The following is a 122,039-nucleotide window of genomic DNA, read 5'->3' on the forward strand; positions in this document are numbered from 1 at the left end:
GCCCCCAGTTTCACTTCCCCCATCTCTGCCCCCAGTTTCATGTCCCCCATCTCTGCCCCCAGTTTCATGTCTCCCCATCTCTGCCCCCAGTTTCATGTCCTCCCATCTCTTCTCACAGTTTAATGTACCCCCCATCTCTGCCCACAGTTTCATGTCCCCCCATCTCTGCCCAGTTTCATGCCGTTCTCCCCCCCTTCATCTGCCCCCAGTTTCATGGGCCCCCTTCGTTATGTTCTACCTCAATGTTTAACACAAAAAAACACTGATACTCACCCTTCCAATGACCCCCCGCAGCTCTCTCCGCAGTTTCACTAACAGAGTTTTAGGCGTCATCACATCGCGCCTACACATCCACTAGCCGGAGTGCAGCGGCTAGTGGATGTATTCAACTCTGGCCGCAGATCTGAGTTGAAACCGGGAGATACCTTCTGCCGACCGGGACCGCGTGACAGGACACCGAATCCGTGAATGTCCCACGGAATGCGAGACGGTTGGGAGGTATGTGTGTGTGTGTGTGTGTGGTGTGCATGTGGTATTTATGGGGTGGTGTTGTGGTATTTGTGGGGTGTTGTTTGTGTTGTGTGTGTTTAGAGTGATCTGGTGTTTGTGTGGCATTTGTGTAGTGTTGTGCTTGTGGGTTGCTGTATGTGTACTGTCTGATGTTTATATATTGTTTGTGAAATGGTTGTGTGTGGTGGTGCGGCCCCTTTAGCAGCGACTCTTTGGTGCCGTCGCTATAATCCATCCCTGTCAGTCACAACTATTGTTTTCCCCTCAGCACTTTCACTTTCATTTTTCCCCATTATATGTATAGGGCCTAACTTCGGGGGCCCCAATCTCAAGACAGGGGGAGCTAGTGAGATGTAACGTGCACAGTATTCTGCTCCTGTGCGTGGAGAGAGGGCATGCCAAATTTCATCCAAATTGGACGAGAACTGTGGATTTGTATAGAGCAGACTACTACAGATTTTGAGTTTTATATATATTGATGGTATTATGTGGGTCAGCAGGATTACAGGACAGAATTATATTTTTTTATCATTTTTTAATGTTTTTCTAGAGTTGTGTGAGGGTTTTTTTACGTGAAAACTTGTAATTTCTATTGGCGCCGTTCTGGGCTACATATAACATTTTTATTATTTTTTGTTTTATTTATTGGGAAGTGGAATTAAAAAACCTCAACAACTTTGTTGTTCTTGATTTTCTTTCTTTGGATAACATTAAGCTGATGTCCGTCGTATTGCTGGGTTTGTCCACAGTGAACCCCCAAGATTATTGGTTTGGAAGAACATGAAATTTTTATACGTTTCGTAACCAACTTGGCTCATAGTGAAACCATTTCACCTGACCCTTGTGCTGGTAATGGAGGGGACTGTGCAAACTGATCTCTACAAAACAGGAAGTTTCAAACTATTATTAGGCCTAGTGGCCAAAGTAGAAACTGCAAGGGGTACATAGTGGGGCGTATGTCTAAAGATCGGCAGGGCAATAAGGTAGGGCAGCTAACAAAAGAAAATCTGTACTGAGAATAAACCAAACTGATTCCCAATTAAATTTTGAGTTTGATAGAACCCTACATTTTTGGGAAAATTCATAATGAAACCAGTTCACTCAACAGTAGTGAACTGATAAAGGGGGATGTGCAAGGTGATCTCTATGAAACAGGAAGTTTCAGGAATTTATTAGAAATAATCGGCTCTGCAAAAACTACAGGATTTAGGGTCTTTTTTAAACATCACCAAAATAATTAAATATATAAATATTTAAAATAATATCTTAAATTAAAAAATAGATCCATGCCTGATGATGTTCCCTTTATGACAGGGACTTGGTGCTGTGTATACTGCACCAGTTTCTGAGTGAGCATCATGTAACACTACCTGTCCCTTTTGGTGATTTGTGGCTTTCTACTTGAGACATCCTCACTTCTCCAGGCACCTGACCCATATTGTCTTTACCTACACAAAGCCCCTTAAAGAGGACCTTTCATGAGTTGGGGCACATGCAGTTTTATATACTGCTGGATTCAGCACTTGGCTCGGCTTTCCCGTTCTGTGCCCCCAGTGAAGAGCTTCTGGTGCCAGTACCGTGGCTCTTCACAGTCAGAAGGGCGTTTCTCACAGTCAGTCAGGAACGTCCTTCCTCACAGTAGCGCCTATAGCGCTGTACTGTGGGAACATGGAGGAACACCCCCCCCCCAGTACTTGCCTATGGACGAGCACTATCATGAGGGGAGGAGGCGTTCCTCCCCACCTGCTGGGCTGCCGTATCACTAAGCCAGTCCAGGACAGTTCGCACGCAGCTTGTACAGGACTGGCTTAGGTCAGTAAAAAGGCCGCCCCCTGGCATAGCGCCGCCTGAGGCAGTCGCCTCATTAGAGGTGCGGCGCTGCCCTCACCACCTCCATAGTGTTAGAGACGCCTTTTGATGCCTCCCGTGCTCAGAACTATATTTATATCAAACTTACAGTTCACTTATGTGACACCTGTTCTGGCACAAGATATGTGCATCTTATAGTTTCTCCCCCCCCCCCCCCCCCCCCGGGTCCCAAAATGGTTTGGGGGGCAGAATAGAAAATGCACGCATCCTGTGCCAGAACAGGCCCCGGGGTAAGTGATGTGTAATTAGGATATAAATATAGTTCAGAGCACACAGAACATTATGTGGGGGGACTGTTACCTGTGGGGGGGCGCTATTAGGCCACTATTACAATAATAATGTCCTGCGCCCAGGTAATAGCATTACTTATGTGTGTGTGGGGCAATTAACTGTGGGGGAAACTATTGCCTATAGGGAGTTCTATTAGGGCACTAATACAGAAACAGCGCTGTCCATAGTTGGGAATCTGTTCCTTTTGGGACAGAAATACTGATTTAGCAATTAAATCCACATTATGATTAAAAGACTTTATAACTGAGTCGTTCATGATGTTAAGGATGCTGCCCTCTATAGGGTGGTGTACAGAGTGCACTCTGTTCTCTTAATTCCATCCAGGAGACTAGATTTGCATATTTTTTACCCATAATCCCTAGCGGAGCAGGAATGACTTGTAAGTCTCCGTACTGCCTATGTAGGCGAACACTCTCCCTAATGTGGACGAGTGCCCCCATACCCTGGTCTATAGTCTCTCACCCTGCTAAATCAGTATCCCTACACTATGCTGAGGATGGCCCAATAGGCCGAAACAGCGCTGTCCATAGTTGGGAATCTGTTCCTTTTGGGACAGAAATACTGATTTAGCAATTAAATCCACATTATAATTAAAAGACTTTATAACTGAGTCGTTCATGATGTTAAGGATGCCGCCCTCTATAGGGTGGTGTACAGAGTGCACTCTGTTCTCCTAATTCCATCCAGGAGACTAGATTTGCATATTTTTTAGGCACTAATACAGTAATAGTAGCCCCCCCCCCCCCCTCCCGACAAGAAATAGTCCCCTCACCTAGGTTATAGCGCTTCCATCACCTGCGGGGGGCACTATTATAACAATGTGGGGATCTATTACTTGGGAGATACTATTGGGGCCTGTTCCTATGCTGATAAATGAAGATAAACTAAGGCAGGCTTCACCCTCAGATTATTCTCCATTTTCCGCCCCTCCGGCTCCCCCATTCTACTCACTGAGTTCTGAGACTGATCAGCGGCAGAATCTGCAGGAAGATCGAGCAGGAGGCTTATTTTTTCCTAGTGGAAGGAACTTTCTAATGGGGGGCGCCATTGTAATTTCTTCCTCAGGCGGCAGATAATCTGCAATGGGCCCTGTGTGTGGGGTCCTGACTGTCAGATCTATCTACAAACCCTGACAAAAGTTCTGTCGCTTATCCATGTTGTGGGATCAAAAGCTTAACTTCATCCATTGGTTTTAGAAATGACTCTTATGAAAGCTGAAACCCTCCCAAATGTTTTTTTTTTTTTTTAAAGAAAATAAATTGTCTTCACCGCTGAAATATTGATCATTTAATGAACACAGAAAGGTCAGATTTTGGCAAGACAAAAGTTTTGTCACCCACATAAAGTAATGTGAAAATCAAAGCAATAATTCAGTTCAAATACAAAGATATGTTTCCTAACATTGGTGAATGAAGTTGTGGAGCTATTAGAGCCGTATTTAATATTTTGTGTGACTTCCATGAGCTTGAAGGACGGCATCCATGCGTTTCGACAATGAGTCATACAATTCATTGATGAAGTCATCAGGAATAGCAGAGAATGCCGTCTTACAGCCGCCCAGAGTTCATCAAGATTCTGCCAAGATTCCTCTTTCATCCTACCCCAAACATGATCAATGATGGTCATGTCTGGTGACTGGGCTGGCCAGTCCTGGAGCACCTTCATCTTTGCCTTGAAGAACTTTAATGTAGAGATGGATGTATGAGATGGAGCACCATCCTGCTGCAAAATGTGACCCCTTTTATGATTGGGAATGTAAGAGGAAGCTAATACTTCTTGATATTTTAGGCTATTGATATTGCCTTCCACCTTGCAAATGTTTCGCACACCCCCATACTGAATGTAACCCCAGACCATGATCTTTCCACCACCAAACTTATCTTGGATTCCATACGGGCTCCAGTAGGTCTCCTGCAGTATTTGCAGCAGCTGTGGTGTAATTCAACTGAAGATTCATCTGAGAAATCCACCTTCTTCCACTTTTCCAACGTCCATCCGTTTAGCAGACTGTGGGCCTTGGCAAATGCCACACGATTCTTTAATTGCCTTTTGTTTATTCCTGGCTTCTGGGCACTGATTCGACCATGGAGACCATTTCGAGACAGAATCCTACAAACTGTTCTAGTTGACATAGGGACTTGAGGTGACCAGGCCTGTTGGAGCTCTGCTGCAGTGGAAGAGGGGCTGGCTTTTGATTTTTAAATATTCCTCCTGAGCAGTTGTCTTGCGGGGTCTGCCGTATCTGGGCTTGTCAAAAAGATCTCCAGTCTGTTCAAATCTTTTTTTTAATTCTTTGTACTTGACGCTGAGACACATTAAAGGTTCCAGGATCCTATACAACTCACCCTGGATATGACACAATTCATCTCCCCCTCCCCCACCTGCAGCACATTCACGTATCCATTAGTGTGTTTGTTCTGAGGCCGCCATGTAGGACTGTACAGTGTAAGGAGAACCGTAATAGGGAACATTGATCAATTTCCCCCAAAGCAGAGACATATAGGAGGGAAGTACTATCAATTGTGGATGGATTTCTTGAGTTACAATGGTTTCTCCCAGTTCCTGCCTCCCACTAATATCTTTATGGAACCTGCCCATATACATAATACAGCATGAAGGGGCTCGGTGAAGGTGGCAGTGAAGGTGTGTAAGTGTCTGATGGGGTCACACAGCTCATAGAAGGACAACTGCCCGGCCTCATAATCCAGACAGATCCTCAATCTATTACTGGAGATCTTGTGAGGTAACCGGATCTCTTTACTGTCATGTATCACCGAATACTGATTATTATTATATCTACACAAACCCCAGGACTTGTTATTAAAACCAATATATGACTGCTGCCCCCTCCTGTCTATACTGGGATAACACATCCCCACCCTCCACCTCCCTGACCTATTGCCCTCCACATCCCAGTAATGTCGCCCTGAGGTAAATCCCCTCCTGCTTATCACCTGATAATAATCCTGGAATCTCTCGGCTGTTTCTGGACGATTCTGCTCCTCTCGTGTCCATGTTGCAGTTTTCAGGTCGTCTGATATATGGAGATTATTAGCGGCCATGTTTACATCCAGTAATATTTCTGCAGGACCCTCCACATAGATCCCGCTCCTTATATCTGATATTATGTCACATAATGTGTGTAATGTGTCTGAGATCACAGCCACATCCCGACCATCTACATCATGGCGCTGTCTATCATGTCCCCCTGTGTCCTCATCATCTCCCCCCTCCTCAGGATCACACAAGTCACCTGTGTCTGGTTCCTGTAAGACAGTCAGTGGATCAGTCATGTTACACAGCTCCTCAATGTGCCGCATCTTCATGGACAGCTCGGCCTTCTTTATCTCCAGCTTCTGGATCACAGCAGACAGTGACAGTGACCGCTGCTCCTCCTGCCTGGAGATCTCACTCAGGACCTTCTTCTCCAGGTCGTCCAGTCGTCTCCTGATGTCTGTAAACAGGGCAGTGACTCTCTCGGCTTCTCCAGATGCTTTCTCTTGAGCTTTTCTCCTGTTCACCTCCAGACTCTGGACTCTTTGCTCAGTCTCCTTTCTCTTTGTGATCAGTTTCTGGAGAACATTTCTCAGTGTCTTCTTCTTCTTCTTCTCAGAGGCCTCATTCAGCATTTCCACCCGATGTCCTCGATGTTCTCCTGCCAAGCTACAGGACACACAGATACAAGCAGTGTCCTCAGTACAGTAATATTCCAGGATCTTCTTATGGACAGAACATTTCCTCTTCTCCAGGTCAGTGCCAGGATCACATAAGACGTGTTCTGGTGACTTGCTGTGGACTCTCAGATGTTTATCACACAGAGAAGCTTCACAGAGTAGACAGGACTTCACAGCAGGTACAGGAGAGTCCACACAGTAAGTGCAGAAGATCCCGGTTTCTGTCTGTGTTGGTTGAGTAGACAATAAATTCTCCATTATATTACGTAGAGCCAAGTTGGGACATACTAAAAAGAATGAAGAAAAAGAATAAAGAAAAAGAATGAACATTATTACCAATGGGAAAGATGTAAAATAAAGATTTAGTGAGCTTTCTAGGTTTAAAAGAACTGGAATGAACAGGATATATCTGTAGTGCATAGTGAAATGAACATATATTCCATAGAAACAGATGTATAATACTTTTCCTGTGCTAGATACACCAGGAATGAACAGGACATATCTGTAGTGTGTAGTGGAATGAGCATATATTCCATAGAAACAGATGTATAACACTTTTCCTGTGCTAGATACACCAGGAATGAACAGGAAAAATCTGTAGTGTATAGAGGAATGAACATATATTCATTCCTGGTGTATCTAGCACAGGAAAAGTATTATACATCTGTTTCTATGGAATATATGTTCATTCCACTATACACTACAGATATACCCTGTTCATTCCTGCTCTATATAGCACAGGAAAAGTATTATTCATCAGTTTCTATGGAATATATGCTCATTCCATTATAGACTACAGATATACCCTGTTCATTCCTGGTCTATCTAGCACAGGAAAAGTGTTATACATCTCGTTGTGTGGAATATTTGCTCATTCCACTATAGATTACAGATATATCCTGTTCATTCCTGGTGTATCTAGCATAGGAAAAGTGTTATACATCTATTTCTATGGAATATATGTTCATTCAACTATAGACTACAGACTTATCCTGTTCATTCCAGGTCTATCTTGCACACGAAAAGTATTATACATCTGTTTCTATGGAATATATGTTCATTCCACTATACACTACAGATATATCCTGTTCATTCCTGGTGTATCTAGCACAGGAAAAGTGTTATACATCTGTTTCTATGGAATATATGTTTCCTGTCGTCCTCAACAGCGGCACAATGTGGGGTATTTCTGCCCCTGTGTGCTGGTAGGACAGGCGGATATTTAATTAGCCAATCAAATGCGTGGCAGGCCCTATAAGAGGGCACAAGAACCTCCCCTCTGCGTGTGTTTTTTTCTGTCCTGTGTGGACAGAGGACAGGTGGGAGGACTTGTGTCCTCTTTGAGAAGCTCAGCAGGATCACTCACCTCCTGAGCGGTTGTTTTCTTCTTGTCACCTTCTGTGCCCTGCGGGGAGAAGGTGCTTGTTAGCCATGTGTGGCTACCCCCCTCTATCCCCCCTGCCCCCCCTCTCCTCCGCTTCCCCTGCTCCTTGTGACTTACCTGACATTTTGGTGAGAGTCCGGGGACTCCGCATGCCGCCTCTGGTGGCCGCGCGGACTGCCGGCGGGTGGAACCACACTGTTGTGTATCCTGTTCCCCGCCGGCCGCTGTAAGCGCGCACTTCCGGTTTTGCCGGAAGTATCATAGCGCCATGGCAACGGCCTGGTGCCAGCGGCCGCTCACTCAGGGAAGATTCAGGCCTTATTAAAGGCCGGAAAAGACGGGGAGATGTGGGGGTAAGTGCCCGTGTTAAGGGCCTCTTGGTGGGGGGGAATGTATATCTTTGCAGACCCCTGATTACAGGGTTAGTTGTCTGGGCAGGTTGCCTCACCTGCTTTGATTGTGGCTCCGCCCACTTCCAGCCGGCCAGAATTAAGAGGCTGTCTGGCCTGGTGTCAGAGACCTTCCTGCAGTATCTGCTGAAGGCGTGCAATTGTGGTGTTCATTGATCTTGAACTCTTTTCCAGTTTGCAAACTTTATTGGGAACCGGCTGTAAGGACCAAGTGGCAGATTCCACTGCCTTTGCCCAGACCAGTTTAAGTTCGGTCATGGGTTTGTCCCACCCATCTTGGGGACCTGCTTGCTATATCCCCACATTGTGCCGCTGTTGAGGACGACAGGGAACAAGTGATTATGAAGATAATCTTGTTTCCCTTAGTCCTAACAGCGGCACAAGATTTCCCACCCTGGGAATCATATCTTATGTATAAAACTGTATATAAATGTAATGGAGGTACTTTTGTATTTACACGCAGAGGGGTTCTTGTGCCCTCTTATAGGGCCTGCCACGCATTTGATTGGCTAATTAAATATCCGCCTGTCCTACCAGCACACAGGGGCAGAAATACCCCACATTGTGCCGCTGTTAGGACTAAGGGAAACAAGATTATCTTCATAATCACTTGTTCATTCCACTATAGACTACAGATATATCCTGTTCATTCCTGGTGTATCTAGCACAATAAAAGTATTATACATCTGTTTCTATGGAATACATGTTCATTCCACTATAGACTACAGATATATCCTGTTCATTCCTGGTGTATCTAGCACAGGAAAAGTATTATACATCTGTTTCTATGGAATATATTTTCATTCCACTATACACTACAGATATATCCTGTTCATTCCTGGTGTATCTAGCACAGGAAAAGTGTTATACATCTGTTTCTTTGGAATACATGTTCATTCCACTATGCACTACATATATATCCTGTTCATTCCTGGTGTATCTAGCACTGGAAAAGTGTTATACATCTGTTTCTATGGAATATATGTTCATTCCACTATAGACTACAGATATATCCTGTTCATTCCTGGTGTATCTAGCGCAGGAAACGTGTTATATATCTGTTTCTATGGAATATATGCTCATTCCACTATAGACTACAGATATATCCTGTTCATTCCTGGTGTATCTAGCACAGGAAAAGTCTTACAAATCTGTTTCTGTGGAATATATGTTCATTTCACTATAGACTACGGATATATCCTGTTCATTCCTGGTGTATCTAGCACTGGAAAAGTGTTACACATCTGTTTCTATGGAATACATGTTCATTCCACTATGCACTACATATATGTCCTGTTCATTCCTGATGTATCTAGCACAGGAAAAGTGTTACACATCTGTTTGTATGAAATATATGTTCATTCCACTATAGACTACAGATATATCCTGTTCATTCCTGATGTATCTAGCACAGGAAAAGTGTTATACATATGTTTCTAAGGAATATATGTTCATTCCACTATAGACTACAGATATATCCTGTTCATTCCTGGTGTATCTAGCGCAGGAAAAGTATTATACATCTGTTTCTATGGAATATATGTTCATTCCACTATACACTACAGATATATCCTGTTCATTCCAGTTCTTTTTAACCTAGAAAGCTCAGAAAATCTTTATTTTACATCTTTTCCCATTGGTAATAATGTTCATTCTTTTTCTTTATTCTTTTTCTTCATTCTTTTTAGTATGTCCCAGCCAAGTTCCTCATCAGTACAGGCCGCTCCGGAAACTCTTCTCTACATTCAGGACAGGAATAATCTCCAGACTGGTCCTGTGTATCCAGCACACGATCAATACAGTCCCGGCAGAAGTTGTGTCCACATCTCAGCATTACAGGATCGGTATAAGTGCTCAGACAGATGGAGCAGTCCAGCTCGGCTCTCAGGGCAGAGGACGCCATGGCTGACGGAAGGAAGAGAGAAACGAAACTACAATTCATGCAATCCGGCTGGCTGCATAAGCTAGCTGGATATTGAGCGACCATGTGTGCAAGGATTCTGTCTCCCCCCCTTCCCCTGAGGGGGCTTACCATTCATTGGTGACTCGGGGAGGGGGGGTGGGGCCGCTCACAGGCTTATCCAGGGCAGGGCGGGGCAGGGAAGTCCTCTTGGATCCCTGCCAGCACTTACAAAGCAACTTAACTTCAGGAACAAGGAGCAGCCAGCCTGCATCAAAAAAGGTAAGGGGAAGGATAAGCAAGCTGGCTGCCCCCCCCCCCCCTGCTCAAGTTGAGCGGGGAACCAGTACAGGGGGCTCCTTTTCCACTTATAACAGCTTCTAGATGTCCAAGAGCCGGCTGGCTGGCTTCTCTTCCTCAAATTAATTTTCCGCTTCTAAAAGGGGCAAGTTCACAAAGTTGTAGCACAGTTTGCTAGTTCCCTGCTGTGTCACATGTTTTCAGCTATTGTGTAGCCCACCCCCTCCCCCTCAGTTAATGTCTTTGTTCAGATAGGGGTTAGATGTGTATCAGGAGGTTACTGTAATGGACAGGCAGGGAGGCCAGGGTTAACAACTGCCGAATACTATAGGGCTTCAGAATGAAAGAAGTCAGAAATGTTTATTTGTGTATTATAAAAACTTAACAACAGATCCTCCATGATAACATGACACTGATAGTACCAGGCAGGTGACGAGAGTATTAATAAAATAAAATGTAGCATGGCAGTGTAAGGCTGTGTGTGTGACATTATGGCTGTGCATAAAATAAGTCTTTGGCCCTATAATAGCCTCTTACAAGGGCCCGCTCTACTGGAAATATACTGTATACAGTACTGTCCTAATGATTATACATTTTCAATAGTGGTTAGTCTGCTGTACTTTATAATATTCTGCTATTACTGTTATTCCATGGACTGACTTTCTGGTGAGCCCCTCTTAGCACATTTGTAATTGGGGCAGTTTTCCATTATTATTATTATTATTATTATTATTATTATTATTATTATTATTATTATTATATTCCAGGATACCCCTTTTCTTGTTACAGACATGCTCCCAGTATCATCCCATTTCCTATTAGAAGCCATTGTGAGGTGGAAGCATGGCCCAGTATAAGTATTGTAAACACAGTTTTCCTCATAGTATAAACAATACTGGCTCAGATATATAACTCAGCATACAACACGGAAGAAGCACGAGCCAATAACAATCACAACATATCTATAAAAAGTATCAAAATATTTTATTGTATCAGGTAAACAAGAATACCATAAAAACAAATAATGCAGCAGGGCAGATGAAAATAGCCAAAAAAGACGACACAAATAGTGACACAAAAGACTAGAAAATATAAGACATATAGCTAGATGGTCAAAAAAGTCATTCAATAGTATTAACCATTACAGGTAACATATCACATACTATATATCAGGCTCAGCACTCCTAATGATGAATGGAAGAAAGTGCTGTGCTACAATATATAGCATGCACTTCTAAATAACCTTAGATGAAAAAAATCCCACAGGTGTGAACTAGTGCATATAAACTAGTGATTATGCTGCAATGGCAATAATAAAAACACACAGGGACTCCTCAAAGAGTGACATAGAAGATAAAGATAAAGAGTAACCATGGAGGTTAATCCCCATTTAAATAGTATAATACATAGGTCATAGGGTAACCATGGTACTACACAGAGCCAACTAATTACATTAGTGTCATAAATTACCTGTAGTCATAGTGGCAAATAAAGAGACCATCAGCCAGATGCCCAATAAGATCACTGACAAAGTCGGACCACCCCTACGCGTTTCGCCAAACCACTGGCTTCCTCAGGAGGTGACATTGACAGGAGGCAGATGACAGCCTTATATAGGGGGAGAGACGAGTGTTTGTGGCGCGCAATCAATGTGTCGACGTCCCGAGGAGCCGGGAACGTCCGTGCGCATGCGCCGGCAGCGTCAGAAGACGTGCCGGTCACATGCACAGCAGTACGAACCCAGAGTCACATGATCGGGAGATCACAGCGCATCAGAAGCGCGCACCACGTCTCATAGTAAGTATAATAGTGTGAAGAGGAACAAGAAGAAGCCTAGAACAACAGAAATAATAATAGAAAAGTATCGAGGGCACCTGGCTGATCTGATTATTTATTCACACACCCACCAATGTGAGAAACTGGTGACGTCACAATAAAGTATATGATGACAAATAAGAAAAAAGAAAATAATACCCAAAAAGTGCATTAATCATAATGTAAGACAGTGAAAAAAATCACTGATATAAAGTGAAAAAATGCAGAATATGCATACATAATCAATCAATACAAAATACTGTGAACAAACACGTATAAGTGAATAAACAAAAGTTCATGTACGTGATTGAACTAAGTACCAAGGGAATGTTATATAATTATATAGAAGTGCATATATTCACATAAGAATACAAAAGGAAGAAAACACAAAAGTTTTTATAATCAGACACAGGACACATCTCAATAGCCCTTCCATCATGTCTTCACGCCATACAAAGAGATAATACCGCCATTTTGTTTTCTTTAAAGAATGTAAAAGTCCAGAAGTCACGAAAGTAATGGCGAATCATCAGAGTTAGAGCAAGACCGTAGTTCAAGACTAAAATTCTTCCCTATACCTCTCCACATCTAAATAGATCTATAAAAAATACAAAATAACAACAAAAAATTACTAACATACAAAGACAACACACAAAGGACAACACTGCCGTAATAAAAGAAAAAATTTTGTCAGTGATAAATTCATAAAAATGAACCAAAATTAAGTTCCTCATTTAATCCATGTGGGGTCATGGTATTTAAATTCACAATCCACCGTGTTTCACGTTGCAAAAGAACTTTTTTAAGATTGCCGCCCCTGGACCCAAGTGAAACATGGTCAATGCCACTAACGCTGAATCCACGTGGGTTGCAATCATGATATTCCTTAAAGTGTCTAGGGACGCTTTGTAATCGCTCAAGATCGGGGGCTGATGCTGCAGCACGAATTTTACTTACATGCTCTGATATACGTATTTTCAGGGCACGTGAGGTCATTCCAACATACACCAGGCCACATGGGCATGTGGCCCTATAGATCACTGATGTCGTTCCACATGTAATGTGGTGTCGGATTTTATAGTTTTTTTCATGTTTAGAGTCAGAGAACTCAAAGGCTCTCACCATATAAGTACACATCGTACAGTTACCACACGGGAAGAAACCAAAACGAGGTCCCCGGGATCCAAATAAATTTACAGGAGGTGCAACATAGTGACTACTTGTAAGAATATCGCGCAGATTACGCGACCGCTTCCAAGTAATACTCGGATAATTAGTCAAATGTGCTGCAATATCCTCATCGGCCAGTAAAATCGGCCAATGTTTTTGCATAACCCCTTGAACCTCCCGCCATCTTGAACTGTAAGGTGTCACAAAATGTAAATGTTGATTACTCTGATTACCTCGAAATTTTTGTATTTTCTTACTCACCAAAAGTGAACTGAGCGGTGTATGTTTAGCTCGCAAATATCCTTTCTTTATATCTTTGTTACTATAACCTCGGGCCCTAAAACGATTCATCAGATCAGCAGCTTGTTCTTCAAACTGAAAATCGCTGGAGCAGATACGTTTAAGTCGCAAAAACTGACCAGTTGGAATAGCTTGTTTGATTTTGTAATAATGAGAAGAGCTGGCATGGAGGAGGGCATTCGTGGAGGTCTTTTTTCGAAAAACATCAGTGGATATAAAACCTTCCGGACTACAAAAAATGGATAAATCCAAAAAGTCAACTTTAGTCTGACTGTACGACCAGGTTAATTTAATGTTCAAATCATTCAAATTCAAAGCACATAAGAAATCATCCAACTGCGACGCCGAGCCCTGCCAAATAAAGAAAATATCGTCGATATACCTCGACCACTGGAGCACGGCGTCAAAACCAGGAATAAAAGGAAGGACCTCCCGTTCCCACAGCCCCAGAAACAAATTAGCATACGAGGGCGCACAAGTCGCCCCCATAGCTGTACCCTGGAGCTGCAGGAAGGGGCGGTCCTTAAACAAAAAATAATTGTGGGTAAGGGCAAATGATAATAATTCTAAAATAAAATTAACCAATGATTGGTCCAAATTGGACATAGAAAGAAAAAATCTAGACGCCCGTACTCCGTGGTCGTGGCATATCGACGTATACAGGGACTCGACGTCGCAGGTGACTAAGATGGTACCAGGATCAAGTTGTAACCCATCCAAATGACGCAACGTATCAGATGTGTCACGGATGAACGATGGCAGAGTTTCAACACATTTTTGTAGGTAAAAATCCACAAACCTGCAGATGTTCTCACACAGACTGCCAATACCGGACACAATAGGACGTCCTGGTGGAATGTTACAATTTTTGTGTATCTTCGGTAAAAGATATAATGTGGCTATCTTCGGAAAGTCAACAACCAATCCCTGCATGATATCAGCACTAATAATGCCCTGGGCACATGCATCCTGGAGGATCTGATCAAGTTCGGCCTTGAATTTAGATGTAGGATCTGAGGAAAGACGTTTATAACATATTTTATTGTTAAGTTGTTTAAATGCTTCTTGCTCATACATCTGCGTCGGCCAGATCACAACGTTCCCCCCCTTGTCTGCAGGTTTGATCACAAACGTCTTTCCTCAGATCCTACATCTAAATTCAAGGCCGAACTTGATCAGATCCTCCAGGATGCATGTGCCCAGGGCATTATTAGTGCTGATATCATGCAGGGATTGGTTGTTGACCTCCTGTAAATTTATTTGGATCCCGGGGACCTCGTTTTGGTTTCTTCCCGTGTGGTAACTGTACGATGTGTACTTATATGGTGAGAGCCTTTGAGTTCTCTGACTCTAAACATGAAAAAAAACTATAAAATCCGACACCACATTACATGTGGAACGACATCAGTGATCTATAGGGCCACATGCCCATGTGGCCTGGTGTATGTTGGAATGACCTCACGTGCCCTGAAAATACGTATATCAGAGCATGTAAGTAAAATTCGTGCTGCAGCATCAGCCCCCGATCTTGAGCGATTACAAAGCGTCCCTAGACACTTTAAGGAATATCATGATTGCAACCCACGTGGATTCAGCGTTAGTGGCATTGACCATGTTTCACTTGGGTCCAGGGGCGGCAATCTTAAAAAAGTTCTTTTGCAACGTGAAACACGGTGGATTGTGAATTTAAATACCATGACCCCACATGGATTAAATGAGGAACTTAATTTTGGTTCATTTTTATGAATTTATCACTGACAAAATTTTTTCTTTTATTACGGCAGTGTTGTCCTTTGTGTGTTGTCTTTGTATGTTAGTAATTTTTTGTTGTTATTTTGTATTTTTTATAGATCTATTTAGATGTGGAGAGGTATAGGGAAGAATTTTAGTCTTGAACTACGGTCTTGCTCTAACTCTGATGATTCGCCATTACTTTCGTGACTTCTGGACTTTTACATTCTTTAAAGAAAACAAAATGGCGGTATTATCTCTTTGTATGGCGTGAAGACATGATGGAAGGGCTATTGAGATGTGTCCTGTGTCTGATTATAAAAACTTTTGTGTTTTCTTCCTTTTGTATTCTTATGTGAATATATGCACTTCTATATAATTATATAACATTCCCTTGGTACTTAGTTCAATCACGTACATGAACTTTTGTTTATTCACTTATACGTGTTTGTTCACAGTATTTTGTATTGATTGATTATGTATGCATATTCTGCATTTTTTCACTTTATATCAGTGATTTTTTTCACTGTCTTACATTATGATTAATGCACTTTTTGGGTATTATTTTCTTTTTTCTTATTTGTCATCATATACTTTATTGTGACGTCACCAGTTTCTCACATTGGTGGGTGTGTGAATAAATAATCAGATCAGCCAGGTGCCCTCGATACTTTTCTATTATTATTTCTGTTGTTCTAGGCTTCTTCTTGTTCCTCTTCACACTATTATACTTACTATGAGACGTGGTGCGCGCTTCTGATGCGCTGTGATCTCCCGATCATGTGACTCTGGGTTCGTACTGCTGTGCATGTGACCGGCACGTCTTCTGACGCTGCCGGCGCATGCGCACGGACGTTCCCGGCTCCTCGGGACGTCGACACATTGATTGCGCGCCACAAACACTCGTCTCTCCCCCTATATAAGGCTGTCATCTGCCTCCTGTCAATGTCACCTCCTGAGGAAGCCAGTGGTTTGGCGAAACGCGTAGGGGTGGTCCGACTTTGTCAGTGATCTTATTGGGCATCTGGCTGATGGTCTCTTTATTTGCCACTATGACTACAGGTAATTTATGACACTAATGTAATTAGTTGGCTCTGTGTAGTACCATGGTTACCCTATGACCTATGTATTATACTATTTAAATGGGGATTAACCTCCATGGTTACTCTTTATCTTTATCTTCTATGTCACTCTTTGAGGAGTCCCTGTGTGTTTTTATTATTGCCATTGCAGCATAATCACTAGTTTATATGCACTAGTTCACACCTGTGGGATTTTTTTCATCTAAGGTTATTTAGAAGTGCATGCTATATATTGTAGCACAGCACTTTCTTCCATTCATCATTAGGAGTGCTGAGCCTGATATATAGTAGGAGATATGTTACCTGTAATGGTTAATACTATTGAATGACTTTTTTGACCATCTAGCTATATGTCTTATATTTTCTAGTCTTTTGTGTCACTATTTGTGTCGTCTTTTTTGGCTATTTTCATCTGCCCTGCTGCATTATTTGTTTTTATGGTATTCTTGTTTACCTGATACAATAAAATATTTTGATACTTTTTATAGATATGTTGTGATTGTTATTGGCTCGTGCTTCTTCCGTGTTGTATGCCAGTATAAGTATTGCTCTGGAAGGCCCTGCTATGTTTCGTAATACAGTAAGTGCGGGGATCTTTGCCAGTCGCCAGGGAATAAGGCAAGCAGCGCCATAGCAGTGTTTTGTAAGGAGATAGCCACACCGCTCAGGGCACGGCATTAGTATAAGGGGGAGTTCACACGGTGTAACGTGCCGCGTGATGTGGCACATAGACGCCGCGGGACCCTTTGCGTGCCGTACACGCGCCCATTGATTTCAATGGGAGCAGGGATCGTATGCGCCGCGCTAGTTTGCGGCCGTGCATTTATTCACGGCCGCAAACTAGCGCGGCGCATACGATCCCCGCTCCCATTGAAATCAATGGGTGCGTGTACGGCACGCAAAGGGTCCCGCGGCATCTACGTGCCACATCACGCGGCACGTTACACCGTGTGAACTCCCCCTAACACCACGAGGTAGGATAGTACAGCTTCCTTAACCACTTCAGACCGGTCTTGACTCCCTCAATAATAATAGCAATAGCAATTCACTTTATTCAACAGCTGCTGTGCAATTTGTTAGGCCCCCAAGTCGGACAGGGATGGCGCTATGGACTAGTCACTGCACACAGGGCTTACAAGCTAGGGGGCAGCGTGCATAGGTCACACAGAGTTTGGCATAACCAGTTCCAGTCATTAAATGTGGCTGTTTATGTGAAAAGGGCCCACATTGTCGATATGGAGTTCTTGGTATCATTGTAACGGTTATGGTGTAACATTGTCCGAAACAGCAAAAAAAAATTTATTTTTATTTAAAAATATTGACATATTTTTAAATAAAATTTTTGCATAAAACAAAATTGTGATTTTTTTACCCAAATATGTTTTGGACTATTTTCTCTATAATTAGTATCGACGATCTGGGCCCTTTTCACGTAAACAGCCACAAATGTAAACGGTATGAGCACTGCCATATTCAATTCACCTTAATTATTAGAAGGTTGTTGGCACGGAAGGCACGTTTTGTGAAATCTCTAAATAACACTAACAAAGCCCTATGTAAGGCAAAGATATGTATTCCAATGCGGAATCGCCTCCATGATTACAAGGGCGGCCAGTTAACTTAGATTGACAGTTGCAAGGAGGAAGGCATTAACAACAAAGGAGTTGACTGACCTCCTCCCTCATAGGTCTCACATGAGATCATTGGACTTTAGGATAATTGAAGGTTAGCCAAGGCCAACAGTCACAGAATAGAGACCCATCGTGGAGCTCGCAGAGGCAAAAAGATAACAATGGGCCCGGGATTGGGTCCAGCCATACACAGGCTGGTGGAGTAACATAATTTCTCAAATTTACACCTTTGCTGCAGGCGATGAGGCACGATTACGCCATTCACGGCAGGAGACGAGGCGGGACATCACACCATTTGCTCAGGACAATGGCAAAATGGAGAAGGGGGCGCCCTCACGAAGCACCAGGCGAGGCTTGACCACACGCTGGGGATGGAGGACAGAGAGGGCGTCCCCCGGGGAATGGCGGAGTCAAAGAATGCTCCCCTGCAGTGGGTGACATTAGTGTATTCCTGCCATAGCCAGATGGACGGCTGCAAAGGAAACCAGAGATGGTGCAAAAAAAATAAATAAAATTCAGAGACAATATGAAAACTGTAATGCCGAGATGGCGGTGGAGGAAATTCAGAGACAATATATGTTGGGAAGGAAGGCTCTCCATCAATGGTAATACCTATGTGTTCCTGAGAGTGGGGTGTGACATCGTGTGTTCAAGCACAGCTGGGAGTGCAAGTCCCGAGATACTGAGGTATGGCTGTCATGTACCAAAGATGTGAAAAATGTGCCTACAGATATGGATATGGTGAGAGTCGTGTGTCCGGACACGCGATCATTAATAATACAAGACAATTCACGGTGAAGGAGCAAGTCACACGAACGGCTGGTATATCTAGAGGCCGAGTAAGTATGAGCCTGTCTAGTTACACGAGGGAAGTACGGTGAGAAATTCCGGCAGCAATTAGTTCAGCGCGGTTTCGTACTTTTTTTTTTCACTGACTCAGGGATCTAGCTAAAACCTAAAAGTTGGCAGCACACCGTGTGTAGGTACGGCTGCGCCTATAACAGAATGGGATAACATGACTAGGGAGGAGGCGCCACGTGTCCTAGGAATAGTTAATAGGAGGATACTACAGCAATCTTAAAACCCCAAAAACACGGGTCACACATGCGTATCGAGATGGCAACAGGTAAACTCAGTCTACCTTTAAATATCAAGGGTTACCCCCAAGTTGTAAAAAACAACAAAGTATCACATTGCGGATCCGAGTTTGTTATTATATAGCTGGAGAATATCAGGACATGACTAGCAGAATTGACTGATTTATTTGGGTGCTGGCTAATTTGCATTGTGTACAATAATGGTGATTTACGTGCCCCTAGGGTCCGAGATATTCCAACCTCAATAAGTGGCGGTAGCCAAGCACAAGAGGAGCGACCAGCGGAAGCAAAGACACCAAAGGGACCAGCACTGGCACTAATGTGGGAGGGGAGGAGGAAGAGTACTTATTATATATTATAGAGTATACATATTTGCTGGGGACGGAGCATATTATATAGTATACGTAGCTAGAATAAGGATAGCCTCTTTCCCCAAAAGTAGATACCAATAATAATAATAGCCTCCTTCCCAAAAAAGTAGCTATTTTAGATGGGAACATATACAGCAGGCAGGAGGTCATGCCAGCCAAAAGCAATAACAGTTTTGTCGGCCCGGATGTCCGAGTGATCCCAACAGTTCAGTCAATTTTCTTTCGGTAATCCATGCAGGCGGTAACGAACTGGTCTCCGTCCGGCGGCCAGAGCTGATCACCAGCATACGATCGGACCTTGACAAGTTTCCAACCCCCTTTTTCCAGCCTTAGTTGCTGTATGAGATTATTCCAAGGTTACAGTGTGGCACGCGTGATCCGCTCGCGCTTGAGAGATCAAGGAAAGCACTCAACAGATTGATGGCAGTAGTGGTCAGGCACTACCAGCTACAGGGGGACAATCGGATGCTACTACGAAAGGACGGTGTACACCTGAATGATATTGGGCTGGACGTTTTTCTTTCGGGGATCCAAGATGGCATAGAAAGGGCGCTGTTCCTGCTTAGGGGGGTCGGAACTCGTTGTAGGCCTACACCGAGATCCAGTGGCATATTAGCAGGACCTTGGCCCCCTTTCTCAGCGATGAAGAGGACCAGCAACGTGCCCCACCGGAGACAAATCCAACCCGTGCCCACCAGGAGGTGGGGCACTCGGGGGGCACACACCACAACGTTCACTGAGGAGGAGGGTAACAGGGTCACTGCATAGTTTAGATATATATATATATATATATATGTGATATATATGTAATAAAGCTGTGGCCGACCCCACCCACTCAAAGGTAACTTTGTCCGTATTTATGTGAAAGATCACACACAAAGGGGTCTTTTGGTGGAGGGGAAGGGGTTTGGTCCAGGAAAGTACTCAATACGGCCGGTCCTCACCAGAGGGCGGGTTTAACTCTTTGTAAGCAGAGTCTGGCTGAACATTATATATTTCAGACAAATCCACTGCTGAATTTTCCTGAAGGCTTCCTTGTGGACATTCCCTTTTCAACATCTGCAGTGCAAAGGTTGAATGTGCCGAACTTGTAACTAGAAATTGACTTGCTCTGGATCCAAAACCTGAAGCTCAGGACACTTTGATTTTGATGTAGATTTTGCACTTCAGAATGTGAGCATTGATTTCTCTATTTCAGATTAGAAAATAGCATTTAATATAGGGCTTGTTTCTTATGGGATTAGTTGTACATTGATGCCCCTTTTCAGCCACATATAATATATTGGATATCTTTAATGATTATAAGGGATCGGCTTCAGTTCACTATTCAGCATATATGGCAGGATAACTTTATTCCTTCGGTCAGTATGATATTCTGGTATTCTGTGGGTCAGGAGGATTACAGGACAGAATTATATTTTTATATTATTATTTAATGTTTTTCTAGAGTTGTGTGAGAGGTCAAAGTGAACCCCCAAGATTATTGGTTTGCAGGAACGTGAAAATTTTTATACATTCCGTAACCAACTTGGCTCATTATGAAACCATTTCACCTGATCCTTGTGCTGATAACGGAGGGGACTCTGCAAACTGATCTCTACAAAACAGGAAGTTTTATACTATTATTAGGCCTAGTGGCCACAGTAAGAACTGCAAGGGATACTTAGTGGGGCGTATGTCTAAAGATCGGCAGGGCAATAAGGTAGGGCAGCTAACAAAAGAAAATCCGTGCTGACAATAAACCAAACTGATTCCCAATTACAGTATAATTACAGGGGCAGATTTGGGGGCAGAGTTTTCAGAGCTGATTTTGAGAAGGAAAATGCTTTACAATCAGCTCAAAAAAATCCATGTGAATACAACCTATAGATGAGGGAAGGTGCATTGTGTGACTTACAGAGCACAGGAATACATGCTCTGGTGGCGATAACCATGTGTCGTAAGGAGGATTTCTGATAAATGTGCAGGGAGTAGTCCAAGGGTTGGAGGAGGAAGAAAGCCGGCGTGCAAGGAGGGGTAACTTGGAAAACTTTACAAATCACCTGATGGATTCCCTCTAAAAAGTCTCTCAGCCCTGCTCACTCCCAAAAGACATGCAGTAGCGTCCCCTCCCTTCGTGCCACTGCGCCAACACCTCGGAGAGGCGGATGGGAAGAATTTGTGTCATTTAGACGGGTTGTGGTATCATCTGGTCAAAAGTTTGTACCCCGCTTCTTGGTATTTACTCGCTATGGAGCTCTTGTGGGCAAACTCAAGGATCCTGGAGCGCTGTGATTTGGAAACGGTCATGTTCAGATCGGCCTCCCACTTAGACAAGTAGGAGGGATTGTAGTCCAGAGGAATGGAGACCAATAGCAAATAAAAGCGACCACTTATTATTCCGTACAATGTATTGGGAAGCTGGAAAATATTCATAATGGGGAGGGTTTGAAGAAAAAAGTACATTTGTGCGACTCTCTTAGGGATTTTTACAACGTTCAATCTGCAGCCAAACTGACCGGTCACGTGAGATGACAAATCTATATGGTTTTATTTATAGTTTAACCCCTTCAAACAAAAGACTAGATAAAAGATTGTTGGGATTTTATTTTAAGTCCATATTAGAAACAAAGATCTCCTATAGGCCGAGGCCCCACGGTGCAGAAATGCAACTTTATTTGTTGCAGCTTTTGCCACAGTTTTTTGAGCCAAAGCCAGGAGTGGATTGAGCAGAAGGGAGGAGAATAAGGCTGATTCCACACAAAGTTTTTTGGTCAGGAAACCGCCTCAAATTCCTCCTCTAAAAAACGCCTCACCATACAGTCCTATGTATTCTGATTTTTCTCAATTTTCTACTAGCGGAAGAGAGAAGCGTCCGTTCTTCAGGTGTTTTCCACCTGAAAAAATCAATGCAAGTCAATGGGAGGCAGAAAAACTGCTAGCGTTTTTTGGAAAAAATCGCCAGGCGGATTTTCCGCCTCCCATTGACTCGCATTAATTTTTTCAGGTGGAAAATGCCTCAAAAAATGCCTCATGAATTTTCCTGAGCGGAAAAAACTCAGTGTGAACGCAGCCTAAGAACTTCTTATGTATTTCCCATTCCTTTTGTAGCCATTCTTGGCTTTTTCTCCCCCCCAAAAAAAACCCAGCGCAAAATCTGCAACAAATAAAGCTGCGTTTCTGCAACACAGGGCCTCAGTCTAAGACCCTATTCACATCTGTGCTCAGATTTCCGTTCAGGGAGTCCACTTGGGGAACCTCCGAATGGAAACCTATACGCATAAAAAAAAGTGGTTACGTACCGAAAAATGTGGACCCCATAGACTATAATGGGGTCCGTGCGGTTTCCACTTGAAACATGTGGAGAGAAAGGAGTTACTTGCAGGACTTTTCTCTCCGTATGTTTCGTGCGGAAACTGAATAGGGCCTAAGGGAACATCCAGACAGGACATATCGGCAGCAGGTTATAACCCAATGTGATATTTGACGCTAGCAAGTGACCAAGATGTCCTGATGTAATGTGGAGGATCCTGCAATGTGTAGATGAGATGTCATTGCCAGCTATACTGTCCTCATATACATTAGCGCCTCCTTTGTTACCTACACACAGAGGTTTATCTTCCATTGTAATCTGATTTATGACCATTCCCCACCTCTCGCCTCCCTATACACTTATATACTACAATGTAATCTCCACGTCCCCGCACGCTATACATCTACAGCTTCACTCTCTCCCTTCAGCCCCTTCATAAATAGAGATGAGCGAACAGTGTTCTATCGAACTCATGTTCGATTGGATATTAGGCTGTTCGGCATGTTCGAATCGAATCGAACACCGCGTGGTAAAGTGCGCCATTACTCGATTCCCCTCCCACCTTCCCTGGCGCCTTTTTTGCTCCAATAACAGCGCAGGGTAGGTGGGACAGGAACTACGACACCGGTGACGTTGAAAAAAGTAGGCAAAACCCATTGGTTGCCGAATACATGTGACCTCTAATTTAAAAGAACAGCGCCGCCCAGGTTCGCGTCATTCTGAGCTTGCAATTCACCGAGGACGGAGGTTTCCGTCCAGCTAGCTAGGGGTTAGATTCTGGGTAGGCAGGGACAGGCTAGGATAGGAAGGAGAAGACAACCACAACAGCTCTTGTAAGAGCTAAATTCCAGGGAGAAGCTTGTCAGTGTAACGTGGCACTGACGGGCTCAATCGCCGCAACCCAGCTTTCCCAGGATCCTGAATGGAATACACTGTCAGTGTATTCCCGTATACCCGATATATACCCCCGATACCCGTTCCAACGGTGTGCCCCCCCACCTTCACCCCAGAAATACCCTGCAAGTCCCCTAGCAATAGAATTGGGGCTATATACACCCACTATTTTTGCTACTGCCATATAGTGCCATTGTCTCACTGGTAATTCAAAGAATATATTGGGGTTACGTGCACCCACAATTTTTACTACTGATATACAGTGCCATTGTCTGACTGGGAATTCAAAGAATATATTGGGAATACAAATACCCTCATTTCTTGCTACTGCCATATAGTGCCAGTTTCTGACTGGTAATTCAAAGAATATATTGGGGTTACGTGCACCCACAATTTTTACTACTGGTATACAGTGCCAATTTCTAACTAGGAATTCAAAATGCGCAAGGCTCCCGGAAAGGGACGTGGACGAGGCCGTGGGCGAGGTCGGGGGAATGGTTCTGGGGAGCAAGGTAGCAGTGAAGCCACAGGGCGGCCCGTGCCTACTCCTGTGGGGCAGCAAGCATTGCGCCACTCCACAGTGCCAGGGTTGCTTGCCACATTAACTAAACTGCAGGGTACAAACCTTAGTAGGCCCGAGAACCAGGAACAGGTCTTGCAATGGCTGTCAGAGAACGCTTACAGCACATTGTCCAGCAGCCAGTCAGACTCTGCCTCCTCTCCTCCTATTAACCAACAGTCTTGTCTTCCTTCCTCCCAAAATTCCGAAGCTTTACAGAACAATAACCCAAACTGTCCCTGCTCCCCAGAGCTGTTCTCCGCTCCTTTCATTGTCCCTCAACCTGCCCCTCCACGTCACGATTCCACGAACCTAACAGAGGAGCATCTGTGTCCAGATGCTCAAACACTAGAGTCTCCTCCATCTCCGTTCGATTTGGTGGTGGATGACCAGCAACCCACCCTCATCGACGATGATGTGACGCAGTTGCCGTCAGGGCATCCAGTTGACCGGCGCATTGTGCGGGAGGAGGAGATGAGACAGGAGTTGGAAGAGGAAGTGGTGGATGATGAGGACACTGACCCGACCTGGACAGGGGGGATGTCAAGCGGGGAAAGTAGTGTGGATGTTGAGGCAGGTGCAGCACCAAAAAGGGTAGCTAGAGGCAGAGGCAGAGGTCAGCAGCTTAGGCGAAGCCAGGCCACACCCGGAATCTCCCAAGATGTTCCAGTTCGTACCCAGCCCCGAAAAACTCCCACCTCGAGGGCACGTTTCTCGAAGGTGTGGAGTTTTTTCAAGGAATGCGCCGAGGACAGATATAGTGTTGTCTGCACAATTTGCCTCTCGAAATTGATTAGGGGCTCTGAGAAGAGCAACCTGTCCACCACTTCAATGCGCCGTCATTTGGAATCCAAGCACTGGAATCAGTGGCAGGCAGCAACGGCAGGACAAAGGCCGCCTGCCGTTCACGCCACTGCCACTGCCTCTGCCACTGCCTCTGCCTCTGCCACTGCCACTGCTGACTGTGCTGGCGATGCACTCCAGAGGACAAGCCAGGACACCACTTCATCTGCCTCCGCCACTTTGTTGACTTCTCCCTCATCCTCCCCTGTTCCTGTCTTATCTCCTTCTCCTGCACCATCAAAGGCACCATCAGGCGCTTCTTTACAACAACCCACCATCTCTCAGACATTGGAGCGGCGGCAGAAATACACTGCTAACCACCCACACGCGCAAGCCTTGAACGCCAACATCGCTAAACTGCTGGCCCAGGAGATGTTGGCGTTCCGGCTTGTTGAAACTCCCGCCTTCCTGGACCTGATGGCAACTGCGGCACCTCGCTATGCCGTCCCTAGCCGTCACTACTTCTCCCGGTGTGCCGTCCCCGCCTTGCACCAGCACGTGTCACTCAACATCAGGCGGGCCCTTAGTTCCGCGCTTTGCACAAAGGTCCACTTGACCACCGACGCGTGGACAAGTGCATGCGGACAGGGACGCTACATTTCACTGACGGCACACTGGGTGAATGTAGTTGAGGCTGGGACTGCTTCCCAAACTGGCCCGGTGTACCTCATCTCCCCGCCTAACATTCCTGGCAGGGACACGAGAAGAACACCCCCCTCCTCCTCCTCCTCTACCGCCTCCTCCTCCGCCACCGCCTCCTCCTCCGCCACCGCCTCCTCCTCCGCTGTTAGATTGACCCCAGCTACGAGTTGGAAACGTTGCAGCACTGGCGTTGGTAGACGTCAGCAGGCTGTGCTGAAGCTGATCAGCTTGGGGGACAGACAGCACACTGCCTCCGAGGTGAGGGATGCCCTCCTCGATGAGACGGCAATATGGTTTGAGCCGCTGCACCTGGGCCCAGGCATGGTCGTTTGTGATAACGGCCGGAACCTGGTAGCAGCTCTGGAGCTTGCCGGACTCCAACATGTTCCATGCCTGGCCCACGTCTTCAACCTAGTGGTGCAACGTTTCCTAAAGAGCTACCCCAATGTTCCAGAGCTACTGGTGAAAGTGCGGCGCATGTGCGCCCACTTTCGCAAGTCGACAGTAGCCGCTGCTAGCTTAAAATCTCTCCAGCAACGCCTGCATGTGCCACAACACCGGCTTTTGTGCGACGTCCCCACACGCTGGAACTCAACGTTTCAGATGTTGAATAGAGTGGTTGAGCAGCAGAGACCTTTGATGGAATACCAGCTACAAAACCCTAGGGTGCCACAAAGTCAGCTGCCTCAGTTTCACATCCATGAGTGGCCATGGATGAGAGACCTTTGTGACATCCTACGGGTCTTTGAGGAGTCCACAAGGAGGGTGAGCTCTGAGGATGCGATGGTGAGCCTTACAATCCCGCTCTTGTGTGTTCTGAGAGAATCCCTGATTGACATCAGGGATAACTCAGATCACACAGAGGAGTTAGGGATAGCATCCGATCCGTCACAGCTGGAGAGTAGGTCCACACATCTGTCCGCTTCACTGCGTTTAATGGAGGAGGAGGAGGAGGAGGAGGAGGAGGAAGAAGAGTTGTCCGATGATGTGATGGTGATACAGGAGGCTTCCGGGCAACTTCGAATCGTCCCATTGTTGCAGCGCGGATGGGTAGACATGGAGGATGAGGAGGAAATGGAGATTGAACTTTCCGGTGGGGCCAGAGGAGTCATGCCAACTAACACTGTGGCAGACATGGCTGAGTTCATGTTGGGGTGCTTTACAACCGACAAGCGTATTGTCAAAATCATGGAGGACAACCAGTACTGGATCTTTGCTATCCTTGACCCCCGGTATAAAAACAACATCTCGTCTTTTATTCCGGTAGAGGGGAGGGCCAATCGCATCAATGCTTGCCACAGGCAATTGGTGCAGAATATGATGGAGATGTTTCCAGCATGTGACGTTGGCGGCAGGGAGGGCAGTTCCTCCAGTAGGCAACCAAGTTCTCACCGGTCCACACAAACGAGGGGCACACTGTCTAAGGTCTGGGACACCTTGATGGCACCCCCTCGCCAAAGTGCCGCCACGGAGGGTCCTAGTGTCACCAGGCGTGAGAAGTATAGGCGCATGTTGCGGGAATACCTTTCCGACCACAGCCCTGTCCTCTCCGACCCCTCTGCGCCCTACACGTATTGGGTGTCGAAGTTGGACCTGTGGCTTGAACTTGCCCTATATGCCTTGGAGGTGCTGTCCTGTCCTGCCGCCAGCGTCCTATCTGAGAGGGTGTTCAGTGCAGCCGGTGGCATCATCACTGACAAGCGCACCCGTCTGTCAGCTGAGAGTGCCGACCGGCTCACTTTGATAAAAATGAACCACCACTGGGTAGAGCCGTCATTTTTGTGCCCACCTGTGTAAAGCACCCCAACATGAAACTCCATGTCTGTACTCAACCTCTCCAATTCCTCCGCATCCTCATACTCATCCACCATAAGCGTTGCACAATTCTGCTAATACTAGGCTCCCTCCAACATGATTTCCCCCAACTCTGCTGGTTAGAGGCTCCCTCCACCCTGATTTCCACCAACTCTGCTGGTTAGAGGCTCCCTCCACCATGAATTGGTCCAAACTGGGCTGTTTAGCGGCTCCCTCCACCATGAATTGGTCCAAACTGGGGTTTTTAGAGGCTCCCTCCACCATGAATTGGTCCAAACTGGGGTTTTTAGAGGCTCCCTCCACCATGAATTGGTCCAAACTGGGGGTTTTTAGAGGCTCCCTCCACCATGAATTTGCCCAAACTGGGCTGTTTAGAGGCTCCCTCCACCATGAATTGGTCCAAACTGGGGTTTTTAGGGGCTCCCTCCACCATGAATTTCCCAAAACTTGGCTGTTTAGAGGCTCCCTCCACCATTAATTGGTCCAAACTGGGCTGGTTAGAGGCTCCCTCCACCATGAATTTGCCCAAACTGGGCTGTTTAGAGGCTCCCTCCACCATGAATTGGTCCAAACTGGGGTTTTTAGAGGCTCCCTCCACCATGAATTTCCCAAAACTTGGCTGTTTAGAGGCTCCCTCCACCATTAATTGGTCCAAACTGGGCTGGTTAGAGGCTCCCTCCACCATGAATTTGCCCAAACTGGGCTGTTTAGAGGCTCCCTCCACCATGAATTGGTCCAAACTGGGGTTTTTAGGGGCTCCCTCCACCATGAATTTCCTAAAACTTGGCTGTTTAGAGGCTCCCTCCACCATTAATTGGTCCAAACTGGGCTGGTTAGAGGCTCCCTCCACCATGAATTTGCCCAAACTGGGCTGTTTAGAGGCTCCCTCCACCATGAATTGGTCCAAACTGGGTTTTTTAGAGGCTCCCTCCACCATGAATTGGTCCAAACTTGGCTGTTTAGAGGCTCCCTCCACCATTAATTGGTCCAAACTGGGCTGGTTAGAGGCTCCCTCCACCATGAATTGGTCCAAACTGGGTTTTTTAGAGGCTCCCTCCACCATGAATTTGCCCAAACTGGGCTGGTTAGAGGCTCCCTCCACCATGAATTGGTCCAAACTGGGCTGGTTAGAGGCTCCCTCCACCATGAATTTCCCAAAACTTGGCTGTTTAGAGGCTCCCTCCACCATTAATTGGTCCAAACTGGGCTGGTTAGAGGCTCCCTCCACCATGAATTTGCCCAAACTGGGCTGTTTAGACGCTCCCTCCACCATGAATTTGCCCAAACTGGGCTGGTTAGAGGCTCCCTCCACCATGAATTGGTCCAAACTGGGTTTTTTAGAGGCTCCCTCCACCATGAATTGGTCCAAACTTGGCTGTTTAGAGGCTCCCTCCACCATTAATTGGTCCAAACTGGGCTGGTTAGAGGCTCCCTCCACCATGAATTGGTCCAAACTGAGTTTTTTAGAGGCTCCCTCCACCATGAATTTGCCCAAACTGGGCTGGTTAGAGGCTCCCTCCACCATGAATTGGTCCAAACTGGGCTGGTTAGAGGCTCCCTCCACCATGAATTTCCCAAAACTTGGCTGTTTAGAGGCTCCCTCCACCATTAATTGGTCCAAACTGGGCTGGTTAGAGGCTCCCTCCACCATGAATTTGCCCAAACTGGGCTGTTTAGAGGCTCCCTCCACCATGAATTGGTCCAAACTGGGGTTTTTAGGGGCTCCCTCCACCATGAATTTCCCAAAACTTGGCTGTTTAGAGGCTCCCTCCACCATTAATTGGTCCAAACTGGGCTGGTTAGAGGCTCCCTCCACCATGAATTTGCCCAAACTGGGCTGTTTAGAGGCTCCCTCCACCATGAATTGGTCCAAACTGGGTTTTTTAGAGGCTCCCTCCACCATGAATTGGTCCAAACTGGGCTGGTTAGAGGCTCCCTCCACCATGAATTTCCCAAAACTTGGCTGTTTAGAGGCTCCCTCCACCATTAATTGGTCCAAACTGGGCTGGTTAGAGGCTCCCTCCACCATGAATTTGCCCAAACTGGGCTGTTTAGAGGCTCCCTCCACCATGAATTGGTCCAAACTGGGCTGGTTAGAGGCTCCCTCCACCATGAATTTCCCAAAACTTGGCTGTTTAGAGGCTCCCTCCACCATTAATTGGTCCAAACTGGGCTGGTTAGAGGCTCCCTCCACCATGAATTTGCCCAAACTGGGCTGTTTAGAGGCTCCCTCCACCATGAATTGGTCCAAACTGGGCTGGTTAGAGGCTCCCTCCACCATGAATTTCCCAAAACTTGGCTGTTTAGAGGCTCCCTCCACCATTAATTGGTCCAAACTGGGCTGGTTAGAGGCTCCCTCCACCATGAATTTGCCCAAACTGGGCTGTTTAGAGGCTCCCTCCACCATGAATTGGTCCAAACTGGGCTGGTTAGAGGCTCCCTCCACCATGAATTTCCCAAAACTTGGCTGTTTAGAGGCTCCCTCCACCATGAATTGGTCCAAACTGGGGTTTTTAGGGGCTCCCTCCACCATGAATTTCCCAAAACTTGGCTGTTTAGAGGCTCCCTCCACCATTAATTGGTCCAAACTGGGCTGGTTAGAGGCTCCCTCCACCATGAATTTGCCCAAACTGGGCTGTTTAGAGGCTCCCTCCACCATGAATTGGTCCAAACTGGGCTGGTTAGAGGCTCCCTCCACCATGAATTTGCCCAAACTGGGCTGTTTAGAGGCTCCCTCCACCATGAATTGGTCCAAACTGGGTTTTTTAGAGGCTCCCTCCACCATGAATTGGTCCAAACTGGGCTGGTTAGAGGCTCCCTCCACCATGAATTTCCCAAAACTTGGCTGTTTAGAGGCTCCCTCCACCATTAATTGGTCCAAACTGGGCTGGTTAGAGGCTCCCTCCACCATGAATTTGCCCAAACTGGGCTGTTTAGAGGCTCCCTCCACCATGAATTTCCCAAAACTTGGCTGTTTAGAGGCTCCCTCCACCATTAATTGGTCCAAACTGGGCTGTTTAGAGGCTCCCTCCACCATGAATTGGTCCAAACTGGGCTGTTTAGAGGCTCCCTCCACCATGAATTTGCCCAAACTGGGCTGTTTAGAGGCTCCCTCCACCATGAATTTGCCCAAACTGGGCTGGTTAGAGGCTCCCTCCACCATGAATTGGTCCAAACTGGGTTTTTTAGAGGCTCCCTCCACCATGAATTTGCCCAAACTGGGCTGGTTAGAGGCTCCCTCCACCATGAATTTGCCCAAACTGGGCTGGTTAGAGGCTCCCTCCACCATGAATTGGTCCAAACTGGGCTGGTTAGAGGCTCCCTCCACCATGAATTTCCCAAAACTTGGCTGTTTAGAGGCTCCCTCCACCATTAATTGGTCCAAACTGGGCTGGTTAGAGGCTCCCTCCACCATGAATTTGCCCAAACTGGGCTGTTTAGAGGCTCCCTCCACCATGAATTGGTCCAAACTGGGGTTTTTAGGGGCTCCCTCCACCATGAATTTCCCAAAACTTGGCTGTTTAGAGGCTCCCTCCACCATTAATTGGTCCAAACTGGGCTGGTTAGAGGCTCCCTCCACCATGAATTTGCCCAAACTGGGCTGTTTAGAGGCTCCCTCCACCATGAATTGGTCCAAACTGGGTTTTTTAGAGGCTCCCTCCACCATGAATTGGTCCAAACTGGGCTGTTTAGAGGCTCCCTCCACCATGAATTTGCCCAAACTGGGCTGTTTAGAGGCTCCCTCCACCATGAATTTGCCCAAACTGGGTTTTTTAGAGGCTCCCTCCACCATGAATTGGTCCAAACTGGGCTGGTTAGAGGCTCCCTCCACCATGAATTTGCCCAAACTGGGCTGTTTAGAGGCTCCCTCCACCATGAATTTGCCCAAACTGGGTTTTTTAGAGGCTCCCTCCACCATGAATTGGTCCAAACTGGGTTTTTTAGAGGCTCCCTCCACCATGAATTTGCCCAAACTGGGCTGGTTAGAGGCTCCCTCCACCATTAATTGGTCCAAACTGGGCTGTTTAGAGGCTCCCTCCACCATGAATTTGCCCAAACTGGGCTGTTTAGAGGCTCCCTCCACCATGAATTGGTCCAAACTGGGGTTTTTAGGGGCTCCCTCCACCATGAATTTCCCAAAACTTGGCTGTTTAGAGGCTCCCTCCACCATTAATTTGCCCAAACTGGGCTGTTTAGAGGCTCCCTCCACCATGAATTGGTCCAAACTGGGTTTTTTAGAGGCTCCCTTCTCCATGAATTGGTCCAAACTGGGCTGTTTAGAGGCTCCCTCCACCATGAATTTGCCCAAACTGGGCTGTTTAGAGGCTCCCTCCACCATGAATTTGCCCAAACTGGGCTGGTTAGAGGCTCCCTCCACCATGAATTGGTCCAAACTGGGTTTTTTAGAGGCTCCCTCCACCATGAATTTGCCCAAACTGGGCTGGTTAGAGGCTCCCTCCACCATGAATTGGTCCAAACTGGGTTTTTTAGAGGCTCCCTCCACCATGAATTTGCCCAAACTGGGGTGTTTAGAGGCTCCCTCCACCATGAATTTGCCCAAACTGGGGTGTTTAGAGGCTCCCTCCACCATGAATTTGCCCAAACTCTGCTGGTTAGAGGCTCAATCCACCCTGATTTTCAAAACAAATGTTGGTGCCAACCTCAACTTACTACAAGGGCCAAATTCACTGCTGGTGACAAGCTCTCCTCACTGCAAGTGCCAAATACACATGTTTCAAGGTGTTTTCCTACTGTCAGAGAGGTGGTATTGAGTGTGTAAAGTGTGTAGTTGTTAGGCAGTGATGTTGGGGTAATAGAGGGTCTTTGGTGTGTTAGATGCCCCCAGACATGCTTCCCCTGCTGTCCCAGTGTCATTCCAGAGGTGTTGGCATCATTTCCTGGGGTGTCATAGTGGACTTGGTGACCCTCCAGACACGGATTTGGGTTTCCCCCTTAACGAGTATCTGTTCCCCATAGACTATAATGGGGTTCGAAACCCGTTCGAACACACGAACATTGAGCGGCTGTTCGAATCGAATTTCGAACCTCGAACATTTTAGTGTTCGCTCATCTCTATTCATAAACTAAACAGAGAAATAAAATATTCAGAAAAATAAATCTTTGTAAAATGTTTTATTCTATAGAAATGAAAGATATAAAAAGTAGAAATAATTGGTAACGAGCCAAAAATAATGTAATAATTTCCCCATCCCATAATAATAATAATAATGATGAATAATCTAGAAAATCCTTTTTCAGACGTGTGTTATATTACAAGAAATATGGAATTACATAAAATATTTGAGGATTGGATGAATAAAGCGATTCGATATCTCACATCTATATTTATATCAGACAAGGGAGTGGTCCAAGAGTATACGGCATAGAGGGGGGATAATGTGTCTGGAGAAGGAAACAGATTTCTTTAATAAAATATATTACAAGGTTTCTTCTATTCATCTGTAATATTCATTTGTGAAAAGTGGATTTATAATTGGAGGTCCCCTTTAAGATGGAGGGGTTGTATTATAAATACAGTATTCTGTCCCTGCCGGGTTCAGAAGCAGGTACACAGTATATATACATATATATATATATATATATATATATATATATATATATATATATATATATATATATATATGGCCCTGGCACTGTGATCCGCTCTAAGTATCACCGTAGACAAACATGTCTATAGACAATGAGATGGCGCAATTGGTACAACCTGATTTGTCAGAAACATTTCGCACATAGATATTGGATATAACAGAAAAATGTCATATCCTGTAAGATAAAGAGTTTTACTTCTATAGGAAAGATGTGCTCAGAACAAGACCCTGAAATGCAATGTAAGATGGCTACAGGCACAAGGTGACATCCTTCACAGCGCCATGATACAGAAACTGTGGCCCATTGAGTAGGAAGGGCCGGTGCAATGTCAGGCATGGTGCCAAGGCGAGAACATTCTGGATAACAGAGGTTTAGTCTGGAACAGCAATGGCCGAGCACCTTCATCTTCTGCTGTTGGTATACAGGCTCATTCTAGACTTTCTGCTGCCTGAGGCGAAAACTAACGTGACTCCTCCACATTCTGTCCCCTCAGCTGATAGAGGAGCCCCGACCTCAATCCTGCTGCTGGTAGAGCAGAAAGCCATTGGCCAACCACTTTCACAAAGGTGTGAGTACCAACAGGTAAGTATTATTACAGGCAGGCAGAGAGGTAAGTGCTAAACTATAAACATGGTTGGGGGACATTATAGGCATCCTGCCCGATTTCTTTGCAGAGTTTGCGTCTCAAGGCACCCAGCTGACAAGTCGTATTCATCTGGGACTCGTCAGCGAAGGAAAGCCACAGCGGAAAAGGAATTAAACCAAAGATAAATCTGAGGCAGAAGTCCACCACAAAATGTTCTTTACTTTGCACCATATGTATCCAGCCTTAAGGGGATAGGCCATTAATATTACGTCTGTGGAGGTCTAACTGCCCAAACCCCTGCAGATCAGCTATTCTGGGACATTGCAGCGACTAATAATGTTAACATGCCGGGAGCTGCGCTGCTCACTGACAGTACAATGTGCAGTGGTGGGTTTAGGTACTGCAGCAGTGCACATTGCACATGGGGTGAGCAGCGGATCCCAGCATGTTAATATTAGTCACACAGTCTTGTACAGACAGGGCTATATCTGTCATGAGGCGAGATGGGCTTCTCACCTCAAGCGGCAGATCATAGCGTCTCTGAAGGGATGGCAGCGAGCAGGTCGGATACAGAGAGTGAATACTAAGCTGCACCAAAGCCGTGACATTATCCTTGGGTAAGTGATGTGTAAGTAGGATATAAATATAGTTCAGAGAGTACACAAAGCAGTATATGGAGGGGAGGGGGAACTATTACCTGTGAGGGGCACTATTAGGCCACCATTACAATAATAATGCCCCACCCCTTGGTAATTGCATTAATTATGTATGTGGGGGGCAATTAACTGTGGAGGAAACTATTACCTATAGGGGGTGCTATTAGGGCACCAATACAGTAATAGTAACCTCCACCAGACAAGAAATAGTCCTCTCACCTAGGTTATAGCCTTTCTATTTCCTGTGGGGGGCACTATTATACAATGTGGGGGGCATCTACTACTTGGGGGATACAGGGCCTGTTCACATGCTGATAAATGAAGACAAATTTCTCTCCATTTTCCGCCCCTCCGGCTCCCCTCATTCCACTCACTGAATCCTGAGACTGATCAGCGGCAGAATCTGCAGGAAGATCGAGCAGGAGGATTATTTTTTCCTAGTGGAAGGAAATTTCTAATGGGGGGCGCCATTGTAATTTCTTCCTCAGGCGGCAGATAACCTGCAATGGGCCCTGTGTGCGGGGTCCTGACTGTCAGACCCCATGGATGTAAAATACTAATATTGTCTGAGCCATAGAGGAAACTATCTATCTATCTATCTATCTATCTATCTATCTATCTATCTATCTCCTATCTATCTATCTATCTATCTATCTATCTATCTATCTATCTATCTATCTCCTATCTATCTATCTATCTATCTATCTATCTCCTATCTATCTATCTCCTATCTATCTATCTATCTATCTATCTATCTATCTATCTATCTATCTCCTATCTATCTATGTCTCTACATCAGTATTTCCCAATATTTTCAGGCTCGGGTCGCCCCCACCAAATAATATTTACCAGATAAAACCAGCAGGACACAATGGGGCAGATTTATTGCACACTGTAAGTCAGATTTCTGTCATTAAAGGCATAAAATGTCACAATTTTTTTCTTGCAAAACTTGCGACTATTTTAGTTTTGGGCAGCCTCTGACACTTCTGCAATAAGTGGGCGTGGTGAGAATGGGCAGGGGGCGGGGCCAGACCTATCGCCATATAGTAACTGTGCAGCGGCTATAGACGGATGTACATGTCCCCTGTAGGCTCATAGCTCAGCCGAGGGTGCAGGTCATTTATGAGACTCTTATGGTTATGAAGACTGGTGTTATTAACTCCTTCAGAATCTGCCCCAACATGTTACATTAAAAATTGCACCAAAACCCGGTTATTTGTGGTGCAGTTTTACATGCACTGTGTGAATACATCCTTATAGCTGCAGCATCCTATACAACTCACCCTGGATATGTCACAACTCATCTCCCCCTCCCCCACCTGCAGCACATTCACATTTCCTTTAGTGTGTTTGTTCTGTGGCCGCCATGTAGGACTGTACAGTGTAAGGAGAACCGTAATAGGGAATATACATCAGTTTCCACCAAAGCAGAGACATATAGGAGGGAAGTACTATCAATTGTGGATGGATTTCTTAGGTTATGATGGTTTCTCCCAGTTACTGCCTCCCCCTAATATCTTTATGGAACCTTCCCATACACATAATACAGCATGAAGGGGCTCGGTGAAGGTGGCAGTGAAGGTGTGTAAGTGTCTGATGGGGTCACACAGCTCATAGAAGGACAACTGCCCGGCCTCATAATCCAGACAGATCCTGAATCTATCACTGGAGATCTTGTCAGGTAACTGGATCTCTTTACTGTCATGTATCACTGAATGCTGAGTATTATATCTATACAAACTCCAGGACTTGTTATTACATCCAATGTATGACTGACGCCCCCTTCTGTCTATACTGGGATAACACATCCCCACCATCCACCCCCCTGACCTACTGCCCTCCACATCCCAGTAATGTCGTCCTGAGGTAAATCCCCTCCTGCTTATCACCTGACTATAATCCTGGAATCTCTCGGCTGTTTCTGGACGATTCTGCTCCTCTCGTGTCCATGTTGCAGTTTTCAGGTCGTCTGATATATGGACACTATTATTAGCCGTGTTTACATCCAGTAATATGTCTGTAGGGGCCGCCACATAGATCCCACTCCTTATACCTGATATTATGTCACATAATGTGTGTAATGTGTCTGAGATCACAGCCACATCCCGATCATCTCCATCATGGCGCTGTCTATCATGTCCCCCTGTGTCCTCATCACCTCCCCCCTCCTCAGGATCACACAAGTCACCTGTGTCTGGTTCCTGTAAGACAGTCAGTGGATCAGTCATGTTACACAGCTCCTCCATGTGCCGCATCTTCATGGACAGCTCGGCCTTCTTTATCTCCAGCTTCTGGATCACAGCAGACAGTGACAGTGACTCTTCCTTCTCCTGCCTGGAGATCTCACTCAGGATCTTCTTCTCCAGGTCGTCCAGACGTCTCCTGATGTCTATAAACAGGGCAGTGACTCTCTCGGCTTCTCCAGATGCTTTCTCTTGAGCTTTTCTCCTGCTCTCCTCCAGACTCTGGACTCTTTCCTCAGTCTCCTCTCTCTTTGTGATCAGTTTCTGGAGAACATTTCTCAGTTTCTTCTTCTTCTTCTCCGAGGCCTCATCCAGCATCTCCACCCGATGTCCTCGATGTTCTCCAGCCAAACTACAGGACACACAGATACATGTGGCATCATTAGTACAATAGTACTTTAAAAGTTCCTTATGGACAGAACATTTCCTTTTCTCCAGGTTGGTGCTGGAATCACATAAGACGTGTTCTGGTGACTTGCTGTGGACTTTCAGATGTTTATCACACAGAGAAGCTTCACAGTGTAGACAGGACTTCACAGCAGGTACAGGAGAGTCCACACAGTAAGTGCAGAAGATCCCGGTTTGTGTCTGTGTTGGTTGAGAAGACAATAAATTCTCCATTATATTACGTAGAGTTATGTTCCTCATCAGTACAGGCCGCACCTGAAACTCTTCTCTACATTCAGGACAGGAATAAACTCCAGACTGGTCCTGTGTATCCAGAACACGATCAATACAGAGCCGGCAGAAGTTGTGTCCACATCTCAGCATTACAGGATCGGTATAAGTGCTCAGACAGATGGAGCAGTCCAGCTCGGCTCTCAGGGCAGAGGACGCCATGGCTGACGGAAGGAGGAAGAGAGAAACGAAACTACAATTCACTCACCAGAGGGCGGGTTTAACTCTTTGTAAGCAGAGTCTGGCTGAACATTATATATTTCAGACAAATCCACGGCTGAATTTTCCTGAAGGCTTCCTTGTGGACATTCCCTTTTCAACATCTGCAGTGCAAAGGTTGAATGTGCAGAACTTGTAACTAGAAATTGACTTGCTCTGGATCCAAAACCTGAAGCTCAGGACACTTTGATTTTGATGTAGATTTTGCACTTCAGAATGTGAGCATTGATTTCTGTATCTCAGATTACAAAATAGCATTTAATATAGGGCTTGTTTCTTATGGGATTAGTTGTACATTGATGGCCCCTTTTCAGCCACATATAATATATTGGATATCTTTAATGATTATAAGGGATCGGCTTCAGTTCACTATTCAGTATATATGGCAGGATAACTTTATTCCTTTGGTCAGTATGATATTCTGGTATTCTGTGGCTCAGGAGGATTACAGGACAGAATTATATATATATATATATATATATATATATATATATATATATATATATATATATTTATGTTTTTCTTGAGTTGTGTGAGAGGTCAAAGTGAACCCCCAAGATTATTGGTTTGCAGGAACGTGAAAATTTTTATACATTCCGTAACCAACTTGGCTCATTATGAAACCATTTCACCTGACCCTTGTGCTGATAATGGAGGGGACTGTGCAAACTGATCTCTACAAAACAGGAAGTTTTATACTATCAGGCCTAGTGGCTACATTAAGAACTGCAAGGGATACATAGTGGGGCGTATGTCTAAAGATCGTAAGGGCAATAAAGTAGGACAGCTAACAAAAGAAAATCCGTGCTGAGAATAAACCAAACTGATTCCCAATTACAGTATAATTACAGGGGCAGATTTGGGGGCAGAGTTTTCAGATCTGATTTTGAGAAGGAAAATGCTTTACAATCAGCTCGAAAAAAATCCATGTGAATACAACCTATAGATGAGGGAAGGTGCATTGTGTGACTTACAGAGCACAGGAATACATGCTCTGGTGGAGATAACCATGTGTCGTAAGGAGGATTTCTGATAAATGTGCAGGGAGTAGTCCAAGGGTTGGAGGAGGAAGAAAGCCGGCGTGCAAGGAGGGGTAACTTGGAAAACTTTACAAATCACCTGATGGATTCCCTCTCAAAAGTCTCTCAGCCCTGCACACTCCCAAAAGACATGCAGTAGCGTCCCCTCCCTTCGTGCCACTGGGCCAACACCTCGGAGAGGCGGATGGGAAGAACTTGTGTCATTTAGACGGGTTGTGGTATCATCTGGTCAAAAGTTTGTACCCCGCTTCTTGGTATTTACTCGCTATGGAGCTCTTGTGGGCAAACTCAAGGATCCTGGAGCGCTGTGATTTGGAAACGGTCATGTTCAGATCGGCCTCCCACTTAGACAAGTAGGAGGGATTGTAGTCCAGAGGAATGGAGACCAATAGCAAATAAAAGCGACCACTTATTATTCCGTACAATGTACTGGGGAGCTGGAAAATATTCATAATGGGGAGGGTTTGTAGAAAAAAGTACATTTGTGCGACTCTCTTAGGGATTTTTACAACGTTCAATCTGCAGCCAAAATGACCGGTCACGTGGGATGACAAATCTATATGGTTTTATTTATAGTTTAACCCCTTCAAAAAAAAAAAAGAATAGATAAAAGATTGTTGGGATTTTATTTTAAGTCCATATTAGAAACAAAGATCTCCTATAGGCCGAGGCCCCACGGTGCAGAAATGCAACTTTATTTGTTGCAGCTTTTGCCACAGTTTTTTGAGCCAAAGCCAGGAGTGGATTGAGCAGAAGGGAGGAGAATAAGGCTGATTCCACACAAAGTTTTTTGGTCAGGAAACCGCCTCAAATTCCTCCTCTAAAAAACGCCTCACCATACAGTCCTATGTATTCTGATTTTTCTCAATTTTCTACTAGCGGAAGAGAGAAGCGTCCGTTCTTCAGGTGTTTTCCACCTGAAAAAATCAATGTAAGTCAATGGGAGGCAGAAAAACTGCTAGCGTTTTTTGGAAAAAATCGCCAGGCGGATTTTCCGCCTCCCATTGACTCGCATTAATTTTTTCAGGTGGAAAATGCCTCAAAAAATGCCTCATGAATTTTCCTGAGCGGAAAAAACTCAGTGTGAACGCAGCCTAAGAACTTCTTATGTATTTCCCATTCCTTTTGTAGCCATTCTTGGCTTTTTCTCCCCCCCCAAAAAAACCCAGCGCAAAATCTGCAACAAAATAAAGCTGCGTTTCTGCAACACAGGGCCTCAGTCTAAGACCCTATTCACATCTGCACTCGGATTTCCGTTCAGGGAGTCCACTTGGGGAACCTCCGAATGGAAACCTATACGCATAAAAAAAAGTGGTTACGTACCGAAAAATGTGGACCCCATAGACTATAATGGGGTCCGTGCGGTTTCCACTTGAAACATGTGGAGAGAAAGGAGTTACTTGCAGGACTTTTCTCTCCGTATGTTTCGTGCGGAAACTGAATAGGGCCTAAGGGAACATCCAGACAGGACATATCGGCAGCAGGTTATAACCCAATGTGATATTTGACGCTAGCAAGTGACCAAGATGTCCTGATGTAATGTGGAGGATCCTGCAATGTGTAGATGAGATGTCATTGCCAGCTATACTGTCCTCATATACATTAGCGCCTCCTTTGTTACCTACACACAGAGGTTTATCTTCCATTGTAATCTGATTTATGACCATTCCCCACCTCTCGCCTCCTTATACACTTATATACTACAATGTAATCTCCACGTTCCCGCACGCTATACATCTACAGCTTCACTCTCTCCCTTCAGCCCCTTCATAAACTAAACAGAGAAATAAAATATTCAGAAAAATAAATCTTTGTAAAATGTTTTATTCTATAGAAATGAAAGATATAAAAAGTAGAAATAATTGGTAACGAGCCAAAAATAATGTAATAATTTCCCCATCCCATAATAATAATAATAATGAATAATCTAGAAAATCCTTTTTCAGACGTGTGTTATATTACAAGAAATATGGAATTACATAAAATATTTGAGGATTGGATGAATAAAGCGATTCGATATCTCACATCTATATTTATATCAGACAAGGGAGTGGTCCAAGAGTATACGGCATAGAGGGGGGATAATGTGTCTGGAGAAGGAAACAGATTTCTTTAATAAAATATATTACAAGGTTTCTTCTATTCATCTGTAATATTCATTTGTGAAAAGTGGATTTATAATTGGAGGTCCCCTTTAAGATGGAGGGGTTGTGTAATTTATACAGTATTCTGTCCCTGCTGGGTTCAGAAGCAGGTACACAGTATATATATATATGGCCCTGGCACTGTGATCCGCTCTAAGTATCACCGTAGACAAACATGTCTATAGACAATGAGATGGCGCAATTGGTACAACCTGATTTGTCAGAAACATTTCGCACATAGATATTGGATATAACAGAAAAATGTCATATCCTGTAAGATAAAGAGTTTTACTTCTATAGGAAAGATGTGCTCAGAACAAGACCCTGAAATGCAATGTAAGATGGCTACAGGCACAAGGTGACATCCTTCACAGCGCCATGATACAGAAACTGTGGCCCATTGAGTAGGAAGGGCCGGTGCAATGTCAGGCATGGTGCCAAGGCGAGAACATTCTGGATAACAGAGGTTTAGTCTGGAACAGCAATGGCCGAGCACCTTCATCTTCTGCTGTTGGTATACAGGCTCATTCTAGACTTTCTGCTGCCTGAGGCGAAAACTAACGTGACTCCTCCACATTCTGTCCCCTCAGCTGATAGAGGAGCCCCGACCTCAATCCTGCTGCTGGTAGAGCAGAAAGCCATTGGCCAACCACTTTCACAAAGGTGTGAGTACCAACAGGTAAGTATTATTACAGGCAGGCAGAGAGGTAAGTGCTAAACTATAAACATGGTTGGGGGACATTATAGGCATCCTGCCCGATTTCTTTGCAGAGTTTGCGTCTCAAGGCACCCAGCTGACAAGTCGTATTCATCTGGGACTCGTCAGCGAAGGAAAGCCACAGCGGAAAAGGAATTAAACCAAAGATAAATCTGAGGCAGAAGTCCACCACAAAATGTTCTTTACTTTGCACCATATGTATCCAGCCTTAAGGGGATAGGCCATTAATATTACGTCTGTGGAGGTCTAACTGCCCAAACCCCTGCAGATCAGCTATTCTGGGACATTGCAGCGACTAATAATGTTAACATGCCGGGAGCTGCGCTGCTCACTGACAGTACAATGTGCAGTGGTGGGTTTAGGTACTGCAGCAGTGCACATTGCACATGGGGTGAGCAGCGGATCCCAGCATGTTAATATTAGTCACACAGTCTTGTACAGACAGGGCTATATCTGTCATGAGGCGAGATGGGCTTCTCACCTCAAGCGGCAGATCATAGCGTCTCTGAAGGGATGGCAGCGAGCAGGTCGGATACAGAGAGTGAATACTAAGCTGCACCAAAGCCGTGACATTATCCTTGGGTAAGTGATGTGTAAGTAGGATATAAATATAGTTCAGAGAGTACACAAAGCAGTATATGGAGGGGAGGGGGAACTATTACCTGTGAGGGGCACTATTAGGCCACCATTACAATAATAATGCCCCCACCCCTTGGTAATTGCATTAATTATGTATGTGGGGGGCAATTAACTGTGGAGGAAACTATTACCTATAGGGGGTGCTATTAGGGCACCAATACAGTAATAGTAACCTCCACCAGACAAGAAATAGTCCTCTCACCTAGGTTATAGCCTTTCTATTTCCTGTGGGGGGCACTATTATACAATGTGGGGGGCATCTACTACTTGGGGGATACAGGGCCTGTTCACATGCTGATAAATGAAGACAAATTTCTCTTCATTTTCCGCCCCTCCGGCTCCCCTCATTCCACTCACTGAATCCTGAGACTGATCAGCGGCAGAATCTGCAGGAAGATCGAGCAGGAGGATTATTTTTTCCTAGTGGAAGGAAATTTCTAATGGGGGCGCCATTGTAATTTCTTCCTCAGGCGGCAGATAACCTGCAATGGGCCCTGTGTGCGGGGTCCTGACTGTCAGACCCCATGGATGTAAAATACTAATATTGTCTGAGCCATAGAGGAAACTATCTATCTATCTATCTATCTATCTATCTATCTCCTATCTATCTATCTATCTATCTATCTATCTATCTATCTATCTCCTATCTATCTATCTATCTATCTATCTCCTATCTATCTATCTATCTATCTCCTATCTATCTATCTATCTATCTATCTATCTATCTATCTCCTATCTATCTATCTATCTATCTATCTATCTATCTATCTATCTATCTATCTCCTATCTATCTATCTATCTATCTATCTATCTATCTATCTATCTATCTCCTATCTATCTATCTCCTATCTATCTATCTATCTATCTATCTATCTATCTATCTATCTATCTATCTATCTATCTCCTATCTATCTATGTCTCTACATCAGTATTTCCCAATATTTTCAGGCTCGGGTCGCCCCCACCAAATAATATTTACCAGATAAAACCAGCAGGACACAATGGGGCAGATTTATTGCACACTGTAAGTCAGATTTCTGTCATTAAAGGCATAAAATGTCACAATTTTTTTCTTGCAAAACTTGCGACTATTTTAGTTTTGGGCAGCCTCTGACACTTCTGCAATAAGTGGGCGTGGTGAGAATGGGCAGGGGGCGGGGCCAGACCTATCGCCATATAGTAACTGTGCAGCGGCTATAGACGGATGTACATGTCCCCTGTAGGCTCATAGCTCAGCCGAGGGTGCAGGTCATTTATGAGACTCTTATGGTTATGAAGACTGGTGTTATTAACTCCTTCAGAATCTGCCCCAACATGTTACATTAAAAATTGCACCAAAACCCGGTTATTTGTGGTGCAGTTTTACATGCACTGTGTGAATACATCCTTATAGCTGCAGCATCCTATACAACTCACCCTGGATATGTCACAACTCATCTCCCCCTCCCCCACCTGCAGCACATTCACATTTCCTTTAGTGTGTTTGTTCTGAGGCCGCCATGTAGGGCTGTACAGTGTAAGGAGAACCGTAATAGGGAATAGTCATCAGTTTCCACCAAAGCAGAGACATATAGGAGGGAAGTACTATCAATTGTGGATGGATTTCTTAGGTTATGATGGTTTCTCCCAGTTACTGCCTCCCCCTAATATCTTTATGGAACCTTCCCATACACATAATACAGCATGAAGGGGCTCGGTGAAGGTGGCAGTGAAGGTGTGTAAGTGTCTGATGGGGTCACACAGCTCATAGAAGGACAACTGCCCGGCCTCATAATCCAGACAGATCCTGAATCTATCACTGGAGATCTTGTCAGGTAACTGGATCTCTTTACTGTCATGTATCACTGAATGCTGAGTATTATATCTATACAAACTCCAGGACTTGTTATTACATCCAATGTATGACTGACGCCCCCTTCTGTCTATACTGGGATAACACATCCCCACCATCCACCCCCCTGACCTACTGCCCTCCACATCCCAGTAATGTCGCCCTGAGGTAAATCCCCTCCTGCTTATCACCTGACTATAATCCTGGAATCTCTCGGCTGTTTCTGGACGATTCTGCTCCTCTCGTGTCCATGTTGCAGTTTTCAGGTCGTCTGATATATGGACACTATTATTAGCCGTGTTTACATCCAGTAATATGTCTGCAGGGACCGCCACATAGATCCCGCTCCTTATACCTGATATTATGTCACATAATGTGTGTAATGTGTCTGAGATCACAGCCACATCCCGATCATCTACATCATGGCGCTGTCTATCATGTCCCCCTGTGTCCTCATCACCTCCCCCCTCCTCAGGATCACACAAGTCACCTGTGTCTGGTTCCTGTAAGACAGTCAGTGGATCAGTCATGTTACACAGCTCCTCAATGTGCCGCATCTTCATGGACAGCTCGGCCTTCTTTATCTCCAGCTTCTGGATCACAGCAGACAATGGCCGCTGCTTCTCCTGCCTGGAGATCTCACTCAGGATCTTCTTCTCCAGGTCGTCCAGTCGTCTCCTGATGTCTATAAACAGGGCAGTGACTCTCTCGGCTTCTCCAGATGCTTTCTCTTGAGCTTTTCTCCTGCTCTCCTCCAGACTCTGGACTCTTTCCTCAGTCTCCTCTCTCTTTGTGATCAGTTTCTGGAGAACATTTCTCAGTTTCTTCTTCTTCTTCTCCGAGGCCTCATCCAGCATCTCCACCCGATGTCCTCGATGTTCTCCAGCCAAACTACAGGACACACAGATACATGTGGCATCATTAGTACAATAGTACTTTAAAAGTTCCTTATGGACAGAACATTTCCTTTTCTCCAGGTCAGTGCCGGGATCACATAAGACGTGTTCTGGTGACTTGCTGTGGACTCTCAGATGTTTATCACACAGAGAAGCTTCACAGTGTAGACAGGACTTCACAGCAGGTACAAGAGAGTCCACACAGTAAGTGCAGGAGATCCCGGTTTGTGTCTGTGTTGGTTGAGAAGACAATAAATTCTCCATTATATTACGTAGAGTTATGTCCCTCATCAGTACAGGGCGCACCTGAAACTCTTCTCTACATTCAGGACAGGAATAAACTCCAGACTGGTCCTGTGTATCCAGAACACGATCAATACAGAGCCGGCAGAAGTTGTGTCCACATCTCAGCATTACAGGATCGGTATAAGTGCTCAGACAGATGGAGCAGTCCAGCTCGGCTCTCAGGGCAGAGGACGCCATGGCTGACGGAAGGAGGAAGAGAGAAACGAAACTACAATTCACTCACCAGAGGGCGGGTTTAACTCTTTGTAAGCAGAGTCTGGCTGAACATTATATATTTCAGACAAATCCACGGCTGAATTTTCCTGAAGGCTTCCTTGTGGACATTCCCTTTTCAACATCTGCAGTGCAAAGGTTGAATGTGCAGAACTTGTAACTAGAAATTGACTTGCTCTGGATCCAAAACCTGAAGCTCAGGACACTTTGATTTTGATGTAGATTTTGCACTTCAGAATGTGAGCATTGATTTCTCTATTTCAGATTACAAAATAGCATTTAATATAGGGCTTGTTTCTTATGGGATTAGTTGTACATTGATGGCCCCTTTTCAGCCACATATAATATATTGGATATCTTTAATGATTATAAGGGATCGGCTTCAGTTCACTATTCAGTATATATGGCAGGATAACTTTATTCCTTTGGTCAGTATGATATTCTGGTATTCTGTGGCTCAGGAGGATTACAGGACAGAATTATATATATATATATATATATATATATATATATATATATATATATATATATATTTATGTTTTTCTAGAGTTGTGTGAGAGGTCAAAGTGAACCCCCAAGATTATTGGTTTGCAGGAACGTGAAAATTTTTATACATTCCGTAACCAACTTGGCTCATTATGAAACCATTTCGCCTGACCCTTGTGCTGATAATGGAGGGGACTCTGCAAACTGATCTCTACAAAACAGGAAGTTTTATACTATTAGGCCTAGTGGCTACATTAAGAACTGCAAGGGATACATAGTGGGACGTATGTCTAAAGATCGGCAGGGCAATAAGGTAGGGCAGCTAACAAAAGAAAATCCGTGCTGACAATAAACCAAACTGATTCCCAATTACAGTATAATTACAGGGGCAGATTTGGGGGCAGAGTTTTCAGAGCTGATTTCGAGAAGGAAAATGCTTTACAATCAGCTCGAAAAAAATCCATGTGAATACAACCTATAGATGAGGGAAGGTGCATTGTGTGACTTACAGAGCACAGGAATACATGCTCTGGTGGAGATAACCATGTGTCGTAAGGAGGATTTCTGATAAATGTGCAGGGAGTAGTCCAAGGGTTGGAGGAGGAAGAAAGCCGGCGTGCAAGGAGGGGTAACTTGGAAAACTTTACAAATCACCTGATGGATTCCCTCTAAAAAGTCTCTCAGCCCTGCACACTCCCAAAAGACATGCAGTAGCGTCCCCTCCCTTCGTGCCACTGGGCCAACACCTCGGAGAGGCGGATGGGAAGAATTTGTGTCATTTAGACGGGTTGTGGTATCATCTGGTCAAAAGTTTGTACCCCGCTTCTTGGTATTTACTCGCTATGGAGCTCTTGTGGGCAAACTCAAGGATCCTGGAGCGCTGTGATTTGGAAAAGGTCATGTTCAGATCGGCCTCCCACTTAGACAAGTAGGAGGGATTGTAGTCCAGAGGAAGGGAGACCAATAGCAAATAAAAGCGACCACTTATTATTCCGTACAATGTACTGGGGAGCTGGAAAATATTCATAATGGGGAGGGTTTGTAGAAAAAAGTACATTTGTGCGACTCTCTTAGGGATTTTTACAACGTTCAATCTGCAGCCAAAATGACCGGTCACGTGGGATGACAAATCTATATGGTTTTATTTATAGTTTAATCCCTTCAAAAAAAAAAAAGAATAGATAAAAGATTGTTGGGATTTTATTTTAACTCCATATTAGAAACAAAGATCTCCTATAGGCCGAGGCCCCACGGTGCAGAAACGCAACTTTATTTGTTGCAGCTTTTGCCACAGTTTTTTGAGCCAAAGCCAGGAGTGGATTGAGCAGAAGGGAGGAGAATAAGGCTGATTCCACACAAAGTTTTTTGGTCAGGAAACGCCTCAAATTCCTCCTCTAAAAAACGCCTCACCATACAGTCCTATGTATTCTGATTTTTCTCAATTTTCTACTAGCGGAAGAGAGAAGCGTCCGTTCTTCAGGTGTTTTCCACCTGAAAAAATCAATGTAAGTCAATGGGAGGCAGAAAAACTGCTAGCGTTTTTTGGAAAAAATCGCCAGGCGGATTTTCCGCCTCCCATTGACTCGCATTAATTTTTTCAGGTGGAAAATGCCTCAAAAAATGCCTCATGAATTTTCCTGAGCGGAAAAAACTCAGTGTGAACGCAGCCTAAGAACTTCTTATGTATTTCCCATTCCTTTTGTAGCCATTCTTGGCTTTTTCTCCCCCCCAAAAAAAACCCAGCGCAAAATCTGCAACAAATAAAGCTGCGTTTCTGCAACACAGGGCCTCAGTCTAAGACCCTATTCACATCTGCACTCGGATTTCCGTTCAGGGAGTCCACTTGGGGAACCTCCGAATGGAAACCTATACGCATAAAAAAAAGTGGTTACGTACCGAAAAATGTGGACCCCATAGACTATAATGGGGTCCGTGCGGTTTCCACTTGAAACATGTGGAGAGAAAGGAGTTACTTGCAGGACTTTTCTCTCCGTATGTTTCGTGCGGAAACTGAATAGGGCCTAAGGGAACATCCAGACAGGACATATCGGCAGCAGGTTATAACCCAATGTGATATTTGACGCTAGCAAGTGACCAAGATGTCCTGATGTAATGTGGAGGATCCTGCAATGTGTAGATGAGATGTCATTGCCAGCTATACTGTCCTCATATACATTAGCGCCTCCTTTGTTACCTACACACAGAGGTTTATCTTCCATTGTAATCTGATTTATGACCATTCCCCACCTCTCGCCTCCTTATACACTTATATACTACAATGTAATCTCCACGTCCCCGCACGCTATACATCTACAGCTTCACTCTCTCCCTTCAGCCCCTTCATAAACTAAACAGAGAAATAAAATATTCAGAAAAATAAATCTTTGTAAAATGTTTTATTCTATAGAAATGAAAGATATAAAAAGTAGAAATAATTGGTAACGAGCCAAAAATAATGTAATAATTTCCCCATCCCATAATAATAATAATAATGATGAATAATCTAGAAAATCCTTTTTCAGACGTGTGTTATATTACAAGAAATATGGAATTACATAAAATATTTGAGGATTGGATGAATAAAGCGATTCGATATCTCACATCTATATTTATATCAGACAAGGGAGTGGTCCAAGAGTATACGGCATAGAGGGGGGATAATGTGTCTGGAGAAGGAAACAGATTTCTTTAATAAGATATATTACAAGGTTTCTTCTATTCATCTGTAATATTCATTTGTGAAAAGTGGATTTATAATTGGAGGTCCCCTTTAAGATGGAGGGGTTGTGTAATTTATACAGTATTCTGTCCCTGCCGGGTTCAGAAGCAGGTACACAGTATATATATATATATATATATATATATATATATATATATATATATATATATATATATATGGCCCTGGCACTGTGATCCGCTCTAAGTATCACCGTAGACAAACATGTCTATAGACAATGAGATGGCGCAATTGGTACAACCTGATTTGTCAGAAACATTTCGCACATAGATATTGGATATAACAGAAAAATGTCATATCCTGTAAGATAACGAGTGATTATGAAGATAATCTTGTTTCCCTTAGTCCTAACAGCGGCACAATGTGGGGTATTTCTGCCCCTGTGTGCTGGTAGGACAGGCGGATATTTAATTAGCCAATCAAATGCGTGGCAGGCCCTATAAGAGGGCACAAGAACCTCCCCTCTGCGTGTAAATACAAAAGTACCTCCATTACATTTATATACAGTTTTATACATAAGATATGATTCCTAGGGTGGGAAATCTTGTGCCGCTGTTAGGACTAAGGGAAACAAGATTATCTTCATAATCACTCGTTCCCTGTCGTCCTCAACAGCGGCACAATGTGGGGATATAGCAAGCAGGTCCCCAAGATGGGTGGGACAAACCCATGACCGAACTTAAACTGGTCTGGGCAAAGGCAGTGGAATCTGCCACTTGGTCCTTCAGGCGGTAATGCCGAATGAAGGTGGATTCAGATGCCCAAGAGGCAGCTGCATATATTTGGTCCACAGACAAAGCACTTCTTTCTGCCCGTGAAGTGGACACTGCCCTGGTTGAATGGGCATGAAGGAAAGATGGAGCCGACAGCCCTTGGGCGGTATAGGCGACTCTAATAGTCTCGGTAACCCACCGTGATATTGTAGCTTTGGCGGCTTTGGCGCCCTTGTTTTCCCCGTGTAGCTGACCAACAGGTTTTCAGTCCACCTAAAGGGGCGAGTGCGCTGCAAGTAGATCTGCAGGCATCTAACCACATCCAGCTTGTGCCATCTTTCTTCTTCAGCAGAAGAAGGGAACGGAAAAAAATACTGGAAGGGAAATCAGTTGGTTCCTGTTTACAGCAGATGGCACCTTGGGACGAAACCCAGGGAGGAACCTAAGCTGTACATGGTCAGAAAAAAAGGTGGTATATGGCTCCTCAGCGGACAAAGCTTGTAGTTCACTAACGCGTTTGGCAGGTGTGACTGCCCATAGCAGCGCCATTTTGCCGGTTAGCGACTTGAGGGAGACCTCTTCCAGAGGTTCAAATGGCTGGCCACATAGGGCGTTCAGGACCGGAATAAGGTCCCATTGGTGGACAGGGGTGTTTACCACCGGTCTCAGCCTAGTTGCCCCTTTAATAAAGGTGCTCACTAAAGGATCCTGAGACAAACGCCTCCCCAGATAGGCGGACAGGGCCGCTACGTGTACCTTGAGTGTGGCCGCAGCAAGACCTCTGTCTAGTCCGTCTTGAAGGAAGTCCAGGATCACCTCCGTAGGGGGATCGGTGGAGTCCACTTGATGCTGCAGACACCAGGCATTAAAGATGTTACCTATTCGACGGTAGCTGTTAGTCGAATCTGCTCTGGCGCTGGATAGGGTCTTCAAGACGGCTTGTGACAGTCCTCTATTTCTCAATAGGGACTGGTCAGCCTCCAGGCTGTCAGGTTGAGTCTCCTCAGATCCTGGCATCTCAGCTCTCCTTGGGTTGCCAGGTCTGGGAGTGGGGGAAGCCTCCAATATATGCCCTGACTCATTTGTATGAGCTGAGCAAACCAAGCCCTTTTTGGCCAGAACGGGATTATGGCTATTCCCGAGGCTTGGTCCTGTCTTATTTTTATCAATACCTTCGGTATGATTGGAATTGGAGGGAATATGTAAAGCAGCCTGAACCTCCATGGGATGGACAGGGCATCCACCGCCAAGGGATTGTCCTCCTGGTACAGAGAGCAGAAGGTCCCCACCTTGGCGTTGAGTCGGGTAGCCATAAGATCGACCTCCGGGAGACCCCATCTCTGGACGATCTGTTGAAATACGTCTGGATTGAGAGACCATTCTCCTGATACGGTAATACCCTGACTCAGCTGATCCGCTACCATGTTCAGGGAGCCCTTTATGTGAACAGCGGATAACTGGACCAGATTCTTCTCCGCCTAGGCAAATATGAGATTCGTCTCTCTCAGCAAGGTTGGTGACCTGGTGCCCCCTTGTTTGTTTATATAGACTACCACCGTCATATTGTCTGACCGGTTTTTGACAGACTTGCTTTTCAATTCTGGGGCAAAGTGTACTAGGGCCAGGTACACTGCTCTGAGTTCCTTGAGATTGGATGACCCCAGCTCCGGACATCTCCATCGTCCTTGTACAGTTTTGTCTTGACAATGGGCTCCCCATCCCCACTGGGATGCATCTGTTGTCAACAGGGTCCACACTGTCGGGACCGTGGACCTTCCGTCTTTCAGGTGTATCCACCATCTGAGGGAAAGACGGGTAGCGGGAGAAAGGCAGATCTTCTTGTGCAATCCCCGTGGAGACCTGTTCCAGGTTCTCAACACTTCCATCTGCAGGGGACGCAAATGCCATAAAGTCCAAGGCACCGCCCTGGCCGAGGATGACATCAGGCCCAGGACTCTCATGGCGGTCCGGATGGTTACCTGCCGAGTGCGCAATAGGAATCGTGCACTGGCTTGGATTCTTTCCTTCCTTGGACTGGAGAGGAAGATCTGCATCGCTTCTGAATCCACTATAAATCCGAGGAATTTTCTTCAGGTGGATGGAACGATTTCGGACTTCTCCCAATTGATAATCCTAACTCCTGTAGGAAGTTGATGGCAAGGTTGAGCTGCTGGAGGAGAGCAGCAGGAGACTGAGCTTTCAGTAGCCAGTCGTCTAGATAAGGGACGATGAAAAGACCCTGAAGTCTGAGGGCCGCGGCGACCGGAGAAATCACCTTGGTGAATACCAGTGGGGCGGATGTGATGCCAAATGGCAGAGCTGTGAATTGATAGTGCTCCCTGTGGCCGGCCATAGCGACGGCAATCCTGAGGAACTTCCTGTGGAAATGAGCAATGGGGACATGTAGATAGGCGTCCTTCAAATCGAGGGTAACCATCACCTCTCCTGGCTGAAGAAACACAGCCACGGAATCCACGGTTTCCATTCGAAATGACCTCTTCCTGATAAACCGATTGAGGTACCTCAGATCTATTATCATCCTCCAGCCCCCGGTGAACTTGGGGACCAGAAAGACGGGGTAGTAGACTCCCAGACCGAGGTCTGAGGCTGGTACCTTCTCCAGGGCGCCCTTGGTAACATATTCGGCAACCAAGGCTTCTAGACTGGCCTGCTGAGAAGGTGGAAGAGTTTGGGTGGAAACGAACCGATCTGGAGGTGGAAGATGAAAGTCGATGTGATACCCGTGTTGTATGATCTTCAACACCCATGGGTCTTGGATATGAGTGAACCATGCTCTGGAAAAGGAGGAAAGACGTCCTCCCACAGGAAGGGGGGCCACAGGGAGCTGCCCCACGTCAAAACTCAGGCTTCCTCTTGGTGTCCTCCTTGGAAGCGCCACGACCAGCTCCCCTAGGGCGATATCTAAAACGCCGTTGTTGGGAAGGGCGTCTATAATTAGAGGAAGAACCTCTGCCTCTAGGGGGAGCACGTCTGCCCCTGGATGCTTGAGGTAGGGACCTTCCCCTACCTTCAGCTAATCCCTCAATAATGGCGTCTAAGCTTTGGCCAGACACCCTTCCCGGCTCAAAGGGGAGAGCACAGAGTGCTGCTTTAGACGCAAAATCTGCCCGCCAAGGCTTTAGCCAAAGGGGTCTACGGGCCGCAGTAGACAACGCCATAGATTTGGCGGAGATTTTAAATTGATGGCAGGAGGATTCCGCCAAATAATCTGCAGCCCTATGAACTCTTTTCATAGAGGCCAGAATCTCATCTCTGTCTACGCCCAAGTCTATATCCCGCTCCAAGGCGGCTAAGCGGTTGCGGAAAAAGTCACCAACCATAGAGGAGGCTATGGCCACAGAGGCTTGTGCGGAGGAAGCTGAGTAGACCTTCTTCAGAACGGAGTCCGCCCTACGATCCAGAGGGTCCTGAAGATTTGAACCATCTTCCAAGGGCACCAGGGTTCTGCGGGACAGCTTTGCTACGGCCAAATCCACCTTCGGGGGAGGCCCCCAGGAATCCCACTTGAAGATCCTGGAAAGCGAATGTCCTTTCTCTGGCTGTTTCCACTGCTGCACCATAAGGTCGGTCAGCGTGGCGTCCGCATGGAAGGCAATATGTCCCCCAGAGGCAGACGTGGAGGCTTCCCCGTCAACATCTCGGCCCACTGTAGACCGGATGGACTTCAGCAGCCTGCCCGTTTGTTCATAATGGAACGCAGTTCTGCTGGAATAACTGAGTCGTCCTCGGAGGAATCATCCTCTGCCACCCGCAGGTGTTACAAGGGGGGGGGGAGAGACGAGGAACGGAGCTCAGAGCATGGTCTCCTGGTGAGCTGAGACAAGGTGCAATGGATCCCTTTGAGGGAATCATCCTGCAAAACAAAAAGGAGAGTACAAGCAAGGGAAAAACTATTTACCCAAGCGATGCCCAAACTCACCATCTCCTTGACCCATGCCATCATATCTCTGGGAGAGGGCTCCACAGGTGGAGGACCTCTGCACCCGCGACAACGGGCCCACTCATAGCCTGAAAATAGGCACGTTATAGGACCAGTAGTACCCCGCAGGGCACAACCTTTCAAGCCGCTACCTACCATCAGGGAGCGGTGTGTCGCAATCGAAGCAGGAAAGATGTTTCCTCTTGGAAGAGGTTTTCCTCCTACCATCCCCAGGAGGGGTAGTAGAGGATGACATATCCTACAGAGAGAGATAATAGACCATGCAACACTGTCACCATGACATCATACCAGCTTTTAAAAAAAGGGTAAATCTTACCAGGTCCTGTAGACCGGACAGAGAGGTGACTTGGCGCCCAACGTGCGACTCGAACCCACGACCTTGAGATTAAGAGTCTCATGCTCTACCGACTGAGCTAGCCGGGCTGGCGCTGTGAACAGGATCTGAACCTGTGCGGGGAGACCCCATTGGATTTCGAGTCCAAAACCTTAACCACTCGGCCATCACAGCCGGTTCCCAATAAAGTTTGCAAACTGGAAAAGAGTTCAAGATCAATGAACACCACAATCGCACGCCTTCAGCAGATACTGCAGGAAGGTCTCTGACACCAGGCCAGACAGCCTCTTAATTCTGGCCGGCTGGAAGTGGGCGGAGCCACAATCAAAGCAGGTGAGGCAACCTGCCCAGACAACTAACCCTGTAATCAGGGGTCTGCAAAGATATACATTCCCCCCCACCAAGAGGCCCTTAACACGGGCACTTACCCCCACATCTCCCCGTCTTTTCCGGCCTTTAATAAGGCCTGAATCTTCCCTGAGTGAGCGGCCACCAGCGCCAGGCCGTTGCCATGGTGCTATGATACTTCCGGCGAAACCGGAAGTGCGCGCTTACAGCGGCCGGCGGGGAACAGGATACACAACAGTGTGGTTCCACCCGCCGGCAGTCCGCGCGGCCACCAGAGGTGGCATGCGGAGTCCCCGGACTCTCACCAAAATGTCAGGTAAGTCACAAGGAGCAGGGGAAGCGGAGGAGAGGGGGGGCAGGGGGGATAGAGGGGGGTAGCCACACATGGCTAACAAGCACCTTCTCCCCGCAGGGCACAGAAGGTGACAAGAAGAAAACAACCGCTCAGGAGGTGAGTGATCCTGCTGAGCTTCTCAAAGAGGACACAAGTCCTCCCACCTGTCCTCTGTCCACACAGGACAGAAAAAAACACACGCAGAGGGGAGGTTCTTGTGCCCTCTTATAGGGCCTGCCACGCATTTGATTGGCTAATTAAATATCCGCCTGTCCTACCAGCACACAGGGGCAGAAATACCCCACATTGTGCCGCTGTTGAGGACGACAGGGAAAGAGTTTTACTTCTATAGGAAAGATGTGCTCATAACAAGACCCTGAAATGCAATGTAAGATGGCTACAGGCACAAGGTGACATCCTTCACAGCGCCATGATACAGAAACTGTGGCCCATTGAGTAGGAAGGGCCGGTGCAATGTCAGGCATGGTGCCAAGGCGAGAACATTCTGGATAACAGAGGTTTAGTCTGGAACAGCAATGGCCGAGCACCTTTATCTTCTGCTGTTGGTATACTACTTGGGGGATACAGGGCCTGTTCACATGCTGATAAATGAAGACAAATTTCTCTCCATTTTCCGCCCCTCCGGCTCCCCTCATTCCACTCACTGAATCCTGAGACTGATCAGCGGCAGAATCTGCAGGAAGATCGAGCAGGAGGATTATTTTCTCCTAGTGGAAGGAAATTTCTAATGGGGGCGCCATTGTTATTTCTTCCTCAGGCGGCAGATAACCTGCAATGGGCCCTGTGTGCGGGGTCCTGACTGTCAGACCCCATGGATGTAAAATACTAATGTTGTCTGAGCCATAGAGAAAACTAGAATTCTATCTATCTATCTATCTATCTATCTATCTATCTATCTATCTATCTATCTCCTATCTATATATCTATCTATCTATCTATCTATCTATCTCCTATCTATCTATCTATCTATCTCCTATCTATCTATCTATCTATCTATCTATCTATCTATCTATCTATCTATCTCCTATCTATCTATCTATCTATCTATCTATCTATCTATCTCCTATCTATCTATCTATCTATCTATCTATCTATCTCCTATCTATCTATCTATCTATCTATCTATCTATCTATCTCCTATCTATCTATCTATCTATCTATCTATCTATCTATCTATCTCCTATCTATCTATCTATCTATCTATCTCCTATCTATCTATCTATCTATCTATCTATCTATCTATCTATCTATCTCCTATCTATCTATCTATCTATCTATCTATCTATCTATCTCCTATCTATCTATCTCCTATCTATCTATCTATCTATCTATCTATCTATCTATCTATCTATCTATCTCCTATCTATCTATCTATCTCCTATCTATCTATCTATCTATCTATCTATCTATCTATCTATCTATCTATCTATCTATCTATCTCCTATCTATCTATCTATCTATCTATCTATCTCCTATCTATCTATCTCCTATCTATCTATGTCTCTACATCAGTATTTCCCAATATTTTCAGGCTCGGGTCGCCCCCACCAAATAATATTTACCAGATAAAACCAGCAGGACACAATGGGGCAGATTTATTGCACACTGTAAGTCAGATTTCTGTCATAAAAGGCATAAAATGTCACAATTTTTTTCTTGCAAAACTTGCGACTATTTTAGTTTTGGGCAGCCTCTGACACTTCTGCAAAAAGTGGGCGTGGTGAGAATGGGCAGGGGGCGGGGCCAGACTTATCGCCATATAGTAACTGTGCAGCGGCTATAGACGGATGTACATGTCCCCTGTAGGCTCATAGCTCAGCCGAGGGTGCAGGTCATTTATGAGACTCTTATGGTTATGAAGACTGGTGTTATTAACTCCTTCAGAATCTGCCCCAACATGTTACATTAAAAATTACACCAAAAACCGGTTATTTGTGGTGCAGTTTTACATGCACTGTGTGAATACATCCTTATAGCTGCAGCATCCTATACAACTCACCCTGGATATGACACAATTCATCTCCCCCTCCCCCACCTGCAGCACATTCACGTTTCCTTTAGTGTGTTTGTTCTGAGGCCGCCATGTAGGGCTGTACAGTGTAAGGAGAACCGTAATAGGGAATATACATCAGTTTCCACCAAAGCAGAGACATATAGGAGGGAAGTACTATCAATTGTGGATGGATTTCTTAGGTTACGATGGTTTCTCCCAGTTACTGCCTCCCCCTAATATCTGTATGGAACCTTCCCATACCCATAATACAGCATGAAGGGGCTCGGTGAAGGTGGCAGTGAAGGTGTGTAAGTGTCTGATGGGGTCACACAGCTCATAGAAGGACAACTGCCCGGCCTCATAATCCAGACAGATCCTGAATCTATCACTGGAGATCTTGTCAGGTAACCGGATCCTTTTACTGTCATGTCTCACTAAATACTGATTATTATCATTATTCAAACCCCAGGACTTGTTATTATATTCAATGCGTGACTGCTGCCCCCTCCTGGCTATACTGGGATAACACACCCCCACCATCCAACCTCCTGACCTACTGCCCTCCACATCCCAGTAATGTCGCCCTGAGGTAAATCCCCTCCTGCTTATCACCTGATAATAATCCTGGAATCTCTCGGCTGTTTCTGGACGATTCTGCTCCTCTCGTGTCCCAGTTGCGGTTTTCAGGTCGTCTGATATATGGAGATTATTAGCAGCCGTGTTTATATCCAGTAATATGTCTGCAGGGACCGCCACATAGATCCCGCTCCTTATACCTGATATTATGTCACATAATGTGTGTAATGTGTCTGAGATCACAGCCACATCCCGATCATCTCCATCATGGCGCTGTCTATCATGTCCCCCTGTGTCCTCATCACCTCCCCCCTCCTCAGGATCACACAAGTCACCTGTGTCTGGTTCCTGTAAGACAGTCAGTGGATCAGTCATGTTACACAGCTCCTCAATGTGCCGCATCTTCATGGACAGCTCGGCCTTCTTTATTTCCAGCTTCTGGATCACATCAGACAGTGACAATGACCGCTGCTCCTCCTGCCTGGAGATCTCACTCAGGACCTTCTTCTCCAGGTCGTCCAGTCGTCTCCTGATGTCTATAAACAGGGCAGTGACACACTCGGTTTCTCCAGATGCTTTTTCTTGAGCTTTTCTCCTGCTCTCCTCCAGACTCTGGACTCTTTCCTCAGTCTCCTCTCTCCTTGTGTTCAGTTTCTGGAGAACATTTCTCAGTTTCTTCTTCTTCTTCTCAGAGGCCTCATCCAGCCTCTCCACCTGATGTCCTCGATGTTCTCCTGCTGAACAATAGACACAGACACAAGCAGCGTCCTCAGTACAGTAATATTCCAGGACCTTCTTATGGACAGAACATTTCCTCTTCTCCAGGTCAGTGCTGGAATCACATAAGACGTGTTCTGGTGACTTGCTGTGGACTCTCAGATGTTTATCACACAGAGAAGCTTCACAGAGTAGACAGGACTTCACAGCAGGTCCAGGAGAGTCCACACAGTAAGTGCAGAAGATCCCGGTTTGTGTCTGTGTTGGTTGAGAAGACAATAAATTCTCCATTATATTACATAGAGTTATGTTCCTCATCAGTACAGGCCGCTCCTGAAACTCTTCTCTACATTCAGGACAGGAATAAACTCCAGACTGGTCCTGTGTATCCAGAACACGATCAATACAGAGCCGGCAGAAGTTGTGTCCACATCTCAACATTACAGGGTCGGTATAAGTGCTCAGACAGATGGGGCAGTCCAGCTCGGCTCTGAGGTCAGCAGACGCCATGGCTGACAGAAGGAGGAAGAGAGAAACGAAACTACAATTCACTCACCAGAGGGCGGGTTTAACTCTTTGTAAGCAGAGTCTGGCTGAACATTATATATTTCAGACAAATCCATTGCTGCATTTTCCTGAAGGCTTCCTTGTGGACATTCCCTTTTCAACATCTGCAGTGCAAAGGTTGAATGTGCAGAACTTGTAACTAGAAATTGACTTGCTCTGGATCCAAAACCTGAAGCTCAGGACACTTTGATTTTGATGTACATTTTGCACTTCAGAATGTGATCATTGATTTCTGTATCTCAGATTACAAAATAGCATTTAATATAGGGCTTGTTTCTTATGGGATTAGTTGTACATTGATGGCCCCTTTTCAGCCACATATAATATATTGGATATCTTTAATGATTTTAAGGGATCGGCTTCAGTTCACTATTCAGTATATATGGCAGGATAACTTTATTCCTTCAGTCAGTATGATATTCTGGTATTCTGTGGGTCAGGAGGTTTACCAGGGTATGTTGGGTTGAGGGCTTGATTTTTAGTTTTTTTACATGAAAACTTGTAGTTTTCATCGGTTCCATTCTGGGGTACATTCAGAATTTTTTTTAATTTCCTTTCTTGGGAGGTGGAATGAAAAAAATTCTGCAACTTTGCTTTTCTTTCTTTTCATAATATTAAGCTGCTGGCCGTCAGATTCCTGTGTTTGTCTGAAGAGTACCCCGAAGATTGTTGGTTTGGTAGAACCTGAAATTTTTACGGTAAGTTCACATGGAGTTTTTTGGTCAGGATTTTGAGGCCGTATCCGCCTTAAAATTCTGACCAAAAAGACGGCTCCCATTTAAATCAATGGGAGCCGCTCAGGTCTTTTTTCTGGGAGCCGTTTCTTCCGGCTCCTGGAAAAAGAAGCGAGATGCTTATTCTTCAGGCCAAGTCGTCTCCCGATTTGGCCTGAAGACACACCCTCCTCTGGACTAGGCCCATTCATTGGCCCTAATCCAGAGCGGAGTGCGCGGCTGGATGCCGGTGCAGTGCACCGGCTTTCAGTCGCGGCTACCCGACTTTTGGATCGCCTCGACATCCGCCTCAGGTTCCGATCCAAAAAACCCTGTGTGAACTTACTCTTATACATTTCGTAACCAAGTTGGCTCATTATGAAACCAGTTCACCTGAAACTTGTGCTGATAATGGAGATAACTGTAAAAACTGATCTCTACAAAACAGGAAGTTTCAAACTATTACTAGGCCTAGTGGCCACAGTAATAACTGCAAGGGATACTTAGTCGGACATATGTATAAGGATCGGCAGGGCAATAGGGAAGGGCACTTATTTCACCTAACAAACACAATGATTAAATTAATGGTGCAGGGGCAGATTTTGGGAGTTTTCAGAGCTGATTTTGAGACAGAAAATGCTTTATAAGTAGATCAAAAAAATTTTGAGTGTGGACATAGCCTAAATGACAATGTAGAGTTCAAGGGCTTGTCCATGATAAACTGGGTTTTTTATAAGTAGGCTGGGGAAGTTGGAAAAAAAAATATCCACACTCACCTGTCCCTGGTTCCCTGGTGTCTCCCACAGTGGTCTGGTTCTGTTGCTCTGGGGTCATGTTTTGGTGGATGTTCTCACCTCACATGATCACTGAGGTCAACTTAAGTAAAGGACATAGGTGACATTTGTGACTGATGCTCCTTTACTTAGACATCAGAGGCTGCTGATTGGACTCAGCGGTCACATCTAGCAGGTACTACAGCCAAAACAAGACCCCCGAAGCTGGACCAGACTGCGGTGGGAGACACTGGAGCACCAGGAACAGGTGATTTATATATTTATTGTATTAATTTTTTTTCCCTTTTTCTTCCCTATGGGAAAGGCTAAAGTTCACTTAAAGCTAACACAGAGCAAAGCGCCCTCTAGAGGTAACATGCAGTATTACAGTGACAAAAAGAACACATAAAGGGGCACTTTGCAATTTATAAAGGTACTTTATTACTTTAGTTCTTCTCACACGAGTAGTAATTCCAGCGTCTGTCTCTACAAAATAAAATAGCAGATTGATAGTCAAGCAAAGAAAAAAATTATATACTGATGCTAATAGTGTTGTCTCTCACAAGCAGTCACCATTACCCACTGCTAACTGGGGGGCTGTAAGAGGTAAGTTCTGGATGTTTTTTATCTTTTTTTTTTTATTTAAACTAATTTCAAAATATTACCGTATATACTCGAGTATAAGCCGACCCGAATATAAGCCGACCCCCCTAATTTTACCACAAAAAACTGGGAAAACTTATTGACTCGAGTATAAGCCGAGGGGAAGAAATGCAGCAGCTACTGGAAAATTTCAAAAATTAAAATGGTTGGAGTTTTTGGGTGCAGTAGTTACTGGGGAAGGGCAGGGGGTGTTTTGGTTGTCTGTCTGCCCCTTCCCTGAGCTTGAGGACTGTTTTTTCTTCCACCACTTGGAATTCAGTCTGGCTGAATATAGGGTATCTGCAGTGCTCCTATTAACCCCTTCCCAATGGAACAGGAGCACTGCAGATCCCCTATATTCAGTAGACCGGGCACTGTCAGACACAGGGATACCTAATGTGTTTGTGTGTCACAGTCATTTTGTACTTTTGTATGTATTCTAGGGAAAGCAGGGATTTAGAACTTTAATTTTTTTAAAAGCTTCTTTTTCCCCCACTATTTTATGGGAGATTCTATACATTGATATCGCAGCTGGTCATAGACCCCCCTTCCTGACTTGAGTATAAGCCGATGGGGGGCTTTTTCAGTACAAAAACTGTGCTGAAAAATTCGGCTTATACTCAAGTATATACGGTAGTTTTATTTTTACTACTCTACTTCAGACAATCCCTTTAACCCTTAGGCGCACCAGGATGTACAGTTACGTCCTTGTGTGCATGAAAAAAATGGCACTAGCTGCTGGGTTTCAAACAGCAGAGATCCGGCACCATTTGCCATGGTCAAATGGACTACGGCATCTGAGTGCTTACTTTCACATTCTATATCATTCTTGGTAATGGGATGGCCCCATCATGGTGCAATCGCGGGAGTCACCCTATTACCAAGGCAATCTGGAGCCTTCTGAAGGCTCTCAGTGCTGCCATAGTATTGTAACTATTGAAACCTGCGTGCAGTAGGCTTCAATAGTTACATAGGAAATCTACCATAGGCTGCAATATAGTAGTATTGCAGTCTATGGAACAGTTGATCTTAAGATCACATGTTCAAGCCCCCTAGGCGGGGGGAAAAAAAAAAAAAGTTGTAAAAATCTAAAAAAATTCAAAAAACATAATTTAAATCACTCCCCTTTCCCTGGAACACATTAGGCATCCCCAAGTCCGAAAACGGCCAAACTATTAAAATATAAAAACATTTGTCCTATACGGTAAACAGCGTAGCAGGAAAAAGGAAATGGCTGATTTGGTGGGGGTTTTTTTGGCCATATTACCTCCCCAAAACAATGGAATAAAAAGTGATCAAAACAACATACATTCCCCATCATCGTACCAGTAAAAACTACATATTGTCTCGCAAAAAAAAAGATGCCTTACAGAGCTCCGTATGCTGAAATATAAACAAGTTACGGGGGTCAGAATACGGTAACTCAAAGAATTTTTTTTTCTTCAAAATTTAGAATTTTTGTAATGTTCTTAAAATATGAAAAAAAAAAATGTATAAGATTTGGTATCACCCTGATCGTACCGACCTGCAAATAAATCTAACGTAGAATTTTTACCGCAGAGTGGAAGCCGTCGAAACAAAACCCATAAGAGGTCCGAACAGGAAATGAAGGGTAAAGTAGATTATTATAGTCCGGGTCTCTTCAGGCTCCCAGAGGCCAGAGAAGGTGTGCAAATAAAAATGACCTTTCCTGGGTTCATTGCAGTATCCTCCAGTCTTCTGGTCTTCTTCCTAGGATATCTGCCATCTTCTTGGGCCACAGGTCACCTTGGGCCTTATTGGCCATGTATTGTTAGAATGTCGACATCCTCACACTACAATCCCCAATCACAGGCCTTAGCAGTGACCTGAGAAGACTGGAGAAGATGGCTGACGGCCCTGGAAGAAGACTGGAGGACAGGAGCATGCTGCGGTGGATCAAAGGGGAGGATAGGAATTTTTTATTATTTTTACACAATTTGTCTGCATCCTATAATGGACAGTAAAATGTCAGCCCATTGGCCGCCACTTTACTGGATGCCTCTAAGGCAAACCCCAAAACGTTTGGGTTTGGTAGAACCGTACATTTTTGGTAAATTACATAAACACGGATCATTACGAAACTAGTTCACTCAACAGCAATGATGGTAATGGAGACTGTGCAAAGTGATCTCTACAAAACAGGAAGTTTCAGGAATTGTTAGGAATAGTGGGGACTGTAAAAGACACCATTTTAGGTTGTTTTTTTAAACATCACCAAAGTTATTAATAATATATATTTAAGGTAAAATCTTGATTTCAAAAATAGGTCATTTCCAGATAATGTTCCCTTTATGACAGGAACTTGGTGCTGTGTATATTGGGTGAGGGAAACGTGACTGCTCTGTTTCTCAGAGGGAATGAGAGTGAGCGTCATGTAGCTACGTATCCTTGGTGGCGGAAATTTGTGGTTTTCTACTTGACACCATCCCCTTCCAAATATAGACATCAAGTAGATGAAACTATCCATATCTTCTGTAGGTAGACATCATATCCTGCGTCCCAGTGCTGGTACTTACTCTTTGTAGTTATCATGGTAACTCTGAGCCCCAACAAGATAATGGTTTGGAGGTGGGTCCCATCTTAGGTAACCATCAAAGTCATTGACGTAGCCGCTCCACTTGCAGTTGCGTTGAACGGTCGTCTCTCCTTGACAGCAGAAAAATCTCCATCTATGGAATAATTTTTCACGTTTTTTTTTGTAAGACACGACTCTGATCATGGTGGGAATGGGGTTAGGTGGCATAAAGTTTTATTATTTTCTGGGCAACATAAGGTGCTGCTATAGGTTATATTGGTCTTGTCCCCCCCCCCCATTCACCCTGTGCTATCTATGACATTGGTTATCTGGCCCTATGAGGACCAAAGAAGTCACATCCAGGTGTTCTTAAAAGATCGACCTCCTCAAGGTCTCTGGAACCTTCTCCCTACACTCACTAATAGGGTTGAGCCGATCTTGACTTTTCAGGATCTATTTTAAAATCCAATTTCCGATCATTTTTCATTCAAACCCGATTTCGATCCCAATTCCGATCCCAATGCAAGTCAATGGGATTTTTTTTATTAATCGGAGATTAATCCTATTCACTATACAGCATGAAATCTAACAATTGAACGCTTTAATTGTTAGAATCCACGCTGTGTAGTGAATCACTAAGTAGCCAGAAGATTTTTTTTTTTTAATCCTCTGGCTACTTAGTCCCCCCTGGTGTCCACTTACCTGCAGAGATGGCTGCTCCGGTGCCCGGTGTTCTTCTTCGCCTCGCTGCGGCTCCATGCTGCTCTTCTCGCCTCGTTGCCCCCTGCTTCCCAGATTAGGACAGTGTGGGTGGGTACTGGGAAGGGAGACGTCACGTCTCCCCGCCCTGTATCCGCCCAAACTCTCTTAAGCCACAAGCCCCGCCTTCCTAGCTCTTTAAACACTAACCCAGGAGGCGGCAGCAGCGAGGTGAAAAGAGCAGCGTGGAGCGGCAGCGAGGCGAAGAAGAAGGAGAACACCGGGCACCGGAGCAGCCATCTCTGGAGGTAAGTAGCTATTAGAGATGTTAGTTTAGTCTCCCATTAGAATGAATGGAGGCAGCCGGCACGCAGGGGGTTAAGGATGTGTGCCGGCTGCTTCCATTCATTCCTATGGAACCGCAGCAGAGCCTTCACACTGAGTACACACTCCACTCAGAATGAGCGGAGCGTATACTCAGTGTGAAGGCTAATCAAAGCATTGTGGGAAATCGTACCGATCTCGATCCCACCTAAAAAGATCGTGTTTGGAATTCCGATCTTTTCCGAACATGATCGCTCAACCCTACTCACTAACAATCCCTGGCTACACTATGAAGAGTTACATTTTGTTGATAGACGTGATGGTAAAAGTCCTAAAATCTTCTCCCTTATAACTCCACCAGGATTGGTAGTAAATCACAGGGGTGCGACTTTAATTAACGTGACTGCAGCATCGGGGCATCACAGCGCAACATCTAGGGCTTAAACAACATTCGGCATAAAATATTGTTTTTATCCCCAAAATATACAGATATGCTTTAGGCTTAGAAGAGATTGATACAGCGTCGTTGTTCCACATGGCTTAGACGATAGCATCTGCTATATATGTTTTATGTGATAGTAAATAAATTGGCTAACGGCCCTTTTAGCCTGCTCCGTTGCCCAGTACGGCGTGCCACTGATATTAATATGGACAGATTGTCGGTGTGTCCAAAACTATTCTCTATCAAAATGACTAGACCCCTGGTGAATAGATCTTAATTAGAGATGAGCGAACAGTAAAATGTTCGAGGTTTGATATTCGTTTTGAGTAGCCCCTTAATATTCGACTACTCGAATCGAATATCAAACCCCATTATAGTCTATGGGGGAAAATGCTCGTTTCAGGGGTAGGCAACGTTCGATCTAATTATACTTACCAAGTCCACGAGTGAGGGTCGGGCTGGATCCTCTGAGAAGTCTTCTCCTTGCAGCGTCCCCGCGGCATCTTCCGGCTCTGAATTCACTCTGCCAGGCATCGGGCCTGGGCAGAGCCGACTGCGCATGCCCGCTCTACAAGCGGACATGCGCAGTCGGCTCTGCCCAGGCCCGATGCCTGGCAGACTGAATGAAGAGTCGGAAGATGCCGTGGGGAAGCTGCACGGAGAAGACTTCTAAAGGTAGGAGAAGAACCAGCGTTGATTGGCCGACTGTATAGCATTCGGCCAATCAATGCTGGTTCTGCATTGAACTTACATTCGAATAGCGAGTGGTACTCGATCGAGTACGAGTATTTCGAATACCGTAGTATTCGATCGAGTACTACTCGCTCATCTCTAATCTTAATATGTGTCAACACATTGTAGTTATGGTAGCCCTTGAAGAGCCTAGCGATAAGAGCAGAGACTATGGGGGGGGGGGGGGGTTGTTATATATATTGCCTCCCAAGTATTGGCAGGTGACGCCTCCATGTTTGTTTCTTCTATTCACCTCACCTCTCCCTCCCCCGTCGCCTTCCTTCCTCTTTTCACACCTTTGCGGAGGTTTAGGGGCAGGGGAGGAGAGGCGGAGTTAAGGCGGTTCAGAGGCGGAAACTCGTTTATTTAACACGTGGGGCGTGACCTGTACCTTCTGCCCGAAGTGTGAGGCGAGAGGAACTCCCTCCCACCCTACCCGTGCGTTTTTTTGGTTTTTGGCTTTTGTCTTGTTCTTTCCTTTTTTTCGGTTTTTTTTTTCTTTTCAGTTGTCACAGAATGGCGGAAGGTCCATGCCCCACAGTAGGGTGGAGCTTGCCCACAAGTCCGATGTCCAGCTGTGGGCAACCTCTGGGAAGTCGTATAAGAAGAAGGCGGGGCATGATAGGGTTGTTTGTTAATGTTTATGATGATTTGTTTAAAGAAAGATAATAAAATTCGCTGTGACCAATCCCAGTTTTAACCACACCTATGTCTGAATTTGTTTAATGAGGCGGCTGTAGGAGGAATGGGTGTTCAGGTTTATTCACATCCCTATAGTCTTATAGTATTATATCAGTATTTCACCCTCCATATCGTAATCCAGGCTGACACTTTCTAGTCCCTAAACACAGGTATATGAATATGGGTGGAAAAAAAAAAAATTCTAAAAATTATTTCACTTACTTTCTGTCTTCTTTTTTATTATTATGGTAACTATCCATTCCACTCAGGACGGTGCCAAAGGGACAGGTGAAAGTGAACTCCTCGTCAAAGTCATTGACGTAAGCCGTCCAGGAACAGGAACCTGGGTTATTAAAGGTGTTCTGACAGCCGAAATCCCAGACACGATCCTCATACTTATCGTCATGGACGCTGAAGGTATAAGAGGACGGTAACTTTTTTGGCACCACTAAGTTGATATATAATAATTTGTAATTATTACAGTTGTTGGTAATGGCATATGAGCTGATACATCAGGAGGCCACTGTGATCTTTATGGTGAGGTTATGTGCTCCACTCCAGAGTGCTAACTGCCTCTCTGCTCCTCTTAAAGAAGCAGTCCAATAAACTTTTTGTCCTCTCTACTTGAAAATGAGCCTGTGTAGTGTAATGTTACTGTATAACCCACTGACAGCTTTATATTGAAATTATGTGCTCTTTTCTGGAGCACTGTCCTTTTTATTCTATGCTCCTCTGATGCACACAGTGTTTTCTATATGTAAAGGAGGTCAAACTCATGATACAAGACTATTAGAACCTTAATCTGATTCCATTGTGAATCTGACCACCTGCTAATGCAAGAAGCAACAGAGAAGTGGAGAGGAAGGGGGACAAAGCTCCAGAAGGAAGCATGTAACTCCAACTTCAAGCTATCAGTAGTTTACTCAAGTAACCGTACACTGTGCACAGGCTTATTTTGCAATGGTGGAATTTTTTTACTACAATGCTTTTTTTAAACTTGCCATGGGGTCCTCTGATTTCTCGTTACATCTGTACACCTATTTACGTACTAATATGTACCAAAACATCATCCCACTGCTGTATTATCCCAAGCCTAGGCCATTTAGGATTCAAAAAAAAGATGGCCGTACACAACCTATATGGGAACTGCAGCCTTACTTCATCTCACCCACTTTACCAAAAATTTTTTAGAGCTTGATTTAAGGACTTTCTGGATTTTAGTGGAAAATACTGCCAGAGGGTATTAAAATAAACTGGCCATAGCTTGAGTGACTTGTTGAAACCTTCCCGACATTGAGCTCTCCCCCCCCCAGTGTCCCAATAACAACTTCTATTTTAGATCTTGCATTACCTGATAATTAAACTAATGCTCTGATGACTCTTACACTCATAATTGAGAACTTGATCGTAGTTGTTCACCCAACGCTCTGAAGGAAATAGAGCAAATATATCACAATTATTGATATTATATTTAGGCTACAGCTCTATGACATGGTCATTCGGCCATGCAACCTCATTACTGAAAAAGACAAAAATTCGAAGGGGGTAAGTTAAGGACCGGTGGGTGGTTTAGTGTCCCTTTATTATTGGATTCCACCCAATTGTTAGGATTGGAGAATTGTTCCATTCTTCTGGTCTGTTGGAAAATCAGCAGAACAGACAAATGGACTGCTAAAATATTGAACAACCAATGGAACCCGAGGGACCCCATTGTCTATAATGATATCCATCTGAAGCTCATTCTTATTAATGGAATTTGCTGGAAACAAAAATAGAAAAATCGGGATTTTTTTGTCTGTCAATTTCCAATGGACATTGCGATGTAGTCTCCGAATGGAGACTCTGACACAGATATGAACCCAACCTTCCTTAATCATCATAAAATAGATATCAACTTCACCTGGAGGAGCTGCAGACACTACTCCGATCCCGAGCAACAGCACCAGAATCGCCTGCATAGTGACAAAGCTGGAGGGCGGTAGTCTTGGTCCGGAAAAAGTCTTTAAATGTCAGGAGGTAGAGGAACTTCCTGGAGGTCTGAGCTCCTTGACTTTATATACACCAGAATGATGGAGTATTATTACATATTAACCAGTCGTCCTTCAGTCACCAGTGCCAAAACTGATATCCCGCAGTGAAAAGTTGGCACAAAGCTTGGTATTGATATTAAGTACACAGCCGACAAGATGGACTGAATGAAAGGTGACTATCACTGGGAACAACAATGACCCCCCTCTTTTATAAAGGAAAACCTATAATATATATAGTGAAGGAAATAACGTGATCCCTGGTGATTTTGTAAGTTTGCCCACTGACTGACATGAACGGTCTATACCTTTAAGGGTAGGTTCATTTTAACAGTGAGACGTAGAATATCACCTCACCTCTCCGATGCAGTGTTTGGTCATCGCTCGTGCTCCTGGGTGATGTCCCTGGCTTCAAGGCACCTATCCATATCTGACCCAGTTGTCTAAGCATAACAATTAGAGATGAGCGAGTAGTGTTTGATCGAGTAGGTGTTCGATCGAATACTACGGTATTTGAAATACTCGTACTCGATCGAACACTACTAGTTGTTCGAAGTTTAAGGTTCGATGCAGAACCAGCGTTGATTGGCAGAATGCTATACATTCTGCCAATCAATGCTGGTTCTTCTCTTACCTTTCCGAAGGCTTCTCCGTGCTGCGTCCCCGTGTCTTCTTCCGGGTGGAATTCACTCTGCCTAGGCATCCGGCCTAGGCAGAGCCGACTGCGCATGCGCGGGCATGCCCTCGCATGCGCAGTCGGCTCTGCTCAGGCGTCGATCCGGGCAGAACTGACCGCGCATGCGCAGTCGGCTCTGCCTAGGCCCCGATGCCTAAGCAGAGTGAATTGTAGCCGGAAGACGCCGCAGGGGTGCTGCGCCGGGAGAAGACTTCAAGGGAAATGCAGCCCGACCGTCACTCGTGGACTTGGTAAGTATAATTGTATCGAATTTTGCCTACACCTGAAACGAGCTTTTCCCCCCCATAGACTATAATGGGGTTCGAAATCCCTATAATCGGATTTCGAACCTCGGACATTTTAGTGTTCGCTCGTCTCGAATAACAATCTGACCCTTGGCAAAACGCTCAGATCCTTACGCTTGCTCATTTATTCTGTTTTCAACAATCAACTTCAGGAACTTTTCACTTCTTGTTTGATATTTCCCACCTTTGACAGACGCCATTGTCACCGGGTAATCCATGATATTTATACCACCTGATGCTGTTTTTTTAACATAACTGATGGGTGTATATTTTTGTAAAGGAGTGGGAACCAACACCGAGCAGAACACCTGTTAATCTACCAGATATGGGAGGCAAACAAAAATATTGGTCTAGCCTCCTATGCTAGAATAAACAGAAACACGTACATGTCCTCAAGTTACTGAACCGACATGATCATCTTGTACATTGGAGCTACGTTCACTAAAGCTAAATCTTTGCTCGCCCTATAGAGTAAAAATAATTGTCTGCCGATGTTGACTTCATTACCATGGAACTTTCTTAGTTTGTAGTCCCAAATTATTGCAGTGCTTCCAGTCATCCACTGACCAAAATTGGGATCATCTAGGCTAGGATGCCTGCTTCACCAAACTATGAGTGCAGGATCTACAGGCCCAGCTGTGACATCTGTGGGCAAGGGTGCTACAGGCTACCATATGGACACTGTATACCTCCATGTCCTGCCGTATCTCATCTTGTATCCAAGCTAGAGGTGCCCACAGGGTGCAAGAGTCTCTGCCCAATTGTAGTTTTCCCAATAACCTTCTCCTTTGACTGTAATATTGTCATCACTTCCACAGATCATTACATTGCACATATTTTTTTGCACATTGGCGGTCTAGAGCCAGAGCCATCCTTAAATAGGCTTCGGCCCGTTAGGCTGAAAACTGGAATTTCCCAGTCAGGCTCAGGAGGAAACCAGCAATCCTCACAATTAGCGGCAATGGCTTGAGGATCAGAGACCTGGCCACATAGCAGGGAAACTTGTGGTTCAGGCGGGAGGCGATGGTGTTGGCGGTGGGAATGCCCCAGCGTTAGCACAGAAGAAAAATCTGCTAATGTAGAGACACTTGCAGGGGTCGAGAGTGTCTTGACTTTGGATGGCTGACTACTTATTGTCCACGCCTGGAATGTGGACTGTCAAGTTATGGAACGCTTCATGAATCTGTGTGTCATGGGAGGCCTCCAGAAAAAAAAAAAAAGTCTGGCTTCTGGAGCTCCCTTGAAGGTTCAAGTAGACCACACGGTGGAGTTGGCGATCTGTACTCTGACCGGACATCCTTGGAAGAGAGAGGTCCAATGATATAGGGCTAAGAAGATGGCCCTCAGCTCCAGCAGGTTGATTTGGAGGGAGGACTCCTCCTAGGACCACAGGCGGTGAATGGGTAAGGCACCAAAGGCCGCTCCCCAGCCTGAGAGACTGGCATCTGTGGAAATCACCTGCAAACAGAGGGGAAGGAAGGACTTTCCCAGAGATATTGCTGAGAAGGAAAGCCACCAAAAGAGCTCTCATTGAACCAGAGAAAACAGGAGAATCAGGTGGTCGAGAGAGGTCGGAGAATCGCCAACTGCAGGACGCGAATGGAACTGAGTGGAAGGAATGACCACGAAGGTCGAGACCATTGTGACCAGGACCTGCATGCAGAATCAAAGAATGCAGGTAGACTTCCTCCGAAAGCAGAACACACCGGACCGAAGAGAGAAGGACTTTGCCCTGGTTCATGTTGAGGATTATGCCCAGGAACTCCTTGTGTTGAGAAGGCTCTTCCACGTTTATGAGCCAGCTGAACTGGTGAAGAAAGGTCCAAGGTAATCCGCAAGCTGGCCAGATTGTCTGACTTGGAGGGGGCTTTCACAACCAGGCCATCCTAGTATGGAATCACAGAGCCACCTCTGGAACAGAGGATGGCCATGAGAACTGCCATCACCTTGGTAAATAACCAGGCAGAGGTTAGTCCAAAGGGAAGAGCGACAAACTGGAAAAATAGCAAACCTACCACAAACGAAAGCAAACACTGATAGCACAGCACAATGTGAAAATAAGCGCCTCAGATGTCGATGGACGAAAGGAATTCACTTTTCTCCAGCAATACTACCACTGATGGCAGGGACTCCATGGAGAACCTGCAGACACGCACGAACCTGTTGAGCCTCTAAGTCCAGGATGGGATGAAGGAGCAGTCCTTCTTGGGAATGGTGAACAGGCTGGAATAGCGACCCCCGAAAATGCTCAGAAGCAGGAACAGGGACGATGACTCCCTGCCACTGGAGATCGACCTCTGAATGGGGGAAGGAGGCAAATTGTACTCTATGGAGTAGCCATCGACACCATTCCTAAGAAAGAACTCCAGGAAGGAGAGCAATCATCACTGCACCTGAGAGGCCCCAAGTGGAGGGGGGGAACCTTCATGTAGGGGATGGCTATGAAGTGGAGGGCCTGAAGAACTGTGTGGGACTGCCAGACTTGTCTGCATGGAAAGAGCTTTCACCAGCAGATGGCTACTTTGATCGGGAGTCCTGGAAAGCCTGTCCTCCATAGCGAGAGGTGGAGCCACTAAAGTAGCGAAAAAATGCTGTGAACAGCGGGAAGAAGATACCTGCACTCAGGACACCTCTGGGGAAGGAGAGCTTTTTTTTTTTTTTTCTCCCTTCCGTGGCCTGTTTTTTTTTTTTTGAAGGCCTTGCTAAAAGGTCGGCCCAGATCGTCTCTGCAAAAGGGAAGGGCCACTACTGCCTTCTTGGAGGTGAACTAAGCAGGGGTCCCCCTTCCGTAATAAAAATGGCGGCACTAACTCACAGTGCCACTGGAGGATGGTGGTCATCCTCTAAATCAGCATGGACCCCCTGGTGGTCAGAGATCCCCCTTCATAACAATGGGCTCTAGAGGGGAGTAGGAGAACCTTCTAGGTAAAAACTTTGCTCAGACTGTGGGGGGAGGAGGGAGGCTTTTGTACAGAAGTTTTTTTTTTTTTTTTTATATTCGCCTCTTTATCTTCTCAATACATACCTGTGTGGTGACTTCAGGTGCCGCAGGGTCACCTCCTTGGTGAACCTCCACATGGAAGTGAGGTCACTGGCTATCCGGCCATGAATGTAGCAAGTGGGGACAGGTGAGGCGCTCAGTTGAGCACTGTGCTTGTGGGGGGTACGACTATGTGGTGTACACGCTAACGACCCTCCTTGAAACTGAGAGAGTAACATAAAACGATGTAAGACAGAAAGACCTAAGTCAGGTCGTGTCTGTCTCCTACGGACACTAGGTTTCAACTAAGCGCCGTGTCTGTGAGAGGGGTATTGCCCAGAGGCGGAGCCAACAGATTTTTTTTTGTTCTCCTAGTATCAAGTCTCCTAGTGGCCTGGCTAATACCCACTTTGTCCCTTGGTGAAAATTAGGAGAAAATTTGGACTACAATTGGAATCCAACAATGAGTGAAGCTGTATAAAAAAAACAAACAAACATAAAAAAACCATTGGTAAATAAAAAAAACTAACCCACACACAACACATAACTCACCCCCAGGGAGAAAATGAGCCAACCCCCCAAAAACACTCAGTACATGAAATGAGATACAATGGACGACAATGGTGATGATGCACATGAGTGTTTAATTGTTCACAGTTTTTTTTTATTAATTTTTTTTTGTACTATATTGCACTTGTAACATTCTAGACTAAAACTTCACCGTATGAAGACAAACAAATATATACAAATATTTTACACTCGAAAAAAAAAAAAGTAACATCAACAACCCCCCACGCACACCAAGGTGCCCTATATTTTAACCGAAAACTGGTCTTGAATGGTCTTCTCGTCAAGCTATTTTTGTTCCTGACGAACCTACCACTTTATGCCCCAAGGCATTGAGAAGTCTGTAATGGTGACCACATCTGCAATCATCTAGCCACTCAAGGATGATATAAATTCGTACACATTTCAAGCAAAATATCCAAAGATTCCCAAATAATTTTTTTTAAAAAAATAGCGCATGTGCCTCACTAGTACAACACAATGAATGTAACACACATGAATATCAAATACAAGAAAAAAATGGTTTGGTGCAATGAATGATCTTCGAGGATAAACACAACCTGTTGCCCATTTTCGTTTTACAAAGAAGTCTATATTCGACATGGATACCGCGGACAATAAGAAGGCTTCTCCCGAAGACCACGAATAATAAATTATACTATCATACAAAACCGGAAAGTGCACAGTAGAAAAACCCTCGAAGGGGTCTAAGGGACTACGATACTGATCACTGTGGCCTCTTCACTACTTACCGAGAACAGTGTCGTACATTGTATAGTGGTTGTGCTCGGTACTGCAGTTCAGCCCCATTTATGTGAATGGGACTGAGCTGCAGCATGGCCATATAGACGATGGATGTGGTATAATTGCGTTAGGAAGTGGAGCTCAATATCATAGACCCAGAAAACTCGTGACAGTATGTAAATTACTACACGGGTAACAATTTATACCATCTGAAAAGGTTTAAAGGGATGACCAAAAATTAATTTTTTGGGGGCCTAAGATATACCATAAATATCTGATCGGTGTGGGGGATGGGATCAGTAACAGCCAGTCCCAGCACGGTTTAACTGTTCAGGGGTAGGTACGGTCCCTATACTATACAGTGCATGAAGGTGGAAGCAGATAGCGCCGTACACTATATAGTGGCCAGGTCCTGAACTGGCCAAAGGGACCCATTACCCACTATGTAGTGTACGGAGCCATCTGCTTACAGTTCTATGAGAGAGTGCTAGGCATGGGGGTCAAATAAAAGAAAGATATTCACCTGCTTCCACACAATACTCAGACAAGCCAGTCTGGATGTGAGGCGAAACAGATGACCGCTGCAGCCCCATAACTGGCCTTAGAAGTCCCTAGTAGGGTATTGGAGGTACTACTAATACATCACCGATACCCGATAGGTGTCTGTTGAGGCCAGTTATTGGTAGTAGAGATCACTTGAGGGCCCCATGGGACAGAAACCTCGCGGTTTTGGAAAGCACAGCATGTCACTTATACCTACGGAAACTCCAGCGGTTTCCCCATAGGTATAATTATAACAAAGTCCGCAGAGGAAAACTCCATTAACATTGTGGGAACAATAGCGATGCCTTGCCGCTGTGGGACATCCCGTGGGGGCCATAGCCTTAGGCCAAGGCCCGAAGTTGCGGAAATGCAATTTTCATTGATGTTTTTTTGAGCCAAAGCCAGGAGCAGATTGAGCAGAAGGAAGAACTATAAAAACTTCCTATATATTTCTCATTCCATTTTTGGCTTTGGTTCAAACAAACCGCAACAAAATCTGCGTTTCCACAACGTGGGGCCTCAACCTTCAAGAGGATTTTTCACCACCTCCACCACTTCTAGTTCTTTGCATCCTTGGATTTCGGTTCGGCCCTACTGATTCTGGATCAGTTGGATTTTTTTTTTTTCCTCTAGCCCTTACGTTTCTGGAGCAAATCAGTGGTAATAATTTCCGCCAAATTGTCAGGTGGGCATTGCCAGGCAGAAGCACAAACAGGGACCACCCAACTGACCATAACTGTAATGTAAGGAACCAATGATTTCTCCGGAACGGTTGGAGCTAGAAAAAAAATTCCAACTGTGCTGGAATCAATGGAGCGGGGGTACCGATTAAATAAAGTGGGAGTTGGTGATTGGTGAAAGGTCCTCTTTAACAGCAATGGGCCTTGGGTAAACGAGTAGAACAAACTGATTACTAGAGTTGCGTTAATTGACAACCCCTGGTAAAAGGCGATTACTCTTAGGTAGTGTGATCCATAGAGACCACTAATTTACTGGACTGCCCCTGTGGCAACAACAAAGAAGAGAAAAATTAGTTTGGCATTAACCACATCATGCTATTTCCCAATACAGTCTGCTTTATTAATTAGATTTTTCTAAAATTTAAAAAAAAAATAAAAAAAATTGAAAACAAAAAAGAAACAACCCAAAAATTATAAATTTACGTGAAGAACATCCTTAAGCACAAAAATACATTGGGAATGTTTATTTGTTAGAAGTCTGAATGAAAGGAACCAATGCCCGACACACGGTATAAACCCAGAAAAATAATGTTTTTGTTTTTAATGCTATTGCATAAGTAATAAGCTTCAGCCGAGAGACAAGTGCGCTTTATACGGTGGGGTAATGGACACGATGTAAACGTTTGGAAATATGGTCTTTATTATAATTTACACACCACTTTTACATATCCCCCAGTATTTCCAACCTAAATGTGCACTGTTAGTCAGCGACTGACAGTTATGTACAGCAACATAGAATTCGGTTTATACGGGTGCAATATTATTATCATCATAGTTATTATTAATATTGGAACCTTCTGATACAAGACCCAGTGCTGGAGACGTGCTATATGTAGATACACACAGGAAGAAGACTCGAAAAATGTGGCTCGTTCTATGGAGCCTTGGGCATATGATCGACAGAAAAAAAATATATATATATATTGTAAATTTGTACTTTTGTAAATTTTTTGGGAAAAAAAATCTAATTTTTTTAAAAGTCCTGTATACTTTTACTTTCCTGAGCAAAATAATTCAAAAAGGTAAATTTGCTCTGTAAGGGCCCGTACACACGATGTAACGCGGCGCTCATTCTGACACGTAAACACGTGTCGGAGTCAGCGCTTCAAAACACAACCCCATTGACTTCAACGCATTGAAATCAAAGGGTTAAAAAGCCTCCCATTGATTTCAATGTGTAGCGCGTGCAAGACGGAACCTATTGAAGTCAATGGGATTCTGTTTTGAAGTGCTGACTCCGACACGTGTTTACGTGTCAGAATGAGCGCCGCGTTACATCGTGTGCATGGGCCCCAATACCCATAGAGCATTAGAAAAATCGGATGTACTATACCACTGGCTTAAGCAAATTCTAAAAGTTCAGTTCATTGGCTGAGTTTATCACATCAATTTTTTTTTTTTTTTTTTAAATAAATTAAAATTTAAACATTTTTTTAGTGGTACAGATTGGGAAAAAAAACTTTGAGAATGACATTTACAAAAAATAAAAATGTCCCCACTTTTTATAGTAAAAAAAAAACAAAAAACAAATTGACTTGGTAAAAAAAAAAAAAAAATCACAAAAGCTAATTTTTTATTATTATTTTTTTTTAAAGAAACCACAAAAAAAAAAAATAAAAAAAAAAAATATTATAGATGCTTCTTCCATAACGGTGTTTCAAAGTAGTGAATATCGGTGAACATTCTAAAGAGATATGTACATTGGCTACTAGGGCATAAGTTGTGGCCACTGCATGGCGTCGGTCCCGATAGACGGAACCCAACATAAAAGTATCAAAGCAATGAGAGGAGAACGGGGCAGTCCATTACACAAGCAACTGGTCTAGTTTTCATTTGCAACTCTGGCCAAACTCCAAAGCGTTCCACATTTACATAGCAAAATAAATTAAATAAATAGCAATAAAAAAAAAAAAAAAAAAAAATGTAATAATGACTGTACAAAAAGAAAACATGACCTCGTCAGTAGCTACTGGTTTAGGCTTTGGAGTATAAATATTTTAGTCGCAACGTTGATCCCAGTAGCATAAACACTCACAAACATATGTTCACACACACTAAACTCTGGCCAGTCTTATGGGTATCAAAAACTTTTTGTTTGGGTGGGAGGGAATTCTAGACAGAAGAGTGAATTAACGTAATTTGCTATACTTCGATTCCGGGAATACAAAGTAACGGCACAAGAGCTGGAAAAGAATCTGAGAATGTAAGCAGGGGTGGGGTTTACTGTGATCATGTGACTACTCAGCACGGAAATGTTACTCACTTTTTTTTTGGGGTGCCAAACATTAACCTTGTAGGATATGAATTGAATTCCAAAAAGTCCAGAAACACAAACAGTTCAATTTCAGTCCATGCAAGGCCTCACCAAAAAGGAATGAAACACCAGAGCAGATTAGAGAGAAGAAAGTCGGCAACAGATTTCTCCCAGGCCCACCCCCGAGGAGACATCTATTTAAGAAAATGGACATTATAAAAGGGTGGACAGCATTTGCATTAAAGAGTTAAGATGTTAAATAAAATGCAGAATCTCCATTTCATCCTGTAGTAAAATATTTCATGGAAATGTCACATGGTCTTGTCCACTACGGTAAGAGTTACTCCCTTTATTAAGAATGGAGGGCTGGGAGGAGGGGCAGTAAATTTGCTTATTTCTCAAAACAATTTGGTGCTTCAAGCTAAACAGTTCTCCACTGGAGAACTAATATTTTAGGGGGGTTTCTATAGAATCGGGCCCAGTAAAGTGTGGCCACATACGGATTTTGAAAACTGTCAACCAGAAAAATACATTAAAGGGAATGACTCCAGATCCCAGCATGCCCATTGCACATATAGATATATTAGGGTCATGTGACTCAGTGTTTTTTGTTTTTTTTAAATCTTGTGAATCACTCCCTCCATTGGCCAGATAAAAGTTTTTGTTGATATGCAAATACTCCCTTTGGATCAACGAGGGTGTTGCCATTGCTCCAAAGGGGTAAGCAGCAAGACCCTCATTGCTCCAAAACGCTTAATGACAAAAACAGGAAACCGTTTGCTGAGCTGAGGGACATGGTTAATACGCTGTTGCCTGGTGATACCTCCACCACTTTGGGAAACAGCGCCACTCTTGTTCATAGGCTGGGTCTGGTATTGCAGCTCAGCTTCACTTACTCAGTGGGCTCAGGTTCTCATGGTTTATATCTTTGTGAATTGTGATTGATTGCTGGGGTGTATCTGGGTAGTGGGGAGAGCTCGTATCGCACCAGGAGGAAATTATGGGTGAGGGTGATGTAGAGATCCAGCATTTTATCCCCCCCCCCAAAAAAAAAAAAACAAAACAAAAAACACACAAACAAAAGAAACATTTTTAGCAGACAGTCCTCATCATGATTGGAGCAGGATCCACAAAGAATTTGAGGGCCTCAGTGTTAATATTTTAGACAGAAAGAGTCTCTGCAATGAAGAAGATCCGCCTCTCCTCAGCTGTGTGTAGGGGCGTGGCGAAGAGCAGCGCTGGGCCACTCCCTAGAGGAACACAGGCTTTTTTTATTTTGGCTGGTCCCTTTCCCCTCCCTCCCCCTTTTTTTTTTCGTTTGATGGTTCATGCTGCTCCCTCTTACAATATGGGTGTATTATCTGCATGTAATTTTTTTTTTTTGTAATGTAGTCCCAGCGCTAAGAAACTAGAGGAACACGAGACTTAAAGTAGTAACAGAGGTGCTTGTGCTGACTGTGCCGTTACTTGAAGGCTGTAAATTCTCCTGCAGAGGGAGTACAAAAGAAATCAAGTTTAGTAAAAAGCAGAAAATAGGCCTGAGGCCTGTGTGAACCACAAGCTAGATGGGTTAGTGCAAGCACAAAAACAAGAAAAACACAGACAGAGACACGACAGACACTCAAGGACACGAGCGTGGACAAAATCTGCACATAAGAGACGAGGGGTTAAATATCAGAAAGGTTTTACATGTAATGTTACAAAAAGTTTTTGGAATTTTTTTTTTTAATTGACGGCTCGTAAAAATTGGGTTGCCTATTCTAACAATGCTTTACAAAAGTGCTTGGGTCATCGATGGGGCTGTAAAAATGGGGGGGGGGGGGGGTGTCTTGGATTTGTGACTTGTTCCTTACGAGAAAAGAAGTTTCAACAAATATTTAAGGGCTTGCCCACCTATTTTGTTTCAGGCCCCAGAGTATAATAAAGTGGTGGTCAGGGGAGGGGAGTAAACATAACTCAATCACGAGATCTGATGGTTCCTTGACGTCCTCTTCTGGCCTCCTAAAAGTCAGTGGCCCCCTGAAACTGGGCCTCAGTAGTCACATGGTACTTGCATCTAAAAGTCATGACAATGCACCCCATATGAGCTGCTGATGCCATTCAGGAGGGCAGATGACCGCTTCAAGGGGCGTCCAGAGGCCGCAGAGTCCAGGAGTGGTGAGTAAGAGTGTTATGTTTACTCATGGCCCCTGAGACTTCACTTATACTCTGGGATTGAAAGAGGAAAGTAGTTTGTAGATGGTATAGACCAAATATTTTTGGTTCAACTAGGACAGAATTTTTTGGAAAAGTCAAATAAATCAGGCTTCGATCAACCCTAGTTCCAGCCCTGGGTCACGTGATCAGAACCACCTCCTCCCCAGTACTATTATAGTAATAAGGCCCACCCCTGCAGTACACATAACTAGCAGAGAACACAGAAGGAGGCGGCGCTATTTGAGTGCCAGTTCCAATTCTAGGACTCGGGGTTGGAATCTGCCCAGAAACGCAAGACTTGCCCAAAGTAGGACCACAGAGGAATTTAGTGTTTAAAGACTCCATGGTGAACCCCTTTAATGGCATCCGCATAGATAAAGGGCTCAGATGTGGGGGGCTGCCTACCGAATCTTGTCACTGGCCCCACAAAGTTTTAAGAAGTTTTCCAATAATACAGGGAAAATATGTCTGATAATAGAGTGTCTGGCCAATAGCACCCCTACTGATTAGAACAGGGGTGCCTGGGTCCCTTGTGGGCCGAGTCCAGCTGAAATGCTATAAATAGTCATCACCTTGGTGGCAAATCGCAACACCCCCAGCCCTGAGAATTCCCCCCCTCCCTAGAGGGGATCCAAGCCTGAAAAGACTGGAATAATATTTCTGCTACCACTAGAGGGAGCTCATCGCATACATTGAATTCTACAATAAAAACATATCCCCTAGTGGTGGCTGCAGGTAATACTCCTGGAGATGTAGAGCCCTGTATCAGAAAAACTGACCATTAAGACCTATTGAGGGATCCAAATCCTAACTGCTTTGTGTTTTGCAAGTGTGTGCAGGCCCAAGTTAGATACAGGAGGAGGAGGAGGAGGAGGAGGAGGAATAATTCTGAAAGAATCTGAAGTAGATTGATTTAACAAAAAAAAAAAAAAAAAAAAACACCCACGAGATTGTATAAGACTACAAAAACATGGCTGTTCAGTGCCACTGTCCACAGTGAATGTAGCATTGCAACTCTGCCTTAAAACTACAATAGTTTTGAGCTGCAATACCAAATACAACCTGTGGGGTGTTTTTTTGGGGAAAAAAAAAAAAAAAAAAAAAATAAAAAGAGAAATTTAAGGCTGAACCCTGGTCATAGTGGAGTGGCAGGGACCCCAACTAAAGACTTTATTGAGGTCATATTGAATCCCAAAAGACCCCCCCCCCCCCCTAAGAAATAGAATACCCATTACACCAGAAGGCAGCAACCATCGTATAGCACATATACACTTACAACATATTTATACAATATACATTTTCCATATATAACAATAGACCAAACCGTCACATGAACAACTACAGACTCCTGCCAGCAGGGGGTGCAAGTAATTTTTTTTTGTTTTTCCCAAGAGGTTTTGAGGCTTGTACGGTCAGCGTATCGTGAACCCACCATATCCACCGGCCTGGATGGGCGTTTTTGGAGAAGCACAAGCGTACAGACTGAAGTCCTCTGTCTGGAAGCCGGCTCTGTTCAACGACGGCTCAGATGCACTGCGGTGAATTTTTGGCAATGACCGGGCCAGGAGTTCAATGGAGGCAAGAATCTAATAAAAGGGGGAAAGGAAGAGTTTACATTTTGTGCAGCCTAATCTGTAAGGGGGGTGGGGGGAGAACTTCCTTTGAAATTAGGGAGAGGCAGAAAATAAACCTTCTCAGGCAGCGCAGAACGGTTTGTGACGCATTTCAGCAGCGAAGTTAGAGTGCTAGTCTCTGCTTCAGTGCGCACGTGCCAAACCTTAATACTTCAAAACTGGGACACCAAAGGCCCGGCCAGAAGGCCCCATGGGTGGTTTAGTGTCCCACATCGATCTGATGGGTTCCTGATCACATGACAATTACCTGTGGAAATAAGGGCCGCTCGTCTCGCTTCTTCTTTAGACAGTCCGCCATTAACCTCTTCATTGCTTTGGGACAATTACTCCGAACTTTGCTGAGGTCTGGAGATAGATATCCTCTTCCAACCATGAATATAATCTTTAAAAAAAAATATATATATATATATTAAAAAAAATAATTAAGGACAATTCATCAGTCTTTGTACACATTAGGTCCTCTCCTCGTGTTGGGAAGTTCTCTATAAATCCCATTACGATGAGCGCCCTCTAGTGGTGGCTACTGGTACTATTAAGTGGTGCTGCCAGAAAAATTTTCCTGATGTACAACTCTTTAATAAGTCGCCCCCTTCTGACCAGAATTTAATGAATGGCTATATGTAACCTATAAGTGCTTATTAGGCGAAACGCAGGTCTGAGTGTGCACAGCGCTTTAACGGAATCGTCACTGTATTATACAGCAAAGTAAAGTTAAATGAGCAAATACGCTCTGCTGCCACTAGGAGGAGCTCACTGCATGATGTAAGGTGGGATGTCTAGGCCCCAAATCAATTTTTCATACTATACAAGTAAGAGAGTGACCCTGCAGTTCCCCAGAACCACCACTATGCAGTGGATGGGGCTGCTGAGTCATTCCTATAGGAGCAGAGCTATATGTACTGACTCTTCACTAGCAGCTTCTTGCACGACCTGGGTGAGTTGTGGCCGGAGCCCCACAGATCACACACTGAACATCCATAAGAAAATTCAATTTGGGCTCGACATGGTCTGTATCCGTATATCGATCAGGTCACACCCCATACTCACTCACCTGGTCTCGGTTGTTGATATTCTGGTACGGTAGCTGCCCGGTCATTAATTCATATAAAACTATTCCAAACGCGTAGACATCTGACTGAAAGCTGTAGGGGTTCTTGTCCTGCATTCGGATCACCTCTGGAGCCTGCGGGAAGAGAAGATGTCAGTAATGGTGGAGGACACTGAGCGCAGTAAGAGAACATGGACATCACAGAGGAAGGTCCCTTATACAAGCCCCTCCTAGAAGGCGAGACAGACAACTATCGTAGGGTCTCTGGTTCTGACGGATTCAAGATGACCAAGTATTAACCATGCTCAGCCATTCATTTGAATGGATGGCGTGTAATTCCACATTTGTCCTGTAGTGGCCACTGTTGGATAAATGCTCACATGGCTCCAGTAACAAGGGCGGAGCAATCAGCCGATCCACATTCTGATAAGAGATGGTCTCTCATGGGCCATCCCTTATAATGCATGTCTCCATTTTTGTTCTAATAAAGCTAAGTAGTTTTGAAATAGATCATTGAAAAAAAATAATAAAATTATTAATTTTTGGGTTTGAGGCTAGGTAATCAATTTTGGGGGTCTGAAACCCAATACCCTCTAAAGAGGCAATGACACCCTCTGAGCACCATTTCCTCTTCACAAGCCATGAGACATCACGTTCATCAGTCACATGGCCTGCTCATAGCTCTGTCCCATTCAAGTAAAGGGCCAAGGGACTGCACCTCTCACCCAGTTAGTCGATCCCTGGCATCAGTCCCCCACCCATCGTCTAAAGTCCGGTCAGTAGTAAGCTCAGACAACCCCTTTCATGGGTTACAGGTTGGTCGAGTGTAGTGTAACGCCCCCTACTGTGCATTATGTACATTCTGTGGGTCAGACATGGTTGTGAAGAGCGGTCACCATGATGGGTGTAGCATACACAAACCTGAACAAAAGTTTAATCTTCCTAGTAGTGGGGAAAGATACGCCTCTTCCCTCCCCCTAGTCCTAACACCAATCTTGCCCAAGGGTTGTCTGGTACCTGGACGAGGATGAGCTGTAATACCAGACTCAGCCTGTGGACAAGGGTGGTGCTGTTTCAAGAAAGTATGACCAAGTTTCCTAATCCCGGACAACTCCTTTATTAGATTCACAGTAGATTCCTCTCACCATCCATAGAATGGAGCCCGATAACTGTTCGAACTGGTGAGAGCCGCTCCACCGAGACTTCACTGTGGCTAGGCCAAAGTCACCGATCTTTACTGTGAGGTCTTCATGGAGAAAAATATCTAGAGAGAGTATAGGGTTAAGGATACAAACCAAACATGGCGGGGAATACGAGGTTCTGTGAGAGTCAGGACCCTCATAGGGGGAGGCTATAATACGGGGCCACTCAAGGAAGAGCAGCATGGAGACCACCAACGCCACGTCTGAAGACCCTACAAGATGGACGTCCTGGCACGTGGGACAAAGGATACTATTGCTTTTCAGATCTCGGTGGATGATCGATTTGGCATGCAAGTAGCTGAGAAGAAAGAGGGAAACGGAATATTAGTTCAAGACCCACCAGAGGAGAGAAGGAGGACATCTTGGGCAGGCCACTTACTCCATGCCTTGTGCTGTCTGCCGTGCGATATCGATTAGCTTAATCATCTCAAATTTGGTCTCTATGATGTGGAGGTGGTGGTAGAGGCTGGAGCCCTCGCACCACTGGGTCACTATTGCCAACTGGGGTTTGGTGGAATAACCCATGAAGAGCAGGATGTTTACATGCCGAGTTTTCCTAAAAAAAAAAAATATAAAAGGAGACGAATCAGTCCACGTAGTAGACGACCGATACAAACTCTGTGGTCCTATCACATGTACTCTACGGGTCAAGTTCATAATATGGCCGGATCTACTGGTAACACAGGACACTGGTTCATAGCAGATAAGTGGGAACATTTCACTTCCATATCAGATCCACAATACCAACGTGTCTAATCCATGGGGTCCGTCCAATGGGGCCTCATTGATCTGGTGAACGGGGTTATTGTGCATCTCTAGATAACGGAGCGATGGTGGCTCTACGGAGGACCTCTTGTAGTCACATAGAGGTGAACAGACATGTGCAACCATAGGCCCACTCATCATCCACAGGACCATTGGTTGCCCCTTACCCCATCAGTGAGGAAACCCCTTTAGAAAGGGTTAGTCATGGGACAACTTCAGGCCACTTCCACCTCTCGTGATTGAAACCAGCACACGTCCCTTTAAAAGGGACAGAGAACCAGACATAATGGGACACGGATGACCTTTCCATACGTCAGAATCAGATCAGTGAGGGCCCGACACCTGGAAACCAAGGCCGAAAGCAGCCCCTAATGTGAAGTGGAGCAGAACTGAAGCATCCCGGCACCACCGCCACAGTATACAGAACCTGTATAGAAAGGTATACTATAGTGGCGGTTCTGGGGAACCAACTCTGCGCCCATTCACCTTATTAGAGGTACTTCCGGCAGCAGACGGGTGCGGGGTCCCGAATGTCTGTTCCTCACTGATCTGATACAGATGACCTATCCATACAAAGACACAGAAACAGCGCCACACCTATCCTGTCCATAGGTCACTACCATACCAACGAGGCCGAGCTGCAATACCACACACAACCTGGGGACAGGTGAGGCGCAGTTTCTAGGGGGAAGCAGCCATGTCTTCTGCTCTAATGAGTAGTCAGCCTCCCAGGACAGCAGGGAGAGAACATCAGATTACAGGGCGGCCATCTTTACCTGAGCACTCCAACTTCATTTTTAAAGGCCTGTAGTTGCTGAGGTGTCGGTGCAGTTACATTCAACATTTTTACAGCTACATCACCTGTAAGAAAGGAGACAATAGGAATGATTAGACCAGAATGGAAACCGTCAAGAAGCAGGGGCACTGTATGGATTGCACATTACAGGGTATTATATTGGGCACCGCACAGGAATAGCCTACGGACTCGCTTTATTTTTACACGTGTCGGTGGTTATCCTGCATTCAGTTTCAACAAATTGTTGAATTTGTTTCCAGACCCCCTGATATGGACGTTTGCATCTTGGTCCTAGTTCAGACTCTTCTCACGTGGATGTGACCCTCCCATTAATACAGTTTTGTGAGATCTGAGTGCCCAGGAAGCCGATTCCATCACTAGCTCATGTATCAGCACAGCTTCAATTTTGTCCAGATTTCTTTTTCTACAGACCATGAGACATCTCCTCACTGTTGTGATGGCAGACACTGATGCTGAGGAGGGCACCATTGCTTTCCCGCTGTTAAATCTGCTGCATGTGCTCTCCTCTATATACAGCACAGCTTCATTCATGGACTGATTTAGTCTCCTGTAGACAATGTGGACTCTCCTTTGCGCTAATAGACACTGGTGCTGAGGAGGGCGTTATCACCCCTCCCTATGCCAAGTCAGCTGTGTATTCTGTCTATACACTAATACAGTCTGTGTGGTTAAGCCCTTTCTCCTTATCTACAGCCGGTGTGATCTGCCTCTCCTGATAACTTGGATGCCTTCCACCCTTATACATTTGCAATGTATATTTTCTGCTGCCGTCATCTCTAAAACTGGCCACGCACAAGATATTTGTCTCAAGTCGTCAATGGTCTGCAGCTTATTTTCTGGGGATGCAAGGCTTGCTTCATTCCTCGACAGATTTCTTCTTCTACAGAGGGTCTCCCTTTCTTTGTGCTGACAGACACTGATGCCGAGGAGGGTACAATTTCCCCTCTTAATCTCTGCATAATCCTCTGTATACACATATACCATCTGAGTGATTCACTTCTGGGATTTCCTCCTTATCTACAACCTGTGTGATCCGCCCTTCTTGATAACATGGACGCTCTCCTCCCTGTTCCATATACACCTTTTTTCTCTGCCGCCATCTTTAAAACTAGCCATACACAAGACTTATCTGCAGACCATTGGCAGGTCCAGGTCTGAAGGTAAATATATTAGGTGTCCGCCCAGCTTCACATCAAGAAGATGGGGGAGAAAAGAGCTAGGTGCACTGTGTTAGATCCATGTCAGAAGCAACTGTATAACCGGCTATGTGAAGGAGTTGCACATGCTCTACAACAGCTAATTGATGAAATCCCCCTCATAACCTGTGAGGCAAAAGCAGCGTCGTTGCCACCTCAGCCAGCTGATCAACAGGGATCCGAAACCTGGCACCACCATTGATCAATTGATGACCTATCCCCAAAGAAAGGTCATCAATTTTGAAGTCCCAGAACACCCCTTTAAATGTCATGTACATACCATGCCACTTTCCCTTATACACAGTCCCAAAGGAACCAGATCCTATCCGCTGTCCGACGGTGATCTGCCCATCTGGGATTTCCCAGTCGTCACTGGAATCTCTGCGCCCAAGGGTTTTCTGTAAGAGACTTTCCAGTCAGTACATGGGCAACGCTGGTTACCACATCTTGGCCACCCAGTTTTTTGGTTCGGAAGCCCACTCACCATCCGACTCCGGTCTTCTGAGGAAGAGGATGATTTGCGCTCTCTCTGTTGACCGGGGGATTTCTGGAGAGCCTTAACATTGGTAAGGGATCCGGGCAGGGAAGCCGGAGGGGTGGCGGATAAGCCTGGGGTCGAGCCTGTCGGCAGAGAAGACGAAACATCAGAGGGACAGAAGAGTCAGAATAGAAAGAAGACCAATAGGGAAGGGGGGAGAGAAACCTAAAAGTGGGACCATCTCTAGTAGACAGTGACTAATAACAGGCTCTGAGACCACCCCAGTCATCAGTACTGGCAACATGGGACGGCTAAACTTCAAGCTGGTGCCACCTTGTGGCATAACTAATAAGGGGGGGGGGGGGGTTGTCCAGGCATCCTGCATCCTGATAGGACAATGGAGTGAAGATACAACTACATACTGTGACACCCAGCAAGTATTATTCTCTAACATGGACTGGGTGTCAGATGGCTGGATTAGAATGTCTGTATACAGACGGGTTGCATGGTACTAAGATATGGAGTTCCACTTTCTCTTCCCAAACATGTCCACTGATCACATGGTTGTGCTCCAACTCAGTCCCATTCGAATGTATAGGGCTGAGATGCAATACCAAGTACAACCACTATACAATGTATGGCGCTGTGCTTAGTAAGTAGTGAGGAAGACACAGCAATCGATATCCTAGGACAACCCCATACACTTTAGGTAACACTTGAAGAAACCTTTGGATGACTGACGGCCATCCCTCTACACCCGCCCTGGCACGGTCAGGGCGCATGTACCCAATAGGGATCCTCAGATCTATCTGGCAGCAATGTATCCTTCCCAATGACTAAGTACTGGTTTGCTGAAACTGGACATACCCCATGTGCCATCAGGGGAGAGTGTGGTGCCCCCCATATACATTAGATGGTCAGCTAATCTGCTCTATAGATGCCAACGCTGACCATACACCGGGATCTGACATGTACAGGAGACTAGGGAGAAAGTTTGCAGTCTGAACAGTGATCTCCACCAAGACCGCGTAGGTCAGAATACATTTTGGGGTATGATATCATGCATATACTAGATTGGGGTGTGGCACCTATATACAAGGGGATAACACCTGTCCTTGTATGAAGGAAGCATTTGGTTATCTTGGCCTGGAGACGATTGCGATCCATGGAGTGGTTAATAGCAGGTCATCCCTGGTTTGCCATGGACCCAGTAGGTGGCGCCACTCAACCCATCTCAGCCTTGGCCCACTGCATCAATAAGTACCATCTTTACGGTCGTGTGCATGAAGCCTAAGGGTGTGCTCACAGAGCGCCAAAAAAATCAGCCCCCCATTATACTCAAACAAGCACCCGTCTTGATCCAGCAGCGTAGTCAGCGACCGATTCAGAGACCGTGGAGGGGAACGTGAGGTGGAAGTCTGCCTCGAGTTCCTCTTCAATATCTGCCATGTGTATGGACCCAAGCAAGCCCAGGAGGTGGCGTAGACACTGGACCAGAGCCAGCGCCACCTAGAGGATCCATGCCATTAACCACTCCGTTCTACCACGATGAGACCCAGATTTTTGGGAAGGTATCCTATAGGGTAACACTAGAGTGGTCACGACACACCAGCATGCACAATATGGACACGACAAACAGTGGTGAGGCGAAGCTTGGAAAGACGGTGACAGAAAGTGTGAAAAACGGAAAGGCGACAGGGACGTCAGGCTCCTCATGCAGGCGGGCGGCCCGAAATATACACAGGGTACACTAAAGGGCTAAAAAACACACAAACTACAACTAGTGCACACGGAGGGGGAACAATAAAGTCCAGCATGGCTTGTGTTCTGCACGCGTGGAAGCGGGGGAAGGGTGAATAGGACTCAATCAGGGGGTTACTTTAGGCAGTTTTAGGAGGGGGAGGTAGGTAAAAAAAATAAAATAAAATATATATATATATATATACACAGCCCAACTACCTCTGCAAACTGGGTCAGACTCAAAATCAAAGACTATTTCACTGGGGAGAGAATGGAGGAGTGGGCTGGGATTCCGAGAGTGGTATTTCCGAAGGCAGCGGGCCGGCTGGACCTGAGGGGCTGCGGGAGAAACACAGGCATAAAGAAGGCAAAAAGAACGGAGAATGGGGGGAGGGGTGAGGGGGTAAAGAGTAGAAGAGGGGGATTCAAATGTAATAGTGGAGAAGGGGGAAGGGGGGAGGGGAAGAATAAAAAAAAGTTTGAGTGGGAGGGCAGAATTAACAAGACAAGATTAGCAAAATATTCCCAATAAACAGACATTAATATTCAACAGTATTTAATTGGGGGAGGGGGGGTTACTTTGTGACATAGAAGAGGGGGGGGGGGGGGCGCCACCTCCGGAACCAACATGTGCTCCAATCCAGCTAAAATAAGGCCGCGCCCATGCAGAGCTAGAAGTCTCTGACTAGGGGGCGGCACTGTAGTCAGACGCGACTTCTCGCCATCATAGGAAGGGAGTCAGACGATTTAAGGATCAGACTACATGGAGACACACAGGTCTGCATTTAACAGCTAAGTATATGTATTAAAGGGGTTGTCCAGGGATTTCCACCTCAAACGAATGACCAGAGGAAGGACTTGGGGTTGCGACTTTAGATCACATGATCGGAGCCGTCCCCCGCCCCGGAGGTCGCTCTGCCTTTTCCTCAGTTACCTGTGTTTGGGGGCCGGCAGACTAGTTATGGCAGTCCCCAAAACTGAGTAAAACAGGAGAGAAGGGAGAACGTGGAGCAATCCATGGGGAGGTGGGCCGGCGCCAATCATGTGATCCAGGGTCATGGAACCAACTCCAACACCTGCCCAGAAAAAGCAAGAAAGTCCCTGGACAACCCCTTTAAAGGGATCCTATCATTAAAACGACATTTGTTTTCCCCTCGATCACAGGTTGGAATAGCCTTAAGAAAGACTCTGCCTCTCCTACCTTTAGATGTCTTCTCCGCGCCGCCGTTCCGTAGAAATCCCGGTTTTTGTCGGTATGCAAATGAGTTCTCTCGCAGCACTGGGGGCGTCCAAAATGCTGCAAGAGAACTCTCTAGCACCGCCTCCATCTCTTCCGGCACTGGGGGAGGGTCAAACTTCTACGCATGCGCAGTTGGCTCTGCCATTGAGCCAAGCTGACTGCACAAGTGCGCGCGGCCATTTTCTTGTGGCTACTTACCCCAGCTTACTGTGTAAGCGGTCACAAGAAAATGGCCACGTACACCAGGCGGGCATGCGTAGTCAGCTCTGCCTGAGACCCGACTTTGCATGTCTAGAAGTCTGAAGTCAGCGCCGGAAGAGGCCGTTCCAGAAGATGGAGGCGGCACTGGAATTTTCTCTCACAGCATTGGGCCCGCCCCCAGTGCTGCGAGAGAACTCATTTCCATACCAAAGAAAAACGGTGATTTCTACCGAACAGCGCCACGGAGAAGACATCTAAAGGTAGGAGAAGAATAGACTCTCTTAAGGCTATTCCTACGTGTTACAGGAAAAAAAAAAAAAAAAAAAAAAAGTCGTTTTAACGGTAGACTCCCTTTAAGGCAATTTATAAAATGGCTTCCTTTCATTTTAGGTGCACCAGAGTAGCAAATTGGTTGTACAAGTAGTCACACCCTTTAAAGGGAATTTGATCTCAGCAGTCTTAGCCATCTGGGCAGGTATGGCCACCAAACAGTTCCTAAATTTCCCAGACACCTGAACGCCTAGGTATAAGATCTCACACCCACCTCCATTATAGGCTCGTTATCACTTGCCCGAGTTCCCTGCTGGTCTCCATTTCCTTGTCCCTCTTGACACTCAGGTAATTCTGCTCAACCAATTACTGGCTGAGCCATCACAGTCGCCTGTGATTGGACGAGCGGTCACTTCCTGTGTGTCAGGAGAGGCCAGGAAGTAGAGACCAGTAAGGGGAGGGCAAGGGAGCATAGAAGTGGGACCAGCAGGGAGCATTGACGCATTTGCTTCAGTTAGATTGCTTCTGTCTCAGACTCTGATGTCTATCAAATATTGTTCTTCTTGGGACAATCCCCTTAATGGGATTAATGCCATATACATCCTGAGAACAGAAGGGGTTTTACCACCCCCTTGTGGACGTAGCAAGACCCTCGCACCCACTGAAGTTTCTGGCGATGCTCCTGCGTCCACCAAGGGTTTCAGATGTTTTTCCAAGGCTACATTCACAACAGGGAGGGGGTGCAGATAAACCCTTTGACACCAGTGCCTGGGAAAGCTGGGTGACCCTAGACTGCCTCAGAGAGGTTATTGGAACAAACAATATGGCTGCCATTGTGTGTTGGGAGATACAAGATAAAAGTAGATGTTAAAATATTATATACTAGAAAATGGAGAACAAAAATACAAAGGAATTATGGGAATTTTATAAGGGGTTAAATAAGATAAAAATAAAAAAATAAAAGGACATCCCTGCATGTAATATATGGCAGTCTATGAAAGCGGGATAGCGACCGGAATAGCGGGACGTCTGGGCGGAGTCAAATGGTAAATCCTCGGATGTAGACCATGAGGACACAGACATGGAAGCGACCCTGATCATACAGCCAATGGAGACTATGCATGGCGGGGTGAAGGCATGGGTTGTACACACTGCGGGGTACTTAAAGGGGTTCCCTAAGGATTGGCCATCAATATCAGATGGGTGGGGCCCGAAACAGACCAGCACTGTCAAACCTTTAAGTTGAGGCCCCCACGTTGCGGTAACGCAGCGTTTTTGAGCCACAGTCAGGAGTGGATGGAGCAGAAGGGAAAAGTGCGAGACCCTTTATATTTTCCATTCCGGCTCGAGCCCACTCCTCACTATGGCTCAAAAACCTTGAAACTTTTTCCAAAACACGGGGCCACAGCCTTAAGGAGGCCCAGTCATTGCTCCTGACATACACCCATTTATATTTAAGTGCCCCTAGGTTGTTCCTCCTGGAAATAGATGAATAAACTAACCAGTGGGTGTTACCATCCCTGCCACCAATGGCCGTCAGCGTACATTGGACACTGGAGAGAGTGCACTTCCAGGAGGAATAACGGAGGAACGCATGGCGTCAGTTTCACAATTGTTATTTTATGTGGCATGTCACACAGGACAGGAGGGGGGACAGGTCCTTTTTAGGATAGTTAGCAAGCTGAGGATAAAATAGGGGGTCACTTACCTCCCTCGCTGCGCTGAAGGCCCTGGTCCCGAATTAAGTCCTAAAAGACACGAAGAGAGTCAATGGATTCTATTCAATGGAATCCTATTCATATGAATGTACTGGCATTCCTTTACTATAGCAATCGATGTGATCAGCTGATCACCGGTGGCCCCGCCCCCTATACTCTGGGAAAAGTTGAATTTTACAGCAGCGGCCACTACAGGAGAACTGCAGTATTACATGGTGGTCATTTAGAGCATCCTCAGGTATAAAACGCCTCCCAAACTAATAAGGCCACAGAGTGATGATGCAATGCCGAAATAACGATCCCTTTATGAATATGTAAATTAGCCTACAAGTGCACTGAAGGCAGGGTACCCTTCAAACCTATAGGCACTGTCCAGAACGGAGAACCCCTTTAATACGTGTCAACCCTTAGTACGTGGCCAGATCTCCAGTGACAGCTCATCATGTGGGGTCCTACTAATGGGACGCTCCTTCACCACCAGGGGCACTACAACCAAGATTCATTACAGCTCATTGGTCTCCAGCTGTTGCAGAACCCCAACCACCATCGTGACAGTATAATGGGAGATCTAGTGGGCTCCAGCAGGCCAAAAAAACCCTTTAAAGAGGAGCCCCAGATGGTCGACCCAATACCAGTAACTGCCCGGTACGGGGCAGATTTATTGTTTGAGGTCACGACTGGCTTTTGGGCCATTAGCCTGGAAATTCTAGTCCGCTCCGGCCACTTACATCGATATTAACAGGCTCAATGGTGTTGATGTGAACATTAGGGGCAGACGATGACCGGTCTCGCTGGCCAAACTGGTTTCTGTGGTCTTCATCGGCAGGTCGGAATGGCTGCGGAATGGGAATGGACTTGGACGGAGAACTACTGGGAATGTTAGGAGGCCTAAGAGGGAGACAAAACCAGTAGTGAGCTCAGTGCTGCCACCTACAGAACAAAACAAGGACATACCCCATGCCTAGGATTAGGACATGGCCGCTTCCCTTCAAAACCCACACCACACTTAAGGGCAACACTGTGGCTCAGTAGTTAGCACTGCAGCCTTGGAGTCCTGGGTTCGTATCCCGCCAGGAACAACATCTGCAAGGAGTTTGTATGTTCTCCCCGTGTTTGTGTGGATTTCCTCCCATACTGTAAAAGACATACTGATAATGAAAGAAAAAAAAAAATCCTCACAAAATACGAAAACTTGAAGCTACACTTAAGATATCAATATATACCTCCTGCCCAGCATGTGTATACGGGTGCCCATTGATTTGTGGACCATTGGGTGCTGGTTCCAGGAAAGACATGGCGGATTTCTTTCTAGAAACAGTGCCCCGCCTGTTATTAGATTGTGCCTGGTATTGCAGGTCCAGTCCACAGCCATAAATGGGATTGAGATGCAATACCAATAACACCCTGCTGACAGGAGAGGCGCTGTTTTTGGATTCGAGTATCTTTATCTAATCCCCGACAACCCCTTTAAGCAGAGTCTATGAGTCCACTGGAGTGAGACTGAGGAATTTGTGACTTTTTGGAAATTTGTCTGATAAATCTGTCATATTTCGGTAGGGCCCCCATTTTCTTACCAGTATTGCTAGAGTTGGCCAGACCCTTGTCAACATCGCAGTGTGAGATCTGCACGTCCCTGGAGACGACTAGATCCGGGGAGTAGATGCCGTCTTAATGGCCAGGCCGGCACTCCATAGCCCCACTCCCAGTCCACAATGGGCGACCTATGGTGCTACCCCCTACCTCGCTATATAGTCCGGAATATAATAAGCGCTCTCCCGGTGATGGTCCATAGAGATCACTTACAGTTTACACAAGTCAAGTCTAGATTTGCATTCTCACATTTGCATCTATAGCTGCGGAGCCGGGTGTGCACAGCTCAGAGCCAGGGATTAAGATGCGGAAGGGATCAATCGCTACAAAAATAACCTGTAGTGTACAGCAAAAGAGGTTTTCGGATATTCAATATTGATAACCTGACTTTAGGATAGGTTATCATTATCAGATAGGTGTGTATGTGATATCTGGGACCTCCACAGATCAGCTGCTCAGGTGACGTCATAATCTGTTTTGCAAATCAATAGGCCTGAGCTGCAATACTAAGCACAGCCACTATACAATGTATGGCGCTGTGCACTGTATTCAGTGAAGGGACTGCGGCGATCACCTGAACACTGTGGTCTCTAAAAAGCTGATCTGTGTCGGACCAGCACCAATTGAATACCAAGGAGCAATGGTCACAATCCTGGAAACTCCTTTCACTTCAACTTTGGGACAGAAAGTTGAACCAAGTGTAATAAGTCAGCCGAGTCGGCGGGCTCAGGAGCGTTCTACAAGGATTAGAGGAAATCCTACATATACACAGATCACAGCTCAACCGAGCCCCGGGGATAATCCCAAATTACACAACAGCGGCCAGCCCCGCCACAGATTAGACCTAACACTATTTACAGCTCGTTGCCTTTTTGGCTGCTCCTTGTATTGAGGTGGCAGAATTATTGGAGGAGCGCACTGTAAAATAAACACTGCCAGCTGCGGGAAGGAGGGGGGGGGGTAATGTAACGGGAACACCGATTTCGGGTGGTCTGAAAAACACCTAAGAGGTCAGGGAAGAGCCACCCCCAATATCATGTGTGTCCTAAGATGTACAGCCCCAAACACATGTTTTCATATTGATGAGAAATCCACAATATAGATAACCAGTATGTGATCTGTGGGGGTCCGGCACCTGCACTGATCAGCCCCAAATGTGGTGCAGCGTGCTCCTATTCAAGTAATAGTAGCGCTGTACCTCCCCAGAACAACCACTAAGCAGTGGACGGCGCTGCTGCTCCTACTACTTGAATATGCGCTTCACCGTCCCCTAGCAGCTGATCTGTCTCGGACCCTGGTGTCCGACCCCCTTCCCACACAGCGATGAGCTATCCTGTGGCTAGTTCATCAGAACGAAGAGTCAATTTGGGATACATATTTTAAGAACTTACCCGCTGATATCTGGAGGGGGTGAGGGGGAAAAGGACTCGACGGCTGGGGTGACCTCCTCGAAAGGACCTTCTTCCTGAGATATTGGGTGGTGCTCAAAGAACTTAGAGACAAACAGGAGACTGAAGAAAAATGAAAGAGACTCAGCTAGGTAGCACAATACATTAAGTGTATGTTCACACAGTTTAACACACTGATGTAACTTAAAATCTTCACTAACCCCTTCCCAATATCCACCGTACTATTATCGCTATTGGGTCTTTAAACTCCCATAGCTACCAGGTCTCCGCTATACTGTACAGCAGAGACCTGGAGCGAATACACTGCTGTTCTTACCACAGTGCCATAAACTCTATAGTGGCTATACCTGGTACTACACGTAGTTCTGTCCCATTCTCTCAAATGAAAAGGTCATGTGACATCACAAGCCGAAGAACTAGGTGCAGCAGCTGCTTGGCTATGGCCTCTTTAATTAGCAGGGGTCCCAAATGTCGAATGGATCATTATGACCTACCCCAAGTACAGGTACAATCCCAGACCGCCCCTTTAAAATCAGCAAAGGCTCTAGGACACAAACACAATGTGGTGTCAGATTCGCCTGGGCCCCATGGGTGGTGGCAGCGTTGTCCTCGTGAGCACTTACTCGAGTCGGTCGTAGTTAACACACATGAGTGGCACCTCCGTGCTGCATCGCTGGTGGAACTTGTACCCGCATGTCTGGCAGCGGAAACCCTGGAATAGAAGCTTCCGGCAGAAGTCGCAGAACGCTAGCGTGAAGAAGGTTTTCCGTACCTGAAGACAGAGAGCAATAACGGGGTCAAGATGACAAAGTGATCGGCTGCGCCAGCAAAAAGTTATTACATTAAACATGCACGTCACAAGGTTGTGATGCCTACAGCGACCCCATGTGGCCACATTGTTCAGTGGATGAATGGAGCAGCACCACAGCCTAAGCCACCGGACAATACAGCCGCATGTAAGACTTCATTAACCTGTAGACGATCTGCCTCAGCTGCTGCAGAAGCTCTATACGAAGAGTAAAGGTAACAACCCTCAGCGTCCTCCTATTCAATATCAGGTTTGTATTATGATGTTCTGCAGCAGCTGAGGTTCACCGAATCCCCATGCACACAAAGAACAACAGGCGGCACTCAGATGATGATCAGATCTGGCAGCCCCACCCATTCCCATTAGTAGTTAGCACAGCGCCATACACCGTATAGTGGCTGTGAATGGTATTGCAGCTCAGTCACATTCATTGACAATAGGACTGAGCTGCAGCAGTACCACGTGACTTGCCAAATCCCGCTGATCTTATACTGAGGACCTATCCTAATGAGAAGTCACCAATATCAGTGTGACAGACCCTTTCGCAAGCAGAGATGAGCGCCCTCCATGTAATACGGCCCATCTCTATAGCCACGAGGTCCCCATTATAAGAGATCAGTGGTGGACCCCCATCGCCCTGCCTTGCGTACACCCCACACCTCTCCATTGTACCTACAAAGTTATGGGTGGTGAGGGGAACGTTCTCCAGGACTTCCACGTGCAGCTCCTCCCCGGTCAGCCAGCTGATGTCCGTGTCCCAGCCGATCGGCTTCTTCTCCCTGGTGGATACAGAAGAGGTTTTAGACAAGATCTTAAAATGTAGCTGGAGAAAAACGGGGGTTCAAGTGCCAGAGACAAACTGAGACCCCGAGGAGAAGATGGAAGACCTTTATAACGGCTTCGTCTTCGCAATCACATGATCACCTCTGATGTCATAAGGGGAGAAGTGTCTGATTGCTGGGGCTCTGAATACTGGGGTCCCCCCACTGATCAGGACAGAAAGACCCCCAAGGCCTCCTTGTGAATGGCGCACCAGTGTGATGGGGGCTACAGTCACGTCTAAGGGGCTGTTTTATCTCCAGAAACCCCATGGATGGAGCGACGGTCATACAAGCACACTGGTGCCTTAAAGGGCATGTGACCCCCGACCTCCTGATCACTGCAGGTCCCCAGGACTGGAGATAAGTGTCCATAATGGCACAACCCCTTTAACAACAGTAGCAAAGTCCTCACCCGTCTTGGACCCTGTACACTGCGCAGCATTCTGGGATTAGGCCTCGCATCATCAGCGCCTTCTTCAGACTGTCCCGTACGGTTACGCCACATCTGGCTGGTACCTGCAACAGCGAGAAAGTTTCCGAGTAAGCGGCAGCGTCGGCCATTGTGAATTTAAAGGGTTTCACCAGTGAGATGAGCTGTGGGTTTCGGGGGTCAAATGATCAGAAACAGAAGCCGGACCCCGAGCTGCTCCACCTCCCCTGCACTATAGGGCCTGGCAGGCTCCAGCATTGTCATAGTACTGGCATCAGGGTACATGGGAGGGGGAACAGTTTGGGGATCCGATCACGTGACTCATGGTTCGAAGGAGGATGATAAAAATGATAACCACTTGCTTTCAGAAACAGCGCCACACCTGGGTTGTGTCTGGTGTTGCAGCTTAAGCCAATGAAGTCAAGAAAGCTACAATACCACAAGCCACCTGCTGACAAGTGTGGCGCTGTTGCAGGAAGAAAGCAGCTATTTTCTAAGCTTGTTCTGGCCCCCTCTAGTGGCTGAGCAGCTTATTGCACGCTCTCCAGGTTTCACTCACCACCGTGCGCTGCTTGTTAGGTAGGAAGACTCGAACGATGGGTTTCTGAGGAGATTTCGGGTTAATTCGAGAGAGGTCGGAGGGGTTCTGTTGGACGGATAAAGATGAAGGCGCTAGAGATAGGGTGGAGGGGACGGATGAGAGAGTCATTTCTGAGGACTGGGAAGAAGAGTCCGTTGCGCTCCCCATTGACTCCAGTAACTGCTGCTCCCTCTGCTGGAGGGCATCGAGTTTATTTGTATACTCCTCATACGCCTGCAAGAGGGGAAAAAAAATAAAAGTTACTCATGTGAAACAACAAGGCAATATTACCATCATCATCTGAAAAACATGGCCGCTTTCTTACAAAAACAGCGCCACACTCGTCCACAGGAGGAGACTAATATTGCAGCTTAGCATCACTAACAAAAAAAAAAATATGAGGCTGCAATACCAGGCGCAACCTGAGAACGACAGGGGCACTGTGTTGGCCAGTGTTTTATAATCCAGGACAAACCTTTCTTAAAGGGATTGTGACAACGCAGTCTCCAGCCAACCCATAGAAGTGAATAGAGCAGCGGTCATGCAAACGCTGTGACAGGGAGGACGGAGCGGGACATTCGGTCCCCAAGCTATTGTCAGACACCTAGCCCCAGCTTTACAGACAGATGAAGTCTTAAAGGGATATTCTAATATTTAGGATCCTCAGGACAGATCAATACCAGATGGATAGGGGGTCTGACACCCAGCGACCCTTCCAATCGTCAGTTTACAGACCACAGCGCCACTCCAAGTGTAGTGGCCATGCTGTGTAACTGCAGCAACCTGGCTGTTGAGCACCCCGATAGGACACATTCCGTTCCCTGCCTTTGGCAGGATGACCCCATTAACAGCGGCCGTCCCTTTAAATCTGCAGAATGACGGCGGACTAGGTGGGAGGCGAGCAGACAGTAAACATGCGGCGGGGAGATCGCAGGGGTGAAGGATGAGGCAGAAATGTTTGGGCTCCTGACAGTTTATAAAGAGTTTCGGCCTCAGTTTACACAACACAGAACAGCAGAAATCCTGGATCAGTGACAGCGCCTGAGATCACTTGTAGGAAAAACATGTCTTATAAGCCGCCACATGAAGGAGACCAACCCCAAATCTGTCCTCTAGACCCCCAAGAGTCCGCTGTAATCTGTAGGAAACCTGTCAATAAGTGCTCAGTTACCCTACAGCACCACCACAGGGGAAGGCAGGCATTACACAGTGTCCATACTGGGTCAGGAGAGCTTTTTATGTACCCTCTCCACATTGTATAAGGATCCAGAGGATCAGCGGGGGGCCGACACCGATCAGCTGGCTGAAGAGGCCATGGCAGTCATACACTGTGTCAATGACATCATGCAAGTGAAGGTGGCTGAGCTGCAATACCAAGCGTGACCACTACAATATGTATGGCGCTGTGCCAGAGCTTACTCTTCAAGCAGCTGATCGGTAGAGGTCCCGGGTGACCGATGAGCCCTGGACAACTCCTTTAATATCTGACCACCGTGGGTCCATCTCTATTTCTCATCCCACAATAGGGACTGTACAAGAGACTGAACTTACTTCGACGTATATTGAGGGGGGGGTTGTGCTCGCCTCCAAATTTGTCCAGGAGGGCTTCGATGTGCTCTTGTGTTAACTTAATCATCTGCTTGATATTCCAGATCTGAAAAAGAAAGAAAAGTTTACAAAAAGGATTAAAATACAAGTTATATCCTTGGGTGCCCCGAGCCAGAGACCCCCCCCCCTCCCCATGATCAGCTATGGACTGTAAGATTTCCCTACAGCACCTCCGGAGGTAGAAAGCAATATTACACATTATCACAGAATCCAATGGGCAGATAGAGCGGCAGACATTTTTGTGGAGGCCCAGTCCTGTTAGGTTGGGGTCACATCTGCGCTGAGTGTTCGGCGCAGACCCCTCGGAAATCGGCGAACTGGTTAACTGATGGACACCATTATAGTCAATGGCGGATGCCTGGGCTCCGTTTGTGTCCATCATAGAACATATCTGGGTCCTCCAACAGTCCAGAGGAATGAAAACCCTCACATAGCTGTACATCTACTATTAAAGGGGTATTCCTAGGTTATAATATGACGACATCACCTTATGATTGTAGAGACCCCCTTCCTTTTCCCCAAATCCAGGCACTGAAATCAAATGGTGACCCCTTGTAAGCCTTTGCTGACTGTCACCACGTTGAAGTTCCCTGCCCAGCCTGGTGAGGGGGCGCCAGTGAGCAATGCTTATACCACCATCATTCTCAGGGGTCAGACCCAAACTGATGAGACGTCAGGACTGGGATCCCATCTCTGAGGACCCCTCCCAAAATTGTAGGCTGTAGTCCTGTGTCCATATCTAAGTCTATCTGCACTCTTCGCCACCAGGGCCCGCCCCCCCCCCCCCCCCCCCATCACTAACCAGACAACCCCCCACCCCTTCTAAAAACACAAGGCCCGGGAGACTATTTGCACAGATGTTGGTTGGGCTGTGTGCAGACAGACAAGTACCCGTGATCGCTGGAGGATTAAAGGTCAATATAAATAAAACCGAAGCCAAAGCGACGTCTCGTCGTGCTCAGATCTGCAAAACGGAGGGAGCACATCGGTCACGTGGACAAGCCCATAACCAAACTTTGCCATGGCCTACACGTGCGTGGTCACGGTCGTGGTCCTGGCTACAAAAAAAATTGGGGACCGTCGACGTAGACGGGCGCCATAACCTACTGAATGTGTAGGACGGAGATGGATATATGGGACTATCGCTAGAGCATCAGATTACAGAGTGTCCATAGGGTAGGTTATTAATATCCAATGGATAGGGCCGCAACACCCAGCACCCCCACCGATCAGCTCATCTACACAGAGTACAGACGGCTCTGTACACTGTGTAACGCCACTCAAGGAACTCTAATGGACCCTTTAAGGGTTGGCAACCCATTGTAAGACCTCCCTTAGAGCGAGCAGTCATCTCCATGCCTGTGGAGTTCTTGAGATTCCTCGGGTCGTCCTCATGCACCGGTCTAATGAGACCAACCAGCTAAACTAGTTCCGCGCTGCAGGTTTCAGGCCCTACAGCGCTGTGGGCGTCACGGGGATTAACAGTTTCTACCTGACACCTGCCAAGTGGAACAAGACGTCTCAGCAGGTGAGAAGTGTCCTTTATACACGGAGCAGACACCGCCGTGACCTCTACGTCGCTAAAGAAACCCGTCCAGCGAGACCCGTGATGTTGTCCTGAGGGACTCGGTATGAAGATGCCCCTATAACGCCAATGGGGTGATGGCCGCATCGTCCAATTTATTCCTATGCCAGAAATGGGGCTTAGCGGAACACGGCAGTCCTACAAACTCGGAAGGGGGTACGAGGAAGCCCTCTTATTGTAACCATGGGGTCCCTGCAGTTCACCCCACAACTGGTTCTATTCATGAGCAACCCCTTTAATCTGTCCATATTCTGGCACGTTCTCCATATACAGATTGCCCCTTATCCAGACACAATGGAGCGTGGGACTCCGCACCTGACACCTTTTGTGTCTGGCTGAAGGATTAATAGTCAGGGCTGCAGCTGCCGGGCGGATCCAGGTTAGCTGCTCTCTATTCCCAGGTTCATTAAAGCTGCAGACCCTATTGTCAGTCCTATTTATCCCCCCCCCCACCTCGGTGAGACCTCGGTCTGCAATACTGAGCAGCAATGGGGGACCACTGCCGAGGTTGTGTCCTTTACTAGGGACTACAGATCTACACCTGATGAGCCAGCCTTCCTGAATACTTATATACTGGACCACCTTCTCTTAGGTCTCAGTATTCTGTGGCTCCTGTGATTCCTCCGGGAAATGTAAGAGACCAATCAGTGATGACAGCCCAGGTATCAATTTATTGCTATAATTTCCAGGAGGAACAACAGAGGTAAAATGGAGGCATCAGGAGAGGCGATTGGTATAGAGAGAACCTATAACTGCGATGGCAAACCTATGGCACGGGTGCGAGAGGTGGCACTCAGAGCCCTCTCAGTGGGCACCCATCTGTGCAGCAGATTATACTGTGTGGGGGCCACCGTGGAGCAGATTATACAGTGTGGGGGGCCACCGTGGAGCAGATTATACAGTGTGGGGGCTACTGTGGAGCAGATTATACAGTGTGGGGGCTACTGTGGAGCAGATTATACAGTGTGGGGGCTACTGTGGAGCAGATTATACTGTGTGGGGGCTACTGTGGAGCAGATTATACTGTGTGGGGGCTACTGTGGAGCAGATTATACTGTGTGGGAGCCACGGTGCAGAAGATTATACAGTGTGGGGGCCACCGTGCAGCAGATTATACTGTGTGGGGGCTACTGTGGAGCAGATTGTACTATGTGGGGGCCACTGTGGAGCAGATTGTACTATGTGGGGGCCACTGTGGAGCAGATTGTACTATGTGGGGGCCACTGTGGAGCAGATTGTACTATGTGGGGGCCACTGTGGAGCAGATTGTACTGTGTGGGGGCCACTGTGGAGCAGATTGTACTGTGTGGGGGCCACTGTGGAGGAGATTGTACTGTGTGCGGGTCACTGTGGAGCAGAAAGCTCTATAAAACCCCATTCACATGACCATATTTTGCAAGTTCATAATAGTCTGGAATTGTGGATCCGCACATTATTAAGGTTAAATTCCTGTGTTGGCCCTCTGCGATAATTTAGTGGGATTTTGGTTGCCATTTGGGCACTGTCTCTAAAAGGTTCGCCATCACTGACCTATAAGATCACTTCTTGGGGGTCCATAAGGGCACATCTATGACCTCACCAACATATTCACCTCTATGGCCTGACAAAGTACTTTGTTATATCCGCCAGTGCCAAGCTACCGAATCTTGCTGTGGATTGTCTACATGACCACTAAAGGGGTATTGTGGTCTCTGACATTTGGGGCACATGATCCAGAGGTGGGACCTGCACCCATGTAGTGGTCGGCCATCATTCGGCAGGTGACAGAGTGTGGCTCACTCCATTTACGTCTACGGTCTGAGGTAGAACCCGCATCGGTCGCACATGGCATATCTGGTCACGTACCCCTGTAAGTCATGAACATACCCCAACATTTTGCCATTTTTCGTTTTTTAACGTACTCACATTTGTGCAGAAGAGAGGTCTAAATCATTTTTACACAGCAGAAAGTTATTAGCAGTCTGGAAACCATCATCAAGCAGGTTAGCTGATGCGGACAGACCTTATAATAGTAGACAGGGACCGGAGCCAACTTGAGATCTACCATAGGGTCTGAAGGACATCTGGATATTAGTACTTGCACTAGGACTTCATGGGTCACAGACAGGGAGTCCAAATCCTAACAAGATCTGTCAGCAGAAGCTCATCCTTCCCAAACATCTGCTGTCTGGATTTGGTCGGTCCTACTGACTTGTACCTAATGAATATGGCCAGCTTACTACAGAGACATCCGAAAAACGTAAACAGTGGAGACGAAGAAGCCCAAACCATCGATACCTCAAAATCAAACGGGTCCTTGTGGCTCTATAATACTCGAGAACCCACAAGGAACTTTTTTCCATTGCTGGACATCTTGAACAACAGAAAGTGACCACACCATTGATGGTCAACAGGATGCCTTAAAAGTGGTGGTCAGGGCTTTAGTACCGCTCTATCCTCCAGTTATGGAGATCAGATCACTCGGGGTCCAACACCCAACATCTCCACCAAGCAGTTGGCTCCATAACCCACCAAGCATCCCATTTTTGGTTACCTACATTGTGTAATTAACGTGAAGGTGTTGGGTTGTAGGACACCCAGAGGAGATGTGAGGCTCTAGGGTAAGGATAGGTCAATATCAAAGCCTCCCCAGAAACTTATTAAACTCAACATTTTGCCACAAAACCCAAGACCGTGGAGACCTCAACCTCAGAAACCCTTCAACGTAACGGCAAGGTTTGTTATTGCGTTTATGCGAGACACCAGTCTAGTATTGGGTGGTGGTCCTTCATGAGGTCCCATCTTCTGTTGAGGGTCTTGACGCTTCTTTATAGCATGTCCAGTAAGGACCAGATTGAAGCTTCATATTATTATGGAAATTTTATGACATGATGTGGCTTACTGGATTATGGTGGAGTTGAACGAGAAGAGGACAACCAGAGACATGACAGGGATCATGGCAAGCACTGTAAGCTTAGGGACAAACGTTCAGGTTTTATGAAACCAAAAATCAGACTATGGTATAGTAGGGCCCGTCCTTCATGAGGTCTCACTTTAGTAGTCACGCCTGGTTTGGGCTTCAAAAACTTGAAGGTGTCCTAAACCTTAATAAGGTCTCCAATATTCAACAGAGACTAAGCCACAACCAGGTTGCCATCTTACTTATTGTCAAATTACTTCTAATGCCGCAAGACAACTCCTAAGAACCAAGGACCAAGCCTGAAGAAGGTGGTTCAAGCTTCGACATGTCAGAGAACCACTTGCTTGTGACCTCCACAGTCTCCAGAATCCTCAAAAAGTCTTCGGTAAAAAGGTCTCAACGCTCAAGATGTCCCCGATAAGTTACTGGAGAGGGTACATTTAGGATTGGCAGAGCATTTTGACCATCAAGAACATAGACTTTTTGCCCCTCACACGGGACACAGATCTTGTCAACCCTTAGAGCAGGGGTGGGCAATTAATTTTCCCATAGGGCCGTATAAGAAATTGAAACTATGCTAGAGGGCCGTGCCACGACAAATTTAGCTCCACCCACTTCTACGTTGACTCCGCCCATTCCCGATCATCTTTCCATGTGCCCCCACACAGTATAATCCTCCTACAGTCAACCGTACATTATATGCCCCCACATTGTAATATTCCCTTCCAACTGCCCCACAGTATTAGGTCCCTCTCCTGGTGCCCCAGTATAAACTGGTGGAAACTAGAGGGGACATGAAACTGGAGCAGCTGGAGGGGACATTAAACAGTGGGGGTAGTTGGAGGGGGGGCAATAAATTGACAGCTGGAGCGGGACATGAAACTGGGGGCAACTAGAGGGGGACATTAAAATCAGGAAGCTGGAAGCAGACATTAAACTGTAGGGGTAGGTGGAGGGGGACATTAAACTGGGGGCAACTAGAGGCAGACAGGTCCCCCTACAGCTTCCTCCACGGTTTAATGTCCCCCCAGTCTGTGCCCTCTTCATCTACCCCCAGTTTCACGTCCCCCCTCCATTTCTCCCTCAGTTTCATATCCCCCTTTATTTTCCCCATTTCATGTCCCCTCCCCCTCCATCTCTCCCCCAGTTTCATGTCCCCTCCCCCTCCATCTCTCCCCCAGTTTCATGTCCCCCCCTCCATCTGCCATCTCTACCCTAGTATAACATTCCCCTTCCATCTCTGCCCCTAGGTTACTGAGACACACACAGACACACACATATATAGACAGACAGACATAGACAGACGCACACACATATAGACAGGCACACACATATAGACAGGCACACACATATAGACAGGCACACACATATAGACAGGCACACACATATAGACAGGCACACACATATAGACAGGCACACACATATAGACAGGCACACACATATAGACAGGCACACACATATAGACAGGCACACACATATAGACAGGCACACACATATAGACAGGCACACACACATACATAGACAGGCACACACACTCTCTCCCCCCTGCAGCTCACCTTACATCTCTCATCATCATGACACGCTCCACATCTCCATCTTCGGCCGGCATTAAGACACGCCTCCCTAGACACAGCTGTGCGGGCCGGACTGAATCAGTCAGAGGGCCGGATATGGCCCGCGGGCCGGACTTTGCCCAGGTCTGCCTTAGAGTGTCCATGTGGGTGGTCGTCCACCTTCTATAGAAGTTATTTGTTGGTCTACAGATTTATCTCACAAGTTTCTCAGGATTAAGACCAGGACCTTATAAGCCGTGTCTTCTCCCCAAGGACCGCTCGATCCCTGAGGGAGTATTTTGTGGACGTAACCGCGCCACATCCTCTACCTGTGACAGGTAAGAACGGCCGACACCTGTTCGTCACTCGGCAGCCCATAATCCTATAATTACGGAGTACGACAGAATGGGCCCCATTACAGCCTGGGACACTTAACCCCTTAATGCCAAGGACTGCTCTGGCCTTGTAGGGGGTTTTCCAGTGAATTACTACTGGATGACCGACCCCCAGGAGAAGTCATCAGTATCAGATCGATCGGGGGGGGGGCTGGACTGCTAAAATATTGGTTACCCATGGAGCCTAATGGACCCCATTGACTACCTGGCGGTCAGTCGAGTGGCAGCGAATACAGAGTTCTCCTGCTTCTCCCAAACAGCACCACACCTGTCCATAGGTAGTCTCTGGTACTGCACCTCAGCTCTACTAAAGGGAACGACGAAGAACTGCAATACCGCACACAACCTGGAGTCAGAAACGGCGCCGTTTTCTAATCAACCTTTGGCACTAACTGCTTTGAAACTCCAACTCCCTGCTTATATGATAGCTGTGACATTCTGGAATGTCCCCATGAACGGGCACGCTGGGAGTCGTAGTCAAGATTAGGAGAAGCCGCAGATCTCTCTGGAAATTATAGGAGTAGAATGACAGCCTTAAAGGGATCCTATCATACAAACCCTTTTTTTCTGAGTAATATGTGGTAATAGCCTTAAGAAAGTCTATTCTCCTTCCTTTCGATGTCTTCTCCGCGCCGCCGTCCCGTAGGAATCCTGGTTCTTGTTATGCAAATGAGTTCTCAAGCAGCACTGGGGGTGTCCACAATGCTGCGAGAGAACTCTCCCCAGCACCGCCTCCATCTTCGTCAGGAACGTCCTCTTCATCCTCTTCTTCCGCTGCAGGTTTCAGACTTCTAGGCCTCGGGCAGAGCAGCCTGCGTATACCCACAGGCCACAAGAAAATGGCCGCTTACAGTGTTGTAAGCAGCCATTTTCTTGTGGCCTGTGGGCATGCGCAATCTGCTCTGCCCGAGGCCTAGAAGTCTGAAACCTGCGCCGGAAGAAGAGGAAGTTGCTGACGAAGATGGAGGTGGCACTGGAGAGAGTTCTCTCGCAGCATTAGGGACGCCCCCAGTGCTGCGAGAGAACTCATTTGCATAACAAGAACCAGGATTCCTACGGAACGGCGGCACGAAGAAGACAACAAAAGGAAGGAGAAGAATAGCCTTTCTTAAGGCTATTCAGACATATTACTCAGAAAAAAATGGGTTTGTATGATATGATCCCTTTAAGGTCATATGACACCCCAGGCCACATACTGATCAGCTGATCCAGCTTCCTCCAAGCGTCAAATTATTCTGCGGTGGGCAGGACCAAAAGCAGCTATTCAAGAAATAAGTGCAGCGCCATCCACTGTATTGTGGTGACACTGTGGAACTGCAGCTCCATTCCTACTACTTAGAAAGGAGCAGAGCTGCTTGGTTCTGATGTCCTGAGGCACCTGGATAATCTCATCGGTGCAGTCGTCTGCTGCACTATAACTAACAGGATCGGAGCAGCTTATGAGTCCAGGAGTCAGACCCCCACTGACCAGAAGAAAAATCCACCTGGGGGCTGGAAAACCCCTTTAATATGGAGTTCCCCTTACTGCAATGGCCCCCACAAATCAGCATCTTATGGGAAGTTCTATAACATGTCCCAAACACCTTCCCTGCAGCGCTCCAGCAGGACATTTGAGGTATTACACAGTTACTATGCAAGTTATACTATGCTGGGTCCTCCAGTCTCTGACTGATAGAAGAGGGTCCTGAATGGCAGAGCTCCGGGGTCTACAAATCTTATAGGAGCACTCCAGCTGTTGTGACACTACAACTCCCAGCATACGTACTCGTTCTGCCATCCTTGCCCCCCCCCCCCCTTCATTCTAGTTATGGTGGGGGTCTCGGCTTATGTTTAGATGCAGACCACCTAGACACTGGCTACTAGGAGGGGGGGGGGGGGGGGGTAACGTCACTAGTCCGTACACACTCCATCCAATCAGATCACAGCTTTAATCACTGAACCCAAGGCACGAATATAGAAGCCGCGCTCTGATTGGTTTCTTAAAGCAGCACATACTATTGAGCCAATATCATGACATGTTATAGGACACGCCGGTCACATGGCCAGGTTAGATCATGAAACAGGTACAACCATATAGCCACACAAATTCCCAGCAGACACAGACAGCGCCGCCCCTATCCATAGGTTGTTTCTGGTACTGCACTTCCGCTGGATTAAAGAAGAGGCCGAGCTGCAATACCTCACACAACCTCGAGAAAGGTGGGGCGCTGTTCCTAATCACGGTCCACATGGGGGTCAGCAACCTTTTGTATTCTAGTTACTATGAAACTACAACTCCCAGCATGCACAAGCTTATGGGACACCCATACGAGGGAAGGGAGCATGCTGGGAGTTGTAGTTTCCAAGCACTGCAAGGAGAGCGGGGGCAGGGCAAGGGCAGGACGGCAAAGAACTGCAGCAATAGAATATAGATAGAACAGATCTATCAGGGGATGATGTGTATGTCATGACATACGTGAGGGGGTCTGACAATCGGCACCATCACCAGTCGCCTGTTCCCAGCATGGCCCAGGACGCAGACACCATAGTACATTCATATGGATGGGAGCTAAGATGTCACCACTCTGTAAAGGGTGGCGCTGTCTGCACCCTGCTCCATTCTGTGTATAAGATTCCAGGAACAGCTGATCGGTGGGGGTGCCAGGTGTCTGATATTAGGAGACAATATTTTTTAGCTCAGAAAATTAATATTTTAAGCCAGAAGACATCATAGCAGGTAGAACACAGTCATGTCATGATATAGCCCAGCAACATGGAGGACTATTGTGACAATTTAAATGGCATGTGACAAAGCTTCCCTGTCACATACTGTATCCTGCCATAGCTACATGAAAAGACAAGGCCAGAAAACTGCAATAATGTCACAATATAAACACTGCTATCATGACATGGACACAAAGTAGTATCATGACACATGAAGTACAACGTCATACAAAATCTCCGTCGTGACAGACCAATTATAAATGTGGTGAACAGTTACATCAGGTATTACAGACAGGTCTGTCATGACAAGCAGAAGAACTATCACAATATAGAAGGATCAGGACAGAATATCATGACACAAACATAACTGCACTACTATAATATAGAAACATCGCGACGGCTAACAACATCAGATACTAAAGGATATAAATATCAGGATATATCAAGACATTGATGAAAAGATGACATGTCACAGTGTTACAATATCACAATAGAGACCTAATGACACATATCATGGTCCAAAGGCATTATCTACTACAATATATCATGACATAACAGCAAGATCTAACAGCATCACATAATACAAAATAGAAATATCATGACATACATGACAAATCACAGACAGCTTTACAATGTTATGATACAGACATGATATCATGACATATACACACCAGGAGGATCTAACAGCATCACATACTACAGAACAGAGATATCATGACATGGACACAGTATCATGACATAGACAATCCCACAATGACAGATCACAGACTGGACTACGATACCAGGAGAAAGAGAGACTAGAAGGATCAAACGTCATACTGTCGTGAGATAAGCACACGATCACGTGACGCTCTCCTCCGTTATGTCATGATACCTGCAGAAAACCATAGGAACGACACAACAGTGTCACGATAGCGGGAGACAGACACACAATGCTACAATAGGACAGCCGCACAATGACAGTCATATCCCGATGACAGCCGCATATCACGACATACAGTGTACGGTCAGCCCGTGCACGGACATCCTAGCAGTGCAGCATCTGACAGACAGGTCCCCGCTGGGTTTGGGGTGCTCCCCCCGGGCGTCCCGCTCACCTCCTCTGGGTAACCCCCGGCCGCTCCCATCTCCCCGGCTCCGCTCATGCTCCCGGCCTCAGACTCCAGGTCCCCGTTGAGCAGTGAGGGCCCCTCAGCCGATCCCCCGCTTAGCGCCGCCATCTTGAAGTGATCCGGAGCCGCGGGAGCGAGCACGAAGGACGGGCGGCCCAGCTGTCCAGTGCGTCACCTGAGGGGGCGGGGCGAGCGGCAGGCGTACGCGCTCTCGTAGCGATTAGACCAATAGGATGGGAGAGGGGCGTGACCTGAGATGTATTGGTGACGTCACACAAGGGGAACCCTCGCTTGCTAGTCCCACCCCCTACTCAGGTGCAGTGAGCGCGTCCCCGCTGCGGCTCTGACGTCATTGTACCCTGCGGCCGTGACGTCACAATTCTCCCCTTCACTTCCTGAATGAGACAGGGAATTAGATGGAGAGAGAAGCAGAACAGGCAAGATGGTAAGAAGAGGCTATATGTGATCAGTATACAGCCATTCTATATGGGGTAGTCAGGTTATTGTTTGGAGAGCCAGGGAAATAGCCCAATACACATATATATAATACTGATACTATAATACTACTCCTATGTACAAGAATATAACTACTATAATACTACTTCTATGTACAAGAATATAACTTCTATAATACTGCCCCCCATGTACAAGAATATAACTACTATAATACTACCTCCTATGTACAAGAATATAACTACTATAATACTACTCCTATGTACAAGAATATAACTACTATAATACTACTCCTATGTACAAGAATATAACTACTATAATACTGCTCCTATGTCCAAGAATATAACTACTATAATACTGCTCCTATGTACAAGAATATAACTACTATAATACTACTCCTATGTACAAGAATATAACTACTATAATACTACTCCTATGTACAAGAATATAACTACTATAATACTGCTCCTATGTACAAGAATATAACTACTATAATACTACTCCTATGTACAAGAATATAACTACTATAATACTACTCCTATGTACAAGAATATAACTACTATAATACTGCTCCTATGTACAAGAATATAACTACTATAATACTACTCCTATGTACAAGAATATAACTACTATAATACTACTCCTATGTACAAGAATATAACTACTATAATACTACTTCTATGTACAAGAATATAACTACTATAATACTACTCCTATGTACAAGCATATAACTACTATAATACTACTCCTATGTACAAGAATATAACTACTATAATACTACTCCTATGTACAAGAATATAACTACTATAATACTACTCCTATGTACAAGAATATAACTACTATAATACTACCTCCTATGTACAAGAATATAACTACTATAATACTACCTCCTATGTACAAGAATATAACTACTATAATACTACCTCCTATGTACAAGAATATAACTACTATAATACTACTCCTATGTACAAGAAAATAACTACTATAATACTACCTCCTATGTACAAGAATATAACTACTATAATACTACTCCTATGTACAAGAATATAACTACTATAATACTACCCCTATGTACAAGAATATAACTACTATAATACTGCTCCTATGTACAAGAATATAACTACTATAATACTGCCCCTATGTACAAGAATATAACTACTATAATACTACCTCCTATGTACAAGAATATAACTACTATAATACTACCTCCTATGTACAAGAATATAACTACTATAATACTACTCCTATGTACAAGAATATAACTACTATAATACTACCTCCTATGTACAAGAATATAACTACTATAATACTACCTCCTATGTACAAGAATATAACTACTATAATACTACTCCTATGTACAAGAATATAACTACTATAATACTACCTCCTATGTACAAGAATATAACTACTATAATACTACTCCTATGTACAAGAATATAACTACTATAATACTACCTCCTATGTACAAGAATATAACTACTATAATACTACTCCTATGTACAAGAATATAACTACTATAATACTGCTCCTATGTACAAGAATATAACTACTATAATACTGCTCCTATGTACAAGAATATAACTACTATAATACTGCTCCTATGTACAAGAATATAACTACTATAATACTGCACATATGTACAGGAATATAACTACTATAATACTGCCCCCTATATACAAGAATATAACTACTATATAATACTGCTCCTATGTACAAGAATATAACTACTATAATACTGCTCCTATGTACAAGAATATAACTACTATATAATACTGCTCCTATGTACAAGAATATAACTACTATAATACTGCCCCTATGTACAAGAATATAACTACTATAATACTACCTCCTATGTACAAGAATATAACTGCTATAATACTACTCCTATGTACAAGAATATAACTACTATAATACTACTTCTATGTACAAGAATATAACTACTATAATACTGCTCCTATGTACAAGAATATAACTACTATAATACTACTTCTATGTACAAGAATATAACTACTATAATACTGCTCCTATATACAAGAATATAACTACTATAATACTGCCCCTATGTACAGGAATATAACTACTATAATACTGCCCCCTATATACAAGAATATAACTACTATAATACTGCTCCTATGTACAAGAATATAACTACTATAATACTACTCCTATGTACAAGAATATAACTACTATAATACTACTTCTATGTACAAGAATATAACTACTATAATACCGCTCCTATATACAAGAATATAACTACTATAATACTGCCCCTATGTACAGGAATATAACTACTATAATACTGCCCCCTATATACAAGAATATAACTACTATAATACTGCTCCTATGTACAAGAATATAACTACTATAATACTGCTCCTATGTACAAGAATATAACTACTATAATACTGCTCCTATGTACAAGAATATAACTACTATATAATACTGCTCCTATGTATAAAAATATAACTACTATAATACTGCCCCCTATATACAAGAATATAACTACTATAATACTGCTCCTATGTACAAGAATATAACTACTATATAATACTGCTCCTATGTACAAGAATATAACTACTATAATACTGCTCCTATGTACAAGAATATAACTAGTATAATACTGCTCCTATGTACAAGAATATAACTACTATAATACTACCTCCTATGTACAAGAATATAACTACTATAATACTGCACCTATGTACAGGAATATAACTACTATAATACTGCCCCCTATATACAAGAATATAACTACTATAATACTGCTCCTATGTACAAGAATATAAATACTATAATACTGCTCCTATGTACAAGAATATAACTACTATAATACTGCCCCTATGTACAAGAATATAACTACTATAATACTGCCCCTATGTACAAGAATATAACTACTATAATACTGTCCCTATGTACAAGAATATAACTACTATAATACTACCTCCTATGTACAAGAATATAACTGCTATAATACTACTCCTATGTACAAGAATATAACTACTATAATACTGCCCCTATGTACAAGAATATAACTACTATAATACTGTCCCTATGTACAAGAATATAACTACTATAATACTACCTCCTATGTACAAGAATATAACTGCTATAATACTACTCCTATGTACAAGAATATAACTACTATAATACTACTTCTATGTACAAGAATATAACTACTATAATACTGCTCCTATATACAAGAATATAACTACTATAATACTGCCCCTATGTACAGGAATATAACTACTATAATACTGCCCCCTATATACAAGAATATAACTACTATAATACTGCTCCTATGTACAAGAATATAACTACTATAATACTGCTCCTATGTACAAGAATATAACTACTATAATACTGCTCCTATGTACAAGAATATAACTACTATATAATACTGCTCCTATGTACAAGAATATAACTACTATAATACTGCCCCCTATATACAAGAATATAACTACTATAATACTGCTCCTATGTAGAAGAATATAACTACTATATAATACTGCTCCTATGTACAAGAATATAACTACTATAATACTGCTCCTATGTACAAGAATATAACTACTATAATACTGCTCCTATGTACAAAAATATAACTACTATAATACTGCCTCCTATGTACAAGAATAGAACTATTATAATACTACTCCTATGTACAAGAATATAACTACTATAATACTGCTCCTATGTACAAGAATATAACTACTATAATACTACTCCTATGTACAAGAATATAACTGCTATAATACTACCTCCTATGTACAAGAATATAACTACTATAATACTGCCCCTATGTACAAGAATAGAACTACTATAATACTACTCCTATGTACAAGAATATAACTACTATAATACTACTCCTATATACAAGAATATAACTACTATAATACTACCTCCTATGTACAAGAATATAACTACTATAATACTACTCCTATGTACAAGAATATAACTACTATAATACTGCTCCTATGTACAAGAATATAACTACTATAATACTACCTCCTATGTACAAGAATATAACTACTATAATTCTGCCCCTATGTACAGGAATATAACTACTATAATACTGCCCCTATGTACAAGAATATAACTACTATAATACTACTCCTATGTACAAGAATATAACTACTATAATACTACTCCTATATACAAGAATATAACTACTATAATACTACCTCCTATGTACAAGAATATAACTACTATAATACTACTCCTATGTACAAGAATATAACTACTATAATACTGCTCCTATGTACAAGAATATAACTACTATAATACTACCTCCTATGTACAAGAATATAACTACTATAATTCTGCCCCTATGTACAGGAATATAACTACTATAATACTACTCCTATGTACAAGAATATAACTACTATAATACTGCTCCTATGTACAAGAATATAACTACTATAATACTACTCCTATGTACAGGAATATAACTACTATAATACTACTCCTATGTACAAGAATATAACTACTATAATACTACTCCTATATACAAGAATATAACTACTATAATACTACCTCCTATGTACAAGAATATAACTACTATAATACTACTCCTATGTACAAGAATATAACTGCTATAATACTACCTCCTATGTACAAGAATATAACTACTATAATACTGCCCCTATGTACAAGAATATAACTACTATAATACTGCTCCTATGTACAAGAATATAACAACTATAATACTGCTCCTATGTACAAGAATAGAACTATTATAATACTACTCCTATGTACAAGAATATAACTACTATAATACTACTCCTATGTACAAGAATATAACTACTATAATACTGCTCCTATGTACAAGTATATAACTACTATAATACTGCTCCTATGTACAAGAATATAACTGCTATAATACTACCTCCTATGTACAAGAATATAACTACTATAATACTGCCCCTATGTACAAGAATAGAACTACTATAATACTACTCCTATGTACAAGAATATAACTACTATAATACTACTCCTATGTACAAGAATATAACTACTATAATACTGCCCCTATGTACAAGAATAGAACTACTATAATACTACTCCTATGTACAAGAATATAACTACTATAATACTACTCCTATGTACAAGAATATAACTACTATAATACTACTCCTATGTACAAGAATATAACTTCTATAATCAGGGCCGGCTCCAGGTTTTTATGGGCCCTTTGGCGACAGAGCCTCAGTGGGCCCCCTTGTAAAGGAGGCGGGGGAGTCGAAACACTGTGCGTCGCAGATGAAGCGAGTGACGTCACGCAGGAGTGTGGCGTCACCAACGCCATACCTCCCAACTTTTAAAGAGTAGAAAGAGGGGCAAAATGTGCAGCGCGCTCTGCGCGACGCAGCAAATATGGCTCCACCCACTTTTATGTTGACTCCGCCCATTCTCATTCATTTATCATGTGCTCCCACACAGTATAATCCTCCTACAGTCACCTGTAAATTATATGCCCCCCTCCATCTCTCCCCCAGTTTCATATACACCCTTCTTCTGCCCCAGTTTCATGTCCCCCCCTCCATCTCTGTCCCCAGTTTCATCACGTTCTCCCCCTTCATCTGCACTCAGCACCGATGAGCTGAAATCAGGACAGGCAAGTGCTAAGACGGGCAAGTGCTGGGGGGCCCCCAGAGGCTCTGTGGGCCCCGGCACTTGCCCGACTATGCCGTGCGCTGACGCCGGCCCTGACTATAATACTACTCCTATGTACAAGAACTGCCCCTATGTACAAGAATATAACTCCTATAATACTGCCCCCTATTGTGTATTTGTTTGCCTTCTTTCTCAGGATTACAGTAGGTGACTCCCGGTCTCTTTCTCCCTGTCCCACATCTATGACCGCCTGGTCTGATTCACCGATTTGTAACTAGTTATGCCGCAGTACAATTCAATAGTCTTCACTAGCAGGGTGTTGGTTGTTAAAGGGCCATGATACGTTTTTATACAGGTCCAACCCCTTTAATAGGCTTCCGAAGACTTGGCTACTGCTGGCTTAGTCTTAGGACACGCCCCCTATAGTTGATTTTCGGAGTCAGACTGCTTGTGCCCCACAAATCTGCATAACAAAAGGGACTAAGGCTAGGTTCACCCCGTATGAATGGAACCCTAGTGCACTTAAAAAAGCCGTTACCTTCGTAAACCCGCAGACTATATTGGGGTGCGCCATACTTGCAGGACTTCTCTCTCCGCATTTTTAAAGCAGAATGGGGAATGGGATCCCCCAGCAAAGACGGAGCACAGGTGTGAACCTCGCCTTAGCCAACACAACCGCAGTGTGTGCACAGTGCTGTACCTGTATAAACAATGAGGCACGGTGTTCATTGCAGTGATGCACAGAAGTCCCAGGTCCTCCAAAAATATTTGTATGCCCCTCCCCTGTACCACTGATAACACCTCCCACCTGACCACATTTGCATAAACCCCGCCCCCTTTAATGGCCTGTAATGTACAGGACTGTTGCTCGGTGCGGTGTAGGTCAAATAAAGAGCGAGACAAAGAGATTTAATGGCATCAAATATGGCGGATCTTTTTATTCTTCGAGGGAACATTCCACCTGATATCCCATCCAGAAACGTGACAAGATCATACCACAGACTGTGCAGGGCAGGTGTATACCCTTCTCCGTGGCTATATACAGGCAGCAGAGTCCACTGCAAATACTGTCCCTTTAAGTGTCGGTCACTGCCGTGTGTGAACAGGGTCTATCACTTCTTCTTTGCTCTCTTGCCTTCACCCTTTTTGGGCGCTCCTTTGCCACGTAGCCGGCGCAGGCGCTTCATCTCTTCTTTGAAGTCCTCGTGTTCATCCCTGCAGAGAGCAAGAAGTTATTTTACCGCTCACCTGCCAAATGGGGGCAATGCCAATGTTTGGGACGGGCACTGGGATGGCGCCAGTTCCTTTATTCTGGTATTAAAGGGATTTTCCAGGAGATCCTTCCCTACTCCGTTCAGGTGGCGTGTCCCCGGTTCTCCCTGATAGGAGCACTGGCCTCAGCAGTCACATGTAGGATTCTGATGACATCACCGGTAGCCAAAATGTGACCTCTGAGGCCAGTGATTGGCTACAAAGGTTACCTGAACCTCTACGGTCAGTGCCATTCCCAGAGAGAACACAGGAGGCGCCACCTGAACAAAGGGACCAGGGGCAAGTGAGCAGAACCCATCTACCGGGTCTTCTAGTAACCTTGGAAAACCCCTTTAAGTGGTTGACCAGACATATGGCCGTCATAAAGGGAGGATCCCTGCATTGGGCCCCAATATAAATTATTAAACACTGCCCCCACCTGGTCATTTATATTCCCCATATATGGCAGAGGAGTTTTCGGATCCCCTCAGGCTCCGGGGCCCGGGCACCATGTTATCACATCACCTTTAATAGTCACGTTCTCAGTGTGTACCTGTATAGGCCGAGGAATCTCAGATTGCGCATGAGCGGCGCGTAGACGTTGTGCGGCGGGTACCAGTCGTAGACCTCCTTCCTTTTCGCCAGGGGTTGCTCACTGAAGAGTTTCACCACTTTCATCGAGTGGGTGTTTGTCGGCCTCACCACCTCTCCAAAGATTCTGGCGCTGAGACGGGACATGCGGATGGCGTAACTTGACAGGGAAGACATGGCGAGGCGGCTGTGTCTGCAAGAATAGAGAACACCCATAAGTACCGCGTTGGCGGGCGGCCATATACGAGTCACCAAACAGTATTACTCCGCTCCTCGGTCTGTCAGACATGACTAAGCTGTTCGGATTGTCTGGTTCGGGTAGGCCGTCAATGTTGGCCAATGGGGCTCTGACCTCTAGGACTCCTGCCGATGGGGTGGTAGTGACAAACAAGAGGTAATGGACTACCCAAAATGACCATAGGACAGTGCAGCGAGGCTGGAGCCACAGATAGGCCCGAAAAATATGGCCAACATACAGACTGGGCCTGAATACAAACAAACCCTAAAGGGGTACTCCCACCTTAGACCATTACACCAAATCCATAGGACCTTTGCTACCTCCAGATTGAGGGTTCCCCCAACTTCCATTTCCATGGTTGATGCGGACAGTGGTGGCCGTACATTTTGGGCTCTGTCCATAGACTTCTATGGAGTATGGAAACAGGTGAAGAAGTCACAGAAAACACCTCACAAGGCCACGTTTTGGGGATCGGTGGCTACACCATAAGTATCTAAGCCAGGAACACCCATTTAATAGAAGGGGACCACCACAAGTCCAGTGACCATAGACATTGTCATCCAGCTTGGGGTAAATTTAAAGGGGTGGTCCAGTCATTTCAAATTACAACTTGCTGATCGGTAATGGACACTTGACCATGAGAATTGGGACGTTTCGCACCCCAGTTTTGAATGCAGCGACTGGTCGGAGAGCCTCTGCCCCTCCAATGACTTCCATGAGACTACCTGAGGCAGCCTCCATTACATGTAGAGCATGCTCTCTAGATTTCAGGGCGGCCCCGGGCTAGAAGTGAGTCACTGACCAAATGGATGACAAGTATAGACTGTAAATGTGTCACTAATCCTTAACACCCGAGTCAGCAGGACGGCCATGACTGAGAGGCGTGAGGTGGCCGCAGGCGGAGCCCCAGATGGGATTTACAGACATTCCCGACCTGTCAAAAAAAATCTGCAAAATTGACATTTATTAGGCGATGAGGTCTTTATAGACACAGTCATGAACTATTAAAGTCACACAGGAATGAAGGGCAGGGCCAAGGAATCCACCTCATATAGGAATGAGATCCAAGAAGGGCATAGAAAGCTTTCCCAGTGCAAGTGTCAGCGCTTACTGTCATTCTAGAATTCTATTCAGTAACTAAAAAGTTCAGGTGTTGCGCAATGAAAACTTTCTGCATTGCGTGGCATAACTAAAACAGATATATGTACTAGGAGAAAATACACAGTGTATATAAAATTAACGGAGTGCCCCTTTATCCTAGCAGGGAGTATGCTGGATCTCTGCTTCAGTCACTTGGACACCTCCTACGTCCCATACGTTTTGGAAAGGAACTATTGCTGATATGTCGTCCCCCTTGCAAGGCATGCTGGGAGTTGTAGTCAGGAGGGGAGGGCTAGAAAATAAAACAGCACTCCATACCTGCGCTGGGTGACAGGACCCCAGCAGTCAGTCACCGCCCTCAGCTGTATACTGTATACTGCTGCGAGACGTTCTTGGCTGCAGTAGTCACGTGGATGTAGTGATGGGTCAGAGGTGTTATCTTCTAACAGTGACCGTGATGTAAATGAGGTGACTGCTGCAAAGAAAACTTCTACACAACTGGCATTTGTACGCCTATTATTAGGCTTAGTGGCCAAAGGGAAATAGTGACATGGAAAATGTAAAAAAAAAAAAAAAAAAAAAAGCAGTTAGCAGAAAAGCAACGTGGACCCCCAGATTATAATGGGGTCTGTGTGTTTTCCGCACGTAGCATGTGAACAGAAAAGTAGTGCAAGCAGTACTTATCTCTCCGCATGATTCGTGCGGACACCGGGTGGGAAACACGCGGACCCCATTACAGTCTATGGGGTCTGCGTTGCTTCTCTGTTCAGCGCTTTTTAATGTATTTGGTATTCAGTTCAGGGGGGTCTCCAAGCGGAGTGCCCGAACAGAATACCGAACGCAGATGTGAACCGGGCCTAAAATTTGATTTAGGTAATTTTTTGGTGACACATTCCCTGTGGTCAGTGATATTTTATCGCATGTATAGGACGCAGATTTTTCCTGCAAGTCCATGTGCGACAATCTGTGCAAATTTTTCCTTGGATTTCTAGGAGTAAACCTGCAGATTTTGATGCAGATATTCCACAGGTTTGGGAAATCTGGCCGATGAATGGACTGGATTGCATTGTGTGCATGGCGCCTAAACGTCCACAGACGCCCATTGAGCTGGACCCAAATGTCAGGCCAAGAGCAATATTCTATGTGGCTCCTACGAATGTTGCCCCTCAAACTGTGGCTCGTGGGCTATTTAGTGGGTATGCTCTAGTTTAACCCTAGAGAACCCCTTTAACTGGGCAAATAATCGAAAAATACCCCAAACAGACCATCAGTCCGGATTTTGTACACGTCGGTTATTTCACTTCATTTATTTGATTACGTCCGAGCCTTTGCCTGCACATTCGTTCGGACGGAAACTGAGACGTCGCTGCCTGTGACATCACGGCTCCTCCTCCTTAGGCCTGCTGAAGTCACATGATCGCTGGGGCCAATCAATGGTTTCAGCAGAACTCCGGGAGAAGCCGCCACCAGGACGCGTCGGAAGGACACAGTATTGTAAGCGGCCATTTTCTTGTGGCCGGTGGGCATGCGCAGTCAGCTGCCTGAGGCCTAGAAGTTTAAAGCCAATGTCGGAAGATGACGCGAAGACAGCCCGTTCCTAAAGAAGATGGAGGCGGCGAAGAGAGTTCTCTCGCAGCATTAGGGACGCCCCCAGTGCTGTTTGAGCGCTGGGTCCCGCCCCCAGTGCTGTGAGAGAACTCATTTGCATACTGACGAAAACCAGGATGTATACTGAACGGTGGCCCGGAGAAGACATCTAAAGGTAGGAGATGAATAGCCTTTCTTAAGGTTATTCCTACATGGTAGGGAAAAATTGAGTTTTAATGAGAGGATCCCTTTAAGCATAAAATGCAATGTTATTTCACACATATATATAACGAGGTGTGAAATGTTGAAACGTTTCGGCTCCTGACAGAATAAGAGAAACGTTCGAAAAAAATTTGGTTGTTAAGGGGTTAATTTCTTACAAAAAGTTGGTTGGTCCATAGGATGCAAAGAGATTAACCCCTCAGTCCCTGCATTAGTCCCTCTCCCAGTGCACAGTAAGGCTGCAGTGTATGAGATCAGACCTGTCACCTGTGGTATGGCCGATCATAGATTTATTAGAAGGTAATTGCCTTTATATGGCGGTAACTATCTAGTAATGTCCAGGACTCCCTCTATAACCCTAATGCCATGCAGTAGCGGCCTGTCACACTCACCAGGCTGTGTCCTACATTCACCTCTGCTGCCTGCACTGTCTAGGTAGGTCTTCCAGCAAACTACGGGTTAAGTAATAGCCCCGCAACCACTTCTTACCTGGGTGACCTCTCCGCAGCCCCACATGCGCCGCACTAACCCGGAAGAAGTTTCCTGACCGGATTGTTAGCAGCGCGCATGCGCAAGTCTGTCAGTCTGCGGCGGCTGGGATTGCCAGGCAACGGCTTCTCCTAACGACGACGCTTCAGCTATGGAGTGACGTCATATAAGGCGATCACGTGATGACGGGCTCTTCTATTATAGAAAATGAGAGATAGATAGATAGATAGATAGATAGATAGATAGATAGATAGATAGATAGATAGATAGATAGATAGGAGATAGATAGATAGATAGATAGATAGGAGATAGATAGATAGATAGGAGATAGATAGATAGATAGATAGATAGATAGATAGGAGATAGATAGATAGATAGGAGATAGATAGATAGGAGATAGATAGATAGGAGATAGATAGGAGATAGATAGATAGATAGATAGATAGGAGATAGATAGGAGATAGATAGGAGATAGATAGGAGATAGATAGGAGATAGATAGATAGGAGATAGATAGATAGGAGATAGATAGATAGATAGGAGATAGATAGATAGATAGATAGATAGATAGATAGATAGATAGATAGGAGATAGATAGGAGATAGATAGGAGATAGATAGATAGATAGATAGATAGATAGGAGATAGATAAATAGGAGATAGATAGATAGATAGATAGATAGGAGATAGATAGATAGATAGATAGATAGATAGAAGATAGATAGATAGATAGGAGATAGATAGATAGATAGATAGGAGATAGATAGATAGGTAGGAGATAGATAGGAGATAGATAGATAGATAGATAGATAGGAGATAGATAGATAGATAGGAGATAGATAGATAGATAGATAGATAGATAGAAGATAGATAGATAGGAGATAGATAGATAGGAGATAGATAGATAGGAGATAGATAGATAGATAGATAGATAGATAGGAGATAGATAGATAGATAGGAGATAGATAGATAGATAGGAGATAGATAGATAGGAGATAGATAGATAGATAGATAGATAGGAGATAGATAGATAGATAGATAGGAGATAGATAGATAGGAGATAGATAGATAGATAGATAGGAGATAGATAGATAGATAGATAGATAGATAGATAGATAGATAGGAGATAGATAGTATATAGATTGGAAATGGATAGATAGGAGATAGATAGATAGAAAGATAGATAGATAGATAGATAGATAGGAGATAGATAGATAGATAGATAGATAGATAAATAGGAGATAGATAGATATATAGATAGATAGATAGATAAATAGGAGATAGATAGATAGATAGATAGATAGATAGGAGATAGATAGATAGGAGATAGATAGATAGATAGATAGATAGATAGATAGATAGATAGATAGGAGATAGATAGGAGATAGATAGATAGATAGATAGATAGATAGGAGATAGATAGATAGATAGATAGAAGATAGATAGATAGATAGATAGGAGATAGATAGATAGATAGGAGATAGATAGGTAGGAGATAGATAGATAGGTAGGAGATAGATAGATAGATAGATAGATAGATAGATAGATAGGAGATAGATAGATAGATAGATAGGTAGGAGATAGATAGGAGATAGATAGATAGATAGATAGATAGATAGGAGATAGATAGATAGATAGATAGGAGATAGATAGATAGATAGATAGATAGATAGAAGATAGATAGATAGGAGATAGATAGATAGGAGATAGATAGATAGGAGATAGATAGATAGATAGATAGATAGGAGATAGATAGATAGATAGATAGATAGATAGGAGATAGATAGATAGATAGATAGGAGATAGATAGATAGATAGGAGATAGATAGATAGATAGGAGATAGATAGATAGGAGATAGATAGATAGATAGATAGATAGATAGATAGGAGATAGATAGATAGATAGGAGATAGATAAGATAGGAGATAGATAGATAGATAGATAGATAGATAGGAGATAGATAGATAGATAGGA

The 122,039-nt window shown here is 45.1% G+C and overlaps 5 protein-coding genes and 1 non-coding gene across 7 annotated transcripts; all 6 read right to left on the reverse strand.

Annotated features, from left to right (window-relative positions):
- Positions 1-5,210: 5,210 nt before the first annotated feature.
- LOC142204604 (uncharacterized) lies at positions 5,211-37,518 on the reverse strand. Its single transcript, XM_075275917.1, has 11 exons — positions 35,915-37,518; positions 35,719-35,809; positions 15,086-15,172; positions 14,775-14,973; positions 14,257-14,636; positions 14,006-14,145; positions 13,557-13,852; positions 10,171-10,306; positions 9,838-10,069; positions 7,057-7,072; positions 5,211-6,631 (listed from the first exon to the last, which is right to left on the reverse strand). The coding sequence occupies exons 1-11, from the start codon at positions 37,516-37,518 to the stop codon at positions 5,211-5,213; spliced, it is 4,602 nt and encodes a 1,533-aa protein (XP_075132018.1).
- A 5,591-nt stretch (positions 37,519-43,109) lies between these two features.
- On the reverse strand, positions 43,110-45,362 carry LOC142204015 (E3 ubiquitin/ISG15 ligase TRIM25-like). The gene has a single exon (XM_075275189.1). The coding sequence runs from the start codon at positions 45,324-45,326 to the stop codon at positions 43,728-43,730; it is 1,599 nt and encodes a 532-aa protein (XP_075131290.1). The 5' UTR covers positions 45,327-45,362; the 3' UTR covers positions 43,110-43,727.
- Positions 45,363-53,685: 8,323 nt separating this feature from the next.
- On the reverse strand, positions 53,686-53,767 carry TRNAS-CGA (transfer RNA serine (anticodon CGA)). Its single transcript has one exon. It is a non-coding gene; the product is annotated as a tRNA-Ser (tRNA).
- A 2,105-nt stretch (positions 53,768-55,872) lies between these two features.
- Positions 55,873-58,110, reverse strand: LOC142204016 (E3 ubiquitin/ISG15 ligase TRIM25-like). The gene has a single exon (XM_075275190.1). It carries the CDS (start codon positions 58,090-58,092, stop codon positions 56,491-56,493), a length of 1,602 nt encoding a protein of 533 aa, XP_075131291.1. The 5' UTR covers positions 58,093-58,110; the 3' UTR covers positions 55,873-56,490.
- A 1,959-nt stretch (positions 58,111-60,069) lies between these two features.
- Positions 60,070-98,324, reverse strand: BRAF (B-Raf proto-oncogene, serine/threonine kinase). The gene is given in 24 exon segments (XM_075275247.1): positions 60,070-60,121; positions 62,815-62,967; positions 65,914-66,102; positions 67,043-67,116; positions 71,321-71,331; positions 80,156-80,309; positions 80,605-80,739; positions 81,409-81,540; positions 82,551-82,669; positions 82,859-82,905; positions 82,987-83,163; positions 84,149-84,233; positions 85,666-85,783; positions 85,870-86,006; positions 87,823-87,942; positions 91,023-91,062; positions 91,761-91,920; positions 94,014-94,133; positions 94,655-94,803; positions 95,516-95,618; positions 96,073-96,176; positions 96,650-96,904; positions 98,222-98,242; positions 98,244-98,324. Coding segments are annotated over 24 exon segments (2,706 nt in total). The 5' UTR covers positions 98,307-98,324; the 3' UTR covers positions 60,070-60,081.
- A 17,172-nt stretch (positions 98,325-115,496) lies between these two features.
- On the reverse strand, positions 115,497-120,128 carry MRPS33 (mitochondrial ribosomal protein S33). Of its 2 annotated transcripts, none has more exons than XM_075275246.1 (3): positions 120,068-120,128; positions 116,393-116,623; positions 115,497-115,803 (listed from the first exon to the last, which is right to left on the reverse strand). In XM_075275246.1, exons 2-3 carry the CDS (start codon positions 116,605-116,607, stop codon positions 115,701-115,703), a joined length of 318 nt encoding a protein of 105 aa, XP_075131347.1. In that variant the 5' UTR covers positions 116,608-116,623; positions 120,068-120,128; the 3' UTR covers positions 115,497-115,700. The 2 variants fall into 2 exon arrangements, with proteins under 2 accessions (XP_075131347.1, XP_075131346.1); XM_075275245.1 differs by having other exon boundaries at positions 119,971-120,096.
- Positions 120,129-122,039: the final 1,911 nt, after the last annotated feature.

This window comes from Leptodactylus fuscus, chromosome 5, assembly GCF_031893055.1.
Source record: "Leptodactylus fuscus isolate aLepFus1 chromosome 5, aLepFus1.hap2, whole genome shotgun sequence".
In the NCBI taxonomy this organism is placed as follows: domain Eukaryota; kingdom Metazoa; phylum Chordata; class Amphibia; order Anura; family Leptodactylidae; genus Leptodactylus; species Leptodactylus fuscus.

Bases quoted from the DNA above. Each gene is read 5' to 3' on its own strand.
- LOC142204016 (XM_075275190.1), bottom strand. From the start codon at position 58,092: ATGGCGTCTGCTGACCTCAGAGCCGAGCTGGACTGCCCCATCTGTCTG.
- MRPS33 (XM_075275246.1), bottom strand. From the start codon at position 116,607: ATGTCTTCCCTGTCAAGTTACGCCATCCGCATGTCCCGTCTCAGCGCC. The intron at 115,804-116,392 runs GTACACACTGAG...TGCTCTCTGCAG, and splicing joins AGATTCCTCGGCCTATACAG to GGATGAACACGAGGACTTCA.
- LOC142204604 (XM_075275917.1), bottom strand. From the start codon at position 37,518: ATGGCGTCCTCTGCCCTGAGAGCCGAGCTGGACTGCTCCATCTGTCTG. The intron at 15,173-35,718 runs GTGAGTTGTATA...TAAAGTGTCTAG, and splicing joins TGAGTTGTGACATATCCAGG to GGACGCTTTGTAATCGCTCA. The intron at 10,070-10,170 runs GTAAGCCCCCTC...CATGAATTGTAG, and splicing joins CCCCGAGTCACCAATGAATG to TTTCGTTTCTCTCTTCCTTC.
- LOC142204015 (XM_075275189.1), bottom strand. From the start codon at position 45,326: ATGGCGTCCTCTGCCCTGAGAGCCGAGCTGGACTGCTCCATCTGTCTG.